Raw genomic sequence first — 144,179 nt, forward strand, 5'->3', positions numbered from 1 at the left:
ACTCTGTGTACTAACCTTGATTTTTGTGTCTCGCTGTATTTCAGTGCTGACACGCTTTATTCACACCAAGCCTGGCAGTGGGTATGTTGGTAAATCTGTATTCAAGTCTCCTTAAAGCTTCTGTTTAGCTCTACAAAAATAGCATTCTGGCAAATAAGAAGATGACGAGGTTTGAAAATATGTGAGATACTGCTCTTAATAAAAACAACAAAAGTCTGTGGTTGAGCAGAACAACGTGCTAGTGGATTGACAGCTCACTGCTTTCATTTCCTCTTCAGTCTTTGAGTACTGCTGACACTACTGTGCTTGAAAGAAAAATGCCCACAGAACAAGTTTATATTACAAGATTATTATTTACATGCTCAACGTCATCTACCAGATTTGTTTTGCCACCTTCTGGAACTGATTTAGGACCCACTGCTCTCCATCTTTTTATCTCCGTGGGGCTGCACGCCCGCATGCTGCTAGGGGAGTGCAGGGGCCACCCACAGGGAGTAACCTGTGGGGAATAGCTGTGCCCCCGATGGTACATGTTCCAGCACGGTAAGCCAGATGTTGTATTGCAGCCTCTGACTGCTTAGCTCTCCCACACTCTCTGTGTAGTGAATGGATGATTAGGATGGTCAGAATATAGGGACGTTGTTTTTCCATGTTCATCTCTGCAGTCCTAATTCCCTTGCTAAGAGGTTTAGGGTAATCTGTAAATATGCTCAATACTTCCAAGCAAAAGAATCAGTAATCAGAATTCTAATGCTTATGCTATATTTTAATTGGTCTGGTCTGTATGTCTCAAGATACTGGGAATTACTGCTTAATCCTTAGCACTGGAAGAAGGCAAGCAGACCCAATGGGGATTAAATGCAGTAGCCAATAAAAGTCATACTCTATGAAAATATTGCAATTAGAAAGACAGCCTTTTCAGATGGCTTTCCTTGAGCTTTTACAAATGTTTAGACAGCCTAATCTAACCACATATTTAGAACAGCTATTTTCAGTGAGACCCTTGCGAACTGTACTGTTAGTTTGCATTCTTGGCCCAGGTTAGCAATGGAAAACATTTCTTATCTGATTTGGCTGTATTTATAAGTGAAAGACACGTAAAATGTATTTTGTCTTTTGAAACTTTTTTTACAAAAAAATAACATGGTTCATAAGGTATCAGAAAAAATGCCTGTGAATATTTATGTAATTGTCTTTGATGCTATTCTGCAACTTTTTTGAAAGCATTTTATGTGTAAATAGCAACATATATAATACAGGTTTATATAGCTAGTTTTCTCCAGTATTATAAACAGACTTCAAAGTCTGGGGATAGAGTCAAAGCTCTGACATTTAACCATGAAGTCGGAAATTGACAGTCCAGCAGAAGGCCGTAGGAGCTACATATATATTTATATGTAGTTTTAAATGATCTGTTATATCACAACATTGTTGAAAAGCGACAGGACAAGAGGCAATGGCCTCAAGTTGCGCCAGGGAAAGTTCAGACTAGATATTAGGAAGCATTTCTTTCCAGAATGGGTTGTTAGGCGTTGGAATGGGCTGCCCAGGGAGGTTGTGGAGTCCTCATCCCTGGAGGTGTTCAAGAGCTGGGTCGATTTAGAGCTTAAGGTTATGCTGTAGGTGGGAACTGTGCTAGGCGAACGGTTGGACTAGATTATCTCCAGGGTCCTTTCCAACCTAGATGACTCTGTGATTCTGTGATTGGTGTTTCCAACCATCCCTTAGAAAATTGAGGAGAGGAAAAATGGTCCCATATAAAGTCAGAAGTTCAGTATTTTGGCAGACTGGTACTAGTGATGTGTAAATCAGAATTGTCAGAAAGGACTCGAGAGAATAAATTGTCCACTAAGCATTTTGTGTCCTTTATTAAAAGTGTGCTGTTGATATGTCCAAACTGCATATTACTTCATAAAAAATCCAATACGTTGGAAAACAGTATTCAAGTTTTAAATGAAGACAGACTGATAGTGAGGACCTTGTGGGTCTCACAGAACTGTATCATTTTCTGCATTTTAAAATACATACTAGAGTATTTCAGCCATTTCTTACCCATAGTCCATGGAACAACAGAAGATATTGGGCCATCCTTCATATCCAGTGTTTGAGAAAAAGCCTGGCTGCACAGATTTAGTTTGAAAGTAGAGGGAAAATGGCATTATCTCATGGTAGAAACATTTTAGGTCGACACTGAGAAAAAGTGAATTTGAATGTATTCAAGAAAAAAAAAATTATTGTAAGGCTTTTAAACTGATTTTAAAAGAAATAAATACTTCTGAGCAAAATAATTTTCGGAAGTATTTAGAAAGAATATACAACTTGGTTCCTATAATTTCTTTTCATATTTAAATGTCTGCTTTATTCAAAGATCCTGATGATGCTAAGCAAAAACTAGAACTTCACCACACAGCGTATTGACTGATGGTGAGTGTATCGTTTGTGAATACGGTACCTCTGCTCTAATAATTGCAGCCTGAGGGACACTTGTTGATAAGACTTAAAAAGAGAGCTGTTGATATTGTTGTCATAAGTCATAGCTGTGGGCTCATTACCTTCCTTACACCTTCCTGCAGCCTTCTAAGTATAAATTTACAAACATACTCTCAGGATTTTAATCATGAAGTTCCTAAATATTCCATACTGTTTATGCTTTTATTAACTGGTCATATTTTTCTTAATTTTCATCATGCACATCAATCCCTCACCCTCTGCATTAATTGCAAAGTTGGAATTGGAAAGGGGACCTTTCCATTGATGTCAGCAGGTACAATCTCACCTGGGTTTAGAAATTCTTTTCAAATCCCTTTTGCGAGTCTAAAAATGTAGCTAGCCCAGAATAAAGTTATTTTTCCCAAACTATGACAATAGCACAACAATAATGGCCTGTAGTTACACTTAGTGTGATAGCTCTTCTCCAGATGAGTTTGTATTGTGTATTGCCTACTTTTCCAGCCTTGGATATCATCAGTGAGACTGTAATGAGGAGACAGAGTTTCTCTTTGAGGAAGCAAAGTAGTCATCCTAAGTCACTATGAATCTTGATGAATCTTCATCATGGTGGGATCCTCTCATCCCCTCTCTGTCTCACCTGATCTTTTGCTGTGTTCTGCTTCCTCTTCTATGAGTGCTCTTTATCGTATTCAGAACAATGGTCAGTGGGGTGGTATGGATGCCAGAGAAGTAGTCTTAATGTGGAGTCCAGCTTGGTGGAAAGACTCATTAGTAATTATCCGTTAAAATGTGTTTACTGTATTTGCTTTGGTCTCTCAATACCAGAAGAAATTTAAATCAGGGAAGTCAATGTTGCTTGCATCAAAGGTCACAGAAGATCTGCATATACCATTCCTAACAGCATACATTTTGTAAGCCTTAGGTAGTCCCTTGGACTATTTGCATAATGTTGAATAAAAGAGGGGCAGGCCCTCTCCCTGAGGTCAAGAGACTTATGTCCAGATTGCTTCAGGCCAGCCTGCCCAGGCTGCTATTTATGAGCAGGTTGGCTGAATCTGAGCTATGTAGTATTTGGCCAGACATCTCCTCTAAGCTGCATGTGATGTTTCTGTGACTTTAAGTCGTAATTATCCCTTTTTATGACTTTTTAGCCGTCATTATCCTTAATGACTTAATTATTAGATCATAATTATGTATGTACCATGCCTTGGGGCATGGCAGGAAGACACTTGTGCATGTTTGAAGATGCAAAGCCTGCTTGAAGACTGTTGTAAAGCTCTGTGTGAGGGGAACCAGGGAATCCCCTTGCTACAGTCTTATTCATTGATAAAAAGATCTCTGGAGTGAACTATTGCCAGAACCATACCTGGGTGTTGCCTTGGTGTGAGCTAATGAGAGTGGTCCAAATTAGAGCCAAAGAGCAAAATAAGCATGAATTAGGGTGGAGGAACAGAGATCAAATACTCAAAACTCTCTGTCTCTTTTTATATTTAACAATCTAGAGGCATCCTCACTTTCCAATCAATCCTGAAAAAAAATTATTAAAGCCTGCTTATTGGATTAAAATACGTTTCTTAGGGTCTTTTATGGAGCATTGATAATGATTTTTTGAATAGTTTACTACATCTCCAGCTCTTTAAGATTTGGTACCTGTCAAATAAGGACTTTTCCTGAAGTGCTTTCTGTCAAAGTGAAGGCATCACAGAAGTGAAAGTTGACGATTTAGGTACAGATGATGGGAGTTTTTTCAGTGTTTTAAAACTTTTTCAAAATTTTATGTTAACTACCATTTTCTAATATGTCACAGCAGTGATATATTCCTAGAAGTTTTTTAGCTAGTTAAGTTTTCATTTCCTTTCGACTCATGTATGCCTGTTTTCTTTGCCTTTTTAAAAAATTTCTTACTTTTAATAAGTAAATGCTATTTCAGAATCTAAATAGTGCTCACTTTTTATATTAGAAATGCTTCTATCAAATTTCTCCACTGCATTTAAAGATTAACTCAGCAGTTAATATGAATTTAAGAATATTTCATTATTTTACTTTGTTCTTGTCTTTTCCCTTTTCTTTTAAAAGACGTAGATTTGGTTGTTGTTCCCTGACTGCCCTCCTGAACCTAGAGGATTTTGTTATGAATACCCTGGCCAGAAGGCCGTGCTAGAGGCTTAAGTTCCTGGTGTATTCACTGAATACCACCAGCAGAGTAGTTCTCAAATGGATGAGGAGGTCTCTCAGAGCTGTTGTGACATCATGAAATACTCTGTGTAAAACCTTATGTTTTACATGGCAAAGTGAACCCTGCGACTGGTGGGTGATCCATCAGGCTTTCTGCATCATCTGAGCACAGTTGCAGAATCTTACACTTGGGAGCAGATGTGGGGAACAGCAGGCAGCAGTCTGGTCCATGAAAAGATAGGTTGGCATTGGGTGTGAGACCAGCAGGCTCAGAGATGAATGAATGCCAGGGCACACTCTGAGCTGCTTCAGAACTTCTCCTGTCCTTTGAGAAGCCTTGATGGCACCTGGTCTTCTGAACCCCAATGTCTGCAGTGGATGGACATTACAGATAAGCAGATTGTTTCACACAGGTGACTGACCAGACGATGATGGATCTGAAGTGTTCATTTGATCTTGGTGTGCGGGTAGATAGAGCTGGAGTAGCACTATCAAGTTGGGGATGAAAACTTTACAAAAGTCAGTTGGCCAGGCCATCTTTTATTTTGCTTTCAATAGGAAATGCAGTGTGAGGTTGACAAACTGTGTTTATGTTTAAACATTACTGACAGCAATGGAATGTAACAGAAACAGAAAACAGGGTTTCTTGGAAAAGCACATAAGTGCTTTTGTGTTTTAAGTGTGAAAAAATCATCCTGTTAGAGCTAGGGATGAACTTTGTGATATACATACTTTAGAGTATACATTTATTTCTCTAAACATCCTCAAGACATATCACTAATTCTCCCGGGCTGATGTCAGGGAGCTGATTTACCCTTTTATTGGCCTAGTGTTTGTGAATGTGAAAGCAGTGAAACAAAATGTAAATAATAAACATTTCATTCCCATACTTTAAGTTGCATGAGATGGGTTTTATTTTCAGATTACTGAGTTGTTACTCTAAGGTGTCCTCAAATAGGTGTAACTCCTGAAATTAACTTTTGGGGACTTGCTGTCATTGTAAACCACTGTGTGCATACTTTCAGGGTGTACACTGCAAGGTCAATTATGCTGAAACTTGTACATGTTCTCAGACCATCTGTTATATAGGAATATATTGCTCCAGGAATGTTGCTTCAGGGTGCTACAGAAGTCAGCAGGGAAATTGCCCTGTATAAACCCCTGTATTGCCACCCTCTTGCTGTTATACCTCCCACAATGTGGTTTCAGTTTGCCCAGGACTTGTATCAAAATTAGCTCACTCTGAACCTCTTCATTTCTACTTCTCTGCCTGCTATCTCTGATCTGTTATTTGCCTTTATTTGTGAAAATGTCTGTATGGGGAGTGGGAGTCTTAGTTTGGAAGAAATGCTGGGTGAAGGCAGTTGTTCCAAGGAATTTTTACTGTTGAAAATTCCTGCAAAAAGCTGCTTTGTTTTCAGCAAAGATAGGGAGAGGCAGGGAGGGTGAATACAGGTGTCTTTATGCTATCTTGTGTTTCTGACTTGGCCTTGGAGTTCTTTGCTGGCCTTGAGGGGCAGGATGTTTTCACAGTATACTCTGGCCATACCCACTGGGTCAATAGTCTGGGACTTGGGCACAGAAATTGTTCCCAGGGGTTGTTTCTGCTTATTTCAAGGCCTCATCTTCCTGACAGAACATCAGAACCAGGAAGCAAGAAGCATCTGAGCCCTGGAACTTGGCCAGGCACTTAAAACTTGAATTATTCTGCACTACTTTAATTAAGAACTTTCTGGAGCAGACTGGATATGATTAAAATGTTCCTAAAAAGTCCAAAAGCTAATTTATATTCTAGGTAAATACATTGGGTTGTGAGAGTAGTTTTTTCTGTCATCCTGTTGTGACAAAGTCATGCCTACACTTCCACCGACTGCTTATGTTGGTCAAGTGTAGCCTGGTGAAGTGCAAAGATTAAACTAATCTTTCATTTTCCTCTTGTATCACAAAGCTTGCCTACCTCAACGAAGTTTTGTGATGGGTTGGATGAAGCTCTCCAGGAGCGCCACATCCTGTGGTACCTTGCATGAATTCATCTTTAACTGATGAGGCCTATAACATGGTTTTGCAATTTGACCTCTAAGAATGTGACAGTCACTAGACTAAATGAGTATTTTCTCATCTAACAGATGTTCTATGATGCTATTTTAATCGTTATATGGCTGTGTCAGATCTCCCTGATGTTTTGTAGTGCTGCCACCATCTACCCTACAGCCAGTTGAATTATATTGCTGCAGGACTCTACAGTACCAGATGAGAAAAAAGGAAATGTTTAAAGTACAAGCTGTGTCGTTGCTCTTCCACATGGAAATATCTAACATCTTGTTCTGTTTGAAGAATAATTGCCAGCTGATGCTACCTTGTCCATTGCAGCAGGAGTACAGAAGAGTGTACAGCAGGAGCAGATAAGGCTCTTTAACTTGCTTGAGACATTACCAGAGACTGTAAGGTTAAAGATGTTGATATCATCTGCAGTCACATCTTTCTCTTGAGAAATTCTAGGCTTGATGTGCATAATTCAACAAATGTCTATTCAGTTACACAAGCTGGTGCACGCTGCACATGCCCTTAAGTCCCAGGGTGATTTAGCAACAGTGCCACGTGTACTGAAGAAAATGAGAACCTATTATCATTTTATTCTTTACAGGCACCCAGGCACTCACGAGTTCATCTGTTTTGCTTGCAACTCATTCTGGATTCAGCAGTCTGGATACTCCCTGTGCTTTGCAGTTATACCTCCCTTTCTTAACTGTACAGTAGCAGAGGATGAAGTGTCAGATTGAATGTAGACATTGAACTGTTACTGCTGAATCCACTCTCTTGGCATCTGCTTCCTTTTTCTCCTTAACCGTAAGACCTCTTTTATCTTTCTGTTCAGCTTGCCTCATTTCTCTGTAGAAAGAAGTGAGGACTTACAAAAGTCACAAGTGAAATAAAGGCTTGTGAATGCTATTACATGCCTCTGTAATTGAAGTTTGATTATTGTTCCAGTTGTGCCCTCATTAATGGTTATGTAAACACAGATGGATGTGAAGACAAGCAGACACAGAGCTCCCATTATTGTAGATAAATATGAATTACAGGAATACAGAGAAAGGTCTTGCTCTCTGGATCAAGGGCTGTGTAGGTTAGGCTCCTTAGAAGTTGGAGTTACACAAATGGATGCAAAGGAAGCACTGAAACCAAAGAAACACCAGCTTCTTTATACCTGGGCTAGCTAAAGCTGTCGCTCAGCACAGCAGCCATCCCTACACCGGTTTTCCATCTTTCCAGGCATCAGGGATTTCAAATGTGAACTAGAGAAGAGTAACAAGGCAGCTGTGCTCTTCCTGATGTTGGGGCAGAGCCTTCCAAAGACAGAGCAATTCAAAGGTGTGTTCACCTCTCAAAAGTTCAACCCAAAATGTTTGTTTGTGATTTTTATCTGCCTTTTGCTGACAACGCTCCTCCTGCTGCATGCCGTTAACCACAGAGTCCCTCCTCCGAGCTGGGTTGCAGCATGATGTGGCTGAGAACCAGTTGGATATTGTGGTTCATATTTGCTAAAGCTAAGAGTTTGCCTGCCCTTCAGCCAAGGGTGTGTTTGTAGCTTGTGTAGACATTCCTTAGTGAACTTTAAGCTAGCTAGATTGAGGTATGAATAGCAGTTTAGCCACCGCAGCCTGGAGCGCGGTAGAGGCACAGCACCCAGTGGGGTTGGCCCACTTCTCAGGCAGGTTTTTCAGCCTGCCCTGAGCTCTAGGTTTGCTGCAGCAAGTAGCCAATTAGGCTATCTAACTTAAGGGTAGATAAAGGGTAACCCTAGGAGATGAAGCAGCTTTCTGGCTGGCATGAGAGCTGGCTCTGGAGATGGCTGGTTGCTCCCATCATGCCACTAACACAGCTTTGGCAGAGTTTTGTCACGCTCTGAATCTGAGACTCTGCAGATTGGATTTTACATGTTTTTCTAAATTTTATCAATCCAGCTCAGCGCTTAGTGTGATGTTTCAAGCATTCTACTATTTGATAGTAATTTCTGATGCCGGCAATCATTGTACTAAATATTGTTTTATTGCAAAAATATTTTAATTTAATAATTACTTGATAATTAATTTAATAATGTGTAGTGAGTGACCTCAAATTGCCATATAATTGCTGTGTCATGAGTGTCATACTAAATCTAAATTAGATTCTTGTTTGCAATATTTGAGATAATTGACCCAATTTTTCTATGTAATTTTCAGAAAAGTTCCTCTCTGTGTGAATTACTTAGAGGAAATGTACAGATCTGCTCATAGAATCATCTTACAAATACTTAATGACCTTCTTTGGGAATTATATTATTTCCCTTAGCATTTCGCCCTGCTGAAACTTGAAATTGTGGAGAGTCCTCAAGAGTGAAGTATCTGGTGAAATACTACTTTACTTGAAGTAAAGACAATGAGCTGCCTTTATTGATCTCCACTTCTAACTTTGCGATCTGAGACTGATCAATTTAATTTGAGTTATTTAAGGCACATCCTCACAAACCTTCCATTATCTGAGTAGTCCCTTGATTTATGACTTACTCTTGTGTTAAAAGGCCTGAAATATCTTCCTTTTGTATTTTGTTACATTTCTCCAAATGAAGATGGCTTTTTAGGTGTTTTCCTTTTACTTTTGTATGGCAAATAGTGACACTAGTTTGGACCTATTTGAGAGTGTAAGTTATTTTCATATAGCTGAAGGAATCTCACCTGAACAAATTTTAGCTTGAAGAATATGAGTTGTTCAGCATTGTCAAGAAATTCTGCTGTTCCTTGGGTGTGTTTGCATGCAAGAAATGTGTAAGCTAAATATGGTACAATTTTTTGAGTTCTCATCATCTGTACTTTTTTTTTCTCTTTATGTGCTGTGAAGTTCAAGTATAGAACCTGCAGTGCACTGTGGTAAGGAGTTCTGGTAAATAAGCTGCACTTGGTCTGCATATTCTATCTTAAAAATCAGTGGAAAGTACCAAGGAAGTATGATTAATCTGTTTTTAGGAATATCTACCAAGTACTAGGTCTTTTATAAGTCCTCTTCCGTCACAAAAACAGAATATGGGAAACAGTGAATTATGGTTTTGGTGCAATGTATGTGAGAGTGTTACTTTGGAATGGAGACTCATATGCTTAATATGTTATTGAATAAATTATACGTAATATTTGCAGATAAATAGATTTAAACTTCCTTTTATCTGTATTGTTCATGCATGTGAGACATTAGTGTTGATCAATATTTGGAACAGAGTTAACTAAACTATATTTTTAAGTTCTTGGAAAGAGCTGACTCATGGCCACAATATTAATCTATTAGCTGCTCACCCAAAGGTGACATAAACGTTTGAAATCTCAGTTCATTACACAATATTTATACTTGTTGATGTCAGTGGAGCTGCTTATTCAACTACAAAAGTAGAGTCATGTAAACAGACACATAAATTTTATTTAAGTATTTTTTTATACAGTGCTACATTTTAAAAGAAATGCAAATCTGAGCCATGCACAGAACTGAGCAGGTGGTTCTACAATAGCAAACTGAGATAAAACAAGAAACCAGAATGTGAGTATTGTTAACTTGTGTTCATATATTAAAAGAAAACATAGGGCATAGTCCTAGGAGGTGTCTGGTCAGACAGCAAGTCTCTTCAGCCTGCAATATAATCTCAACACACTTCTGAGTTTTGAGCTCCAATGTAAAAGTATTTAAATTGTTCTCAGTACAGCAGTAGGCAGGAAAAACCTTAAGAAACTGTGAGAGGAGCAGGGCTGAGATGGTGCTGGAGGGAGCACTGATTTATGTCCTGAATTAGAGGAGAAAGACAAGAGCAATAGGGATGGGGACAGTGGTGCAGATGGTGAAAATGCTGTTTCCCAAAAATCCATCATCAGAGTTGCTCTGCTGTCCTATTAACTGATTTCTCTTGCTTTGCCTTTGCTTTCACTAACAACTTTGAGCTAGATTTAAAGTCCTCTGCAATTAACAAAAGGGGTTTTTCCTTCTTTGTTAGTCTTCGTGTCTGAATCCTAAGGGAGAGACTAGGGGGTTTTTGTCTTCTGCCTGCAGCATCTAATTTGCTCTTGTAAATGAGTTTGATTCTGTGCCTCAGGGTCAGTTCAGTCTTCCTGCCAAAAAGCCCACCGAAGCCAGATGTGAGTAAACTTTTTTGATGAACGGTTTGCTCTGAGAAAGATGCAAGTTTGGTCTTTCCAAATGTATTTGTAATTCAAAGTTGAATTTGGTAACAGTGCTGAAATGAAACACACACAAAATATTACTGAGGTGTTTCCCTCAAACATTTCCAAACCAAACAGCCTCGATTTTCTAGTGCTAGATTGCTAAGAGTCCCTTAAGTACAGTCTGTGGGCCTCGCAAGGGTAGAAAGGCAATCACCACTCTCACTGTGAGGCGGTGATCTGACACCCCTGGGTTTGAACAGCTTTCCTTCTTGATTTAGAGCAGAGACCTGAGCTATGCTCTTGTTCTCTAGAAGAGTGCCTTCCTTGCTGATTTGCAGAACATACTACCACAGGTGCTTTTCACTCTCCCTGCTGAAGCTGTTGTGCTTCGTGTAAGCAGTTAAACACTCGCTGAGTTGACAGAAGAAATTCCATAGCTGGTATTTAAAAACCTCAGTGCTGCTTCTGGGCTTTCCCTTGCTTCTGCCAACTTATGAAGTGGAGAGGTGATGCCTGTGAGAAGCACAGAAGCAGTCTGGCTGCCGGCTGGAGGGAAGGCTTGCTCCAGGTGCCTGGTCTGGCTGGTGAAATTTTACACCAGCCCTGCCAGGGGAACAGAGCAGCTCGTCCCTGAGCGGTGCTGGAGACAGGCTGTATAAGTATCCCACTCACCAGGCTTCAGGGCACGAGGGCATGAATTGCTTCTTGCCTGTTTTGTGAATCTGGGTGTGTTTCAGATAATGATCCCATAAATGAGAGATGTTGAAGGCCAGGCACTCCCTCCAGTTATCTACAGGTCAATAAAAAGTTATTATCATGAAGTCCTGAGGCTATGGTAGTTATTTTTTGTTTGATCCCTTATACTGAAGCGTGCATCCAAGGCTATGGCATATTCATTTATTTTAGCAGACTTTCAGCTCCTGCAAGGAGATGGATATTAGTATCAGAAGGGAAATGGATACATTGAATGAGATCAAGGTGACCCTACATAAGCATTAGATAACATTAATTTAAAATGATGAATGAAATAGTTAAAGTATTTTAATGGTAAACTACAGTACAGACACAAAATATCCCCTGTGGCATGGGGCCTGTGAAACCGAGTATCGCTGGCAGCCTGGGTGCAGGGAAGGTACGAGGGGGAGAAGCAGGTACACAGAGAGAGGAGCTTTTTCACACCCAATTCAAAGAGGTGAAATTCCTGCTGTCCTTGTATGAACCAGTGTGGGATGGGTGGGGGAGGAATAAAAAAATAAAAAAAGAGAAATAGATTGCTTTCACAAAACAAGTGGCAAAAGACAAAGCTAAAAGTAATATAGTTACATATATGTTTTTAAAACATGACTCAGTTAACTGACAACAGCTGGAAAGACTGGATTCAAATAATTTTCTCTCCAGTGTCTGTTTGTGATGAATACTTAAGAAGAAATTATGCAAGCTAATCATAGTTACAGAAGCGTGACTTGTATTTAAGAGAGCTACTGCTTGGACATCAGAGGTAGACCAGTGCTCTGAAATGTTACATACATGACTGTTTCGTGTTAACAGCTGTAGAGTCTGATTCTGCAAACCCTAAGCCACATGCGAGTGGAACTAGTCTCCTGAACACAATATATCATATGAGTACAGCAATATAGATTTAACATCCATAATTATCAAAGTCTCTGTCGATGTTATACTTTTAAATATTAGATCTCCATTTTGGTTTTAAACTGTCAAATATACAGAGAAAATGCATGCAGATCTTGCAGCAGAAATAATAATTGTATTTTGCTGCAATAAAAATAGATTTTATCCTTTTATATCTGTAGCTTCATGAGCTTTCATTTAAAAAATCAAAATCTTGTTTGTCATCAAAGACAGTTTATAACTTTCCTTTTAAAATTATTCAAAAAACCCTATGCTACATAAGATAGAACACATTAAAGTATGTCAGTCTTTCCCTTTTCTTTCCCTCCCTCTCTTTTTTTTTTTTTTTTTTTTTTAAAGAAGTAACTTAAAATATGTGTGCTGTGTAAGAACGTGTGCTGAAGTTTCATGTTTCAGGTAATCTTCTTTAAAATAATGGGAGTCTAGATTGCATCAGTTAGTTTAAAAACTGCTATGCTATTGGTAGGGACAAAATGGGATTAGAGCCAAAATTTGACTGTGTTACTGCCAAAGTCTGTATCAGATTTAAGACACATGCTTCTGCAAGCTTCCATGAAGGTTGTGAAAAAAGTTTTAATACCGAGTTGGATTACAGCTCTCGAGCTCAAACATTGGCCATTACACTACCATCTTAAAAGCCTGCTGTAACACGGAACACAGAATAGAGCAGATTTCTTACATTTTCTGGACCACAGATGGATTTTGAATGCCTCTTTGTTTCTTGATGGAAGATATATTAGCTGCATTAACTGGAATCCAAACCTGATCACTTATAAGCGCGTATGTGTACACATACAGTTATATATCTATTTAAACCCTTATCATGATTTTCTTTCAAGAGTATCTGAAATTTGCTCTAAGAAATTACATTCTCTAGATGAACTTGCAATTGTTTTGAGCACTAAAGAGCCAGATATTTACTCTCGGATGTTGGAATCCTCTGTGAGTTTATAACAGAAATTCTGGAAGCTTTTCTTTTACGTACTGGTGATAGAGAAATGCATTTTGAAAGAGACGCCTCTAGCTGTATGACGACTGCATAGTAACCTGTGGATTTTAAACATCAGAATGTACAAACCGTGGGCAATTGTGAATATTTTCATAGTTTCTTTTCTACATCTGCTGCAAGGATCTGACTACGAGAATGGATCTGTGAAGGTAGGTGATCTTTATTTACTGTCATTCTTAATAATCCAGATTGCCAGAATTACAAACATTTAACATCCAAGGTGGTGGTCTTTTTGCTGGTTTGGTGCTTGGGGTTTTTTTGTGATGATTTAGTTGCACAGATGTTTAGCAGCCATAGAGGAAAGAGAATCTAGAAAGAAATATTTTATGTCTTTTTACTGGTTGTCATTATTAAGTACTTGTTGTATACTTTGTTCTTGTTAACCTTTTAATGTCAGTCAGGCAAAGTATAAAGCAAAATCTAAACAAAAATGCAAGTCACAGCATTTAGAATACTTGTTAAATGCACTTTTTTAATTCAGGTATTTATAATTGCAGGAATTAGTATCCTGGTACTGAAAATTTTCCTCTAAAAACACGTGTTCATCAGTTGTTCACTTGTTTGCCAGAAATCAGGAAAATATTTTTCTTTTGTTTCATTAGGACATGTTATCCAGGACTTCAAAATAAGCAGCAACTAGTGATAATAGAGTACATTGCCTGGGAATTAGCCTTTCTTCTGAATATAATACATGCAACAAAATTTAAGCTGAAGCCTCACCTTGAGAGTAGGATTTTTCAGGTCTGACTTTCTGAGACACTGTGAGAACATCCAGGACGATCATTTAGAAAAATCAGAACAAAAGCTGGAACAACTTTCTACATGTGCAATGTGTCCAAAAATGATTAATTCAGTGTGTGGTCCAGAACAAATTATTTGTTTTTCACTAGCAGAGCAAAACAAGCTAATACTTTTGTTTTCACTTCAGAAAACCTCCTGCTTGCAAGCGATGGCCACACACTACTCCTTGAACTGCTGCATGCTGACCTGTGTTTTAGAAAAGAAATGCTAAGTTATGTGCTTAATTGCAGACTGCTGTTGCCAGCACAACAAGTTAGAAGTGGTGAGCGATGTGTGCCTCAGGATGACTAATGACTAACCCCTTTGCCTGCTCACCATTCACAGGCTTTTAATTTACAACCTCAGCAATAAGTTCTTTGAAGGCATTAGGACCAGAGTAATCAGTCTTGTATACATTACCTTTATGCACTGCATGACAAATCACTGGTTTCTTACATGTAGGAATCACTATTTAAACCAGAAAGCACTTTCTAATATGGAATACTAACCATTGTATAATTGGCAGTGATGATAATCCTGTCCTCACATGGGTCACAAGTTTATTCAGCATAATAGTAACCCACTAGTTAGTCCTTTAATTAAATTTTGAAACCATATCCACTTTGCCTAGAATACGTGAAAGAGCTCTTCTTGTTAATTTAAAATGGTTTATAGTTTATTCACTATGATAGGATTGTCCATCTAACGTATGTACATCTCTAATTGCTTTCATTGAAACTTGGCTACCGCTCTCAAGCAGCCCGGTTAGCCACAGGGTACTGTATATAATAACAAATCACTGTTAGATTATCCGAAAGGTATCGTGTAGATCACACGAAAAAGGGCTGTGTTTCACATGCATTTGTTGCTGATTGCCACAAGGAAATTACTACTTTTCCACTTGTTCTGGTTCTTTTTTGTGCAGACAGAGATTTTTGCCTAAGCTGTTGATTATTTTTCTTTTAATGTTTTACACAGTATGTTAGATTTCTGGGTTGTTTTAGCATGTATTACCTGTGGGCTTTTGTGTGTGTATGTATGTGGATATAGTGCCCCGAAAGTCTTTCATGTTACAGTGTTTAATTGTACAGAGGTTTATGCCTGTTCTTACCAATTGCACCTCATACTGAATTTGCAGATCACAAAAATGATGTATTGCATTCACCTTATTTTTTAAATACCTTATTTTTTTTTTAAGTTCTTTAAAATTAATGGCAGTATTGCCTGGATAAAACCTTCTAGGTCAGGATGCAGGTCATGCGATTAATGAGACCCAAGAAGGGTTAACCACCAGCAACCTCCTGTCCCCCCATTATATGAGTTCAGGTAGCTGAGCTCTGCCCAGGATACCTGAAGTTTTAAACCTGTTGATGGTTTAAACCATCAGATGGTGTCAGTGTGGTATCATGCGATAGAGTTTCAGGGGTGCTGAGGATTTAAATACTCTCTTATCCCTCTTTCACAGATATCCTAATGAATGCCGTGAATGTTAAAAAGCTTGTGTACAAGCTGCTGTGATTCAACAAGTATTTCTGTTGGGCTTGGCTTTTCCCAAGCCTTCAGAAACACCATCCTCTTCTGGATAGAGGATTCCCTTTTCTCCCCGTGTGCACCCCTGCCTGTCAGGTCCAACTCCTCCTTCTTCTCTCCATTTCTGGCCTGTTCCCATCCCAGCATTTGATCATGTTCCCTCACCTCCAGGACTTAGGGTCTCAGTTTCCCTACTGGGCTCCAGTTTGTGCTCTCTGTGTGCCATCCTCTTTCCTCCTGGCTTCTTCCTGGGTGGGGTTGTCTTGCTTCTCTCTCAGACCCTCAGGAGGTCTGTCCAAGTTCCTCAGAGACAGCCCTACCAAACCCTTGTGCTTTCCAGTCATGTCTGACCATGGTCCCTCCTTCCCTCCCCCATCACTAGCTTCTTGCTTTTTCTCTGTGACCACAACTTCCCAGCTTTCCTTTTCCTGAGCCCAGTTTCTAGTTCTGGTCTGCCCAGATGCTCTCAGCCTCCTCGGCCATGTCTTGCTCTCTTCCATCAGCTTTCATCTCCTTCCCCTTCCACAAGCAAACCTGGCAGCTTCCCTTCCCTGGTTGCCTGACCCCTGTGACCTGAGGGAAAGAAAGGGCAGGTCCTCTGCTCTCAGCCCCATGGGCTGGACCTGTGGCAGTCTGTACCCATGTCCTGCTTCACTAGTGAATGGAGTGGGGTCAACACAGGCCCCATCTGCAGAGCACCTAGCTGCTAAATCCTGGCAGGTCTCTGCTGTTGCTCTCAGAGATTTTTACATTTGGGTGGATTTTTGCAGAGCTAGCAGTAGACACATCTGGGCCAACAAAGGTTCCTCAGGTGTCAAAACTTCGTATCTGTGATCCACGCAGAGAAACACCAGATATTTGCAAAGATGAGATTGCCAGAAAAAGTTTTTGTGCGGATAAAAGAGCTTCATCCTCAACTGCGGTCAAACCTTTTTGACAGAGAAAGCAAAAAGTTTATTAAAATCATTCTGAGGCAGACATCTGGTATGGAAAGTTTCAGCCTGAACATCTAATGTCTGGCACTGTTATAAACAACTGGAAAACAGTTTCATGATGGGAAGCGGTGGGCAGCCTCAGGCTGGGAGAGCGTGGCTGCACAGGTGTCAGGCAAGGCTCCTTTGCTGAACTCACATCAAGGCTGGCAGCAAACCCTCTGCCTCGCACACCAGTTGCTTTGGTTCAGCATGCCAGCCTGACATACAAAGTCATCACTGAACAATTAGATTTCCTCATGGGTTTTCTGAAGACTAAGCTTTTTTTTTTTTTTTCCCATCAGGAAATGCTTTAAAAATTTCTTGTTGAAGTTTTGTCCTGACAGTCTCTTACGTTTAGAACCCCTCAGCTAGGGAACCGCAAACTTCGCTGTTTCTTTTCCTGTCTCTCCCCCCCACATTTTTCTTCTCCTAGAGCAATGACAGACATAGTCTACTTTTTCCAGAATTTTAAAATTAGATGTGAAGAGCTATGTCCTATATTCATAAAAGCTGAGGTGGACTTTTTGCCAAGAAAAGCCAATGATCTGACAGAGCTGCTTCTGCCTTCCAACACTAAAACTGCCTCTCTGATGAGGTTGCAACGTCTTGGTCTCTGAGACTCATTGCTCCCTGCCCTGCTCTGCCCCTTACATTATTAATAAAGTGTTAGGGGGAAGGCAACAGAAAGGGATAACTGGTAATGCCCAAGTTATAACAGACTCACAACCTTTTCTTTTTTCAGAGGTCTTCTCCCCACGGTGAACCCTCCTTTGATCATTAGAGAGAAACCCACAGCTGGTAGGCCTGAGGAGTATCACTGAACTAGAAATCTGCTTTCTGATCAGAAGATCGAGGCATTAGATATGCTTAGCCTGGGAGGTAAACATGGCTGCTGTCTGTGACATGCACTCCTTTCCCACAGCTAAACCTTTTTTACTCTGCACTAAACATCCATACAGCCTTGACTGGACATTTTTGCTTTAACAGCTTTTAGATTCAGCAATCTTGTATTGCCACCGCGAGCTGGACAGAGGTGGAAGCCACTTTACAAAGACAGCTGGTACACAGTCCTTGTTTGCTGGTGAGAGAGAAACAGCACTTCCCCATGATCCTCAGGCCCTGGACCACCTAAGTAGAGAATACCTTGCCCTTGGGAAGGCATGGAAATACTGGCGAGCCATCATACCATGAGCGGAAGGAATTGGGTAGCTCTTTGCTTCTCTCCCTTCCTAGAGCCAGCTGCAGTCTGTCTGTCTGTACAATCAAACAGAGAGCTCTGCAAAGAAACCTGAGCAGCATAGGCTGGACATAAGATTTTGTCTCGGTTATTACCACTAACATGTTTTTTCAGACAGATCTACACAGCTCTCTAATAACTACTTGCAAATGTTGCTCAGTTTCTAGAAAAGAAAGATTCTAACGAATTGTCTATCTCATGGGTTATCTTCCTCAAAGGCAATTCCTGAAAGTATAGCAAACTGCTCAATAGCTAGAAAAAACAACTCTAATAGTTGTTGGAAACAATTTCTCTGCTTAAAATAGGCTTTTCATCCTCACATTCAGATTCCTTTCGACGTTAGCAAACTTTTTAAAATAAAGATTATGAAACTGTGGTTTTCAGAAGTATTTTATTATCCCAGATTTGTCACTGCTGCTTTTGATTCTCTGTGATTACCATCTCCAATAGGCACAATGAGTCAAAAATGTGTGAAAATGTACTTGCTGCATTCCTGCAGAAATTATTGTTTGTGCTTTCCCTTCAGGAGTGGGAAGCTATCAGGGAGGTTGTGAGAAAAGCCAATTTGTCCTGACTTATCTGTTACTGCCTTGACAAGGTACAGTGAAGGATAAGAGAACAATTCTGGATTGTTGCCATGCCACATGGCACCCATCCTTGGCTCTTATCAACTTGGAAAGGGAACTACTAACACACTGCTACTTTATCAAGAGCAGTTCTCACTTGTGAGAAATAGCAAAAAAATTCCTCACGGCTGCTGCTCCAGTTCAGTCCATCTCAGCTAGGATTGTAATGTCTGAGGATAGAGCAGAGTGCTGAAAAGTACATCAGGCTGTTTCGATTAATCAGATGCAGCATTTGAGAAATTCATTCTAATAGTCAGCTGTTTGAAATGAAGACAGTGCTAATAAAACTTTGACATCAGTTGTGGCTCACATCTGAAGCTGTGAAACCAAGGGGAAGCAGGAAGGCAGGTTCAGAGGGCAGTGGAGCAACTTTTCTGTTAATTTGTGGTCACAAGGCAACCAAAACAAGGGATCAGCTCAGGCTCAGTGAGTGCTGCTCGTCTGTTTTTGGCAGCCTGCTTGTGCTTTCTCTCTCACAGGCATTCATGTTGTTTCTAACCACTGATGTGGTGGTACTCACACAGGCTCCCACAAGAGGCAAGCAGAGAAATAGTCTGCTTGAAAATAGAAAAAGCTCTGGTGCAAACACTGGCTTGTGAGACCTCTGCTGTTGTGTCTGCAAATTTTGTTCTGATCAATACTGTCCCTACTCCAGACTAGATCTGAATATGGTTTGCTTGTGTTTTATCTTCTGCAGACACTGTATTGTTATTTGGGAAAAATAAGTCAAGTATAGTTGTAAGTGATAACTCATTTATTCTTATTCACATTAAAAACCTTCTACAGTAGCTTTTATAGTTACCCTTAAGTGACTGGTATCTGTGTTTCTTTTAGACCTTTCTCTCAGGGCAAGTAAGTCCAGTTACAAAACTGGCCATTGCTGTTTCTTGTGCTTGGCTTTGAGAAGTAGTCCCAAAATGACTGTATTGCTCAGGTGTGATGGGGGGAAAAAATGACCTGAGATATTTTGCTGCAGGGAGGTAAGTCTGATATGATATCTTTCCTACAGAAATCCTTATTCTTCAGGAATTCCTTATTCCTCCCACTATTTGCCAGTCCCTTATCTACTTCTCCATCTGCTCCCTACCTCCTCAGCAATTCTTGTTGGGATTTGAGGAATGAAGATAAAATGCTGTGTGCTCCCACTACAGTTGGACAGACCCCGCTTGCCCATGGGAGGACCAAGCAGAATTTGCTCTTTTTTTGATGTCCTCATGAAAGAGCTATGTATAGGCTTTATCCATGATTAGCAGAACAATTGAATAGGGTATTTTAGTTTGATCACATTAAGAAAAATTCAGCTTCCTGAAGGACATCTACAATTTTTTTCTGTTTTGCCCCCAAATGTGACTTAAATTTTGTGACCATTCAGCTAGTGGTAGAATGCCATTTAGGGTCCTTGCTGCTTCAGTGGAGTCATACCAAGTATGACAGACGTGCAGTTGAACACATGGGATTTGGCAATCCAGTGTGGGTGCCAGGTGGGTTTGGAAAGGGGTGGCTGCTCTCCTTATTATCAAGATGTCAGGATGGCTTTGTCTGAGCCATGCTTTCAGATGAGAAGCATGCTGGGTTGGTTTTGAGAATTCATTGCTACCTATGGCAGTGTGGTCACTACTTGCATGCAGCTGGGGAGGGAATTCTATTTGAGTCATGTTGAACTGCAAAAAAGTTGCATCAAGTTACTGTATCATATGTCACGTTGCACGTAGAGAATGTGCCATACAAACAGACAAAACTTTTCACTTTAATTAGCAATGTGACTCAGAAACCACGTAATGATACTTTCCTGAACTGCTAGGGAAATATTACTTAAGAAAAATTACAATTCCAGGAAAATGTGTGCATGTGATTGGGGTAACATAAGTTCATTCAGTATTGGCAATGGCTTTGCTTTGTGAAGTGACATTTTGAAACCCGGCTGTCCAATTGGCTAGTCACACTTCCAAAACATTTATTAAAGTGTCTTGGGGCAAACCCAGAAACCAGTGAAAGCACTAACCGAAGGAACTTTCATCATGTTAAAAAATATTTTCGAGTATTAAAAGAATACACAGTCATCTGATTTCATTCAGGTCTCTGCTTCTGAGCCATTCCAAAATCACTGTCCAAACCCCACTGACTTCCAGAGAATGGACAAATATCAAAAGAAAGTGACTACGGTGTGGACAAGCTCTTTGTAAACACATATAATATGATATTTTTGACATGTGTACCCTGTCACAGCATTAGACCAGCACATAACATTGTGTATGATGAAGTGCTACGTAATGCTTCTAGCTGTGCTCTGTATTGAGAATCACGGCTGCCTGAACAAACTGCAGCAATGCAAGATGATATGAACAAGCATACAAGCAGAGGCTCAGAAATTGTACTGTAAGACTCTCAAAGCTGCCAGTAGCATCTGGGACATATCAATGAGTTACCACCCTGAACATTTATGACAATCCATCTGACAATCCATCTGTGTCCTTTCACTGACCAAGCAAATATACTTTGCATGATCATTGTAAGAGACCTAAAGGTAAACTCTCAAGATGTAGATGACTAAGCTTGAACAGGAAGAAACTCCATACCATAGCAGACCTACTCTTTTCTTCCATCTCCCCATTCAACTTTTCCATCACTGATGACAAAAAGATGTGTAGTCAATGCTGCTACCTTCAAAAGTCACACTTCAGCTGTTGTGAGGATGTTTCCCATGAGAGACAAAAGACCTGGCTGTGGGAAGAAGTGTTTGTTTAAGGAGAGTTGTAGTTGATTCTCGAAGTGTTTGCTGGGTAGAAAAAAAACCCTCCCTCATTTTGGTGTAAAGATCTAGCTGGCTAAAAGTATATAGTTGAGAGAGGAATTTTGATAACATATTATCAGTCTCTTATTGCTTTGGACATGAAAAAGAATATTAAATACTCTGAAGTTTATGCTTTCACAAAATCATGTACAATTCTGATGTTTTCAGTTCTTTGCTTTGAATACTTCTGTTCATTCAAATCAAGAATACAGCAACCAAAATATCTCATCTCTGAGACTTTTGATAATGTAAGCATGCTACTAAAATGCAAGTCTGATTTGTTTGCTAGCAACACAGGAGATCTATTCTAGTTCAAAAGGCCATTCAAAATATGACAGCTGTCTTTTGAAGCCATAGGGTAGCTAATATGATTTATTTGTGAAAACATATCAGCTTCAGCTAAAGTAGAAGCTGTTTTTTCACTACCTTGACTACTAAGTTTACAAAACAGGTAATTAAGGCTCCTGCCTTCACTGGAAGTAGGGCTGGAGCCCAAGGAGACAGATTCATGAGGAGGGGAGTCTGGAGGGAACTTTTTACCACACTGAACATCAGAGTGGAGCAGTCTAGAAGTTGCTTCTCCTGCAGTTTTGGATCTTGGTCAGATGATGTACTGGCAAGGTTTTAGCAAAAGAGGCCCTTAAACATCACATCCGTATCGTGGGAAATAGTCTCAGATAAATGTCTCCCTGTCAAGCCCCATGTCCCCTCATACGACACCTGGTCAAACTATTATTTTTACCATTTCACATTCCTCCCAAACCCACATGTAACATAACTGTCAGTCCTTCTTTCTGCGCTCTGGCAATTCTCCACTGCTATTCTTACAGGACAGTGCTCTATGCAGTTTCTCTTTCAGCAGCTGTGACACACAGGACTTCAGGATGAAGGGGTGTGATCACACAGCCGCTCTTTCCTGAGGGGATGCATGGCCAAGGCCAACATTCTAACTTTTGAGGCAGACAGGAGAGGTTTCGCCTAGGCTGTGGCTGAGGGAAGCAAAAGTTTTTTTCCCGTGCCTGCTCTTCAGTCATTGAGTTTTTTCTGGGCAAGCAAGTACTGATGAGGGTAGAGAGGCAATCTTCAGGCTTTCCACTCAGAGTATCATTTCTTCCTCCACAGGCACAGCAGGACTAGCTGTCTGGGTGTTACAGCCAGGTCATGCATGTCTGACACATGCGTATTTTTGCTGGTGAGAGTTATATGGAGTGTCCCTTTGATGCAGTTGCAGAAAATGCTGTAATAGTGGGCACAGCTGAAAATATTGGCAGGCAAATCAAAGCATCAATTTTCTGAGGACTCTTTGGAAAACAAAAAATGCTACCGTGGTACTTCGCCCTTGAGCCCCCAAACCCCAATTTCTTTGACTATCACATGTCTTGATGCAATCCTAGGGTTTCTCAGCTGTAACACAGTCCTTACTAATTTTATATTCAGGGAAAGTGTTGAGGCCATTTTCAACCTCTTAAAGAAGAAACTCAGTCCAGTTGCATATTTTCTGCTACATACTTAGACAATACAGCTGTATGCTTTCAATAAAATTCTCACTGGAGAAAGAACCCTTTTTAAAACGTGACAGCTGGAAATCTGCCTTACAGCAGCCAAACTTGTCCCCACCATAAATAGTATACCCCTTCAGGTTATTAATGCTGTGACTGTGATGATCAAGTGAATGTTGTCTGGATAAGGCAGTACACTGAGAGAGCCTAAACTTTTTTCTAGGTATTAGAACAGATTTGAGTATTTGTTTAAGCAGTCACCATGTGAATGTGGAATGAAGTACTGCATGCTCCTGAAACTTCATGTATGCTTCTGATAATGATGGCGAAGACTGTAATAGTCACTGAAAAATCCCATGATGAGCCCATCTGTTTCAAAGAACAATATTAGCAGGAAGTCAAAAATATGTGATCGTTTTGTCTCTCTGTGGTCATTTTCACTACAATTAAAAATAGCTTATTTGTGCACTAATAATGCACAGAGCATCATGCTTCCAGAGGGGATACAGTCAGGGATGTGACTTCATATATCAGAAGTTCATAGCTGACAGGTAATAAAAATTCTGATTTTATTGGAGCTGTTGAAAAGTAGATGTTCTTTCTCTCCTCAGAAATTAAATACAATGGTGATGATGAAATTAGTGCAAACTAGTATGTGTCAGATGTGGTGGAGTTAGATGCCTCATGCTAGATGTTTATAGGGTGATTCAGTTGCCTGTTGATAAGGCAGTAAGTCACTCCTGCAAGCTTGATGTTTTCAAGCTGCAGAAGATTCTCTCACTATTTTATTACCCATTATGCAACACCCCAAGGATACAAGATGCTGAATTATAGACAATACTTGTTATGATAAAATTTGGCAATGGTTGAGCCCTTGCTAGCTCAGAATCATGGCCCATCACTCTGAGCAATATTTTCTGTGTTTCCTTGGTACTCCTTTTGGATGAATGCCTTCCTCTGTTTTCTCTCATCTTTTACTTTGGTTGTAGACACCAGGTTAGGGATCGCCTCTTTAATTTGTGTTGTACCTGACCTCATACTCCTAGGAGCCACAGTAATGCTAAAAATACTACTAATGATGAAAATACTCAAGAGGAGTTCCTTTTATTGCAGAGACACCACATAATTTTGTCATCATCACCAGGAAAATGGTCAAATGAGAAACCTTGTGCTGGTTTTGGCTGGGGTAGAGTTAATTTTCCTCACAGTAGCTACTATGGGGATATGTTTTGGATTTGTGCTGAAAACAGTGTTAATTCAGGGATGTTTCAGTTATTGTTGAGCAGTGCTTACACAGAGTCAGGGCCTTTTCTGCTCCTCATACCACCCCACCAGCGAGTAGGTTGGGGGTGCACAAGAAGTTGTGAGAAGACACGGCTGGGATGGCTGATTACAACTGATCAAAGGGATATTCCATAACATATGACATCACGCTCAGCAATAAACTAGGGGGAAGGTTGGCCGGAAGGTTCACTGCTTGGGGACTGGCTCCAAAACTCCATGAGTTTTCTCACTTTTACTCTTCCAATTCTCCTTCTCCCCCATCCTGCTGCAGGGACTGGGCGAGCAGCTGTGTGGTGCTTAGTTGCCAGTTGAGGTTAAACCATGACAGACCTTCAGACACCATGTAGATCTTTGTCTTGGCCTCACAATGGCAGGAGCTGCCCTGTTTTCCTGCCAATAGAGAACAAGACTTTTCCACAGGAACTCCCTTGCAGTTCCCTGGCCACATCAGCTCACAGTCTGTGTGCTGTGACACAGCACGGCTGGGCAACTACCCCATGGCTTTGAGGCAGGGAATGAAGTGCTTTCCTCTGTACAGGCAGCCACCAGTGCTGGCCTTCAGCCAGTCCCAGGTCCTTCAGACCTTGGTGAAGTTGCACTTTCTGGTTGTTTATATTTGTGTACCTGAGAAAAATTGGCTGCTGTAAATTTCTTGTGCTATCGATAGAGAGGGGATGTCATCTCATTTGACTGCTCTCAGTTGAGTGGGATTCAGCTCACCTAACTTTAGCTGAGCTAGTGAATTGCTGACTTCTCCTTCAGCATCAATGGAGAGAAAGAAGCAGTTTGGAGGCACATTTTATACAACAGACTTTAGAATGTGATGAATGTGCACCCCATGGACCTATATTTTTCCATTAACTATATTAGTGGTCTCAGATAACGAGTTCATATTCAGTCAGGTGAATGACCCGTAGGATCAGATATTTTTAATTTTTCATAATGTGGGGTGGCAGGCAGCTGTAGGCTCTATCTCTGCTCTATCAGCTGTTCTATCTCTGCAAGATGAACCCCTAGCTATGATCAGGTCATACACTGTCATAAAAACACCTTGGGGAATACATCACAGAAGAAAAGGAGGCTAATTTCAGGTACAGCGTACAGCAAAGTTCCTTGGTATTTTCATGTGGTGATGAATCATCTACCTAGTAATTAAACTGGTTTTAGTCTAGTTCTTAGTCTTCGAGCAGCACTGGAATGGGGGGAATTCAACTTCTGGTTGCATCAAGTCTTTGTCTTTTACATAACTTCTCTTGAACTGAATGCAGCTGCCACTGCTGCATTAAGCACACAACACTCACATAAAAGTTCAAAATGTCTTCATATGCTGTCAGTACTCTTTGTTGATGTCCAAGTGCCCTCATTTTGCGATGAAACTTCCCTCCAAGATTGAAATTGGAAAGATTTAGTCTGAACTTAGTTTAAACTTGTTTGTCCATGTTTGTGATACAGTGACATTAAGAGAATCATCATTCTGTGTCACGCAGCTACAATCTGCTTTCCCTGGCAAGATAAAGCTGTTACCTTCGTTTTATTGCTTAACTGCTGAGAGGATGGATCATAAAACAGTGCAAGGTTATTGAGAGGTCCCTTAATAATTTGTCCTGGCCCCAGACGCAGTGATAATGTTGAAGATTTCCATTGGTATCTATGCAGCACTTGCCACAATAGTATCTGTGACCATAACTCAGAAAAACGTTCCTCTTCAGAAGAGCTCTTACATGTGTTTAGCTTTAAGCAAAGGTTTATGTCCCACTGCGGATAAAGACAGCGAGGCTGGGGCTTAAGTAAAGCAGTCATCTGTGTAAGCTTTCAGGATGCATTTCCTGGGTCTGTGGGAATGCTTGAGTACAGAGTGAAACGCAAGCAGGACTTTCCTCAGGTTGAGCAAAATATGGATTTCAACCAACCTTTATTTTTGCCTTCTTATGTACGCATGAAAATATTCACCATGCATCTGTCTTCTTAAATAAAAATACTGGTAGTTACTGATGGCCTTGAAAATAATTAATTTTGGGTCCTAGGCATGTGTTTGTGCTATAGATCCTCAAATAGATTTAGGAATTTATTGGGCCTTTCTTTTACTATCATATTCTACACATTTCTACTCCATTGTTCAAAATAACTCCAGGAGACCCTGAAACACAGCATTAATGCAAAAACCATCTGTGTTGGGCTGGAAAGAGTGGCAGTGCAAAAAAAAGGGGTTCTCCAAACGTGGGTTCTGCTGACTCACTCAGACATCAGTTTGAAAAGGGTAGGGTATTTTTCTTAGGCAAGACACCTAGGAGCTTGTCAAGCATGGAGAAAAGGTGCAAACTGCTCAGCTGCAGCACCTGGTAGGAGATTGTCAATACTAGTTCCCAAGGACGGGCCCAGTTTGAACAGTGCAGACTATGTATGGGATTGTGGATCTGTACGACATGATGCATAAGACAAATATTTGACTAGCATAAATCAATGGGGTAATGAACTCAGTGTCTCTGAGGCCACTGAATGTACCACCACTTTTTCTCTTGTTCCTTTCCAATGCTAACTACTTTCAGGGTGTTTCTGGCATCTGAGATTGCTAGCAAGAAGACAGATAGTCCATTATGGTTTCTTTTGGAAGGACAAAAATTGTAATTATCCAAAAATCACAATGCTAACCCACGTTATCATTTCCTGATGTCAGTGATGTTGCTCATAGCCCAAAGAGAGGAAAACAGATATTCTTTGAGTGGAAGAATCGTTCTGGAACGTATGAGAGGTCAGTATTATGAAAAGCATACAACTTCATTAAAATATAATGTGATTTCTCTCTCTGGGTATGGGATCCATTCTGAGATGAGATACTTCAAAAAATGATATTAAGAGCAGCAGTAAACTGAAGATATAAGAATGCACTACTTAAACCTACTACTTTGATATTTATTATTGATGAGTTCTATGCAAACATTTCTTGTAGGCAATAGCATTAAGTATTTGTTTGACTACAGGGTGTACATTACAAGTACTGAAAGCTTAGGACATTTGGAGCTTTCCAGTGATATGGCTCCACAGGTAATTTGTTCATTTTGGGAGCGTATAAAGGACACTGTCCTGGCCCTTTGCCAGTGGCTCCTTGTCTACTTTCTCTCTCAAGCTCTAATGTATATTTTAAGCTTTCTGGGGCCAGAGATCATAATTTTGCTACTTAAGTGAACCATGCCAAGTGCAGTGAAGTCCTGCTCCACATCTAGGTTGCAGCCATTAGAACCAACAGCTCCCACAATGGTGACAGCTCACCCCAGCTGACTATTAAAATCTAGGTAAACATAAGGAAAGTGGAATGAGACCATAGCAGGGAAAAAAAATAGATGTTCCTCTGCACCAGGTAGCTGAAGAGCTCAGCCTGAGGTAGGCCTCATTAGACCCCCAACTGGCATAACGTGGGGAAAGGAGTAAAAATAAGCCACATAAAAGCATAGCAGGATCCAAGCAGTACAAGATGATGAGAGAAGAGTGGAGAATGGGAGTGAAACCTGGAACGAAGGACTGTATTTATCAGAGAAAGACTAAAAAAGAGAGGTAGGGGTATCTGAAAAATGGGAAATAGCATGTGCAGATTACTACATCAGGAGAAGCAGACATATTGTGCCTCCGTTCCTCTTGCTTTTTGTGAGGAGCTGAATCTCCCCAAAATGTCAGTGGAAGTTTGACACCTCTGCATGCTTCCCTCTGCTCTGTGGCTGAATGGGGAGCTCCCCTCCTGTTCAAATGCTGATTTGAACTGCTGTCCACTCAACATCACTGTGAGAGGGGATAAAGTCCTTGATCATCACATGAGGGGTAGGTTTGGGACACTGTTGAACTTAACACCTTCCTCCAATTTCACATTTTGAAACATTTATTCACCCTTCTGTGCCAAGCTGTACTCTTCTAAGTGGAGCTTTTCAGTCAGCCAGAGTATGTTTGTCTCTATCTAAGCAAGGCTTGAATTTAAACTGCAGTCTATGAAAGCAGTCTTCACACCTGCATGGTGCTAGCAGGCCTGCAGCACATCATCTGTGGTATCATCTGAGATCTGAGGTATTGTGTTTTCATGTGATGCTGTACTTTTCAAAACAGGATGACCAGAAATGAATGCTTTGGAAAAATTATGTAACAACATGCAATTTGGTGCTCCTGTGCTGTAGCAAGAAGGTGCCCAAATGAAGCAGTTCCATCTGTGGCGTCTGAAGCCGTAGAACTGTGTCCTGCTGATGGGGCTGAGGCACCTTCCATGCTCTTTTCATTTTATAAGCTTTTAGTTTTGAATGCTTTTAAGTTGTGGATAACTACTTCTATGGTCAAAGTGTGTAAGGTTGAGGGATGTCCTTCTACACACTGAACAGTCAGTCTGTGCTCTAGCAAGTGTTTAAAAGGGCATTTTAGGTGAGAGTATTGTAGTAGTCTCAAAGGAGTCAAGCCAAACACATAAGGTGGTAATCACTGTTCCTGCTTTGGCGCTTAGGTAGACTGGAACAAAATTAGGTGCTTCTCTTCAAATGTTTTATACCCCAGATAGCTGCAGTGAGATTTGTTTCACCAAAGATCCACCACTGTGCTTGCTGGGCAGCCAGCAGAAAGCCTTTCAGTGTGATTTCAAATTAAACATGCTCTAAGTGTCTATATTTCTCTGTCTTGGCTATAGAAGGAGCTGAGAGCGACTAGCTCACAGACAAAATAGATGTCCGCACTGTAAAAACCTACAACTATGTGGGATTCAGACCTCCCTTAAAAGCTAGCGGTGTCTTCAGCTCACCATCTTGCCTAGTGTCAGCAGTGCTCAGAGGGAGACCGTATTTTATCTCAATGCTGCTGTTTTTATGGGAAAGGACACCAGGAAATTCTGTACTGGATAGGGATTCCTGTGAAGAAGTTGTAAAGTCAGCTGTAAAATCTGTTCCCTCCAGGAAGAAGCCAAATATAAGAAGAAGGAAGACAATTATTCTGGCATTGTGATGGTAGGCAACTGGCGATCCTGTCAAACTGCAGAGCTTGGATAAAGTGTTAGGAAACATGGAGGAGCAGAGGTAACAGATTCCCTTCAGGACTGAATAGTCCAGGCAATGCTGAGTGGGGTTGGAGCTGACAGAGAAGTGATAACTCAGTTCCAAGGGCTCTGTGTATTTTGGATGACTATGTTAATTAGGATACATTTCTGATGACTGCGGGGGGAATTCTGTAATGAGCACTGCTCCTTCCATTTCCTTTAACCGTACTTCTCCAGTTTCCATTATATGAAAACCAGTAAGAGAAGGAACAATCTGCGCACACAGTCAGGCTTTATCAATACCACTATGATGCATCAATATCAGAGATACTTTTTTTTAATTACCAGACTTCAAATCCTATTGAAGTATCCTATTTTTTGGTATAAAAATGACTTCTACTAATATAACTTGCTCCTCTTTTTAGACAGTTGTACTTTTGAAGGCATAAAGTTAGTTAATTTCAGTGTATTCAGTCCACATTAAGGAATTTGTACAGCTTTAAAAATACAAAAAATACTTAAAACAGTACAAATTCTTGCTTTAGATAAACCCAGAGATCTTTGCTTACTATAAGGAGGCATGTATATTTTTTCTGTAATCTTTCATCTTAGGTTTAAAAATTATTTTGTTCATATAATAGTATTCATTAATAAAAACTCTTGATATTTAAGTAAATGAAATGGAAAAGCTAGTCCCAACCTATTGACCCTTACAAGAAGTGCAGGGTTATGTCTTCTAATTTATAGAATACTGTCATCTCATTTTACAGGTTCTGTGTAAATTCAGTCTAGTTTAGAAATCTTGGATGCTGATTCAACTGGAACATCTTTTTACCACAAAGAGAGAACAGAAGTCTTGTTAATAGTTAATAGAGTTCAGTTTTAATATCTTTGATATCATTACCACGCCAGCACTGGTCCTACACTTGCATGTTTTCCAAAGTCAGGGAGACATTTTGTGAATGGGAGTGAATGAATATAAGCTGTAGTTCTTAGAGCAAATAAGTCCTGATGAGTTGACCTCAAGCTGAATTTCAGCTTTCCTAGATCAGCAAAATTCTAGGTAGCTTGTTTGTAAAACTAGCTATCTTGAAATTCAGTTACTGGTGCTAAGTGTTCACATTCCTTCTGAGCTATTTGTCCATAAATATTGAGATGGGCTTTCCAGTTTTCACCAGCTATGAAATTTATGAGAAATCCTTCACCTATGAAAAATACCCATCTCTATAATGAAACAGGCAGCTCGCTAGAGCACAATACAAAGTTCTGTATGGACATAAAAGAAGAGCAAATAACTTATTCTGAGTTAACTATTATACATAAGGAATTTTAGGTCAGTGGAAGGTAATTACCCCAAAATGAACTTGGCCCATATGTACAGGCTAACATCTGTATTGTTGCAAAATAAACGCCACAGATGTTTTAATAACAAGTAACAGATGTGCTCAGTGCCTGGGTTTCAGATCTCATCTAAAAATGTTCCTCTTATAGGTGACCCTTTCCCCTGCCCCCTTTCCAGTCCTATACAGAGCACTCACTTGCTACTGGTTCAGACTGCAGACTGCTACACACCTTATCACCAGCTTCCTATACTTCAGCTTTGCTTTTAAGAACTGGCATTTTATTTAGGACAGCTGACACTGCAGCCCTTTATTTGCAAGTCAAAAAGTGCAGTCAACTGCATGACCAGAGAGTACAGCTGAGAGCACCAGCTCAGCGGAACACAGCCATTTACAAAGATAACCTTTTACTTGGGTTGGAGGCAACAGTTTTCAGCTGATCTGGTGAGTCAGTGGAAATAAATACTCAATGCCTTGATAAAGGCACAAACACAGATGTCAGAAAGCAGCAGCCAAAGAAACCAGTATTGCGATGGGGTGCTGTGTAATACTAAGTTTCTGTTAAACAGGTATTTTTAAAGTGAATAACAACTTTAAACTGATGGGGGATGTCTTTGTAAGGAGAATTCTCCTGTGGGAGCAGAGAATGGTCACATACATCATGCAGATGGAATATGCAATGACTGTGCTAATGCTGCTGCACAGCCACAGCACAGAGGCTGGACTGGAGGCCACTTTGGCTGACTTGGGCATGACCCAAATGCTAGTGAGGATGGGAAGTGGCAGATCCATCCTGCACTTTGCAGCGTGTTGAATGTTGTGCTTGCCCGCTATGTGGATGGGCCCTTGGACTTAGGGCAGCTTCCAGCTCTATCACCTGCCCCTGCAGTTGTGTCTCATGGTTGGCACCAGAGTTTTGGGTGGCTTGCTGAAAAGGCACATGGGCTGTGGTCACCAGCTTAATTCATTCAGGCTGTCTAGAGGGGTGACCCAGGATTCATGCTTGGCATGGCTGGCCAGCTCAGGCACAGCAGTGATGCGACTGGTGTCTGCTGGGTTCGCTGGGGACCAGGGATACAGTAAACGCTGCTTTTGTCAAATAGTTCTGAGGGCTGTGATGGAAAGGGTGAGGAATTGGGTATCTCCTCTTCCCAATTTATATGGGCACATCCTGCAGATCAATCTGGTGCTGGACACTGTCAAAGCCCAGGACATCTCTGTGTGCTCCTGTTTTCCCGGGTACTCTCGGCTGTCCTCGGTAATGTGCTGCCTTTTTGTACAAGTGCTCCATATGCTGCACCAGGGACAGGCGGTAAAGGTACTGGCTTTATGACTTCCCTCTTCCCTTTCAGAGGACATCTCTGTCAGCATTGGAGCGGTCAGAACAGCAGATCAGGAGAGCATCCAGCCTGGAAGAGCTGCTTCGCATCACTCACTCTGAGGACTGGAAGCTGTGGAAATGCAGGCTAAAACTCAAGAGTCTGGCCAATTTAGACTCCCGCTCTGCATCACATCGCTCCACCAGATTTGCTGCTGCTTTCTATGATATCGATACACTGAAAGGTAGGTGCAGGTTTGCGTCTGAGTCTGATCTCAGCTTCAGGACCACCGATCCTTGTGCAGTAAAGCGTTAAGTACTGGGGGTTTCCTAGAATACACCTGTATTGAAAACAGCAGGGCAGTCATGGAAAATAACTTTGTATGAAAAATTATCAGGCAACAGCCTGAGTACGCCTCCCTGTTTTGTGGCCAAATCAGGCTTATTGTTCTCTGTAGACTCTCCAAAGGGAAGAAGTATTAAGTATGGATTTGTCAGTTCACATAAAGGAGGGAAAGTCAATGCGCAAAGAAGAGGTCGGCATGAGTGGCTGAGGGGCCGGCCAGCAGCATTGTACTAAATCTCTGAAGTTCCTTGTAGGCAGAGACAGATGAGCTTTACTGCAGGCATAGAAATGCTTTTTTTATTAGGTGTGGCCTGATTCAAGGCACTGCATCAGCAGCAGTGTCTGGGTGGGAACTGCAGAGGAAGGATGTATTTCCCTAATCTCAAACTATTTGATGAAGTCTCTCCAGAGAGAAAAAGATCTTGAAAGAACCAACTAATGCCTGAATATGGGGAATCTCTTCCCTCAGCTGGAGCAAAAATGAATACTGTTCCTCATAGGTGAGAGACTCGAGAGGCATTATATGTTCATAAATGTAAAATAAAGGATCAGTTACTATACTTCAGCCTAGCAAATGGGTATCCTGCAGCAAAGCTACACTGTAGCCTAATGAAGGACAGACCGAGCTATCCTTTTTTGTGCAGTCTTTACCCTGAAGTGATATGATCGTATCACTTGCCTTTTGGGAAATCAGGTATTGCTGATCATGTTCCAATACCACTTTTACAATAATCACATCCAGATTTGCACACCATTACTCAGCTAAATTATGGCTGAGCAAAGGACTTAATTTGCTTCTTTGAGACACAGCAAAGAAATGCAGACTTAAGTACCAGTCTGAAAAGGTACTTAATCATTTCACTTCACATACTTTTCATTTCATGGGCATGGTTTTTAACTTCTCATAGAAATTTTGTACAGAAAACGGCTAAATCCAATGCACACAGCAAGAACAATTAAGGGGGCTGTAGTTAATGATAAACACTTTGTTTACATACCTTTACAAGTCTTCACAGCAACATTAACAACCCATAGTTATTAGAAGTAGTACCAAGTGTCAAATGATATAATTCTTGACTATTGCTCTTTCAGTGAGCACCAGCATTTCTAAAAAATTAATATAGTTCTTTTATCAAAACAGCAAAACAACAGAGGATGCTATGAAATGTTACTGAGGTAGTGCATAATGTAATGGGCTTTTTTCAATGGCAGAATAATGTTACTCTACAGGTAATAAAGTCAGGTGACTATAGTCACATAGATGTAATTTTCTGCTTGGAACAGCTGCTAGGTTGCTTCTTACTTTCCCTTTAAAAGTCTAACTCTAGACACAGAGATGTCAGCTTTCTTGTTCAAAGTCAAGCCACTGAAGTTTAAGTTAAAAAATGCCTATTGGGTCATCTTCTCCATTCTTCCATCCAAAGTGGAATTATCCCAGGACAGAAACTACTTTTCTTCTAATATCTTAATATGTTCAAGGTACTAAAGCTCCTTTTAAAAACCCAAGCCTATAAACATGTATTTCTTTCCCACACCCTTTCCAGTCATTAAGCATTGACCTTTTTGCCAAGGGCATCTGTTTTGTTTTAATAAATTGTTCTGACGAGAAGGCTGGGTCGAGGCTCCTCCTTGTTTCACTGCTAGACTATCTTCCAAGAACCCCAAACTTCAGCAGGGCAAATTTAGGACTTTGTTCCTCCTTCCTAGAGCTTTAACAATGAATCCACTGAAAGCTTGTGTCACCTCATCTAACCACAGCCTCCCCCAAGCAGCTCAGCTCACCTAGGACAGCAACGCTTTCAAGCTGGAGTCTGTATCAGAGCCAGATTTCTCAGCAGCTGCCCTGTACTTGCTCTCAGAAAAGATCGGAGTGACCACAGTGCTTCCGAACAAAATGTGACACCCACTACTTTGATTCAACCACCCCTTCCTATAACAGCCCTTCTGCTAAAGAAGTGGTTAATAAAGTGAGGATGTGTGCAGTTGGAAAGGTCGTCGCCACTTAACACTCATTGAAGTGACATCTGAAGTGATTACATGCACATACCTTAATGAGTTTGGCAAACACTTTGTTGTCTATATTAAGGCCTGGGATTAGATTGCTGTTTTGGTAGACTAACATCACTCTAGAAAATTCTCTTGATTTTAGTGCTTCTTCTCTTCACTGATGCTGTAAAATCAGAATTGGACCCCAAACTCTTAGTTCTTGTCCTTTTTGCATGACTGGAAAGTGGAGTGAATCAATCCCCGGCAAGGACTTTTCAGGAATAAACAAACTGATTTAAATATACACAATCAATTGAAGAAAATGTTAAAAATAATAAAGGGAAAAACTTGTAGGGAATAGAAGTAAATGCTCATCTGAAAACAAAGTATAGCGTGTAGACTAAAAGTATTCCAGATTTATTTTTTTTTCAGAACTTCCCTGTAAATGTATGCACTGCTTTACATAATAGTAGAGAAGCAGACTGCATTGGAAGAGAGACCAGTTTTCTTAATAGTATAGAAGTTGCTTTTGATCTTTCAGGAGCCTGATGAAAGGGGACAGACAGGAAAAATATTTTTCACAATTTTAAGAAGGACTTAGAGCATAAGCACTGATGACTCTCGAGTAATACCATAACTTGTATCAAATAAGCAAAAGCCAAAAAAAGCAGGGCCACCTCTTAACAAGTCTCGAGGTAATATTATGTAAATGTCACTGTTTTGTCCCTCTGGTTCAGTCAGTTAATGCATTATTTCTTCTCACAGTCAGAACTTGACAGATCAGTCTAAAATAAATTACTAGTCTACAACAATTCAGTATTTGAAAGATGTCACAGTGTTTTGAATAGATAAATCATGCTTGAATTCATATTCCTGTTATTCAAACTTGGACCCCCTGATGGTACTGAGGTGTGAGAGTGTTTGTCTTGGATTTCATTAGACATTTTGGAAACGGTGCTTGCTGGCTGACATCCAGTTGGAGTATTAATACCCTCTGACCAGAATCTGTTAATCATTAATGTGCTTTTGCAGTCAGGCCCAGGCTCTACTCAGTCCACGGTGGGGTACACAGAAAGAGAGGATGGAATGACAATAAGGATGTCTACCCTGGAGAAAAGGAGAAAAAGGGTGTGGGCCAGCTTTGTCAGACAATGTGGAGCTGACTCTTGTCTAGGGGAAACCGATGCAGCTCTACTTAACCGGCTGGAATTAACAGAGATTCTGGTCATCTGCGTTGAAAGATAAAGGTGGATAAATGCAACGACCTCTCTGCCAGTGCAGCTGGTGTAAGTTACTGGGATAATTTTGCTCTCAGACTCTCTCTGGTCCTTAGATCGATCCAAGTAAGTGCAAATCGATCCAAGTGAGTGCAAATGGCCTGCCAGCACTTCATTTTTATTTATATAATGCTTCTGCCTCACTAATCAGATGTTTAACTTTGCCACAATTGCTTATAAAAATGGTGTTTTCTCCAGTCATAGATGAGGAATGGCAAAAAACTCAATGCGTGCCAAGGGAAACCTGCGTGGAAGTTGCCAAAGAGCTGGGTACAACAACCAACAAATTTTTCAAGCCTCCGTGTGTGAATGTGTTCAGATGCGGAGGCTGCTGCAATGAGGAGAGTCTGAGCTGCATGAATACAAGTACAACTTATGTGTCAAAAACGGTAAATGAGGCTATTCATCTGCTTTCTTTCTACCCTGGCTCTCCAAGAAGGGAGGGGAAGGAGGATGTTTGGTTTCTGAGATCCTGTTATGAAAGATCTGTCTGCACTATCATAACAAACAGAAGAATTAATCGTTTATCCATGTGGAGTGAATGCAGGCATGTGCAATACCATTTTACATTCATGTGGCATTATTAAAAATGGATATATACATGCAGAGATGGAAAATCAGGCCCTGAGGGAGTGACTGCAGGCTCACATGACGTAAAGTTGTTTAAACCTTCTTTAATGTATTGTTACTTGTACCTGGGACTTCTTGAGAGTGTTGGTTCATGGGAATCCTCTGCACCAAAGGATTAGGAGAAACTCCAGGAAATTTTGCTGTATGAGGCCAGGAGTCCAAGTGCTGCATTTCCTAAATTGCTGCCAGTGTCTGGTTAAAGGCTGGTTAATAATTTTGGATGTGCAGTTTTGCCAGCCTAACAAGGAGATATTTTCAGCAGGAGAGACCAGATGCTCTCAATCTGAATGCCTCAGAACCTGTATGTCCCAAATCACAAGTCACTTTGGAAAAGAAAGGCTTAAAGCAGTAGTCAAGTACTGCTTAGGTGCAACAGGTGACAAATACCTGAGTGTTATGATCAATGCTAAAAAGTGAGCATAAAGAGAGTAACCAGAGCTTCTTTCTGTAGACTCCCTCTAGTGTCTATATACAGAGATACTTTGCTCCAGTGGGTGACTGAGCCGAGCTCCAAGTTCAGTACTTTTAATTAGCTCTGTGGATGAAGTCATCTGTGTTCATACCTACAGAGGAGCCCAGGAGACTGGTCCTCATTGATTAACCTTCACCTTGTGCATCCCTACTTATAGTTGATAACAGCTTTTTACCTGGAGTTATATATTAAATTCTACTTATAAAAAAGGCTTTTCTTTAAATCAAAACAAAGATTGAGGGCAGTTGTTTTAAAAAGAAAATTGAAGTCCTCATGCGGAGTAGGTCCAATTCACTTCTGTATTTGTTTCAGGTTTGTTGGAATGTAATTCCACGGTGTCTGGTTGTACTGGAATATAGCTCGAGTAAAATAAATTAGACCCATCCTTTTTGCGTCAGTGTTCATTAATTGCTTTCATTCCACACTAGAAGGAGAAAGTTGTTATGAACTGTTGGCCACACACAAAAGACATCCGATCAGCTCAGGGAGCTAGGTCAGGCTAAAAAGTATTTATTTATTTATGTGTTTTTGGAGCAGCAGTTCATGAGTTTGTTGAAAAACTGAAGTTTTGAGGAGTGTAACATTCCTTTAGCATCCTCCAAAATAACCATTCCCTCAAAAGCCCCCAGCTAAGTTCCACTCTTGGATACACCACCGTTACTCCTCTAAAATGAATAGAATTACTCCCCTACTAGTGAGAGCACTTTTTTCCCCTTGTTTTAAAATATCCACTGAAAGATATTCATGCCACCTAAAGTTAGACACTGTGACACCTAAATTTAAATCTCTAAGCAGTCTGGTTTAGGAATATTTCTCAGCCCTTGCGTGTGGATGCAGCATTAAGCCAAGACATGCTGGCACACGAAGACATACCCTATGCTTTAGTTTCCATGAGAAGGAAGCTGGCTTGGGGCTCAGAGGAGGTGTGGGTCACTTCAACAGCTCCCACATGTATCATAGCTGCCCAAGGAACCAGGGCTTCCATGAGGCTACTCAGAGATCACCCTAAACAACCTGGATGCGCTGCTTGGTTCCTTAGGCTCCTGCGATAGTCCACCGTGAGATCGTTTCCAGGATGATTCCCTGCAGGAACTCAGCCGAAGCAGAATGAAATCTCCTCTATTTACTCCCATTTCTTCCCTTTCTGAGGAGGATGCAGAGGTTAAGTTAGGCCCCTAAAGATGCATGCTGTAATTATAACCTATGACAGTTAAGGAGATGTCTCCATAAGTGATTGAGATTCAACTAATCTGATATGAGAATAAAGTTCCCAACAGCTATATCTTTTCCATTTGGCCCTAGCATCCAGAAGAGGCTTTTGAGCATGTTTTCAAGTAATCTTGAATGGTCTTGGGTGTTTAATAGCTGGCAATGCAGCACTAGGACCACCATTTTGGCAACTTCCTACCTTGGTGGGCATTGCTTACTCTTTAAAACCCTCAGTGCCCACCTGCTCATTTTTACCTACACAAAAGAGCAAGGGTGGGTAATGGTGGTAAAGAATGAGGTTTTGATTTAAAACTCCAAATATTAACTGTATAATAGAAACTGAAAAACAAATGTTATTTCATCCACCTAGCTCTTTGAGATCTCGGTCCCCTTGACAAGCGTTCCTGAGCCTGTGCCAATCAAAATTGCCAATCACACGGGATGTAAGTGTCTATCAAATACACAGCGTCATCAGTACTCCATCATACGAAGATCTGTCCAGTACCCAGAAGAAGATGGGTAAGTTCCCTCATTTACAAACTTCTACACTTCTGCAGTCCAAAGTATGAAATGTATTTTGTTCCAGTTTGGTCATTATAATGGTCCACTCACTTTCTGTTATCCCAAGAGTTTTCCAAATGACCTGATTATCACTCAGGGTTCGAAAGCTTCAACTAAACCTGTGAATTATAAATGAATGGACACAGAATCCAACAAACAGCAGGCTAGTTCAGCAGCATCTGGAGTCATGAAGAGATTTAGGTGCTTGAGCAGGGACTCAAAGTGCCCATCTTAGCACTATGCTCCACTGGAACTACTTCAGTATGTGTGTATAGACTTTTTCAGCCTGACAGAAGAAACCTTGCTCACGCATTATTTAGCCAGGGTAGAGAGTGCTGTGCTCAAGCTAAAGCCCTCTGCCATACCTCATGGCACGTCGGGTCAGAACCAATGTGAATCGCGGCTTTTCACTTTCTGGTCCAGTCCTGATTTACATTTGTCAGACTCATTGGCTGGAGAAAAGTTATCTTACATCCAATATATAGTAGAATGTAACTGTAGCCCTGGTGAGAAGAGGCTGCATTAATGCATCAAAGATTCTACAAACAGCTCAGATGTCTCTGTCTAGCCCTGCGTTTAGGCTTGCCCCCATAACTGCCCTTCAGTTAGACACCTGGGCTGAGGGAGAGGTGGCATTTTGGTGTAGCCACTCCAGCCCTCACTCAGCCTGCTGGCCACTCTGAATCCTCTTCCTACACAAATACAGAAGAACCTCAGCCTTCCTCCAGTTTGTGAGTTCCCCTCCCAGAGCCAAATGCCTAAAAGTCAAACTGGCCCCTCTGACCCTGGAAACAATCCACTCTACATCCTTAAGCATTGTCAAATTTAAACTGGAACTGCACTTTCCAGCAGCATGTCAAAACTGAATACAGTTACATGGCATGAATACTATAAGACAAAGACTACTTTGCATGGGATAGAGCTGTGTTACGGAAAAGTGGAACTGCTAAACTGTAGCTGTTTCCTAGGGATGTGATCTGAAACGCGCGTTGTACCTGCTCCATATGGCTGCTAGGAGCCAGGCAGCTCAGCCCTATCAGCAAAACTAGAGTCCCAAGGTTTTCTGCTCACAGCAGTAATGCACACAAATGCCATACCTTCACGTAGTACAAGTGGCAGACCCAGCATACCAGCAGGCTCATTTTAAATTCCCATCTTTTTTTTCTTCTAGATGTCCCTTCACCAACAAACTTTGTCATAATGGGTGGATCTGGGATAGTGACAAATGTGAATGTGTTGTAGATGTACAGCACCCCAACAGACGAGAAGGTAAAGGTGAAATTACAAATGGACACTTTTGCTTACTATCTCCAGGCTGCTTGTGTTTCATTTTGGTTTTGTCCCATTTCTTCATTGAGAGTGTTATAGTTTTGACTCCGTGTCCCTAGATAGACTCGGCTTATGGTGTAGAAACTCACCTGAAAATAAACACTTGTATGTGCTTATCCCCATCACATGTTTTTTGTTTGGACATTTACTCCCTCTATATTAGCAATATGAATAAGAAATAGGAAAGCATTGAGAAGGGTTAGTGAAGGAGGCACCCTGCATAAATTTTTATTTTTCACGGGCCTTAAATTGTACAATGGCCATTAGGGAAATCTTTTTAACTGTAGAAAAATGTATGCCCTGGAATATATTGTATGGGTAAGGTGCTGAATGTGGGAAATTCTTAAGAACAGAGTTAATCAGGAATAAGATAGGCAAAATCAGTCCTGCCTACTATCTCTAGTCAGTGCAAAAGATTATATGACCTTTCAAAGTATCTGACTACCTTTAATGATAATATTGAGGGATTTAGGAAGCTTTCAAACTGATATGACATACATACTCAGGCAGGAGTATGCATGTATACCCTTTCAGGTCTGTGGAAGGAAATGGAAGAGGGTAAAATTTGTAGAAGTGTATGCTACTTCCCTTCTCCATCTGCTTTTCCTGGAAAACTTTGTCAAAGAAATTTGCAGAAATATTCTGGGGGGTAACTGTGTAAGTCTAAAGATACTAGAAGTAAGCATTAAGAGAAGTTAAAATTTCTCCAAGCCCTATATAAGGTTTTTCAAAAAAATTTTTTTCTCAGGAAATTGTACTGGTCAAAATAAAATTATCATAGCACTAGAGCAGACGGACACAAGAGGAAACCCTGCCTTTGTGGTTTAACTTATATGCAGCAAGCAAAAGAATAAGCCATCCAAGGCAACAATAAAACAAGCTGGCAAGCAATTCCTAGACTAGCAAGCTAAAATAAAACTAAATAACCTCATAAACTGGTCTGATAATTACAATTTCCTAATGTTAATGAGGAAAAAATCAGTTGCACAGTGGTCTGTTCTCACGCTGGATCAGATCATCTGACAATCAGGTTAGGTAGTTAACCTCAAGTTAGACTTTTCACTCAATAAAGGATTAGTACTCTATATTTCAGAGAAAGTCCAAAGGACTGTGAATAGCCAAAGTCCTCTTAACTCAGCCTTTTGTAAGGTCAGCTTGGAGCATTAAAAATTGTGGCTTGTTGAATTATAGCTTTTGTTGACATAGACTCAGTATTTCCTCAGATAAAATATCATTCTCTGAAGTACATTGTCTTTGGCAGTGGCTGGGACAAAATAACTTAAAATCTGTCTTTGAGGTTGAAACAAAGTGAGACCAAAACACTCTACACCACTTCACACTTGGCCGGCTTTATCACTCCAAGGAAGGGGTTTGTCTTCCAAGAATTTAGGGCAGACTCCTTCCTCCCTTCCAATAGGACTTGGATTTTATTCTGTCTGGATATTGGTTTTCCAGCATTAAGTAAATAATAATGAAGGTTTCTTTCAAGTAATATGCAAACCTTTTCTGACCACTGAGATCAGAGCTGAGGCTGCAGAGGTCACGGACACAGGTTACATTCCACATTCCATAGGTTAAATACAAGAGCTAATTGTAAAACTACAGGAAATTACCTTCCCAATGACACATTATATGTCACGACCTTTAACCGGGGATGTGCTGCTAACATTTTAATAAAGCTTTCACAAAATGTGTTCCCTTTTTGCTAGGATTAGACTCATATTGTACTCCAGATGTGTATTTTGAGGGAAGATAGATGAGGTATTAGACAGTGCATTCACTTGGCTGGGGTTTTGTTTCTGAAGCAAAATATTTTCTTCATTCTTTAACTGACAAGTGTCCATATGCACCTTATCAAAGCACTAGACCAACTCACACCTTACTAGACTTACTATTACTTTTGCAAACATTTCCAATAATAAAGTACATGGAGTAGTGAGGGTGACAGTTTGCATGAATGTGCATTTTTGTCATGGGTATAGACTACATCTTTTTTGAGATTTTCTTTTAAAACCTGCTGTCCAGCAAAGATTCGTGCATTCCAATACGTACGCTCTTTTAATATACAGCCCCAAACTAAAGCATTATTATGCAGGATTCAACCCACAAGAAATAGCAGTATCAGAATAAGTGAAATAATCAGCCCAATCCTCTCAAGTCCTTTTCTGCACTGTAAGTGACAACAGAAATTCTGAAGATTAGTCTCTGATAGATTCCTGTGAGAGCCCTAGTGACTGCAAAGAAAGAGTTAGTCTCTTCAAAAGCAGGATTCAGACAGGTAAAGCTTACTACTAAAAGATGTATGTGCTATTGCAGGACTCCCTCCTCTTGCTGAGCTGGCTATGTGTGGACAACATATGGAATTTGATGAAGAAAATTGTGAATGCATCTGTAGACAAAAGTGTCCCACTGATTTCTTTCAAAGTAAAGAGAACTGCAGCTGCTATTTGTGTAGGGAGAGCCAGGAGAGCTGTGCTCTAAAACACAAGATATTTCATGCTGAAACCTGCAGGTAAGTGTTACTTGTCATTTAGTGTCTACACTGCAAGATCTGAATTAACTTGTGAAGGTGCTGGAGGTGCGAGTGCTGAATTAGCTAGGAGGCCCAGCCGGGATAAAGTAGCTTGCTGCAGTTAGGGAGACAATAATAATAGAGACAATATTTACAACACTTACTTCATAGAAGGAGTCTAAGTTTTATTTAATTAACAAGTTATAAAGAAATCTGCACAAGGATGCTATTCAACTACCAATATGACTTTTTTTCCCCTAACCTTAGGGGAATCATGGTTAAAACTGTGCTACAAGTGAAATTACTGTGTGACACAGGGGATTTTCACTGACATACGGAGTCTTGCATTTGTAGGAAGGTAGAACCCATCCTGTGCTTTTTGTCACAGCTGAATGCAGACTCATGTACGTCTAGAGACAAAAGCTCCATTAATTGGTACCCACACCATACAGCTCATTCTTTATTCAGTTTGCCCTCAGAGCAAGTGATTTTCTAGAGCTAATGCAATTTTGTACACATCCAAAGCGACTCAATCAGCTCTGATTCCACTGAGAAGCAGGAAAAATATTCTGGGGCTGTTACACTCTGTGCTTTTCCTTAATCCTTCTGTGTAGCTAGTTTTGAGGTTTCCTTGACAAAACTTAGATAGAAAATGCCCTCTTAAAATACCCATTTTCATGCATTAGTTTATTTTTTTAATTTCTCAGAAAGCCTTGGTCCCATGTAGAGACCCAGGAGCACGCATGTGGTCTGAAAGTTTATGTAAGGACAGCCAGCATCCAGTTTCCCTGGGTACTTTAGCAGAGCTGTAGTTCACTGAATGGTCATCCACAGGGTCCATTCTCATAGACTTCATAGGTGCATTCATGAAGAAGCAGCTGTGAAAGAAGTAACATTTGTTTCTTTATATCCAGCTTTGAAAATACAGACAAGCACAAAATAGTTGGCAAAAAGTATAAAAATAGCTAAAGGAATCAGCAGAGCTGAAAGTGATCAAGAGAGTCTTGGTCATTTATGTGTTTCAGACAGGTGGGAGGGGATCGATGCAATAATTTGTTTACATGAATTTGTCTTCTTGAAATTACTATAATGTGGACGCAGGACTTCTGTGCCAGACTTTTATGCCCAGTACTCCTGAAGGAGCTGAAGCATCAGCTGAGCTAAGGTACGTCAGAGAATTTGAGGGCAGCACTATCCAGTGCTGACTCTGGACTTCACTGCTCTCAAGTCATGACTGTGGACAAATGGACAACAGCAAGACACATTGCTGTAGACAAGAACTGTCAGGGAGCAAAGTCTCGTCTGCCTGTGTTGTAGGGTGTTGACATTTTCCCAAACATAGTCTAGAGAGCATTGCAGAGTTAAGTGATGAAAAAGCTGAGGAATGTGACAGTGAAGAATTATCACACTACAATGCTTCTCTCTTTTTCCTTTTTTCTCCTTTATCAAACAGCTGTGAGGACAAATGTCCATCACAACCCAGAACGTGCCCAACTGCAAAACCAGTGTGTTCCAGGCACTGTCGTTGTCCGAAGGAGAAGAGAGGTTCTCATGGGTCCCAAAGCAAAGAAACTCCTTGACTGAGCTTCCCCTATTCTCCAAAGATCCACTGCTTTGCAAAGTAGCTGTCACTGACTTTCAAACCATAGTAAACACGAACATCTTCCACATTAATAGCAGAAGAATGAATCCAGTCTGCATTTATTTATTAATCACTAACATCAGGTGAATCCTCTGGGACATTGATAATCATTCTCTAAGAGGTAACAACTGATGAATTGCTGGCTGCCTGAAGGAAGAGCAGAAAGAGCCAGTTCAGTGTTATGGAAGATGAAGCTGGCATATTGGATTTGAGTCACAGTCATCAGCCAGTCTTTCAGAGACTGAGACTCGATAATCTTAGCCTCTGAATCCTTAGCTAATGCAGCTCCTGGGTGAAACCTTCTTCAGAAATTCAGTGTACAGGATTTGGCTTCTAATAGGTTCAGCACTGAGTTATTTGATCTACTGTCCAGCTTTGAATATCATTTTGAGTTTATTGTACAACTACTGTCAGATGTGCCATATTTAAGTGTATATAAGAAAATAAATACATCAGTTATTCGAGTGGTTTTGATTTTTCTCTGTTATTTTAAAACTCTGCCCAACAAAAAGAAAATAAGCAAAAACCCAAAGCCATCTCAAGTAAAACCTTCTTGTGTTTGTCCCAATGGGACTGGCTTCTGCCCAAACCCAGGTCGAAACAAGGTCACTTGATCCGATAGTTTCAGTAAAGAATCATTTTCCCACGTCTGCACGACAGCCGTGTGTGATTTATTTATTTGTTCCTGGTGTAGTGTGTTAATCTCCCTAAGGGGATAACAGCCACACAAGTACTAATTCTTCAGTGATTTTTGGAAAGGCACGGTTCAGTAAAAGATGGTTTTCCTTTAGCTGACCATGCTATGAAAATATCTCCTTTGCACTGAAATTCTTTTCACCAGTGTGAGGCCTGTGTAACAGTGTTTTAACCAAATCGAGTACAAGGACAACATTATTTTCTGAGCCACTGAAGTCTGGACTGAGCCAGTCCAGAGAAAATATTGCGAGCAATAATCTCGAACGGGAAGTGATAGTCTTGACGATTGAATAATTTTTCCCCTTTGCTGAATTCTCCAATTCTACACTGCACTGTGAATGAAGCGAATAGAGCAAATGAAACAACTGCTACAGAGATGGAAAGCCTGACACAACACAGGGACTAGGAAATGGCTTTTTGATGTGCATCTGAGATTTTTTTACATTTATATAGTGAAAAAATAGATTGCTTTAAAATAAAATTAGAACCAAATCTGTAAGATTGACTGAATGGTTGGGCAAAGCACCAAACAATTTAACATGTCTTTTGTCTGAGAAAGGCATTTAGGATTCAATCCAGGATGACTGCTCTGAGCGCTTCTTAAGCCATCTGTGATCTAGGCCCTTGCAAACATACTGACAGGTTGTTTTTGTTATCTGTGCTGGGAACTGGCCTGGGATCCTCTGACCAAGCAACACAGTCTGACCTGTGAGTGTACTGGGTGGAGCTGCTGCAGCACGGTTACTTACTGGTCTGCACTGGGCTTGCCTGCTGAGGGTTTTCCAGAGTGAAAGCCACACACAACCAGCATGCACTTTGCGTGGACAAGAAGGGGAGCGTGACCCCAGTGCAAAACCAGGTGAAGCAGCTTGGCAACAGCAGCACACCCCTACATTTCCCTCACTCTTCCAAGAGGCTCTAAGTTCAGACACATGTACATGGCGGGTGAAGTCCCCGAGCTATACAAGTGCCCATAAAAGGAATGAACTGTCCCATCACTTCTCACCTAGCTCAGCTGGGGACACCCCAATCTTATGGCTGGATTGACAATAGGCTACACCATTAGCCCATTTCTCAGAGAGCCAGGGAGCTGCAGAGGTAACCACACTCTTAACTGGTAGCACCAGAGGCACATGGAGTAAAAATACACCTTTGTGCAAAACTATAAACCAGTATTTGTACAGTTAAATTCTGTGGAAAGAGTTTAAGCTTTTGCAGTTTCTTAAATTGAAGTTTAGCAACTGGAACCCTGTATTAATTATGTCTGAGTCTCACCAATGTCGATCTGGAGAGGCTGCCTCAGTTTTCTGTCCTGACCAGGGAATATATTAACTTTTTTTTCACAAAAGAGAACTGCTCCAACCTGAGAGACAAATAAGTCTGCTTCAACTCCAGAAGGCTCTTAGATAAAGCAGTCACTGAGGGGCTGAAAACCGTGTTCAAAAGCTTTTCTCACTGAGACAGAGAGGGATATCAACATGAGTTACCTAACCCCCGGGAGAGTGCAATAGCCATTAGGATACCCACGCTACAAAGGTACCAAATTGCTGACCACCCCTGCAAACCCTGCTCTGAGGTTTTCCCACCTACCTAGATCAAAAATGAAACTAGATGAAAAACAGACCTGTGCCTGGAGGTCTAACTCAGGACTGAAGATCCCAAGGGAAAGGAGGGAGATGTTATCATGTCCACAGGCTTCTTTCAGCCCCTAAGCCCCTGGGTGAATTTGACCTCAAAAAATTTTGTGCTTAGCTCTTGTGGATCATTTTGTTAAATACTTAGGACAATATTTTGGATAGAAACATGCTAAAACAACAGAGAATGTTCTTTTACCTGTAAGGGATTTCCATTTTGCAGCAGTGATGTGCCAGAAAGCTTGTGAATTCAGCACAGGTTTTAGGCTTACTGTGAAGGTGGAAAAGGAAACTGCTTGTGGTGGCATTCACTAACGAAAGTGGCCTAAGCAGTCAGCTCACTTAAATATTTATATAATTTATAACTTTCATGCTCCTTCAAGATTCTTAGCCCTTATATCCAGAAGCCTTATGAATGTACTGCTTTGTGCTTCAAATAGGATTGTGAACTCCGGTCCACACTCAAACCGCTGCAGGATAATAGACTCGGGGTGCATGTGTGTGTGCACATGTGTGAGTACATGCACACTAACCTCACCTTCAGCTCCTTCCCTCCTGGTGCAGCACAGGACCTCACACTACAGCTTCTCTCTCCATTAGAGCTAGTCACCCAGCTGCCTCTGGCCCTCCAGGTCACAAAATGAGGTGGAGGTGAGCACCCATCCTGTGCCAGGGCTGGCAGGGCAAGGGGATGCCTCTTGCCGGTGGCTGGTACTCAAGGACACCACACACACCAGGACAGTGCTGCAGCCCTGTAGCCTTTCCCTGCAACTCAGTACGATGGATGCACACCCCCCCTCGCTTCACCTACATGCAGCACCATCCTGGGCAGGAAAGCAGAGACACCTAAGAGCTCTGAATTGACCAGATTCACACCTTCACAGGAACATGAAAATATCTTTCCCCAGCCCTACAAACCAATTGCCTGGGTATGAGCATTAGCCATCCTTCCCCTCCTGTTGGCTCCTGTAGAAGAAAGGCACTTCCACTTTCTGAAGCCTTGACACACCTGCTATTCGGACTGCACTCGTGCACTACTGTGTTTGCAGCACAGGGATCTTACAGCTCCTTTTATTTACAAGAAATTCCCCTCCTAGCAGATCATCTTCTCCTAAGGTCCCATGCCAGTCTCTGCATTGCAGGGTGCTGCACTCTTCCATCCCACTCTCCTGTATGATTAGAAAATGACCAAAGGTAGAGCATATACTGCATATACATAACATTCACTAAAATACTATGTAGAAAAGCTCAAGAGTTTAAGTGCAATGCTGTGAATGCCAGTGGTGCATGATGGTCTTCACTGCCATGGCCCCAATAAGATCTGGATGTCACTAACACTGTGACACAGTCATAGATCCTTTCCATGGAAAGTTGGAACTAAAAGGAGGCTCTGGGTGGAGATGGAGACATGAGCAGATAATCAGCATTTGATGAGGATTTATAAAAACTCATAATGTTATTTTACTTGAGAAATTCTGGATTCTTTGATCCATTTAAAAATATTCAGCAAACTTTAGAATAAAATGCTTTATGATATCTTTCATATCAATACATCAGAATTTAATAACAGAGATTTAATATAACAATTCAGAAGACTTAAATGAGGTATGTAAAATTCATAGCAGATCTGTTTTTTGACTGATGTCATTAGCTCTTAACCTATGACTAAATAACCTTCTCAGAGGGAAGGTTATTGAGCAGAGGAACGTTCTCTTTGAAGTTTGAAATGCCTTTTATTACTGCGTTCAGCGTGACTTGCTTTTTAAGCATATGGACATGATTTACAGATTCCATAGCCAGAATAATAATGCTAAAACTATGGTGTGTCTTAATTTTTATATAGGGAGGGAGGGCTTTAATGTGATATTTAGATTATGCATCTAGATATTCATGTGTATAATAGGAATGAGAATGCTTAAATAATAATTGTTATTTCTAAATAAACACGCATGAAGTTTCTGAAACCATCATTTTTTACGAGTAGCTAGCTTTCACTTGCATGTGCTTTTTGCAGGGAGGGGGCAAGGGAAAAGACTGAATGAGAATAGCAAAATAAATACCCTGCATTTGAAAGAGTCAGGAAATCATCTACTTCCAAAAAATGTACTTGGCTTCTGGAAGGAGAGAGGTACGTGTGAGCTTACAAAAATGCCAGTGACACTGAAGAAATTCAAGCAAATCTTGGAAGTACTGCTATCATTTACTTTGAAAGTCATCGTATGTCATGTAGCGTGACATTGCTTATAGCAAGCATTATTCATAGGAAGACTGACAGACCATATATAAATTCTGTCATACTCCTATACATTGCAAACATGTAAATTTATACGTATTCTTTGGGCATCAACTCCTGCTGACTCTTATGGTTCCTTCCTGTTTTCCAGCCAAAAAAAAAGTGAATCTGCTTGGGTTTTTCTGTTTTCTTGTACCACTGTAAGCCAGGAGTTATTTTGCTTTACAGTAGTGTAAGAAAAGAAAAGGGAAACCTTGGAAAAAAAAAAAAACAAATTTGTGGCAGATCCTTCAGCCACCAGTTTCCTTTGTATTTTCTAAATAACTGATAAATGCATTTCAACTTTAAAATATCAGAGAGGTTGTCACCTTCTAATTTTGGACTCATGGAGTGAATTGGTCCCTCTGGAACTACAAGGTGGTTACCAGGACAAGTGAATCTATGTTCTCATTTATTTCAGTCTACATTAAAAAAACAAACAAGTCGGGGGTTACAAATGATGTTCTGTCATTCATTTTATTTCTGTCAGACTCCTACACCAGCACTTACTCAAAAACTTCAATAAAAACTTTTCACTCAGGGAGGGGGAGAGAAAGTCTGTTTTAAATTAAGTTTAAAAGAAACTGCTCCTTTATCCAATAAAGCAAAATGAATACATAAAAGTATTCTGTCAGGGCTTGGTCTCTGTTTTGATTCCTATGTCATTAACACCCTTCTTTGTTTCCACTTTTAGCATATTTTGCAATACTACTAAATATGAAAGGTCCTCCCAGGCTGAGACCATTGAGGCTTCATGATTTAGTATGGACTGCTTCATTTCTTAAACATCAAAACCTACCTTTAAAATATTTATGGGTGAATAATCAATGATTTAATTATAGTTTTCATTAATATATGCTATATATTTTAGAATATAACAGTGGTTATATAAAAAATATGCAGTTATTACAAATTAAAGCATCAAAAAAAGAAGGTAACAAAACAGGAAGCATTCCACCTAGTCTTTTGTCCCACTTGTTTTACTAAGTGGTATTTTTAATTGGTGAAGACTGTATCTCTAACATGTGGCTTAGTATCACAGCTCCAGCTAAAATGGCTGATAACAGCAAGATACCTAAACTAACTCATCAGTTTCTGTTAGGTGACTCACTGGCAAAGCATTTGCCCAAAACTTTCCCTTGACCCCGGATCCAGTTGTCCAAGCACACTCGTGTGCCTCCTTCTTCCTTCTGTCTTGGGAAAGAGCTTCTTGCTCCCTATGAATGGGCTAACTATTTAGAATTATGTTTGAACCCTCAAATATGACTATATAGTGGTTATTTATCTTCACTTCTTGGAATAAAATACAAGTGATGAAACACAAGGAAAAGCTCAATATATTCACAAGAACTATACAATGCTTCTTATCCATATTGTCTCCATAATAAACTGCAATATTTCCCTCTACCTCAGTTACGAAGACATATCATGAAAACCTCCTTAAAGTCACCTGATGTCTTTGATCTACCATTTCCCTGTGCATCCCACTTTAAAACTACCCACAGCTCACTGCTAAAGTTTGCACAGCTAATAATGCCTGTGCCTCTCTACCTGTTCCCTGGAGGCCAATCACCTTGCTCTGCTCCACATTAATTAAATTAAACTCAGAGCACTTGTTTCCGACCTGCTTTAAGCTTGAAATCTGTGGCTTCTGTTTCAAACCTCAAGCAGGGTTTATGTGCCTGGAAGCTTCTCTGAGTCTTGCTAATTCTAACAGTCAAATAAAAATTACTGCTTCCTCCATGGACCTTACCTTGTTTTTAATCTTTAAATATTGAAGGCTACAATAACACTATCAACCTGAAGAAGCCCTTGTTTCATTTCATGGATTTTAAAGTATAATTACAATGAATTATTCTGCTTTGCAGTTTAAATCTGGATATAAACTATCAAAATATTGGATACTTCATGTTTAGCTTTTTTAAGAAACTCATTTTTCTTTTAATTTAAATTATAAAAAGCAGGCCGGCACTACACTAATGGGTATCGTGAGCACAGAGAACAGTGCTGATAATGTTCTGGACCATACGTGTGGTAGGATCATTAGTAGTAGGAAATAACACATTCCAGGTGCAGGTTGTTCAACTTTGCACTGAGAATATTTTGCATCCCCACTAGGACAAACGCATTTTAATTTTCCAATGGCTCCATCTGCTGTTGTCACTGCACCTTTTTTTCTACTCCACCAAGAAGTTCTTACATTTAACTTTCAGTTAAACCCATTTTGTTAGCATTTTATTACCGAAACCCATCTGAGAGTTCTGGTACTTCAGTTCGTATGGACTCTAGGACATAAATTCCCATAATCTTTTAAGAGTTTTTCAAGTACAGTCTTAAAGGTACAAACAGAAGACCTCTAAGACAGGCCTTCTCTTCTAACACAGCTGATGCCTGAATGCTAAACCACTTTGATGTGGCCTCAAGGCTGCAGAAACAGAAATTTAGATCTGCAACTAAATAGACAGTAAAATCTAGTAAAGCTGAGAAAAAAATAAAAAACAAGTCTACTCTCGTCAACAGGCTGCGGCTTTATAATAACTGGTAAGATATCTGTGTGTTACTGTCTCTCATTTGATCCAGATCAGGTACAGCCAGAATTGCATTTCTGTCAAATTAGGCAGATGACTTGTTAGACAGTTGATGCTGGCTGTACACTGGCTGCAGGACAGACACCCTTTAGGTCTGCCAGTACAAAGGTAACTAGTCCTTCTGAGGGATCTCAAATGTCAGGGAGAGCACAGCTTTGCATTGTGTGTCCAAGATTTTTTTCTGCCCCATGTGGGGAGCCCTTAATCTGGATCACTGACTTGGCTGAGATGGCAAAAGACAGCCAGCACCTCGGCTTTGTTTGTGACCACCGCTCCTGCTAGGGCCTGGGCAGGACTCTGAGACCAGGCGCTCAGGTGCCAAAATGGTCCCTGCATGGAAGTGCCGAACGACTTATGCCTAGGTGGTGTAAAAGGGGGTTATTCATGGCAACTGCCAATGCACTGTGAGCAGCTGTCCTGTACTGGTCAGGACAGAGACGTCACCTGTATGTAAGCCCAGGGGAGTAGAAGCCACTCCTGGTACATAGCCCCTGACTGCTCCCAAGCCCACCTTCACTGTCCTGATTTGAGAGGGAAGGGAAGCTCTGGGCTCTGGGATGGGAGAGCGCTGTAGCACACAGAGGGTGACTGAGTGATTGAGACTTCGCGGCGTGCGTGGGGGGCACAGGTTACATACAGGTGTGAGACACATACATATGTTAACACACAGCCTTGCCAATCAGCTTCTCACTTCTGTTAGCAAATTCATCTGCCCCAGATGAACTGCAACCCGTTGGAAAGGAGATAAGCCTGTAAAATGGAAAACCAGCTTATTTTCTGGCATCTAAGAGAGAAATGTGGCTTAAAGAAAATAAGCCTTTTTTACAGTTTGTGTTTGTTTAATGGTAATTTCCAGCTTCTGTGGAATTTCATTAATATGGGAAAGAGACTGTAAGAAAACCCAGGTACTTGAATGAGAAACCCATTATTTTTCTTGGTTGCTTTGTGGGTGATATTGCAGCTAGATACAGGATTGGCTGTATGCAGCAGAAACCAGGCAAACTCAGCCTTAAGGTACTATAGAAACCTCTTAGATCCTGTTGTTAATTCCTAGCACCAAAATCAACCGCTGACAGTTAGGCCCTCACTCCCCCTTTGCAGGAGTCTTAGAAGTAATGGGCTCTCCAGCCTTACCATATAAAACTAAACCAAGTGAAAGGACAATTTGTCCTTTCCTTCAGGACAAAGATTCCAAATATTGCTTTCCCCTCATTTTGGATCATATTTAATTCCAGCGGGATCAGAAACTGAAATCATTGTGTTTTTTCAAACAGGGTGTTGAACTGTCTCTGGCTCTCTCCTGCTTGGCTTCACTAACCAATCTCGCTCTATGCTTGCATCTGTAGGCCACAATTCTCAGCAGTACTAGTTTTCACTTATGTTCTCCATTTGGGATTTCCAATAGTTTCTGCTTTCCTGAATCCATTGAAAGAAAACATCCTTCACTGTGAGCCAGTTGTGCACTCTCACACCACTGTTCCACGTCATAAAATTTCTTTTCCAGGAGCACTGTGACTCCCTCACCATGACATCAGGCTCTAGAGCAGCATTGCTTCATAGCTCTTTTGTGAACTACTTTGTGAATAACTGATTGCTTGTTTTTGTGCTTTACGCATATTAAGTGTAAATAAATGCATTAATGTAATACACCGACTTATTACACACAGCAAAGCCACTTCACCAAATAGCGACAGCTTTTGCTCAAGACAGACATGCAATAGAAGCAACATCATTCACCAGGCTGGGGACAGAGTAGCAAACTCAGCCTGAGAGGAGACTGAGAGGGAGGTAATATAGCAGAGTACTGGCAGAAAGTTTTCCTGCCTTTTCAAGAACACCAAAGTGGTCTCCTTGAGGCAAGACGGCATCTGCTATCAGAACAAAGCCACAGGAGTCTCTTTAAGTCTCCTCCATCTTCTCTCTCCATTAACTCGATTTATGAGGGTGCTTTAGGGAGCATTTGAGGACCAGGCTTGGAAGCAGTAATTACTCTGCTGTCACTGGTTTAACGTCTCTACTCTCTACTTTACATATCCCACAGTCTCACCCTGACCTTGTACGTGCTTTAAATGAGGGAGTGAATCCACTGAGCTCAGGCATTTAGAAAGGAAGAGAATTTGGTTGTCTCTTCAGCTGTTGGTCCCTTCACAACGGCTTCACCTCAGATCAGGGCAGGACAGACTCTGGATCTGCCCAGGATCAGTGACAATTTTATGAATAAACAACACAACAACACAGCCAGTGAAAAGCATGTGGTACCCCATCCATATGAACCAGCCGTGGACAGATAATTTAGCACCACCTTTGTGAGCTTTGCAGTGGCAAAGACACCTTTCCTTTCCATTAAGGTTTTTCTTCTGGTCCTCGGTAGACAAATTTTTCAAGGTCGTTTGAACAAGACAACAGAAGGAGGCTGCAGATATAGGGGGACTGAGTTGGATCACTGACAGGTATGACATTTAGCACAACTAGACATGTTTAATGAACACAGATGGCAGACCACCAAAGCCAACATGTCAGGCCAAATGTAGGAAGGCTTGGCCGTAATACTTTTCTTGACCTCCTTCAGAAAGATGTTCAGAGCCTGTGGCCAACTACTAGGAAAGCATAAAGTCCTCTCCAAAGTTCAGATAAATATAGAAGGACAAAAAATCACAACTGCTGTGGCATAAGAAGAGGTTTCTGAGATTAAGTGGATCTGTCCTGTGGAAGGTTTTGTAGGTTAGTGCCAGTATTCTAGATTTACACAGTGGTTGGTCAGCTTCATCTTATGGAACGTGCCAAATTCCACTTCTTTCACTGAAGAGACAGGCTGCTATGTTGTATACCAGTTACTATTTATCTTTGGATTTTTCAAGCTTGCATACCAAGAACTACAACTTCTCTAGACATCATATAATAAGAACTAGTCTAAAAAAAAGTCCAAATAGTTAAAACCATATGCACTGTTTATCTGAGAGCTAAAATTGGAGTGACTGGTACAGCTTGATTCTTCAGGGCAGTCTGACACCAAGGGAGGTCACCACCGTCATTTACCAGCGATCACATCATGTGGTGCTGCAGCTGAGAACCTCCAAGTGCTTTCTTCTTTCTCCTGGCACTATTTTTTTTTTTTTTTCTAGATGTCATTTAAGGCAACTGCTTTATACTCAGGTTACAGTTTCTTCTGAGAAGTAGGATCCCTATGGCCCCCCGGTTCCCAGTCTCTTCTTCTTTCACAGCAGGATACCTGCCACTGCATGTGAGAAGCCTCCCTGCTCTGGCCTCATACTCAGCTTCTCATCCTGAAATTCAGGTTCTTGCCACCCAGGAGGAGCACCTGATGGTGAAGTGGTATTTGCCAATATTGGTCTCGCCTTTCTAAACATGAGAAAAATTCAAACAACGAGAAATGTTTTTCTTATTCATCATTCTAACGTCTTTCACATCTTTCAGTCCTCAGAATGAAGTGCTTGATTTCCTCCTTCGTCCTTCTTGGGATCGGTGCCTCCAAAACATGCCTGTCCAAGCTTCAACCAAACCAGGAATCCAGCCAGCACTGCAGCCTAGGTTAGCTTGTACTGTCAGTCATGACACAGGTATTTGCATAGGAGTGATGACAGCATCAAATCTGACAAAATTTGTGTCAGAAATCTTGGCATGGAATAGCAGCTGCCAAACATAATTTTGGGAACATATAGGAAAGACATGAACAACCTCAGTCTGGGGAGGTAACATCCTTCTTAGCAGCCAGCAGCAGTCAGGCCGAGGCTGAAGCTGCTGACAGCTGACTGCAGAGCTCCTTTCAAAGATCGGAAATACACAGCCAAGGGATGCCAGCCCGGGGGTACCAGCGCACAACTCACACAACCCAGTCGCATTTCTTTAAGTTCGAATTCCTGGACTATCTGTAAAAATAATGTGTTGTTTGGTTGGTTTGGGTTTTGTTTTCATTTAGAGAGAGCAAGCTTCCGGTACTTGTAGCAAAACACTTGAGCACATTTCGGGAGTCACAGCTGTGATGGAGCCAAATACTGAACAGCGTCTCTACCGGGGGCAGGGCAAAGCCTTTGGAGTTTTAAGGCAATTCTACCACTTTACAGCGTGCAGCTCACTTTTTTTTCATTACTTTGGACTACATTTTTTTGTATATAAGTTTTTTTTTCTAACAGCAACCGGTCGAGGTAGACTTTCCGCTACAGCAGGAGCAACGTTGTTACATGGCAGCCGACACCGCGCTGCCCGGGGCGCGGCTGGAGTCCCGGCGGCAGGCCCGCCGCGCCCCTCAGCCCGCCGCGCCTCCCTCACGGCCCTTCTCCCCGCCGTTCCGATTGGTTCCTTCTTTTCCCGCGTGACGCAGCGCCGGCCGACCATTGGCGGAGGCGGGCTGGAGGCGGGAGCGCTCGACTGCGGGGGAAGGGAGAGGGAACAGCCGGGCGGTTGCCGTGGTGACGGGGCTGCCGTGCCCGGAAATGGGCGGCCGCCGGGAAGCGCCCGGGGAGCGCCGGCGGCCGGCAGGTACGTGCGCGCGCGCGCGCGCCCGGACGCATGCGCCCCCCCGGCCCCCCCCCCCTCCCGCTCCCCCCCCCCCCCCCTTCCCCCGAGGCGGCCGCCGGTTGCCGGGGTGATCTCGCCCTCTTAAAGGGCCCGCGGCGGCGGCCGCCCCTCGGTGCGTGTCGGTGGCGCTGGCGGGGGCCGCGGAGCGGGCTGCGCGGGAGGGATGGCCGGGCCCGGCGGCGGCAGTGAGGGGGCCGGGGGTCTTGGCGGGCGGGCGCCGGCGAGTGACGGCGCCTTGTGGTTCCCCCGGCAGGAGCGGGCCCGGGATGGCGGCCGGGGGCCCGGCGGGGGGGGCGCACAGCGTCTGCATGGTGTCGGACTTCTTCTACCCCAACATGGGGGGCGTGGAGAGCCACGTGTACCAGCTGTCGCAGTGCCTCATCGAGCGGGGCCACAAGGTCCTGGTGGTCACCCACGCCTACGGCTGCCGGAAGGGCGTCCGCTACCTCACCAACGGGCTGAAAGTCTACTACTTGCCCCTGAAGGTGATGTACAACCAGTCCACGGCGACGACGCTCTTCCACAGCCTGCCGCTGCTCAGGTACATATTTGTGCGGGAGAGGGTCACCATCGTCCACGCCCACAGCTCCTTCTCCGCCATGGCCCACGACGCCCTCTTCCACGCCAAGACCATGGGGCTGCGGACGGTGTTCACGGACCATTCCCTCTTTGGGTTTGCGGATGTCAGCTCGGTGCTCACCAACAAACTTCTGACGGTGTCCCTGTGCGATACGAACCACATCGTCTGCGTCTCCTACACGAGTAAGGAAAACACGGTGCTGCGAGCAGCCTTGGACCCTCAGATAGTCTCTGTCATCCCCAACGCTGTTGATCCCACGGACTTCACTCCAGACCCGTCAAGAAGGGATGACAGTACGATAACAATTGTTGTTGTCAGCAGACTTGTTTACAGAAAAGGTAATGGGGGATAAAATGTAAGTTTATTTTGGTTAATTTTTATTCTAGGGTATGGTAATAAAGATCTTGGTTAGGTACTGCTTACACTGTCTTTGTGGTATGGACTGGATTTTAAACGGGAATTGTAAAGTGACAGTGCTGAGCTTTTTCATCTGTGCATTCAAGAAGAACTATCCATTTCAGTTGGCACATGTTGGGTTCGGAGGTGTATTTCTTTTCTAATATTGAAGATAGTGGAAATTGAAATTTGTAAAACGGAAGGTCTGTCTTATATCAGGGATATGATTTAGGCCCTAATCTATATATTTTGCTAGAAATGTTTTAATTGTTTTTTATTTAATCAAGCAACAGCAATTTAAGTGATTTTTTTCATATTTGTCTCCTAATAGATCACAAGTTGTCTTTTTTTTCAGAATTTTGTGTTCAGCAGTGTAACTGTCTTCGAGACTTTTTTTCTTCTCTTGAATAGAGTTCTTGCAGTAAGCTACATCGTAAGTTCTAAAAGCAAATACAGTAATGGTTTGCCCTACATTTTCTATTCTTAGGTATAGATTTGCTTAGTGGTATCATTCCTGAGCTCTGTCTGAAATATCCAGAATTACATTTCTTAGTTGGAGGAGAAGGACCAAAACGGATCGTACTGGAAGAAGTCCGGGAAAGATACCAGCTGCATGACAGGTTTGTTCTATGCATGTCTATGACCCTTAAATGTACTTTAGGGGTGAGAAAGACAACAGCAACACTCTTTCTGCCTGCCCCCTCCTCCCAAAAAACACCGAAAGCTTGGGAAGGTGAGAAATATTGAAGCCAAGGCAGATAGACCAGACACGTAACTGAAGACTTAGAGTTGGACTGTGATCTTGCAAGTTAATTCATAGAAATAGACCCTGTATGAATCTTCACTCAAGTCAGAGAAGCTGACTTAGACATAAATTTATCATATTCCTCTCTGAAACTGTGGTGTGTGGATCACATATTACCATATGGCATAAGTTGTTAGCTAATTTGTGTCCCTGATGCTTGTGAGAATGACTGCTAGTAATTTATTTTATTATTTCAGTATGAAACTCTTCAGGGTAGTGCTTATCCAGTATGTGGTTTTGTGGTACTACAGACATGTTCCTGGTGCTGCTGTGTTACCGGTTTCTGTGATGCATATGCTTTTGTGTCTTTCTTTGGGGTTTTCTTGTTCAAATAGAGTTTTACATGGCAAGGACAGGGTTCTTAATTTTCTGTTTCCTTTTCTCTGTTTTCAGTTGCCCGTTCTGGACTTCAGTCAGTGATTCCTGTGATAAAATTGTTTGTTAGTATCATTCTTACTTAGCCCTTTCCTGTTTCCCAGTATCTCTTCAAAGTAATGGATCTTGATCATTGTATCCTGATACTTTGCCCTCCACCCCAGACTGAGATTGATCAGACCTCACATTGAAAATTCAGATAATACATCTAAACAACGAAAGGATGACAGATCTTAACTGCATGAAGCCATGTTCTCTTATGGAACTAGAAAGCTTAGTAGCAGTGTTTCGAAGGTAGTTGTCATTAAAACAAAGCATCTTCCTTCCCCAACTTTGTTTTCAGAAGTTTCTTTTAGTGTAAAAATAAGCAGCAGCGTCTTCTATTTCTTTTCTTCGTTGCTGCAAAAATTTAGAGAAGATGGAGCAAAGGTGTCAGTGTTCCTTGTCTCGCTATATAACTGTGACTCATTAGTACATTTTTCAGAATATGTGTAACACTATACAGCATTATTACTGTCCAAATCTAGTGTTTACCTTTCTTACTCCCCACTGTCTTATATGCAGGGTACGTCTTCTAGGAGCCTTGGAACACCAGGATGTTAGGAATGTTCTAGTTCAGGGGCACATTTTTCTCAACACTTCTCTTACCGAGGCCTTTTGTATGGCAATCGTGGAAGCAGCAAGCTGTGGTTTACAGGTAAAAAAAGTTAAAAAGATCTCAACTATCTACAACGCATAATATCCATTTTAAACAAAATTCATGATTAAGTGGTATGTGCTTGTAACATTTTATTTCATCTGAGGCTCTGTCTTTACAAAGGTGAGCAAATATTATCCCCATTTACAGATTACCTGGATGCTGAGACAGAAGGGTTAACTGAAACTGTTTAAGCTCCCAGAAGAAACTTGTGCAGAACTGGGAATATCATATAGATGAACTAACTCTCAGTTCTCCAAACTAACCAAACTGCCTCTCCACAATGCTCTTTTTTATGTACTTCTTTACAGTGTATTGGAGTCGTTGATGTTCATGAAGTTTACTTTGACACTGCAGAAAAATGGCTCATGAGCATGGGTGACTGCTCAGTCAGGCCTATTGAATTGCCAGACTAAACCTTTGTACCAGAACTGTATTATTCCTGCACCAGGAACTGGCAATTGTTTTCTTATAGTAACTGAGGATGTATTTGCCTTACTATGTAGGGATTCAAGACAGGAGTTGGAGAGAGAGAAAACAGTAAAAGCTGTTTCTGCCTAGTTTACAACTCAGATTGACAACTCAAAAAAAGTTAAATCAACAGCCATAAAGAACTTACATTCTTACATTAAAATATAAATAAAAGTTTTTAAAAGACAGATTGATAAGAGTATCTAATATACAAGAAGTTTAGAAAATGTGAGGGACTTTTTTTTTTTTTTTTACTCCAGTATCCTTTGACAGTAGTTACTACCTAGTTGTGGTAGTTCCCCTGTCATCTGTTTTCTTCTCTAGAGGTGCGGAAGTTTTGCACTTTAGAGATGATTGTGCAGTGTGAGTTTTAGTAGTTTCTGATTTTCCTTTTAAAAATAATAATTCAGATTAAAATTACCAAAATTCTAAAGAAATTCTCGTAGAAGGTATAAACTGAAGGTGTATGGGGTAAAACTCTCCAAGTAGAGGTAACCGTTTTCATGAGGTACTGTGGAGAGAACGTCCAAAATCTGGTTATACAGATTTAGTTGTGTAATACGTGAAACAACTTCAGGAAAGATGTCTTAGAAGACTTCATCTAATAAGTGGTTTATGTTTTGTCATGCTACCGAAGAATCATTCTCAACATCATTAAAGGTATTGTGCTAATGCTAGGTCTTTTCTAGGGCCTAGACCATTAGTTTGCATACAGGTAAAATTTCCAAAGCATATCAGTCTTTGTGGCAACCACTCGTATTTTTTTTCCCTATTCTTCTTAAGTGCTGCATCTAAGTGTAATAGCACATACACTACATAACAATAAAATTGAGTGATGACACTGCTATTTCTTTCGTTTCTTTCAAAGGTGGTGAGTACAAGAGTTGGTGGGATTCCTGAGGTGCTTCCAGAAAATCTCATTATTTTATGTGAACCCTCTGTGAAATCTTTGTGTGATGGATTAGAAAAAGCTATTGTCCAGCTCCGATCAGGAACACTACAATCTCCAGAAACTGTTCATAATAAAGTGAAGACATTTTATACATGGAGGAATGTAGCAGAGAGAACTGAAAAAGTACGTATAATCACTTCTTTTAAATTCTCTTAAAATACATTTCTGAAACAGCTGTTTCTTTGAAACATTACTATATACATTCTCTATGTAAGCTCTCAGTGTGATTTTTTTTCAGTGTGTTTCCTGTCAAACATATATGGTTTAAAAAGGTTCAGAAAGTTGGTTTTTTTTCCCACAAATACATCCCTAGGTCGGTGGGTTTTTTCTATTTGCACTTTTTTTTCTATGCCATAATTGCTGAAAAATATTCTGAAGAACAGCCTAGATCTTCTTACATTTCTACTCATATTTTATCTAGTCTTCATGTTAAGTAACTTTTCTGGCATAATGGAAAACATGCTGTTTAAGATGTATGAAAAGATGGAATTCATTATGTTTTGTCTGCCATGTGCAAACAAGTGGTTTAAAATTATGAGAGGTAGTTTAATGCTGGTAGGCTGAACGTAGCTGAATTTACATAAGCTATGGATGTAAGGAAAATAATTTCTCACATTTTTGAAATCATATTTCAGAAATATAGCTGCACTTCAGCATAAAAACTCTGCCGTTAATGAAGAACGTTAACTGCAATGATGTTAGAAACAAGGGATCTCCTCAGGCATTTATGACTTCAGCCCCTATGTTTTAGGCAAGAGAGTAGCTGAATCCCATGCCTCTTAATTACACTGTAGTGTAATCAGATATATATCTCTTACAAGTCTCCTTGAATATCATGTACAACCAGTTTATTGTTTTCAAGTACTGTCAGCACAATTTCCTTTATGATTTTGTAACTGCAAGCAATATTTCAACTGCAAAATTTTTATAGAAGTTAGTCTAGGTTTTAGTTTCCCTTGTAGTGCTTTCTTAAAAAAAAAAAAAAAAAAAAGCATAACTCTGTGAAAGAAAATATAATTGGAAGAAGTATGCATAGAACTTATGTTGTACAAAAGACAGTTGTTTTTTAGCCCATTGTTAAGTTACATGTAGGATGAGGTCTGTAATGTTCTCAAGGGAAAAACTGTATTCTTTAAGCCTTTTCTGAGTTGTGTGTAGCGGGTATTTATGCTTCTATTCTGTGAAACTCGGGACTATATTTTGTTTTTTGTGGTTGTGGCTAATATGTATATTAAGTCACAAGTAGCATGTAATTTGCTTTTCACATTTATTGAATTTTAAGAATTTTACTAAGAATTGCTAGTGCTTCTTTAAATGAAGATCAGTACCCTATTATGATTTGCTTGATTGTTCAAATACAGCAATTTGGAAGATTGCCAACTCGTCTGTGAGTTCATCTATCTTTGTGTTGAAAATCTAGTAATTGCATGTTCAGACTTTTCCTATCACTGGTGTGAATATGAGATTAGAACCCATTCAATTAAAAAAAACCTAACCCTCTCTATGTAATATTACATGAGAGACATGAAGATTCTTTCATTAAAGAGCCTTCCTATTTAATGAAATAATCTTGAGGTCTGACAAAAAATTAGAACATTTATTTCTCTTTTTCTCCTTAAATTAATGAATTTTGTAGAACAGTACTCATAAATCAACACCTAAAATCTGCACATCTTTTCTGTGGTAATATGTCTCATCTAGTAGTTAGGAATAGGCAATTTATTTTGCACACTGACAACAAAGTACTACCTGATTTTTGAGGTAGAAGCAACATCGTTTTAAGATTTTACTTTCTGTCTCTTCTCCATTTAGGTGTATGACAGGGTTGCAGATGAAGTGGTTTTACCAATGGATGAGCGACTTAACAGACTAATGTCTCACTGTGGCCCAGTGACTGGGTACATTTTTGCTCTTTTTGCTGTTCTGAACTTCCTTTTCCTGGTGTTTCTGAGGTGGATGACTCCAGATTCCATTATTGATGTTGCAATAGATGCCACAGGACCTAAAGGTGCATGGACTAAACAGTATTTTTTTGGGAAAAAACGGAGAGTTAAAGAAGAACTTCCAAGCTCCTAAAACACTCAAACGAAGAGGAAACAATACATCAGACGCTAAAGGTTTTAATGCTTGCTGAGAGACATTGCTCTTAAAATTCTTCAGTTTCTTTCTGAAGTTCTTAGAAAGAAACTTGGTTAAATGTGCTACCTCAATTTAGGATTATGTTTTAATTTAATTTTGGATTCATGCAAATTTATGGACATCTCTTTTGCACTTAAAGCTGGGAGGAAACGATGGGTTTTTATATGTGCCAAGAGCCTTTGAGACAAAAATACAGATTTTTCTCAACAACTTGAATATTGTATTAACAGAAAGTTACTGTAAACTTTAGTGGTATTTGGGAAAGAAAGACAGAAAAATTATTAGCTTACAGTAGTCCCTGCTAATTCCTGATATTTACAGTGATTTTTATTTTGAGACTTATTTTAAAATATTTAATTGAAAACCCAGCAGAACATACTTTTTCTCTCCTGAGATGAAAATGACACTTGAAATTAGCAACGAACTCTATTACCATGGAAATTTCAGTGACTTATTTCTAGCAGTTGTGTCCCAGTGACAGTGTTTTGCCTGCATAGTGTTATTATTTTGAGGTTCTTCCCTAATCAGATTGGATTGTCCTGTTGCTAAATCAAAACTCCATAATGAATTTTTGATATTTTCAGAGGTGCTAAATTTGTCCTGTTCACTTACATGTGTGAAAGTGATGTAAAGCTTATGGCATTTTTTTAAAGCACATAGGTGAAGAAATTATATCATTTAGAGATAATACAGCCTTCAGAAACAGCTCAGGCCTGAAAACTCCTCCAGCAGACTATGCCAAAGTGTGAAGTAACACATGTGTGTGTGTGCAGCGTGTGAGAGAAATCTATGAAGGGCTTAGCAAGCACCATTGTGCTTGCTTGCTCTCTCTCCCTCCTCTCCCCTCCCCCCCCCCCTTTTTTTTTTTTTCTTTTTTTGTCTTTTTCTTTCCCCTTACTTCTGATCAAAATGGCATTTCAGCCCATCTCTGGGAGGGACAGTGTTTAGTGTGCTAAATCAGAGACACTGTCAGGCAGGTTCTGGTGAAATCTTGGGAAGGTATCCCTTAAATGGAAATAACCAATAGGTATACTTTTCATGGAAAGGAAAAAAAGTATACCTGGGGCAATAAGCAACACAGCATACCAATGTGTGAGAAGGGGCATTTATCTCATTTATGTCAATCACCTCTGAAACTCCCCCTGCCTAATGCACTGCATTAATTTCTTTTTCAAGCATCACTAAAGACTAAAATTTCTATGATTTTATGACTTGAGTATTATGTAGTGTTGAACACTGTATTAATATTAAAACTCCGCAATATGAAAATACTGTTTCCAAACTCTTGAAGGGAAGTATTTAAAACACAACTTTTGTCAATATCATCTTGTTTCTGTAGACAGTTACCTTGACATCTGACATTTTATAATTTAATGGAACCTATTTTCATAAATCAGAAAGGTAATATGAAATAAACACCACAGACAAAGTCTGTGTTCTTTTACTAGAATTTTTAGCCTTTGATATGTAACATACAATATGCATTGTATTACAATTTGACCTTTTCAAACTCTGCATGAAAAGTAGGGATCAGCTAAAGTGGTGCCACACAAATTATGGATAACTGGGTGGATTTAAGGTAATATTTTACTTTTCAAAGTTACTTTTTTTTTTTGTTCCCAAACCTTCAAGTTTATAACAACTTTTTAAAAATACTGATTATCATTCCAGGGAAATGTTTATATACATATATATATATATCTTTCAAATGCTATTTTGTTGATTCTGGTTTATTTCTTGTTGGTTTCCTGCAAGACTATAACAGTTTTCAACAGGATTGTGAGAATCTATTAAAAATACTCTATTGTAGAACATTGTGTACTTACGAATAACACAGTAAAACCTTGTTATAGTCTTGTTTATAAGACAAATTTACAGTTTATCTGAAAGTTTATTTATCTTTTCATAAAGAATGGGTATTTTTCATTAACATATGGGAACATACAATTAGAAAATACAGGAATATACTCCATATTGCTGCTTCTCATCACTGGTGGTTGGTCTTCTTATGAGAAAGATGATTGTTAAACATTCTGCACAAGCTGCCACAAAAATTTAATCTATAACTGGTTTAACTGCAAACATGCTGTTTCGCAAGTACTGCAACTTGTATTACACATAATTCTTTGTGGGACTGATTCACTTACTGGCTTTGTACAGTGGAATAAGGGATGATGTCACTGAATCATTTACAGTTTTAAAAAGCATCAGTGGGTAAAATAAAAAAGTTCAAAGAAAATAGTAACAACAATAAAAAACCCCTAAACAGACATAATGATAGTATTTAGAAATTAATAAAATAACTATTTAAAAAATCTAAAATGTTTCCATTGTGCTTGTAGGTAACATTTGATCGTTGTGAAATACTAGGGAAATGTTACCAAAGAGAGAGTGATACTATGTCTTGCACTGAGCAGAGCCTCCTGTGTGGAGGAGGGAACACTCCTACATTATATGCAGACACTGTGAATTAAGGTATAGACCAAGTGGTGATAACTGAAAATTTTATGTTGAACTAGTATCAAGTAAAGTATGACTGTAAGATTTGTCTTTCAGATTGTGTTTTAGTGGATGTGGATGGATTTGTAAGAAGGTAAATAGACTGTAACGTACTTACTTTTGTGGTCAGGTTTTTCTGCATCTTTTAAAAATAAACTTACTTTTTGCCCTTTTGATATTTTTTTTCTCTTTGCTAGTCCTTTCTTTCATGTATGCCTAGGTTCATATACAAATAATTGTAAAAGTGCATCCTTTTGAAGCTCCAGTAAAATACAGACTTTATGTAAATAGATATAGGAACAAACAATCTCAAAAAAAATGGTTTTACAAACTTTTTAAAATTAAAAAATATTTAAATATTTTTAATTTCATTAACGACTGTCATCATATTTACTGTACATCTTTTATGACACTCAGTACTGTGTTGAGTTTCACAGTTTTTTTCCTAATTACTTGAGCATGGGCATAGCCAGATAAAAGGTGGGTATTTTTTGCGAAGGGAACAAAATTGAATGCAAGATGTGGTTATATATCTGAATTTACCATTGTACTGAAATTACGCTTTTTTCCTGTAGATTTAACAGATTGGCTTGATTTTGAATTCTGACTTGCTTCAACACTGGCGTAACTCTCAAGATGATATTTGTGCAGGATTCATTGAACTTTAACCATGCATAAGCTGGTTGTCTAGTACACGTTCTTGAAGCCAATTGTTTAAGCGGGGGGAACTTATGGCATGCATCTAAAGAAGGAAGGAGTCATCCCCTGCTAGCACAGGCCTTGGAGGCAGACAGGGGAAAATTAATTGCCTGCTGGAATTTGCTGTCTTCCTGCCCAGACAACCAGACCTTATGTGGTGCAATGGGTGTCAGATAGGTGAGATGAATCCCACATCTGCTTATTTGAGAGCAACCAGTGAGTCACTGTATACATCCCTTCTAAAAGCAGGAGTGTTGTAAGTGTGCTAACCTAAGGATGCAAATGAGGCAAGGCTTGTATGGGAAGTGGTATCATTTATTAGATCAAACTGAGAGAAAAGAAATAGCTAGGCTCTCCATACGGCTTTGTTCTGATCTCTTCCCTTCAAGTTAAAGGATTTCTGTTTCCTTTTTTACCCCAGTTGTCTTTGAATATATTTGATACTCACACTTTCAACTATATACATCAGAAATATACAGCTGTAATTCAGAAAGTGTCTAGCGTAAGAATAGACCAATACCTCTTCCTATTTCTTTGAGAAGAGAATCCCACTAATCTTTATTTCCTTGGCCAAATTCTTCAGGTCACATCTAGCATTTCTCGCTGTTGGCTAAAGTTAAGATGAACCGTAGTGAAAATGAGTTGTCTTCTGAATGGGACTGCCTTTTGTGCTTATTCCTTGCATGTGTGTAAAGTAAGGATATATAAACATTAGCTTTTGAGTTCTTTGGAGGATCTAGCTAATCTGCTTCTATTCATTCAACACCTCATAACAATTTTATTGAAGGATTAATATATTTTCTGGATATTTTAATTTGACAATGAGCTGAAAGCTATAGTGATTCATGGAGTAGTTCAGGCATCTTGTAGAAGTTCTCAATAAGGCAGGTTTTCTACGGGGGACTGATTTATTCAGTCCATCAATGGAGTTGCATAATCCATCTCATTCAACTCACAACGATGCTGCCCAAAACAGTGAGCGAAGAAAGATGGGATTCCTGATTCTGCGTTGTCGTTGCTCTTCTGTTGTGTTATATCTGTTCTCTGCCTATGTTGTTCACCTTTCTCTAGTTTCAGAAATACCAGACAGTTCCAAGTGCTCACACCAGATCCTGCTACAGCTTCCCTGACTACCACCTTCACCAGTATAAATACTTCCCATACTGTTCATCCATCTTCCCACTGATGATTTTTTTTAATACACTGCAGTAATTTTCCTAATGTACACTAAGAGCAGATTAAGAGATTACATGAGTTTTTCTCAAATTACTCCATCACTTAACTAAAAATCTTTAGTTGTCTCGTTCTGAAGTCAGGACGGTGATTTTGCTACTACACAAATGGAGCTCGTCTTTCTGGAAGAGTCATGTCCTTGTGACTACTTCCAAGTGGTCAAACTTCCTCATGGTTTTTTAGCCCACCTGCTGAGCTCTTCACTATTACTGGAGTTTCACTTTCCTTTAGGAATAAGAGAATTTCAGTGGAAATCACCTGATCTCTAGTTTCTTGTATTTTTCTGAGGGTTGTGGACTTCTACCAACTATTTGGCAAGCTGATCGTGAAAGAAGATCAATGGATCTCCTTTTCAACCAAAAGTCCATTTTCTGGTTTTCTTTTAAAAGGTGCTGTTCCTTCTTGCTTACATTCTATTGAACGCCAGTTTTGTAGGTCCCACATGAGAGATTTCTCCATCATTTGGGCTGACCTTTTCTTTGTAATTTTTTTTCTGTTTATTTTTTTTTCTCTGCATCCTATGCACCTTTTGCTATTCCTCTGGCTTCAGGAGGAGTATTTTCATTATCTCATATTTTTCTAGGGTTAACTGATCATCCCTTTTTTGGTACACCTTTGTTTGCTAATTTATCCTTTTTGTTTCACAGTTGAGCAAACTTAACTGTTTTTCTCTGATTTCTTAATTTCTCTTGCTTGTAATCTGTGTCTTCAGCTGTCTTGTGGCGAAGAGTATTAAAGTGACTAAAAATAGGTACAAAATTCTTTTGGATTCATAGGTGTTATAGTTTCTACAGGTATATTACTGTGGAAGGAAAGGTTTATGTAATATTTATGTAAAGCGTTAAGTTATTGGTAAAAATGTAATATCTTGGTTTAATTCAGAATTTTAGAAAAACTGGTTCACTTGAAAAAATAGCTTGGGGTGGTTTTTTCAGTCTGTCTGCACATATTTTATAGAGCATTCTAGTGCACCTGGGAGTGCAGAGTGCTGAAGACAGCAAGGTACTAAGCCAGCTGTATTGCTGCAAAACAAAACAAATTGCATCTAAAATGTCCAGGGAAATAATTTGCTGTAAAATTTCCTTCTGCATATCCACCATCTCCTTGGGATCTCTAAAAGAGGAGAGTCATCTTGCATTTTCCCTTGACAAGTGTGTAAATTGAAGCGTAAGAGAACCTGGGCAAGGAGGGGGTTCAAAGAAAGAAAGAAATCTCCCTCTGCTGTGCATATAGGAAAATAGGAATCAAGCCTAAATGGAAAGGAGATAGGGTATTCTATATAGATTCAACTAATTAACACGCAGAAAAAATTACTCTGTTCTCTATGGAAGCCACGTGCCTTCAGAAAATAAAAAGAGCAGTTAAAGAAAAAGTGCGTCTTCTTCAGTTTCAGGTATTACACCTTTGAATCAACCATGGATAATCTAAAAATATTTCCATTCTTTCAAAACAGTGAGATGCTGTTTGCAAGAGATACGAATGGACACCACTCTTAATCCCTGAGTGATGGAAAATACCAGTATGTTATCATGTGTTTCTGATTACATATGTTCAGTGTATTTTTTCCCCTCCTAGAAGAACTTTGACTTCTTAGCCCTGGCTTTGAAAATATGTGGTTTTATTTCAGATTCTTTCATGATAATGATTTTCTTTGATATGCTTGCGTTTGTTCTGTATCTGAGTACCAGCAAGGCCTGTTACCAAGACAGGAAAGACAGAAAAGTATTCTTTTTGCAGTATCTCTGAATAATTTCTGCAACTTTACCTATGTAGCTTTTGTACATGGAACTGCTGCATCAAATAATATATAAAAAATGTGGATTTATAGGCTTTCAGGTGGTATGGAGAGCATCTATCTGAAAATTTATTCTAATTATGTGGGTTTGGAAAGGATTTTGTTTGTTTCCTGTATGGCACTGGATGTTCAAACTATCTTATCCTTGGTATTGTTATTTAGTATCAAATAACCCATACCAAATAGAACCAGAATGTATTTTTGGTAACTGAGGAACAGCAGGTTCTGGAGGGTTTAAAATAGACGACATACGATACCAAGAATAGCCCAGTGCAATTTAGCCAACCTGAGAAACTATTTGAAGAGCAAACCAAAATGGAGGGCAGTTCTATACTCCATGCTTTCACTAACATTTATTTTGCCATTTTTGCTTTATTTTGCTTCAAGCTTTTAATTAAGATTTCCTTGGCTTTGTTGACCCATTTCTATATTGTTAAAGGCAACAGAAAAGAGGCTGCCAGGATAGCAGAAGAGATCTATGGAATAGTCCCAGGTAAAGTAAAAATATCGACACTAACATTTAAATGTGTATTTGCTACATTTTTGTAACCTGAGGATTTAAATAATTGAGCTGCCATGAAAGGAGGAATCTGCTGCTAAATGCATGGGTGAATGTTTTAACCTGAAGTGCCTTCCGTTTCTGGGGTCTTTGCAGTGTCAGTATGTGTTGGCATGATTTAGGTGTGCAAAATATGAGACTCCAACAATTACCCAGCTAGAATGAGGACAACATTTGCTCAAGGCAGTATGGTAAATACAAAAGTTGTTCTCGGAAGCAAGGCATTCTTTTGTGGGGGTTACAGATGGTTTTACTAAATAGCTAGCTTTACTTCCAGAGAATATTTAAGGAAAAATTTTAGCATGTTAATTTTCTGAAAGGAGATACTAGAAGGTTATAACTAATGACTTTATGAATCCAAGCTAAGAACCTCTGTCTTGTTAAATCAGATGGTAAAATGAATACAGCTAAAATTATTCTGAAACAATATATTCCTGTTCCATATATTTATTTAGACTATTTAGTAGGTATATTTTAAAATATTTTTTTTCAAAGTGATTTTACTCCTTCACATCACTGCCATATTAATGAGTAAACACGTATTTGCATGCCCAGTAATTCCACTAATTAAAATTACACGGTATTTTAAATTTGCTACTAATGAGAACTTTTATTTTCCTACCTGAAGATTCTCATCAGCATTGTGACATCACAGATTTTTATGTGCCTCATTTGTTGGGCACTTGCTTCGTGATGAATAGTGCCATCATCAACAAGAACATGAATGTGAGCAGAACATGGGTGGTGTGAGATGGCCACCCAAAGCAGAGAGATTAAGATCAGGCCAAGAGAAATACTGCAGCAAAGCATTTTTTACAAAGCCTTTATATATAGGCATGTCTGGGTTATTAATTTATTTGTTGTCTCCAGAATATAATTCCAGTCATTTGTAACTGTCATTTTTTTCCAAGTGCCTTTATGAAATTGTAGTCAGACACATGGCAAACAGCATTTTTTCCTTTGTGCAGGTTCTTATCGAAGTGCCTTGAAGTTTAGCAGACCACAACATATTTTTATCTGCAAGTTGCCATTTGCAAAAAGCTATTAAGGATAATCTTACACAACATAAGATCATGTGATGCTGTTGCTGGGGTACTATATTGGATTACAGGTGGAGCTTCACAGGCTTTTTGCTTTGCAGTGAAGTAGGGCAGCCGCAGCAGGGCTCCTTAATTTATCTGTAGACATTTGAAAAGACACACTATTTTCAGACATGTCACTTACAACTGTGAAGGGAAGATGTGCCCCATATGGGAACTATATTTGCCACACTTTTCAGGGAGGTAGGTTGCTGTGGCTAGCATGGAAGCTATGTAGCAGCATGTGTTTTCATTGTGAGGCATGTGTGCATGTGTGCATTGTAAATGCACGTGACGTGTGATTGCACGTGCTATGCTATAATGCATAAAAGATTAAATAAGGCACTGTACCTCTGTTGTCTGAGTTATTTCTGAATCTTCCTGCTGTATAAGGTCCCTGGGTTTTGTCATTTCCACTGTCTTCTAACTTTTTGAACTGAGCTTGCCTATTTGAGTCACCAGCATGATGAGGGATGTGGTCTTTTTTTGATGTTTTCAGGAAAATGTTTCTTGGTCCCTACCTGGCTCCTGTTCCCATCATTTTGCCTGGTATATCCTTCTTGGTCCTTAGGAGCCTGGCTGTATATGGTGCGACCTGCCTTAGTGTGCATGTTGCCATCTTCCTGCCTTAGGAGCCCAGGAACAGCTCCTTAAATAAATGGAACAAAAGTTAAAACCAAAACCCCATGAGCTGAAGCACATCCTTGTTCTTGGGCAACAAAAGGATACTCCCTTAGCCAAGGCTGAAACCTCTGCTGTGTCCTTGGCCTGAAGTCCCCAGGGATGTGTCTGTGCCTCTCATTGATTTCTCTCTGCTTTGGGTAATGCCTGAAATGGAGATAAATCACCCTTTCCATTCTCTGGTGTGAGGTGTAGCTGAAAAAATTAAACAGGACAAGGGTTTCGAATACAGTGCTCATGGGGTTGCTGTACAACAGAGCATGAATGCAAACACTGGTATTGCTTCTGTCCTGTGGCATTGTAAATGCAAGTGGCCTTTGAAGAAATACTTACTACACACTGTGTTGCAGTATAGTTATCAATTTTAATATAGGACAAGTAAATTTGCTCTGCACTTGAGTTGAAGGCATATAACCTGGGCTGAGTGACTATGTCTGTAGGTAGTAGCTAGGCTAAGGCATTTTTTTTTCTTGGCACGTTAATAGATTAAGATAAGAAAAAGGGCAGACTAGCATACATGAAGGAGTCTGAACAGCTCAACAACTCAAAGGGATTAAGGAAGAAAAGTAAAGCTTCAGGCAGAATTTTTTTTTCCATGGCTTTTCTGAAGCCTTCCAGTGAGGAGGAGGATGAAACCTGCTAGTCTGAGCTGGAGGATATTATTTATGAAATTGACAGTTCAGAATGTAAAACTGCCAGGGACGTGTAAAATTAATTTGATGGACAAATGTCTCCCTGCTATGAGTCTCTCAAGGAAGTGCAAGAGAAGCTGGAATATGATTTGTGACAAAAGCTTGCTAGGAAAGACAAAGGCTGATAGGGTTTTGAAAAGGAGAACTGCAGGACTTTGAAGTGCCCAGGTGAATCCCAGCAGCATGAAACTCGTGGTCTTTGCTGAAGCATGTTTTTAGCTGTTTTTAAAAGTTCTGACCAGAAGCTTTTAAGTCCCTTAGCAAGCGGCCAGCTTTCTCAGGAGTGCTGAGCCCTCAGCTGCTCTGCTGAAAGCAGTTTATCATGCAGTTTCACCGCTGGCCCCACACGGATTTCAGTCCCTGTCTGCATTTACACGCATCTGTTTTTTTCCCTGCCCTCCCAGGATCTGGATGTGTTGCTTACTGAATTAACTTCTATGCATCTGCTGTTTCAGGCAGCTGGGCAGACCGATCCCCTCTTCATGACGCTGCCTTCCAAGGACGCCTCCTGTCTTTGAAAACCTTGATTGCACAGGTAAAAGCCCACAGGTAAAGAAAAGGTTGGGAAGCAGCGTAGTTTCTGTTGAATTGCATCTGTGAGTTGGTGAGCTTGTAATAGACTACAGCAGGGCATAAGAAATGCAGTTGTATAAATAATACATTTGCATGTACACTTTTGGGCATGTATTAGTTTGCTTAGTTAGGATGCTGGAGACAAGCCCCGGACAAAGATTATTACAGCTTGTATATTGTTGTATGATAAGCAATGACCTTTGGGCTCTTTCTCATTGAGAAGTCTCATGTAAACTGGTCTTGAGAACAGTGACAACATATATATCAACTATTAAAAAAAGTCGGTAGAAAGCTGTAAAAGTACATCTTGCTTTACAAAACAGCAAGCATGGTCTTCCTAAAGAAAGAACTGTCAGTCTTAAACCCTCTGCTCCAAATGGAACCAAGAGTTAGGCAAGAGGAAGAGAAAAAGAAAGATTATACAAGAAAGGATGAGAAGCTGGATATGAAAGTGGGCAGCTGTCAAGGGATAGGTTATGATTCTTTGTGTTTTACCAACCATCTTCCTTACCACCTCTGCTTAAATTCAATGCCATCATCTGGCACGAAGGAGCAACTGTCCCCCACTCCCCGAGTGTAAGCTCTGTGACTTGGCCATCAGACTTTTTATATTCAGGGTAGATAGTTTTTCTATGGAAAAGGAAGTGATGGAGGTTAGGGATAATAAGGGAAAGGGCTTATTCGTTCAGGGGTTTGCTGGTTTTCTGACCCCCTCTATCTCTATTTATGTTGACCTTACAGCACCTTGTTAGTGGGGCACCTGGTGTTGTTGTTATACACTAGATGCCCCAGTTATATGCTGGTCATGGTTACACACTGGAGAAGTACCTGGTGTGGTTATACATCATTTAGTTAATCTACCCTTTCTCCTTCTCCTGAAGACATTTAATTTTGGGAGTGAATAATAAGGGTCCTTGCTGATGGAAAGAGATCAAGGCAGCAATGTCTGTAGAGACTGAATTGGAGCTGATTCACCACAGCTTGATAAATGTAGGGATGAAGCTGTTCATGGAGCAGCATAATCATTGCTCATTGCTTCTAATATAGTTACACTACTAGCCTAAAATTAAATATGGATCTATAGAGTATATGTGGGACACTCAGAAGTCTCTGGCTTAGGACCATAGCTTTCAAGAAAGCCAGTGAGGCTTCTGCTTCCCAGGGGATGCCAGGACATAAGGGGCAATGGAGTGCTGGAGTTTTAAAAGACCTCAAGGACTCGCCAATGCCTGTTCCGGCACTGGAAGAAAAGTTTGATTTTTCACATACATTGGGAAGAGTTTTATAACCGTCTGAAAACAAGGTTTAGCATGAGCAGTGTTTGGCAAACAGCTATAGTAAGACCTATAACTCAGTCTCCATTTCATAACAATGGATTGCTGGTTTGCCTTTCATTTGCAATGACTGAGTTTCATTTTTAAAATATATATATGAATAATGATTGAGAATATGATTCTGCAACAGTATGATTCTATGAATAGCTCTCCTTATCAGGACTATCTAGAAGACATTCCTCTTGAAGGAATACGCTGATCATTAAGTATGAAACATCTATACAACTAGACAGTGGAATAATCTCAACATTTTCTCAAGGTTTCATCTATTCCCTTGGCACTGATGAATGAGAAGTTTTAGTGACAGCCTTTACATTAATAACTATTTAATGTAACTGAAAAACTATGTTTTTCTATCATAGATTGTTTTTTTATCTTAAAGTGGGTACAGTGCTTGCTTTTAATGTTCACTGCATGGGGACTGGTGAGTTTTACAGTGTTATATTGCTCAGAGACTTCTACCCATCCAATTTTCTACTGCCTACCAAAAAGTGCATTGCTGCCATCTTGTGATCTTCCGTGTTTATAGCACATCAGGTAGAGACAAAAAGACAAAACATGTTACAAAACACAAGACATGGAGTGGAAAATAGAGCTGCTTCCAGGCCTGTTCTCACACATGGTTGTGAAACCTTAATTACCAGGAGATTTAGCTGCATTCTGGGGAAAGCACATATGACAATTGCTTTCTCCTTTGTGAATATGTCTGGTTTCTGTTTGTGCAGGAATAGATGTAAAAACTGTTATTTAGGGAAATACCTGTATAAGCAGCAGTTCTTTCTTCCAGTGCAAAAGCATTTTGTGGGTGGTCAGTAAGAGGAACTGATTCGTGGGTAGGATTTGCCTCATCTATCTTAGGGTTTTGCCAGGTACTTACTACTTTTGAGTGAAACACACAGGGCACTCATATACCCCATACGGTCAGTGGAGGTATTTTTCAGACAGAATTCATCTGACCTACTAGAAACAGCTGGTTTAACATGGGATAAATCACATCCTAGGGGAGCCTGTTTCTCCCCACTGAATGAACCATGGGCTCCAGCCGAGCTGCTGATACCTGTGCCAGAGGTGTCCCTGCTCAGGGAGGCGAAGCTCACCAACTGTAGTCCTTGTTGGTGCCGGACTTAATAGGGAATGTAATGCCACCCTCATAATTAAAGAAATGTGATGTCTTTCCTGTGATTGACTGTGCATTGTAAAGAACTGGAAATAGAAGGCATAGCTTGTCCTTGCTTTCTCTTTAATGCCATCACCAGCTGCTGTCTTTGGGGATGAGCACCAAAGCACTGAACAGCACTAATCCAACCCACACACCTTCCCTGGACACACACCCAGTGACATGGCTCTCCCCTGGCTGCAGTCCAACTGCCCTTCATACCTGTGCTGGTCCGGGGGCAGCCGCGTGGTTTGGGCAGGGCTTTCCCCTCATGCCCCCCGCCCTGCATTGCAGGGTTTCAACGTGAACCTGGTGACGACAGACCGTGTGTCGGCTCTCCATGAGGCCTGCCTGGGTGGCCACGTTGCCTGCGCGAAGGTGCTGCTGGAGAACGGCGCTCAGGTGAGCCCCGGGGAGGCTGGGGGGGACGCGGGTGGCTGGAGCACGGGTGCTCCCTGCAGCAGCGGGGATGTCAGATGGGCTGCCCGAGTGGCAGGGCCGGGATGCAGACAGACAGGAGCATCTCAGGCAGAAATGGGGAAAAATAAAACAATGCTTTGTTTCTGTGGGTGACGGATTTGCCTTCCCTGGTGGCTGCTTGGGTTACCTCATTATTCTGTTTTGTTTTCCCTCTGTATGTGAAATGTAGTCACGACTGATGGAAAAGGAATGAGAAATGCTAGGTGAAGAAAATTACATCCCTTTTTCTCCCCCCATAACGATCACTGAGCTCGCCTCCGGTTTTCTGTGGGATGGTTTGAGAGTCTCACATAAGTAAAAATAGACGTGCTTGAAGCAATGCAACGTTTTATCTGCTAATAAAATAACATTTTCCTCAGTTGGACCTAAGGTAGAATACATGTTAACAATGGAGATAGAGGAATGGGTGAAATACATACTAATATATTTCATTCACCTGGCTTTGATAGAGGAATGGGTGAAATACATACTAATATATTTCATTCACCTGGGTTTTCAAGTACAATTTATATGGCAAGAAACTGAGCAACGCCAAAACAGGCAATCAAGCTATCCTCTGCAGAAGAAAATGCAATTGTTAACTACATAAACTGTATGCCAAATTTCAATCCCATAGCAAGACGAGAGGAAAACCCCTTTCTGCTCAGTTTTACTTGATTTTGGTAAATTAATGGCATTGCCTTTTTATAACTCAGAGAATCATCTCTAAACTACCTGTTGGTTCCTTGAGAAATCAGCCTATTCCTGGTATAATATATAGCTCCAATCTTTTTCGGCTTTTGCTTTCCGCCAGCTCTGTGTTCATAAATAAAGTCAACAGGCAGTTGTCTCACTTCTGGGAGAAAAATACGCCGTTCTGCTGCTCTCCTTTCTTGCTGTGCTCTCCTTTATTTCCTTTTTTTACCAAACCATTTACTCCGTAATATCTGTCTTACCATTCTTTCCTCTTTTACCAGTTAAACCAAAGCCCAGTGGAGAGGGAAACCAAAGAAGTAATATTTCTTCACTTATCTCCTTGCTTACCCTTGGTTATCAGCTTGCCTGAATCACTGGCCCTGTTGTGAAATGATGCTGATAGACCCCCAGTGCCTCCAGCAGCATCAGCCACATGTGCTTGATGAGACTGGGGGGAGGTGGATGGCAGTGCTGAGCTGCAGGGCTGCAGCATGTACTCTGTCTGAAATACAGATACGCCCAAGGCATATCTATTTCTTTCTTTTTGTTGTTTTAGAAGCTGTGCAGAATGAGGGATAGTTTAGCTCAGCAATTAGCAGGAGAGGAGGAAGATCAAGGAAAAGGCTGGGATCTGCAGTGATGATGCTGTTGAAAGAGAGTTTTAGTTGGACCCTTGCAATTTCAGGAAAAGCAAGCTGCATTTTGGGCTCCAAAACCTAAGCAGATATCCCCCATGTTGTCATACCTGGTATCTCCCCATACCATGCTGAATTGTCCACTTCCTGGACCTGCCATGATTATTTTCCAGCCAGATCTGCTCTTCCACTGGTTTTCCATGAAGGTGAGCAAGCAGAGGAGGCACCAGGGAACAGGGGCTGCCTCCGCCAGTGTACCTGCCTAACCTGCAAGTGCAGTTTCACATGCGGGAACGTGGCCTTGCACTGGCTGCTGCATGGTTGGAGACTGCTGCTGAAGATGGCAAGGACTGAAACACTGGAAATGGCAAGGACTGGCTTGTAATTGTGGGGAAAGCACCTTGCGGGAAAAGCAGTTGAGTCATACAGCATCGTAAACAAGTCAGTAGTTCAAGAACAAGAACAAATGGTACCTAGGAAGGTATCAACTGCAGATGGTCCACTGCTGAATTACCCAGAAGAGACCAATAGGTTCTTTCTTAAATGTCACTGTCTTTAAAGGAGAGAAAGGCAAAATATCCTGCTAGTTAAATTCTGTGAGTTAAGGTATTTCTAGCCTGGTGCTCTGACCCTTTGCAATGCAGCTCCTGTGCTTGCACTGGTAGCAAAGTCCTTCGACTTCCCCAGTGGCCCAGGACTTCTCTAGCCCCTCCTCTCCCATCTCGTTCCTCTTGTCCCTGATTTGGAAACTGCTCAGGCTGCCATGTGCTTGCATAATGCACTGCTCTTCTCCAGTGTGCCACAGAATTAAAGATGTGCAGATTTGGCACATAAATTGCCTCTGAGGGCTTACTATGTAGTTAAACATAACAGGTACAGTGCTGTGCATGACACAAGCCAGGGACTGTCCTGTCCCAGTGGAGAATGACAGATGGTGGTTCTTGTCAGGTTTTACATCAGAGGTGAAGGAAGGAAATTCTTTCTCTCTTACACACATGCGTACACACACATGCATATGAACACAAACTCTTTCAAGCTCCTTTTCTGTTTGGGATTAAGACTATGTTTCCATGAAAATGTCTTTTGCTGGAAATGTGTTTTCAGGTGAAAGTATTAACATGAAGTAAATGTTTTCATTTAAAAAGCGAAGCCATTTTCATCTGGGCATGTTCTGGCTTTGGGTTGGTGCAAACTGGATGGTCATGAAGATATTCAAGTTCTCCACGTAAAAAAATTTAAATCTGCATTTTCTGAGCAACCCTCGGAGGAGCATTCATAGCAGGCAGTGTTGCTGCTTTATGGCAATAGCAAATTATAGGAAAGAGGGCAGACCTCAAAGGAGAATGTTATATATGTTATGCCACAACATATAACTCTGAAAGTGCAAGTTGTTGACAAAATCAATTCTGAAAGTAAACAAGACAAGCATCTTTTTCTGGTGCATTTCTGTTGTGCATGAGGTACGCTGCAAGGGCGTTCCTCTTAAATTGGATTATCCTGACAGAGTCTTGCTGTTCCAGGTCAACGCTGTCACCATTGATGGGATCACTCCTCTGTTTAATGCCTGCTGTAGTGGCAGCGTGGCCTGTGTCAACATGCTACTCGAATTCGGAGCCAAGCCACAGCTCAGCAACCACCTTGCATCGCCCATTCACGAAGCAGTCAAGAGAGGTAACATTCAGGCAGTGAGTGAAGCTAACAATAACTGAGGAACACATCTTTTACTGATGTTAAAACATTCTTCCATAAAAGTTGTCTGTAGTGGTATGGATAAATAGGCTTGGCTTATTCCCAGCTCTTGAGGGTCATTGGTTTTATCTGGGTGTATTCTGCTCTACAGCACTTCAGTGATGGCTCTTCTTCTCTCCACAGGTCATAGGGAGTGCATGGAGATCCTTTTGGCCCATGAGGTTGACATTGACCAAGAAGACCTTCAGCATGGGACCCCGCTCTATGTGGCTTGCACATACCAGAGGACAGACTGTGTCAAGAAGCTTTTGGAGCTAGGTACACCTGGAAAAGGGACCGGGGTAGAGCTATGGTGGTGTGAGCCAGCACTGCTGGTCTCTCCAGGCTGCCACTCCACTGCAAACATCACTGGTTGTTTTCACAAGAGGTGTTTGGGCAGCCCAAGTCTGTGAGACTTGTTTGAGGCGATTAAAAATTTCACCTGCATTGATGAAGAATTTATGGTTTCCTCAGTAAAAAAAGCCCTAATTACAGAGACGTCCCTGAGACTGTCTGAATATGAAAGTAAAATACTTTTAGTTTTCTAGAATGATGATAGGAAGCACAAACAATGCTGGCTAATATTATTGACCAAAATCAACTTTTGATTATGAGAAACTGCCTTGCTAAACATTAACTTCACCTACTTCTCAGTGGATGATGAAGATGGCAGTAAAGCTGCTTGAAAGAATAATCACTGCAGGTCCAAGCACAGCCTATGAGCTAGCATAAATTTTTGCTGTCAGTGTACATTAGCTGACTTACACCTGCTCAAAATGTGGCCCTGCTGTGCTTGGTGAGCTTAGGGCAAGCATTTCGCTTGCTGTGCTCCTGGAGTTATTACAATGAGATACCTAAAGGTGTGGGTTTGTGGGTTGTTTGTTGGTTTTGTTTTGTTTTGTTTTCCCAGCAATTAAATTAACATAATCTATGTTAGGTTTTATGTTATTAACAAATTTATAGAGCATATGGTAGTCTTTGAACATCTATTGGGTTGAAGGTCAGGGTGCTCAGTTCTGTACATTGCAGACAGGGTTCGATAGCTCAGAGGACTTTCACACAGCAGGTATTTGACCTGCTGAGTTTTGCACTGCTACTATTGAGAGAAATGAGGGAGGCCTGTGTGCCATCCAACCTCTTCATTTATTGAGGCTACTGTTGGAAACCAGCCCATATGATGGTGGGTTTGGACAGTTTTTCTGCCTCCCAGATCTAACCATGCACTCTTGTTCACTCAAGGAGCCAATGTTAACATGGGGAAGCGATTAGACACCCCCCTCCATGCAGCAGCAAGGAAATCCAGCACGGAGGTAGTCATCTTGCTGACAGACTATGGTGCTAACCCAAAATGCAGAAATGCTGAATTCAAATGTGCCCTGGATCTTGCAGTACCCAACAGCAAAGTGGAGCAGGTGCTTCTGCTTCGGGAAGGTAATGGTTTCCTTTCTTCTCTTTTTTTTTTTTTTTTCTAGGTAGAAGAGTATTTATTTCCTTTACCCAAGTACATTTTCTTAACTGCTTTTATAAGCAACGCTATATATAAGTTCTCTTATCTTTTCTACCAATTTCAAACCTGCAGTACATGACACAGAAATGAGTAAGAGATCTCTGTTTTGTTGCTAGATCTGCCATCAAGTGTTAGGGTTTCAGTGGCTAAACTGGTTGGTCATTCTGTGCTTTCTTTTCCTGTCTACTGAAGGAAAATTATATGTATTTACCTTTCGGGACTCCAAGGATTAAAAACTGTTGCAAGAGTTTATTCATAGATAATATTACTACCTCCTTGTGCTCAACCTAGCACCATGGCTCAATGTCCTGCTTACCGCAGAAAAAGTGACACAAGTGTGTGTGTTCTCAGTCACCAGGATAAAGCAGAGCTATTTGCCAGGTGGCTATTCAGTTTCATAGCTTGCAGGTCTTCCATGTGTTTCCTGGGGCTGCAATCCCAGCACAAACCAGCAGTGCCCTTTGCAGTTTACTTTCAGCCTTCCTATGATTAATTATGTTTCCCATCTACTGAAAGAAACTCCTGAGCAGAAATTAATTTAGATCCCCTTGTGTCATTTCCACCTGCACTACATACAGCCAGAACTTCATCCATCCAATGGCAATATCCCTGGGATATGGACTTGTTGAATTAGGTCCCCTCCCACCTCTAACCCCTCTAACCTCAGTGTTTCCCTGGTACCCTGTTAGTTGGCGTATGCCCCACCAGGACTTTGCTGATGCGGGGGGTGAATGGTGCTCCCCCATGCAGGCAGCATGACACCTTCCTGAGCCCGCTCTCTTCCCACCAAGGAGCAAAGCACAATGTGCACAGGAGAGCCTGCTTCCAGCTGCAAAATAGCTCTTGGATGGTAAATTGATATTGTCAATGTTGTGCACAGGCTTTGTGCTGGCTCTCCGCACACAGGTGGGTTTTATGGAGGAAATGAAACATTGGCTTAATATCCTTCTGTCCTACTCCCTTTCTCCATGGCTTTTCATGCAGAGCTTTAATTTGTCATGTCTAAAACCTTCTTGGAGGGCTTCTGCTTGAATGCTTCTCACTTCTTGTTACTTCTGTCCCCATATCTGAGATATTCAGGGCTCAGCAGTGGCAGGCTGCATGAGCAGAGGCGGTGCTTGTGGTCATCCTGCTCCAGTTGCCCTGTGTGAATGAGAGTTTGTGTAGCTGAAGAAATATCCCAATACTAATAATTTTCTCTTCCTGAACTTTGTTTTTGATTTCCACTTTCAGCTGGCCACCCTCTCCTCCATTACAGCTCCTGCTGACTCTTCATTTTTCAGAAATGAAATTTCCAGTTTTCTCACCTATCCTTTCAGTCCTGCTTTCAGATACTTTGCTGCTATCTAACATCTGCAACTGCCCCTTTCCCCTGCTTCTGTGTTTTCTGAGGTCCTCCTGTTTGAAATAAGCACCCCAAGTTGAAGAGTTGCCTTTCTACCTTCAGATGTTTCTGCTGGCGTTACTTAGGTGTCTCCCTTTAATTGCTCCTCTTCCTAGCTATTAAGTGATTTGAGATACAAAATGCTTCTGTTTTCCTAACTGCTTTGGGAGATGGTAGCTTCTTTCTTCACTTCCAGTGACAATAGCACAAATGCTCTTTTCTATATATCTGATATTTTTCTATTAATTTCTTCTCAGAGACACCATTATCAGCCTGTTAAGTTCCTAAATTTTCCTGTAGTAAAAGCACAGATTATGAAGTTTGCCTGGAAAATATAAAGACAGGCTTTTAAGCACACATCTCTCTAGTCTGGCATTGCTGCCAAACACTGTGATCACTACTGTTTGGTCAAAAACTGGAGGGGCAGGGCTGAGACAGGGCTTGAAAACTGAGTTCCTCTGAGCAGGCGTGAAGGTTCAACCTGGAGCAGCTCCAGCAAGAGGAAAGCAAAGGGGAGGTAGGGACATGTTCACTAGCAAGTTGCATTTGCACATGCAAGCATGCAGCTGCAGAAGCAACGGAGACTCATTTCCAGTGGGTTTGTGCCTGGTGGCCCCTCAGCTGACCTGCAGTGGGGTGGGCTGGCGGCACCTGCCTGGCCACCCCATGGGGAAGCCACCGGGGCAGCACTGCTGAGTGCAGTACCACGTAAGCCACTACCCAGGCCAGCCTCACCGTCATCCCAGTGAGTCCTCAGACAGTTCCCTACCCTGGACTCTCCAATGTTTAACAAGAGTTTGCAGTAACCTTCACCCCAAGGCAAGGCAAGGGCAAAAAGGCCTCTCTTTTCTATTATTTTTTTATTCTTGTTTTAATATTTTTTTTTTTACCCCAGTGCCTTTTTGCACAAAACTTTTGGAGACTTTCTGTCTTTGTGATGTTTTCCTTTCAGTCAGACTTAATTAAAAATGGATGACACATTAAGAAATTACTTTGAGGAGCACTGATAGACTGACTGACATTCATAAATATTCAGAGACTGTAAAAAAAGGCTAAATTGCAGTCACTACTTGTGCAAGTATCTGCTGAGACACTAGCAGTTTGAAGAAACATGTTCTGTAAATTTGAATAACTAGCTGTATTTGCCATACCTACGCACTTATGGCTGGTCTACACTGAGAACCCCTGCAGCTCCCTGTTATCCCTCTCGTTTTTATCCTCACAATACTGCTGGGAGTTGTCTTATATCCTGAGCAAGGGATATGCATCCTGGTGTTCTCTCTCCAGGGCAGACATCTTTATGGTATTTTAAGTATTTGCTCAAGAAAAGCCTAGCTGTGCATGCAGAAAAAGGTTTTTAGTGCTCACAGTTTTCAAACCACTGAACCAACTTTGACAACATAAATTAAATATGAACAATAATGTATTTAACTCTCCCTGACTTCAGCAAGTCACTGTGTATTACTTCACTAGATTTGCAAATCTTGCTGGTGTTTGTTGTTTTCTGACTTATACTGGTGGTGGGGTTGGGGGTGCTTGTTCTTGCCTTTTTTTTTTTTCCCCCAGGTCCTGCCAGCCTTGCCCAGCTGTGCCGGTTGTGTATCAGAAAGCATCTGGGTCGGTCATGCCTATATGCAATCCACAAGCTGCACCTGCCTGAGCCACTTGAGAACTTTCTCCTTTATCGATAAGTCTGTGACTATCTTTATGCTGGAAAAGAAAGAGGAACAAATGGTTGTTTACTCCAAAAATATTATATCAAAGAAAAAAATCAAAGACATCATTTACTGTCTACTGTGGATAACAAACATTAGCTGCTACGTGATAGTGAAAATCCAAAACACCTTTTCACAGTGAATGATATTATAGATACAGTTCCTTCACAGTCTATTGCCACATCCACTTACATCAGCCTGAGAAGTCGTAGTACATGAATAGCTCACTTGACATGTTTGTAGATGCACACATTCACCCACTCACCCACAGAGATTTCCCCTGTATTTAGTGTTATATTTATTCATGTAGTATCTCTGCAGCTTTTCCTCTTGTCTATCTAATCTCACTGTCAAAATGAATGTAGTGGCTGCTGTTCTTCCACTAGTGTGAGAATGAAAGCCTTCGGTGCCCCACATCAGTTGTATATAATATATTGCACATATATTATTTTGTCAGCTTTAACTTTGCATCCTGCCATCTCTTTCCTATAGTCTGGTGGAGTTGTAGCAATTTCCAGCAGGCTCTGACTGTGTAGCCACTGTGTGTCCCCTTGCCCTGAACCCAGCTGCCCTTAATGCTAACACATCTTGTCATCCGAAGTGCAAGTGATGTTACCAAAGCAGGTGCAGGTGTTTGGCCCAAACCCACAAAAATGTGTGAAAGTCTAAAAAAACATTAATCTCTTCTAAAAAGAAAATCTTTCCTAAGCTATATCACTTAAGATCTGGCTGTGTTCATTATGTAAATAATTTTTCTTAGCTTAATTCCAGGACAGAACCGCAAATGTTTTCATAGGTACAGTAGGCCAGCTTTCAGTGTTTGTCCTTTGCAAGGTTTAAAGAAAAGCAAAGGAATAAGTTGCTGCTCTTTGGACTTTGTATACTTTGACATTTCTCATAAGTCCTTGGACTGCAGAGCAGGAGAGAAGCAGGGCCCCTAAGTATGGGTGTGCATCACCCAAATGTTCTCTTTGTTGGATATTGCTTACAGGGGGAGAAGTTTACAGGCTTGTTAGCTCCCTTGTCCCCTACTCTAGAGGCTTTCATTACCTCCCTGGGAGAAGGGATTTTTAGAGTGTTGTGACTTTGCCCATTGTGGTATTAGTTTAAATATCATCAGGGTTAGTAGCCTGGACACAGCAGAGCTAAAAATGTTCACCTCTTTGAGCTGAGAAATGTGGGATCCAGTGACTGGTGCAATGTCTGTGTGGATCTGTAAAGATCTGTTTATTTTTCCTGTGGAGGTTGTTCTGAGGTAAGAAATGTATTTTCAGAACTGAGTTTTGGTAAATGTCTGCCATGAGACAAATGGGAAGTAGAGTTAAAAGGAAAGTCTGTCTCTACTTAGCTCAACTTCACAGGTCCAGGAGGCTGATGACTCATATTCAAGCTGTGAGATGTAGTGATTTCATTATGAGCTATGCATGCTGGTACCGATTTTCACTGCCCATACATCTTTAGTCAGGAGGAATTGGACTGCTGGAGCCTGAATCCGGGACTGCCTTCCAGCAGCCTTTGAGCTCCTGTCCCTGCTCCAGCAGCAGCAGCTTCTCTGGTTCGATGCTAATCCCATAATTTCATCATGACAGTTCCCCTCTCTGAGGCATAGGTCTAACGTTTCCCAAACTTTCTTATGATTAATTCAGCACCAGTAAGATAAATTGTGCTCCCAGCAGTTCATGAGACTGGACCTGCAATGTTAGAGCCAAAAATTAATGTAGTTTTCAGCCTGTGTTTGCACATATTGAATGCTATCTGACGGCAAGAGCTGTTGCCCATGAAGTTGTCAGTGACATGAGTGACCTTGTATAGTACAATATATAATGAATCTCAGAGATTTCAACTCTAAATTCTCAAGAGCCTCTGAAAATCAAATACTATCAAGAAAGAAATGTCTATATTAATCTGATGTCAGCAGATCTCTCTGTTTTATCTTTACTGCCAGCTCACCTGCTCTGTTTATAAGGTGGCAGTCAGAATGCCATCTGCTATCTAAATAGAGAGACGGAGCCTCAGCTGTGTGGGTTGTCAGATTTGCATTGCAATCAAGGGGCTAGGACAATTTATGGGATCTATTTCACAATGTATAATACTGAATTGATTTTCTACTGCGATCATCAATGAAAGCAGTATTTCACCTGCATAAGAATTTAAATTGAAAAAATGTATCTCCATTAAGGAAATACAAAGTCTATTCAGCCTCTCGGAAAGGTTTATGGTAAGAAGCAGTAGAAGCTGCTCTATATTTATTGCTGATATTAGCTTCCATCAAAAAATCACCTCACCTTTGCTTCCTCCTGGAGCCATCATTCTTCCTGAAATTCTGTATATCAGAGACTCTGGAGGGAACAGAGCCTTAATAAATCAGAAAAGCTCAGAAGTCCTGGCATTAAGAAATTTCATTAGGAACTTTACCTAGACTTTCTTGCTCTTACTTCAAAAGATTGTTACCCATTTAATTCTCATTGGCTGTGCTTTGTGTTGTAACAATGCATGGAGATATTACTGAGGAAATACCTGGAGGAGGTTTGGGGTTTTTTGGTTTTTTTTTTTTTTTTTTTTTTTTTTTTCAAATATGCCATCTCATGTGACAGTAGGGAAAGACTGGGACAATTTGCTAGGAGACTACTGGCTCTTATTGGTGATTTTTCAGAATGAGTTTGAAAAACATCAGGTGTGGATACAGCTGTTTTTCCCCAGGCAGGAGAAGGGCTGTCTGACAAGGTCTCTTTCCTTCAAAACAGGTGGTCTTCTCTGCCATTCTATAATCAGTGACAGAAACCAGTTATTTGGGTAAAATATGTTTTTTCTGGGAACACAGACATTTTTCTGTGCTGCAACATCAACTGCGATACCACATCCCTATGACTTTACGCCCAACAACAGCCAGTACTATCTGCTTCAGTGAAAAGTGCTGCATATCTCAACAGAAATGATTACACAATAGACTGGCTATTGGAAAAGTTTTTCTGAGATTCTGAGTAGACACTAACTTTCAGCATAAAGCATGGGCTTGGGCTGTGGATGCTTGCTAGCTGAAAAATCCCTGCTCCTTAGTGTATTTTCCAGGAGTGGTTTAAATACATTACTGATGTGCAATATAAACCCGAAAGACTTCCTTTTATTGTTCTCAACCTGTTGGGCCATTTTTCAGTTTTCTTATCCATCTGTTATGAGAGATCCAGTGCAAACTCAGAAATGGCAGTGATGAGGACCTCACAGATCTCAACCTAATCAGTTGTTGACTTCAAGCCATCATTCATTCTTCAGCGTATGTGTATCATTGCTGGTGATCCAAAGCAAACCAAAATTAAATGGGCTTTGTATCAGCCCTGTCTTTATCTTTAAAATAAGGAATCTATACATCAACGTTCTCTCTACCAGTAGCATTTTTGTGTCTCCAAACATCTTTGTAATCCTTTCTATTTTCTTCCCACTGTATTTTTTTTCACACCACTAAACTCTTGTTCATAATCATGTCTTTCCTGATCAACTTTCTCCTCTTTTACATATTTCTCCTCTGTCACTAAGGAAATTAGTTTCCTCCTTGAGGAATCTGACTCCAGCAGCAGGTATCTTAGTGAGGTTCAGCCTCTCTCCTTGTTGGATGTGTTATTTCCCTCACTCACCAGGCTGTTGTGTTGGGGTCCCCTCCTCCACACCTGCACATCTCAACCCTCCCTAGCCCCAGGGGAAGGCATAGGTATTCAAAGAGCCATCACCCCTGTGGCATGTGTCCTGCTCATGGGCTTCTCAGCTGGCCCATCCTTGCAGGAGCAGGACTGTACTAGCCACTGTGTTCGTGCAGAACTGGAGCAAGTCATTTTGCTGTGCCACGTGCTGTCTGGGCTATCTCCAGGCATGGCACCTCCACTTGCTGGCTGTCTGCATGCACATACCTGTTTTTCTCTGTGTCTGACCACAGCAGGGGACATGCCACTGTTCACAGTTTGCACTAATTTGTAAAGACAGTTGCGGTGATGCTTTTCTTGCTCCCCCCTTGTTGCTATCCCAGCACCCTGGCCCAAAACCTGGCTCCACAGGTTTTATTGTAGCTTGAGAGCACTTCTTCCCAGAGTCCTGTTTGCAAGCAATCTGGCTAAGGGGCCATCTCCTCAGGGATGTACAGTAGTGAAAATGAATAGACTAACACATTTTGAAAGGGTTTCATGAACAATGTTTCTCATGGTAGGTAGGAAAAGAGAAGTTACATTCTAATTTGACACCTAAAATATCTGTTTTGATCTCCTGACCAACCTGTTGGGCTCAAGGTGACCTCTGTCTTCTACATCGCAACTCTGTATTGGCATTTAACAACCCTTCACCCTCTCTAGGACTCAACTTTTCATAGAAGATGTGCTAGTTCCTGATTGTCTGTCTGTCTGTCTGAATCTCCCATTCACAGAGTGAAATCAGAAAGGGGTGAAAATGCTAAGCTGCTGAAAACTTGTGGAGCTGAAACTGCCTACATCTGCCTTGAGGTGCTGACATCCTACCCTCCCAGGCAGATGCAGGTTCTGAGGGAAGCTGTCTATCCACCCACCTGTGTGCTTCCTCTTCTTGTCATGGGCCATGCCCAATGCCATTTTGGACAGCAGGACAGGGTGCTCACGTCCTCCAGACTCTGTCTTCCCCCAAGGAACTTGAGCCTGGTCAACATCCACCTCAGGGCGCTTATATTTCTTCTCGCCACTTGGGCTGTGCTGCCCCTGTGCAAACCCTTGTGAAGGAGGTTAGCATCCCCTCTGTACCACCCTCTGTCCCCCACTTACTGTCTACTCTGCAGGGCAGGAGGCGCAGGGGCTGCCCGACACCTTGCTGTCCCAAACCTGACCTCTGTCTCCTGCAGCACAACTCTGCTACTGACATTTAACAACCCTCCAGTACTTACTGGATTGAAAATACTGGTGGTGTGTCACAGCAGAGCATTAGAGCAAGTCTGATAATAATGTAAATGAAACATATTCACTGGCTCTTAGTTGAAAAATCCGGCTGACCTATATGCTGCGCTGACAGTTCATGATGCCTTTGTGGGTTTTTTTCAGAAATTAACTTTTTCTATACACCAATTGCTCCTCACTGTGATTTTTTTAATGTGCTGCAAAAGATGTATAATACGTTGATGTCAAATACAGATTATTCCACACAGACCTTCTATCTAATTTGATTTCTATTTATTGAAAATTCCTTTATCCTTAAATTTTATACCATTTGTAGAAACTCATGATGCACACTGCAAGCAAACAGAAAACTACGTCAGGTTTGGAATTGAAAAATCTTCAATAAAAGGTACCAGGAATTGTGGAAGAAAGCATAATTTGTATATTCAGTTGAGAATAACATCTAGAAGGGGGGACTGAGCAGACCTTGTCATTTTAGCATTTTGTTTAACAAGTCAGGCAAAGCAACACACTAATCAGCAAACCATTGCAACTAATATATATACTTACTAGCAATGGATAAAAGTTTCACGTGTGTGAAAGATTTTGAACTTATTTTTCAGTGAATTAAACTTGTATACCCAGAACTTTCATTCACAACAACCAGCAGAACTATTGCAAATGCCAAAACCCAGCACATAATCAATACAGCAATTTTTGTCATTATGCACCTAGTCTGTGGTATTATCTTCTACAGGTTTGGGTTACCAGAATCACAAGCTCGGCTCACTTTCATTCAAGCTCAAAAGTGAGCTCTGAGAAATACAATTACATTCCAGCTATGTAAAAAAAAATAAAGTGATTTTGGTATTTGTGGTAATGAGGTACTTAATGCTTTTAGCTACAAGATGTACCAAACTCTGTGATGACTAGGAACAGGGGAAAAAATGAGACTCCCAAAGCAGTCTTTGCGGGGAAGGGAGGGCTTGGGTTTAAACACATTTTCTTGAAACAACCTAATGGACTAATATACAGGCCTTTCTAGTTTTGGCCATCCCCCTAGACATAGAGATTCAGTGGAAAAGACCTGAAGATGGTGAGAGAAGAAATATCCTACCCTTTAACAGCTTTTTCGGCCTGGAGGCTGCAGCTATTTCATTTGATCTCTTCCATAACTCGAGCCACAGGACCTCACCCAGTAACTTCACTAACCAGGACTATGCTTTGGGCCAGTGTTTTACCAAACGTGGCTGTCAAGTGGGCTCCTCTGCCTGGCTGGCCAGCACCCCAGCCCCAGGGAGATGGTGGGATGAGGGTTGTCTTCTCCTTGTCGTACATCTGTTCTTGCCCAGAGCCTGGAGCTGCTGCTGCTGCCACTGCCAGCCAGTGCACTGTGCCGGAGGGTGGTGCCTGGCCAAAGGCTGACGAGTTCATGCCTGTGATTCTGGTAACCCAAAATTGTAGAAAATAAGGTCAGTAAGGACAAAAATTGCTATGTTGACTATGTGCTGGTTCTTTGGCATTTGGTAGGTGAATTCTGCAGCATCCTACCATATTTTTAGCTGTATGTTACCAGGGAGTTGCTAGCAGTATGCTTTTGTGGTGGATGGTTCATTTTCTGCCAGGTCTCCCCGCTGGCTATAGAGGTTAACATGCCATAACAGTGTAAAAAATAAATAAAATGGGAAGGGAGGGAGATTTAGAGATTTCCAGAGAAAACTTGTTCTAACATTTATTTTATGTCCCAGGAATGTGTGTAAAATGCCTTTTTTTTTTTTTTTTTTATTTTTTTTTTACCTAGAAAGAGGAGAATTAAAGTCTCCACAGGCCTTATGACTGAATCATTTAATGAAGTCCATGTCGTGCTCCACCACCTTCACAAATATTAATACCAACTTCTTTTTCTGTTTTCCAGGGCTGGCAAGGAACATTCATTATTCTTTGTATTTGGAGAAGGGGAGGATGTATGAACTTACTGAATCCCAGAGAAAGTTAGTTTAAAGCTAGGATGTTAACAATCTTTGTTCACTGCACTTTTCTCACACTAGATCCTGGATAAATTCCTGTTTTATGCTAGTCACAATGAACAAATGATTATAGGTGACAATGGCCCTGTGTTTATTTGAAGGCTGGTGTAGCAATCCCCATCAGGGTGATAGGATTTATTAACAGTGGAAACAAGGCTTTTTTTTTTTTTTGCATTTTATGCATTAACAAAAATAATTATACCAACTAGTTATGGCAAGTAGGAAAGAAGTATTAAATGAAGAATATTAACAATGTAGCACTGGCTGAGGACTATGTTTGCATTGTATCGTGTTTGTGAATTGCTACCTGCTGAAGATCATCTTCAAACTCTGTGTAAACACTACTCCTCCCTTTTCATGATGTCTCCATCACAATGCGAGCTGAAACATTTTTAAGGACACTGGCCCAGAGACGCATCCTTTGCTTATTATTTGTATGTCATGATCTTGCAGAGAGATGCTTGCTTTTAACTGATTCAGAAGGTGAGTTCCTGCTGCCTGTAGCCTGTGTATAAAGCTACTTTGGCTTTGTCCCAGAAGCTTTGTGCTTTCATCACTGTGTACCTGTTGAAGACCACTCATCCCCAAATATCCCAGAATGGATCTTAATTAATGAATGGGATAATTTTGGTTTGCTATTTGTGCTTTCGGTGTCACTACAGTTCTACAGCAAGGCATATATAAGAAGGATGGCGTCCTGAATAACTACAGTGACCAAAGAACAGATTTTTTGGGTTGGGGTTTTCCAAGACTTCAGTGAAAACTTTCCTCTAAAATGATGCCAACAAGTTTCCACAAGCAGGTTCCCACAGGCTGTTGGTGTAGAAAGGGCCCTGAGCCTGACACTGCTTTTTTGCTCGAAGTGCTTTCCAGTTCTGCCCTCAAAGCACTCCCCTCCCACATGCTGCGGGCAGCCACAGTAGCAAGGCACCGCAGCTGCTCTGATGAGTATCCGGGGGGATGGCAACTAGTTTGACATTTATTAAAGTCTTTGAGCTGAAATGACTCATTCTGTGCAGAAAATTTCCCTGTCTGCTACTCACCCATTGTAAATGGATGAGAAATATCTAGGCTTTTCACGCCTGCAGCAGCTTGGAAAGAAATATGTTTTTGCCACTGACCATGAAATCACTTGTTAGGGATTTTGTTTCTTTTTTTTTCTTTTTCTTTCTCTTTTTTTTTTTTTTTTTTTGGATGTATCTCAGGCATAACAACTAAAAAGGCTCATCCTTGGGATATTTTAACAGATAATTCTCTTCGTCAGTATAAATCTCTACAAACTTTGTTGTCAGAAGAAATAGTGAGCTGAGTGAGGGGTTTGCTCCCTATATTCAGAGGCCTGCCCCAATGCTATCATGTGGAGCCATGATAACACTATCTGGGTGCAACATGCTCACTCTTGTTTTGTGGTCTGCAGCTGCAGGCAGCTTCCAGGTCCGCTCAGAAGAGGGCATCTGCGTGGAGAACTGGCCCCTCCAAGCAGTCTGAGGGGGTGCGAAGGCTGAGAGGCTGCAGGACCATGTGGGTCTGGCTCCCACTGCCTCTCTGTGCCCCTGCCAGGGCAAGAGCTGGGTGCAGACCTTTCCTTCCCCACCACCAGCCAAAGAGCAGTTGGGGTCCCAGGGAGGCTCTGTCACTCCTGGTCTGGGACACAGGGGATGATCCTGGGACCTGATGTGGAGTGGCCCGCATTCCAGGTTATGTGCAGCCTTGGGAAAGCTTGGCTGGAGTCTGCTGGGCACCAGGGATGTCCCCACAGCTGGGGGAAGGGGAGCGCCAGGTGGTCCTGCCACACACTTTGGTCTTTTTGCTTCAGTTTCAGGTAAGCCTTGCACTCCGTTTCCAGAGGTGGTTTCCCTTCTGCTGCAACATCAGTTATTCAGATAAGTGGCCAAACTGGATGGGTGGTAATTAGGACAAGTTTGTATACTTGTCACTGTGCTCAGATCATAATCCTTTAGGAAGGGAAACTCTTACTTCTACAATATCAACATTGTGAATCAGCATCCGTTATCTGTTTCAGAGGATTTCCAGCCTCATGCAAAACAAAAGCCGAGCTATGCTTGTGGACAGCAAAGGAAACATCTTCCAAGGCACACTACTGCTGTAGATGGCTGCTTATTGGAGTCCCAGCTTTGCATTTTCAAGACAGAAAATATGGATCGCTGCTGATCTAAGCAGCTAATCTCTCTGATACCAGGTGTGTGGATATCCTGGGCTGAACATAACACTGGGAACAGTTCAGATCCTATGGGCTTGACTTAGGCTATTCCACAAGCCCTCTTCTCCACAGCATTGCATGCCATCTTCCAGGAGCAGGGCAAGGAGACAAGTATGTTGTTCAGGAGAGTCTAGTAATTTCACTGACTTTAGTAATTTGCTAATAATCCTTGTCAAAAGAAAATGAGAGCACCTGCTATGCCAGCGGGATGCTGGAGGGAGCAGAACCAGATACGAGGTCCAGGGACATTTTTTCCTCTCTGCTGTTATTGCCCAGGCAGTTGAGCTGGCAGCATAGCTTTCTGCAGGCCGTTTTTGAAAGCTGACAGAAGCCTTATTTCAGGACAAGTGTTTAAGGGATCATGGGCTAATTTTTGTGCAGGCACACAAATTGCATTTTGCAGTAGTGACAAGGTGTTGGTAACTTTCCCCATGGGGAAGTCCTGGGAGACCGTGATTGTGAGAACAGCTGGAGCATGCTGGCTGTTGCCATCACAGGCAGAAATGTGGAAAGAGATGTCACGTGAGGGAAATTTCTAGAGGTAAGTTCTAACGAGGTCTGGAAAGCAGCTCCTGATTGTGAGTGGAAGAGTTTATTGCAATGCAATGTACTAGATGAGCAGTGAACATTTAACCCCAGTGAAACTGGAGAAGAGAAGCACCAGAGCAGAGGAGTCCCTTAATTAGATACCTCCATCCCATGAGCCTTTTATCACATTCCCATCTACCATGAACTTTTTGTAGGTTTAAAGTAATTAGCTGTGCTGTCTTCTTTCCTCATACTCTTACCAGAAAGAGCCAGAGCCAGCTGAGCACATAATTTTTGGTACAATTGTTGCTATTAATACCTGAAGAAATTCTGCTTGCACCAAAAAATGGGATGGCTACATTCCAAGTAAGGATCACTTTTCTCCAATTTGTTAGCAGACAGGTAGGGTTTTTTAAAGTAAGACATTTCCAGGCTGGAATAAAGATGAAGGAATCATCCCAGGAGCTGAAGATGCTCTGACTAAGCAAAGACTTCAGGACCAGCCCAGGGGACAAATGTCTAGTTATTTAGGAATATACCATGATCCAAAAGAGTGAAATTAGAGAGTGTGGTCTTGTAGCCCTGAAAGGAGCCCCAGTTCTGAGGAATAGATGTGGCAATTAGATCCTGCACTTGTTGTGGCTTTGCCCCAGCCTCTGCCTCTCTGCTGCTGTCAGAAGATAAGCATGATCAAACCAGAAACTCTTTTTGTGAACACTGTGTCTATTTACTCCATGAGATACAACTACACATGGACCAGGACACCCACCAGCAGCCCAAGATAAAGTCTGCCTGTGGGCTACCAATCTGCTGTGGAGATGTCAGAGGGCTCCCTTTCAGAGTGATGGAGGGCCTGGGATGTCTGCCCCCAGGGGGAGGGCTGCAGGCTCATGGGCCCAGTTGGGTGCTCTGTGCAACCTTACCAGCCTCCAGGAAGACCAGGCTACAGCTTATCTCTCAAGGCAGAGGTTTATGTAACACAATATGACCAAAATATGTGCAACCAATAACAGACTATTCAAACAATTCCCCTATCAGTCCTCAGGTCTCTTGGTCAAAGGACCAAATGGCCAAAGTCTCCATGCCCATGGGTGACCTAGAGACTAAGGTATTTCTGTCTTGTAGGCTCCTTCTTACTATGGTTGAATTTAAAGTTGTTAGCTAATGCTTCTTCACTTATAAACCCTATGACTGCAGATCTGGATGCATATGCTGATTCTTTTTAGTGGTGGAATTGCTGACATGTTTGTTAATACTGCTAAAGATACGATTATACATAAGATATGGCAACCTAGCCACTAAACTCAAGCAATACTAAAGGAGAAAAATTGTTTTTCTGTTCCTCATTTTATGTGTTAATCATCAAACCCAATATTTAGACCACTTTCTCCATTTACACATTTTTTTCCCACAACACTTTAAATATTGAAATTTCAATGGTTAAGACACAAATGTAATTTCCAGTCAGATGAAAGTGTCAGCTTATATCCAGCATGCAGGGCCAAACCCAGGTGGCAGGAGGCATTCAGCAGGGAGGGCCCTGGAAGAGGCTGGCCCTATCCTCATCCATATTTCATTAGCAGTTGTCCATCAGTGTGTGCCCAGGTTGCCTTCACAGATTCCCTGCTGTCAGGGTTTATGGATGATGTTCAGCTGCTGTTTGTATCTTTTAACATAACTGATTATTTTTAAAGATACAGGCAAAGAAACCCTAAATATGATTCCATATCTCTTGCATGTGTTACAGATAGGAATAAAAATGAAACCAAGTCGCTTAGGCTCATCTGAATTAGGATTAGAATTAGCCCAGGATTAGCAATTTTGTATCTCCAAATACATAAATGCAAATTCCACCCTAATAGACAAATTGGAAAAAAACCCCTACACTTAATTTTTACTTATGTGATTTAGATTTTTGCATGGAAGTTCTTGCACTTGTATGCAAATGGGCAAATAGGGAGAGAAAAACGATTTTGTTCTTGTAAATTATGCTACTTTGGGGAAGAAAAATATGCAAATGGAGATGATCTGTGAGAACAGAATTTTTGCAAACAGACTCAGAGAAATGAGGTGGAGGTCCTGCTGAAAAAATGCTGCCATTTGTTCGCTGGTAGGTTTGTGATGTTTGTTTTAGACCAAGAAATTGCTTAAAAATAAAAGGGCAGCGCTCAGATGTGAAACTCCTGGTGTGACTGTGACTCAGTGAAATCGATTGAACCGTGGGGGAAGGAAACGAGCCCGCTCAGCACTGCCATTTCCACGCCATGCAGACAACACAGGGCCTCCAGTGGGAACCGCAGCTCCCCAGACATGTGGTTTCAATATCCATAGGGTATGTGGTGATCAGTGCTGCTCAGCAGACGTTCAGCTCTCTGTTTCTTGCATACCGTCAGGGCTTGGCAGATAAGACGGGTGGTTTTTTTGCAGAGCGCACATCGTCCAGAGAGGCGCGCAGCAAAGTTGCCTGCAAACAACTTGCTCGGGAGGGGTGCAGATCCGCGTGCACTTATACATCTGTGGGTTTTCTTTGCAAATCCCCTGCAGGCAGAGTTTGCTCAACTAGTTGAACTGGCTCTTTCTGTCTTGTTTTTTTGGCAAACTAAGAATTTCCTTCCTGATAAAAACGGACGGCAGGCGCCCCAATTGGGTGCCGCGTTGGAGAGGATGTGACATCAGGCACATCTCTCGCTTCGCCGGATCGCTGGCAGCCTACCAGAGCAGCCAGAGAGCTGTTTCGTTAAATCCCAACCCAGGTACTCGAGTTTCTGCACAAAGTGCTGCCAGCACCACATCCTGGTCTGCTGCAAGGTCTGTCTGACTTGTCCGTGCAGAGTCTGCTTAATAGATCACTCCCACCGCTGGGGGCTCACCGGGGACGATGGAATTTGAACTTTTGAGACTGACCGCGAAGTGAAAAAACAGAAATTGGACAGACGGGGCTGAGATGGATGATGAGGGAACAAATCAAAACGCCAGCAAATTGCAAGGAGCCGGAGGCCAGGCGTCTGCAATGCCTCTATCAAACTCACTAATGAGAGGTAAGTAATGCTCCTGCCTCTCCGTGAGCCTTCACCTCTGCCAGCGGTGGCAGAGGGCAGGGTCAGGCTGTGACGGTGTGCTGCTCCAGATGTCCTGCTTCCAGGGCAGGTCCACAGTCAGTCCCACAAAATGTTCCCGTGCTCTTCACTTCAGAGGGATTTTAATAAGCTGAATTTTTGGTTGGTTTTTTAGTGTATCACAGAAAAGAGTGTCTGATTCTGCACCGCAGTTTGAACAAGCAGAAACAAATGCAGCACTTAAACCACACCACTCTGAAAAAGAAGTTGTAGTGTGGCATGTTTGACTTAGATTAGTGCCAGCTGGAAGCTCAGCACTGGCTCAATTCCTCTTTTCTTTTTCATTCTTTTCATTCCCTTCCTCCATCTTTTTCTCCTTTTCTTTCTCCTTTTTTATTTTGATTTTTCTTTTTTATTTTCCCTTTTCACTTTTTTGTTTTATTTTTCTTCTTATTTTTCCTCTTTCCTTCCCCCTTTTCCCATTTTCCTTTATCTTTTATCCTTTTCCTTTTTTCTTTCAGATGAGCAGATCCAGGTGTTGTTATTGCCCAGCCTGTTGCCCAGGCCAGGTCACTGTGGTCAGTTGTGACCAGTGCAGCTGTGGTAACTGGTGAACAGTTATTCAGACAAATGGCCTCACTCTGATCATTGCTCTGGTTTTGGGCCCAGAGGCATTGAAAATATGACATGGTGACAAAAGACAAGTAATTTAACTTCACATGGCAGTTTAGCTGGACATGTTCCTTGTAGCTCTGTTTTCTGAGAGGCTATTCCTTCAGATTACGGCGAGCACAGAGGGAATGAAGTAAATTAAGATAATGCAAATTTACACTGTCCTCACTTCTTCCCTGGGCTGCTCAGGATGCTTTCATTCATACCAAATAGAAAATTAAGACCCTAAAAACACAACGCAAAGAGGATCAGTATCTCTGTTGTGTTTGCCTCTCCTCATGTGTGTCGCTTATGTACATCCTGAGGCTGGAGTGGGAGGGAAGGGATGGCAATTTATTAACAGTATGAATCCAACCAGTTCCACACTGGAGATGAGCTCCAGCAAAATGGAGGCTGGAATGAAGGGAGCCCACACCCTGCACTGCTGCATACACTCATTTGGTCCTTTGGAAATCAGAGTTTAGTCCATTCTTCTTGTGTCTTCCTGCTCCTTAGCAGAGTCGATAAGCTCTGCTGGTGACTTACAGCAGGAATGTGTTTGGCTCAGGCTACATATATCACAAACTTTAGCGGAAAGCCTTAGAATATGAAAAATACCATTTGTAATACTGTTATATGTAATGCCATAGGCATATGTGCATGCAAATATGCATGCAAGAGCATACCTCTCAAAACAATTTCAAAGCCCTTTGCAAGCTGCGCTGTGCGTGACCGATGCGGAAGGAAACCAGCCTGGGGACAGGCACAGAGGGTGCAACACCCTCCACATGGTTAGAGGCTAGGAAAAGGTACTTTCAGCCATCACCACAAAAATGAGTGCTGTTCTAGAAAGGTCCTGTGAATGCTCAGTTGTCCCCAGGGAGCAGACATGCACAGTTAACATTATAAGGCTTCCTCTCTATATGCCACCCTGCCAACATTCATGTGCCCAAGAGATGACGGTGCAATCAAATATGACCAGAGGTTTAATGTAACCTCTGAGCTGGCTGGCATCTTCAGTGGTGAAAGGGGAGGTAGGTGACCCAATGCCACTGAAAGCCAGTGTGATTTGGATGTCTAGATGCTGAAGTTGTTGAGGCCTGACTCAGCTTCCCTGTGGACTAGGGTGTGGGTAAATGTCAAATTTGGATATACAGTCTTGTTCCTCTGTGAAAGAGCAGCTGTACATATTTTTGGCAATCAGAAATCCTTGTTCCTGTGGTTGTGCATACAGTGAACACAGCTGTGCCACCCACGTGGCCTTGCTCCTTCACAGGCAGCTGTGGTGGGCAAAGAGTTTTGAGGGCTTTCCTGAAAGTCTCTATTTCAGGATTTTAAAAGTCCATGGCCAGTTAGCACTGGCCTTTGCTTAGGCTTTAATCAAAAGCCTGTGTATGGTATAAATACTGATCATTTATAGTACTGACAGCATGCTTCCTGGGCTGTGCAGAAGAGAGGAGTGAGACCTCAACATCACTGCAGCCTCCCTCCTCCTCCAGGCGAGAAACACAAGTTCCAACTTGGAGCAGGCAGAAAATAGAAACTTTGTGGTTTGCTGGAGGGTGATGACCTGGGTGCAGGAACTGGGGAAATTTGCTTTTCCCTGCAGGAAGGTTGCCTCCCCAGCATTACTTCAGGTTGGAGAGTTTGCTGCAGACGGAGCTAGGGCAGGAGAGATGGCAACTTGGGGCCATGCCGTTCACGGCAGCAGATTTGGAAGTACATTGTAGCAACTAGTCATCAGATGGACTTTTAAAAACCTTCTTCCCAACATACCCAACCAAGGCTGGTGTGAAGCTATGATAGGCCTCCAGTTTAGGATAAAAGCCTTGGTTCCTCTCAGTACAGAATTCACAGCTGGATTATGACGTGTTGGCACATACCTCTTTTTATTTTCTACAGACATTTATTTTTTGATGCTTATGTGCTCAGTCTTTTAATTCGTTGTTAAGACTTGGCAAAATAGCAAGCTAATGGCCAGTCCATAGATGACTATGGTGTGGTCTGGCTCTTTTTAGAGTCTTAGTAGAAACCTGCCTTTTCTCAAGCAAGCACTGAATTCATAAATTCTGTACATGGATGTGATGGCATGACTGTGCACCTTCCTCTTTGTCAGAATGCTGACATGATGATATAACAACTTGGTAGTGTGCACAAAGCCCTGCCTGTATTTGTGTGGCCAAAAAAAGATCAAGCTGTAGCTCAGAAAACTTGTTCCTCAATCTCTAGACTTTTAGGATTACTATAAACATGCTTCCCTTGCAACTCATGCAGATTGGGCAATGGCATTATTTTCTAAATCGGAAAATCAAAAGCTTTTTACAGGGCCTCAAACACAACCAATGGCAACACAGGCAGGATTGGCAAGAACAACAGTATTGTCAGATAAGCATCATTTCACACACAGCACCCAAAGCAAAGATATTCTAGTCAGTTAATAATACTGTGCTTTAATAATTGTAGCATAGTTTGTCTATCCTTATGAGACCGGAACCACAACTTCTGGAAATGGCTGTCCATTTGCTAAAGTGAAAGAAAGTTTGTGAACTTACTGGAACTGTGTGTTTGTTGTGGGACGTAGCCTGTGAAATATAGAAGGAGGCAGGCAGAGTTCAAATTATGCTAATAGCAAAGTACATGATGACATACGTTACCCAGATTTCCTGAGTTCATTCCTCTGTTCATTTCACGTACTGGGTACCACCCATAAAGCTGTGTTGGGCTTCTAATTTTGGCCTTCTAAGTTTGAGGCCTCTCCCAAATACAAATCACACCTGAGTTGACGAATCTTTGCTTGTGAGGTTTGAGTTGCTTCTCGGTTTCTCATTTTTTTCCTTTTGTGAAAATAATACAAGACTGGGAAAGATCACTTGACTCTTGGACTCTAATCTTGTTATCTATTTCTATACTGCTAAATAAAAGAGATTGGGACCATTTATGTCTCTTAGACCAAATGGTGCAGACTGACTTGCCTTCACATCTTCACCTGCTTAAAGCTCAGTGCTGGCTTTCTTTACTTGGCAGTGCAGACTTACCTGCCAAGTCTTCACAGTCTCTATAAGTGTCTTATAGTCACAGGCAGCAGTGGAATAGATGGTAGGTTTCAAAGTGTCCACCAAACACCTAGTCTGTAGGCCATGGCCAATAGATCACCAAGCACCTTCCCACTTGTTGCCCCACTGATAACAAACTTATGACCTGAAGGAAAAGACCCAAACCCACAGCTATAAAAATACATGCCAAGAGCAGAAGACACTAAGCTTTCTTCCCAGGGAGAGTGCAAGAGAGGGACTGGCCCCCATGCTCAGAGGAGGCACAGCCCCAGGGCTGATGGTCCCTCTCAGCCTGTTCCCCAAGGCATCTCTCCTTCAGAATTCAAATCTGATTTATTTTAACTGTGCCTATGATCAGGATATACTGACCAGGTAACAGAAGCTGCAGCTGCTAGACCTGCGTCCTGTCTTTAGTTGTGGTCAGTCTCTGGTGGACACAAAATAAACCTCCTTTCTGGCCCAAGGGGTGCCCAGTTATAGCTTAGATCAAGTAAACATAAACCTAGCATGAACTAATGAATGATCTAGCATTTTATAGAAGCTCTCTCTCCTTCCCTTCCCCTAACTAGGTAGCAGTCATAACCACAGACAGGAAAAAGAGAAGAAATGGTGAAAATTGTGAATTAGCTTCTTGTTCAATCAGCCCTGATGAGACCCTTGTTCCTGAGGGCCTTGTCCCACAAGCTCACCCCTCTTCAGGCTTCAAACCCACCCTGAGGTTATTTCCAGAATATCACTGAGATTGTCCCGTGAGCTAGGAGCATGCTGGAGCATTGTTAGAGGATTCTCACAAGAGATAGTGAAGTGTTGATTATTCTGCTAGATTTTTTAAAATTACTTCTTTCAAATAAGAACTATCACAGGAACCAGTTTGGTTCCCTCTTGTGATGTGTGTGTGACCACTACCAATTTGACAAGCTGCTTGTTACAGAGACCCACATTTTTGGTGTCCAAGAAGAGAAACACTAAAATTTACCCTAGTTTAGTCTATCAATGAGCCATTGCTCAGAGACTATAAGATGCAATATGTACATATTTGCAAAAGTGTGCTATGCAGATAAGCATTGTGATGGACATCAAGTGGCTCAAAAATGGTGTATTATGGTAGCAGAAATATCCTTTTGCCTATATGAATGACTCTAGAAAAATGTATTGCACAGTCATAAAAGTCTTGCAAGAATAACTGTAAATCTATAGCAGAACTTTTGTGGCCACTGTGCTGGCAAAAAGTCACCTCCCTACCTAACACAGTTATGCAGGCAAAGATCTTTGTGTGATAACAATACATTTTCAGATACACATCTTCAGGTCACAATTTACCTAGTACAGAATTTTTCAATTACAAAACCATTGTAAGTCTTGCTATACTAGATCTTCTTTAAATTTGATGTCCTTTACTGAGCATGCTTGAAGGTGAGTGAGCAATAGCCCAATGGGCTGACACAGTTGGTTATCACCCCATTTCAGCACACCGTGGCATAGCCACAAGGGTCAGGACATTGGCTGTGAGGGGTTAATCTCCCACACATGTCCACACCTGAGACAAGATCTGTGGATCTTGTGTAAGCACTGACATCATCAGCTAATCTGTAAAAGTTATTTTAAAGAACTGTGGTGGCTTATTTCTGAAGGCAAAATTCTCACTGTTAAGCATCCTGTTCCATGCATGTGGCCTAGTATAGTCCCTGAAAACCTCAGCAAGTCATCCAAATCAGTCCCTGGGGTTTTCTCTGTAGTTAGTGGAAGGAGAGTGAGACATCTCCAGGGAACAGCAAAATGTGTTTCCAAAAGAAGCTGGGTCACATGCCCTCTGGAAAATATTATCTTCCTTCCCAGGGGGAACATGGGCCATGGATGTTGACCAGACACTGGGGTTTGAGGCAGTGAATGCTGAAGGAGGTAAATGGCTCCCAGAGGGATAATTGTTGTCAGCTGGCTCTGAGCCATAAAATCTGTAATACTGAAGATCCCCTTCTATTAATATTTTTATGGTATATACGTGCCGTACCTCACTTTGTGGTCTCAACAACATGGAGAATACAGCTATTACTTAAAATGCACCACTGCACAGGTTAACACCAAACACTGAAAACTGAAAGGCAAAATCAACAGGTAACACAATTTATCTTGTACTTTGGTACCTTCTCTTGTTAGGTATTGTTGACTCTAGCCCAGCTCGGAGCAGGGGTAAATGACTGAGTAGCCGTACCCTCTGCAAAATGTAGTCCTTTTGAACTAATTGGTAAATGAGCTTGTGAAAACAAAGGCCCTGGAAATAATTCAAAATGAGGGACAAGCTCAGTCAGAGCAAGGTGATGTTTTGCGAATCTCTCGTTTTCTGGAGGGGACCGCAGCTGCTCAGTACCAACACGGGATGAGTTAAAAACACCCCCAGAGAGAAGACATCCTCTTGCCTCACTCCCTCCCAGCAGCTCCTCCAAGGAAAGCTTGGCAGCTCAAGTAATAAAGTAGAAGAAGAGAGATTTGCTGGGGTCACACAGTTGAAATAAAGTGTGCTATTGAAACAATCCATGGAGTTGTTAGCCTTTTTCTGTCTTTCTTTTTATACAGACTTTGTTTCAGACTGGTCTCCTTTACATGATGCCTCTATCCATGGGCGTCTTCTTACTCTGAAGAAACTCATCAAACAGGTATCCCTCCACTGGGTTGATATGATCTCTGCTGGGTTTGTTCAGTGGTTGAATGTCATCTGTACTTTATTGTAAAACCTCCAGGGTTTTGGTAGTTGGTTGTAACAGTATTTTCCATTATTTCATCAGGGGAGTGATGTTAATCTTGTTACAGCAGACCAGGTGTCTCCTCTCCATGAAGCCTGCCTAGGGGGACATGCTGCTTGTGCCAGTGTCCTGTTAAAACATGGTGCTCAGGTGAGTACATGAGGGACAGTCTCTAGTGTTAGTATGTTGTATTATCACATTTTAATGTTAGGTGTTGTACTATTTCATGTCAGCATATCACTGTGGTTTACATTTTATAATTAGCTCTGCTTAAGGTACATGTTACAAAATGCACTTCTTAAATAAAGCAATCCAAAAAGCACAGATATAGACAATAGTTATTATTGTTCTTCAGATGAAGGTGCAATGATCTCATCATTTACTGAAAGAATAAATGGAAGTTCCTCTTGTAAAGGTTTTATAATCCTGCAACAGTTAAGGGTGTATTTTATTTTCTGCACACACTAATCTCATTGATGTCAATATGCAGAGTCTTAAGTAGAGGTATAAGACTGTTAGGATCAAGTCATGATAAAATGGGAAGAAAATGCAAACAATGTGCAAGTGACATGGTGAAATGGGTGTGTCTCATGGTCTCTAGTTTTCAAGATAATGTTGAAATTATAGTGAATAAGAAAATTAACTCATTATACATATATTACCTTTCAGTTTAATTTTTTTTTTTTTAAAAAAAAGGGCTGCACACTTTTCAGTTTAAAATGGTCTGTTCAGGAGAGGGCTATGGGCAGGTTTGTTTCAGCTGAGGTAACCGAGAAATGGGCATGCATCTAACTTGGTAACTCCTGAGAGACCCTGGAGTGTCACTGGTTAAAAATTCTTTTGCAGGAGGAGAGACTTGGGGGCAATTTTTAAAAATATTATTTTAATGATCTTTTTAATAAAAAAATTGTGATCTTCAGAAGCAGTAGAGTTTTTAGAGGGAATGAAATAAAAAGTATTAAGAAACCTATTTTCTGTCGAGAACTGGGTAATTTTCATCAATTTTGAAATACTGAGAAGACAAAGAAAAAAGCCTGATTGTGATGTTTTTCCCCCAGGTGAATGGAGTTACTGTCGACTGGCACACTCCATTGTTTAGTGCTTGTGTCAGTGGCAGTGTGGCTTGCTTGAATTTATTGCTGCAGCATGGAGCCAGCCTACACCCACCCTGTGACTTGGCATCCCCCATCCATGAAGCTGCTAAGAGAGGTAACCCCACAGCATCAGCACTCCTTTCCATGTTACTAGCAGCATGTTGAAGTGGAAGAGAGAGATAAAAGAAGATAATTTTCTTGATTTGGGTCATGTGAAATACCTTCCTAGTTGGTCTCATCATGAGTGGTGCAGTTACTCCCACCGCTGGTGCTCACCGAGGGCAGCTCAGCTTGGCGCTCAGGGCCTCTGAGTTCATGTGGTGACACCTGGAAGGAAGGGATACATTGTCCAAGTCAGCCACTTGCATTGTGGACATCTGAGGGAGTCAGATCTGGCTATCTTCAAAAGCAGTGGAGAGAAACACAGCGTGATTCATCTCATCTTCAGTAGACATCTGAAATGAGTCAGATAAAATGCGAGGGCTTTAGCCTGTTTTGCTAACCGTGGCTTTGCAGCTCCCATTTTCCAGGTTGGAAACACTGGAGTGGATGAAAGTATTACGCTACCATCTCTTGACAAAACATTGAATCTTTGCCAAATTACACCACTCCAATAGAAAGTTTGCTGAAAAAAGGCCTGATCTCTGTGAGTTGACTCTTCCTTTATCCCTTTTAAGGTCATGTGCAATGTATCGAATTCCTCGCGTCCCATGGGGCAAATATAGATCACAACATCAAGCATCTGGGTACTCCCCTTTATGTAGCTTGTGAGAACCAGCAAGTGAACTGTGCCAAGAAGCTGCTGGAGTCAGGTAAAAGAAAAATAAAGGATGGTGTACTTTTGTTTCCTGCAACATCTATCTTTGGACTCTCTTTGCATCAAAGATTTAGAGGAGGTCCTGTTCTGGGACCTGGAGATGTTTCACTCTTAACAGCACTCCTGGGTTAAACAGGACAGCAGAGTAACCAGGGTCTTCTGGACCCAGGAACTCAGCTTTACATGTCCCAACAAATAGATGGGTGATCCTGGATTTCACATGGCTCGTGGTGCCTGGAACAAGCACCATCCTTTCCAGTGTCTCTGAGTGTGATGCTGAACTATTTCTGCATCAAACAAACCAAAGTCTAAGCACTTGGATAATTATACAAGACCATTTCTTGTTACCTACAGTAGTGCAACTCTTCTAACCAAAGGGGTCATATAACCTAAAGTACTCAACAAAGACGCTTTGGAAAAACCAAGCAAACATCATGTAGATCACCTTTCAGGTAGGTCACTATTTAGCATGGTGATCTTTTTTGGAAGAAGACAAATACAAATTAATCTAAATATTAAATGTTTGGCTATTATTTTCTGTTTTCTGTCATTTTGGTTTTGCTGCCTTCTATATTTGAGAATGTGTAGTATAAAAACATTATAAATACTTTTGAATTAGTTCTGAAGCTCACCCTTCTTAGGTTGTTTTAGGAGCCATTAGCCCAGGATAGTGGGTGGGGGGATACTCATCAGGGGTGCTTGCTTATATCCTCCTCTACCAAGGCCCTCTAGAACTTTTCCATCCTGACATTTTTTTCCCAACAGATACTTTGACATTTAGAAATCCCCCTGGCTTAAACCTCCGGTACAGAGCAGGTTGAAACCCTGCATGCATTTTAAGCAAATGGGGCATGAGGATGGGGGCCAAAGGTGGGCTGTAAGTGGAAATACATCTCTGTTCTGCTTCAAGATATTCATGGGTTTGGCTGTGGATGAAGGACTTCCTCATGCACTGTTCCTCTGGGATCATTAGTCACAACCCCACTTATCCTCTACCAGTGTGAGTTGTGTATGTGCAGACTGTAGTACCAAGACCCCAGCATAAGGAAATCCACCTCTGTGTGTATGCTACAGCATTTACAGATTAATCAGAGAAATAGCAACTACTGCAGGAAATGGAAATAGTCTAGTGTATAGTCATCATTCTTTGTCATTATTCATTGTCATCTCTTGATGTTCAGGAGCAAATGTGAACAGCGGCAAGGGCCTGGACTCCCCTCTGCACGTGGCCGCCAGAAATGGCAGTATGGAGCTGGTGATGCTGCTGATTGACTTTGGAGCAGACATTTGGGTGAAGAATGATGAAAGCAAGAGGCCGATGGAGCTGGTCTCACCTGGCAGTCCTGTGGGCCGACTGTTCCTGCAAAAAGAAGGTGCCCCTTAGTACTTATTTTGTTTGTTCACTCAGGATTTGTTAGGGATAAAACACACAAACTGCTGCAAAAGGCTACGCTGTTCCATACTACTAGCACTATAAAACTGAGAATAACTAAGCTTATCTCCATTTGCTGACATATGGTTGCTATTTTTTCTCATGCCAGAATATAGTGGTGCACTAACAGTGGTAATGGTATTAACAATAACCCATCTTCCGACCTCTGGGTTGTGAATCTACTGCATTGGGGAGCAATCATATGAAGCCTGCAACATAGTGCAAAATAGAGCTTAGGGTGAAAAAACAAGCACAACGCTCTTTAGAAATTAATGGAAGCTTTTTCTGATTACCTAAAGCAATGAAGTCAGTGGGAGTCTTTCAACTCCATTGTGTATGAGATGGGAGTAGACCCAGGAGTGTTATCTGGAGTGTGCTGACAAATGCAGGCAGCAAATCATCTCTGATGGGAATTAGGCTAGCTAGTGAGCATAAGGCTGGGATCTTTGCTTATACAATACGCTGATGGTCAGGTGCATGCCAGATACTGGTCTCAGCATAAATGCAAAACTGCAACCAGGACACTTTTAAATCATGTGATATGGAAAAAAAACCAAGTATATTGAAAGACTGATCTTCTAGTTCTTTGCCATTTACTTTGATTGTTGGGCCAGGCTCTTATGTAGGTACAAAAATATCATTAAAATGAAAAACTCTATATTATTTCTTTTGTGGGGATTAAGGAAAATTGCACAGGACTGATATAATGAATATATATATTTGTATATACATTTATACGGTAGGCTTTTTTTAAAGGCCGACATTATGTGCTGAATAATCCAGCAGTATCAAACTGTAATCTTAACCTTTAGGAAGTGCTTATTTTATATGTGTGAATGAAAATGTTACAGATCATTTTATTTTATTGATTATGAATACTTTAATACATTATGGAGAGAAATTTTACTCACCATTCTTGAGGAAAATTAGAATAAGGTCTCTAGTGTCTACTCATTGGTGTCTTCACATATTCTCATTAGTCAGTAAACTATACACATTACCAAATAATCTGGATTTTCATTATTTTAACCAAGTTGCTGATGGGGTGGTCCATGACTCTAGTATGCCAGTTACATGTTGATGTGATTGCTGTCATGAAAAAGATTTACACCAAGGAAAAACTGGAATAACAAAGTGATGAATCAGGCCCTGCTTGAGATAGTAGTATGAAAATAATATCACAAAAACAACTGTGCTATGCATGTTGTGTATGAGCAACTGATATTTGATTTTCTAGCCTAATCTACGGTACACACAGCAGTGACATTTTTGAGCTCTATCCCTGCTGTGCTAGACTCCTGACTTCTGTGGCACCACATGCATCCTGTTTATTTGAGATGATGGAAAAATATTTCAGGCACACCCTATGGAGCTGTCCCGAGAAACGCTGCTCAGGCTGATCTGACATCTTGGGCACTAAGGAACTCTTCTATGTGAAATTCAGCAATTGAAATCAGAAATGATAAATACCTGAAGGGCATTTTGCTGCTGAATAGTGTTTTTCTGATATTCTTCAACATGCTCTTCTCGGAATAGGGTCATGCCTGAGGGACAGCTGATGTATAACTTCTTTGGCCAGCTGAATGGTTGCAGCCTGGGAGAGTGGTGTAAACATTACTCCTCTGGTTTCACGTAGAGGTTTGGAAATGTGTTGTGGGGATCAGTCACCGTGCCAGCCCCACAGCTGCTCAGCACTGTCACGGCTGAGCTGCTGCTCTCCTGCCCCACTGCCATGCAGGGCTCTTCCCCCCCGATTCTGCAAGTGCTGGGGGGCAGCAGCCCCACGCCTATGGCCAGGGCAGGCTGGAGGGAATGTGTTTTGCCACCAGAGACAAGTTGGTGAGTGTGCTGACTATCACTAGCACAGCTAGCGGACTAGCCCAGAGCAGGTGTAGAACATGGGGTGGTCGCCCTTCTCAGGACTTCACCATGCTGCTGGATTAGTGCATAGCCTGCTTGTGTTTCAGGAAGAGTCCTACGTGTAGGTGGGAGAAATAGCTAATGATCCAAAAATGCACTGTGTTTTAGAAGAGTATGCTTGCCCTTGCTAAGTATTTTTCAGTGTAGTGACACTGAAGTCCGGGTTTTGCGGTTTGGTTTTTCTTTTTAAATGGAAGCTTTTTTAAATTAGATGTTTACAGGCAGAGCATTTATCTGTGGGATCAGAATGACCAAACAAACATGGCAATAGTCACTTTAACTTGCCCCATATCGACTTGTCTTGCTCTTTACCCAAGCACAGGGTAACTAACTCATCTGCTGACTCCTAGCAGCCCAGTGCAGCCCTTTGCACAGCCCTTCCAATAGTGCAGCAGTTTTCAGCCTTGCAGAGCTGCTAGAAATGTCGTGTCCTGCATGAGGGAAATCTCAAAAGCTGATGAAGGCTGCCACCTCACCACATTTTAGCTGCAGCCCCTGTTCCTTCCCACTGCACTGCACTCTTCCAGCAGCACTAACATTTCAGCTCTCTGCTAACTGCCACCTTACCACCCCTCTGGCAGGCAGGTGCAGCCGGTGGCACCTAAACTGTCCCCTCCCAGCTCACTGACCTCCCTCTCCATCTCTACATTGTCTCTTATCTCCTCCCCACTCACAGCATCCAACCCACCCTGTCCCGCGCTCTCTTACCCCCCAGCACAAATGACTCTTTGGGGGTCTGAATGTTGATAGGTGCCACAGTTAAAACATCACACAGGACCTGCCTCTTCCTGGAAAGGACAGGTGACCCAAATAAGTGTGTAAGGACATGATACTTAGATTTAAAGAAAGTACGACAGATTCTTCAGCAGGGCTTGTATTTATCAGCATGGGAACAGTTAATCTGGAAGGTTTAAATAAAGGATTATATAGTATTTTTTTGCTGTGTGTTTGCCACTGTTACGAAATAAGTCTCAAGAAAGCAGTGGGCCGCAAACCTGGTACCAAGGACTTTGAAGGAAGCATCGATCACCTCTTCTTCTCAGACAACACAAACCACTTCACACTTGTGCAACTTAACATGAAAGACTGACATTGCTAATGCTAACTGCGGCTGTGTAACAACAGAGACTGAGTAGGCTTGAACTGAATTGCAGGCAGGCTGATGTCCTTTGGTGGGTGCAGGCCTGGCTTTTCACTGCTGAGCCTTCTGGGGGCCACATACCCCCAGCGCAAGGTGGGTTGCAGGAGGTGGGGGGAGCGGTGGTGCACAGCTGCTGTTTCAGCTTTACAATTTTGGGGCAATAAAGCCACATGTGTAACCTCTTCCCTATCTCTTTCTTCAGGGCCACTGTCCTTGATGCAGTTGTGCCGCCTGTGCATCAGGAGGTGCTTTGGACACAAGCAGCATCAAAAAATAACTGGACTTCTTCTGCCAGATGAGCTGAAACATTTCCTTCTACATGTTTAAGGCCTTCATGTTAAAAATGGTGCCTTTAATAACACAACAAGGTTTGTTGAGGAAAGACTCTTTTTCTCATCAGTAGTGTTGCCAATGCCTGCAATGTTAATTTGTGAGAGTTGTTGGTCTCTCATAAAGCCCTGGGTCCAAGAAGCACAGGACCGACCAACTTGCTCAGTCCTCACTGCCACTGCCCCCAGCAAATCCATCATTTGGAAAGGAACAATTCTGCTTGGTTGCATGGTGACGCTTGGAAATGTTACTTGAGAACACCCTAGAAAGTGTAGAAAATGAGCATAGCATTTTAAAATAGATCCCTTGATTCTCTGGCACAGTTTCAGAGGGCTCATGGTTGACAGCCCCTTACAGAGAAAATGCATATCCTGGACCAGCACTAACAGCTCTTCATGTATATATTAAGGATACTAAGGATAGCTACACCTTCTCTGTAAGCAGAGCTCATATGCCGGTCATTTGTGAGGGCTGTACTCACACTACTGTACAGACAAGGAAATGGAACCCAACTGAACCTACTTGCAAAGCAAGCAAGGTCCTCTGGCAGAAGTTACTTATTTTCTAAGTATATCACACTGTGGATAGATGAACACCAACCAGCAATCATCTGCATTTAGGCCAGCATCTGAAACATGCATTTCTGCCATGACAGCAAGTGGGTCACTGCTGATGGCAGCTCCCTACAGTGCAATCATAGTGGGGAAAAGGTTTTTAATCATCCATTAAATTCACTTATTACTGATGGTTTGAGACATAAGGGAGCCACACTTCAGAACTACACATTTTCTCCTTGTAGCATATTATTTTTCAAGGACACAGGCTAGCAGGCTATCAGCTGCAGGCATTGAGTGCTCCCCCTTTCTGCCCTGAAAATTAGGTGATATTTCCGAAGCATTTCTCAGCATGCATCAGAAAAACAACAGCTTTTATCCCCTTTCCCACCCAAGAAGAGAGATCATCTTAAGAGTGAGATAATTTTTTTTCTTGGAGAAGTGCTCCCTCATTCATAGCATTTTCCATGGGAATGGTGATAATAACACCTCTAATATGTGGCCATAAAACAAACAATGAAAATACTGAAATTAAAGTCCATTCCAAATTAAAAAGATAATGGATAATTTCTCCCCCCAACTTGGTTGCTGAGTTTCTGGCTCAGTGTATGCGTGTCTCAAAAAAACATGACATATGTGGTTCTTATTCCACTGAGGTCGTAAGAATAAATATTTCCTCCAGCTGAACTTTAACACTGGGTGTTTTCCTTTTCCTCCCACAAACAAGTTCTGCTGCCACAAACCAAAGTGCAGTTATGACCACTCTGTGCTTCTCCGGGTGCTCCTCTGGGAATATTGGCTGCCTGATACATGCAGGAGTTAGGATGTTGAAGCTCTGGCTCTTCTGCCCACCACCCTGCCCCCTCTTCAGCTTTAAACCGTGGTGCATCTGCATCACCTGGGAGCAGCAGCACACCCACCACTTCCCCTGAGGGTCTACCACCATGTCACCCCTGCATTGGAAGGGCAGGCCACAAACTTCAGCGCTCTTGGAGACTCTTTTCTTTTTAATTTTGCTGTGGAGACTCCTGCAAGACTGGGCTTGGTGTCCAAAAACTGTGATGACATCATTAACACCATCAGTGAGATCTAGAGAGTCCTCATCTTTTAAGTGGAAAGACTGACAGTCTTCAAATACACAAACTTATTTTGATGTTTACTAGTGTGCCAGTGTGTGGTGCAAGCCTTTCTTTCACACATGGGAAGTTAAAGAGGATGGATGAAATGCTACCTGGATGCTTACATTTGATGCAAATTACAATTCAAATCCTCGGCTGGACAACATGGCTGCTGGTATCCAGTATGATGGCTTGTTTTTTTTGTGCTGACCAAACGCAACAAGTGGAGTTCTGTTGGTTTTGTGGGACGCTAAATTGTACCCTAACAGAACAAAAAGACAAACACAGTTAGGTCCATAACTCCCCACATTACAGAGACACCTAGAAACCTTCACTTATCCAACCCCATTCATCACACATAATTTGAGCCATGTAAAAATTCACTATCCGGTTTAAGATGGCCTTCTATAGTCTTTCCCTCCTGCTAGGGAAAAAAATAGACATGTCTTCATAGGCTGAATAAAAGCAGGCATCTTGGATGTGAAATGTGGATTCTTCTAAAATCAGTACCTGGCCTAAGCTGAATGTGCATTGAACAGCCAGGGAACAGACAACGAACCTAGTGCTTAACTTTGGAAGATTAGTGTGAAGAATCCCTTCTCTGGAGACACACCTGAAAGCTGAAGATCCAGCTTGTTATATTTTAGATGATGAAGAATCATTTTTTTCATTACTAATTTTATCATTTACCTTTAAGCATCTTCTGTTGTAACTTCAGCCAATGGATTCATAGGAGTAATGCTAATATCAGGAGAAAATTGCTCCAAGAAGGTGGTGAGAGTGTTGCTTCTAGGTAGCTTTTCTGGAAATTCTGTAGTGTGACTCTGTTTACTTGAGTGCCTCAGATCAAGGATTCTGTATGCTCAGCTTGTATCATCACAGTATGTTTGCTTATTTATTTTAACATAAATTGTGATCAATACTGACAAATTATAGCTTTATGCATCAACATCCAGTTATCAACTGTAAAAGTTGCACAAGATGCAAACTGAATAAGCTAATTATAGGTGAGGTTTGGACCTTTTTCTATATTTGAAACCATCCCAAATGTAACACGGGACTTGAAAGATTGTCAGGAATATATTCTTTGCTATTATTTTGTTGGCAGTTTAATGGTAGTCAAATCATAATTCTATAGGATATTTGCTCAGAAGTAAATTGTTTATACTTTAAAAAAAATAAATCATTTTTTAAATGATAGCACTAATTTTGTGAATTGTCTGATACTATGGAAGTTTGGACTGAACTCTAATTGTCTGCAATCTTGCCTACAGATAGTGTACAGAATAATTCCTTCAAATAGACCTATACTAAAGACTAAAATGACAATACTATGCAAATCTTGCATTTTGTTGATGTTTTAAGGTAGAGTTGGTCTCCTGCAATTCTTTTTCTACTCACTTGAGGGGTAGGGAAAAGGAGTCAGAGATTTCAGAAAGTAGGAAAAGATCTAAATTAAGATGGTCGCAATCTTTAGTTTGTTTTTGTTGAATTTTTTTTTTTTTTTTTTTTCCCTGATTTGTATCCATTTGTTTCTCCTGTCTCTTCAGCAAGAAGCGTGTGTAATGCTCTGGGTGCCCTTGTGTGTGCCTGCACAACAAGAACCCTTTACTGGAAGTGAGCATGTGGAGTATGGTCAGAAGTCCAAGGGGTGTGTGCCAGCACCCAGCAGGTACACTGTGGGGCTGGAGAGATGTGGGAGGGCAGTAATTCCCTCTCTGTTAGATGCATTTCTGGGAGTCTCTGCCCACAGAGACCAGCTGAAAGAGACAGGGCAATGCCAGCAAATTGCTTTACAAGATGTTGTTTCTGCTGGATACAGGGCTGCTTATGAAAACTGTGGGAGTAAACAACCAACACCTCAACAAAAGAAGACAACTGATTTAAGTAAGGTATTTATTTATTGGAAGATGTCTCATGCAACAAATCGTTGGAAAGTTATTCTGGCTCTACAGTAGTTGCTATGTGGGATCAGCCATGTTCCAGGACTCAGTTCTTCATTCTGCAGTCATGTACAAAAGTCCACATGTGCCCTGTCCATTTCTCACAGTTTCATATTTTGCTCTTAACTGGAAACCACAGACATCCTAATCTAGTAAATACAATACAGCAATATACAGTTTTGAACATATGCAGAGAATGTCCTCTTGCCTCTTCACTGACATGAATTCATTTTAAGATTACTAAGAAGGAAATAAATTTTACTAGTTTAGCAAAATGGGACGGACCAGCTGCAAAATAGCAGATTAGTGGTGCTAGAAGAAAGAAATGAGAATGCTTGTATCCCTAAACTGGGATATACTCAATTCTCCTCAGACTCATGTTCTTGAGAGCCACAGGTCCAGGACTTGATGCTCCTGAAGCTACTTTTTCTTGCTTAACACATGCACTGTATCTGTCAGAATGGAGACTCCCTTGGCCTGCAGTCCCAGCCTGAACCCTGATGGCTTTGAATAAAAATTCCTGGGAGTTATTTCTCTGCACATAGAACAATTATTTGTCATTCCTTGATACATTGCTCAGCTCACCACTCCAAGGGATACTCACTTTAATGCATGCAGGCAACATTTGATGCAAAAGTGCTTGCTCCAGGATGCCCCAGGGAGTCCACTTTTCTTTGAAATGACAGCAGTGAACTGTTGCTGGGAAGAGAAATATTTCAAATTCTTACATCCCCGTTCAACATGGTAGCCTTTATTCCAGCCCTACCTGAGTGCTCAGGTAGAACACCTGGATGACATCTGGCTCATGTCACTGTGCAACAAGGTCTTGCTTCTTTTCTATGCCAGGTGAAGCGTTTCCTTCTCTGAACTATTGCCCTTTGTGTTTTTAAAGGGCTTGAAACTCATTAATCATCACTGATTCAAGAGACACAGGGCTAGATTTATGGCTTTAGTGCCTGTGAAGTAAAATTGAGTTTGTAATCTGTCAGCTGTCTCACTTCACAAATTAAACTGCAGAGTCTCCGCTGAGTTTGGGGCTTTTGAAATCCCCAGAGCTTTTCTTTCTGTGGTCTGAAAAATACAGCAGGATCAGTTAAAGCAGCTCTTTGTCTCATGAAAGAATGCTGACTCCTGAGTTCTGAAGGTTCATACAGGCACTGAAAGATGTTCTGAATATGGCAAGTATAGGGTTGTCTTGTCACTGAAACTGCATTTTTTGTTAACTTATTTAGGGTAATGTGAATTGTGTTGGTTTTGTCTTTGATTAAATAATTGTCCCAAAACACGAATCGTTGGTGTTACAAGCTTCTGCATGGAGCAAAGCTCCCAGCAGCTGCTTTGTTCTCCCCAGTCCTCCCCAAAGGTGCGTCACCCCTGTACATGACTCCCCTTTTGCACCCTCCTGATGAGCATGAGGAATGAGGCTCACAAACTCTTTGTCCATTCCAACTGCTTATATGTAATTTTTGGTACAGCTGGTAGGCGACACCTCTACCTTTTCAAGTCTTTTCATTGAGAACTATAGACATCTCTTTCCAAAATAACTTCATTCATATTCATGGGTTCAGAGTAGCTGACAAATATATTTCTGCTCCTTAGCTGATTAGATCTTGGTGAGCACAAGGGGTGCATGTATCCCAACTTCCTTGGAGTTAAGTCTACTAATTCATCCCATAGAAAAGGTGAAGCACTCCTCAGGCCCTGGGAGTACCAGCTTACTCCCTTTGTTCACTGATCACTGGAGGGAGAATGGCTTTGCTCACAACTCCTAGTCATTTTTCTAGTCAGCCAGACACCCTACCCAAAACCTTTTCCTCATAGAGTAAAGGTTAAGAAGTAGCTTTTTCTCTTTTTCAAGCTATAATTACTTTTATTTCTGAGGCTAGAAAATAAACAAAACCAACGCCAAACAGTTCAATCCAAATCAAGTAAATTTTCCATTTTTCTTGCAGGAGCAGAACAAAACACGTGAAAAATATTATCCACCAGTTGGGCTGTTGGGACATATTCCTTAGAGGTGATGGAAGCAAATTCAAAACCTGTCCTAGAATGAAATAGATTCAATCTCTATCTTTGTTATTCCTGGCATTTTGGAGATAAATCCTCCTTGTTTTTGGTGAATCTAAGCCTCTCTCTCATCCAATTTATCCAGCAAGACTGTCTGACTTGAATTCATTAATAGTTTCTCACTGATAGTGTCTCAGTACATGAATGCAGAAGACCAAATGTTTGGATTAGGACATCCCTGGGGCAGGGACTCTCAGCCCCAGGGGGCTGAAATGGGGTCCTGGACCATGGTCAGTGTGGGGGGTACCCCAGGTGCCTGACATGGGGAGTAAATTCTGGTGGTGCTCTCAGGGCCTGGACATCTGGGCAAGCCATGCAAATTCTCATCATCCACGGCATCCTATAAAGGTCTGTAGCTCCGCCATGTATTTTGTGTGTGGTTAATTCCCCTAATTTGTCCTGCAAGAGTTTTCAGATAATTTTATCTGGGAAAATGAACAATTGTTTCTTACCCTCTCCTTGGTACTCCCTTGATAGTCCTCTATCTCATCCCTCCTTCATAACCTCTTCTTTTCCCATGCCAAAGACTCCCAGCCTCTTTAACAACTATTTGGACAGAAGCTGGGTGACCATAATACTGTGATTCTATTTGTAAATAAAGTATCACCTCCAAAAAAAAAGAAAAAATAGCCACAGATATCTAATCTTTCCCAGCTGCTTTCCTTGCTTGGCCTGTAGTGTTTTTCAGATACTTCTTTGTTCCTGGCTCATATAACCAGACAGCTTAATCCGAAAGAAATGCCTAGTGAAAACACCCTTAGTTCATTTCCTGAAGGAGTTTTACACATGCTCTCTCCTTTCAGTTATCTCATTTCATAAAAAAGATCTTAATTGTTTTTCAGCTAATCCTGAATTAAAGCAGGAGTGCTACGTGCAAAACCTCCGGCAAAAGGCATAGCACAGAGAGCTCTTTTCCTGAGATATGGAAGAGAGATTGTGCTTGATCCCTGAACACAGTCCAGAGTTTGTGTCTGCTCTTCCATGTGCTTGGGCTGCTGAGCAGAGAGGTGGTCACGCAAGGCATTTTTATCATGTTAAGCATGATGATTAAAAGCCCCCAACCCCCCAACTCCTATAAACCACAACTGAAAGCCAGAACATTGAGAGACATGTGGGATAGGAGTAACCGAATAATTTCTGCCTTGGGAGGCTGGGATAGGGATTTGCTGCCTTTACCCTGCCACTGCAGCTCCCTGGTGCTGGCTGCCTGCAGCCCCAGGCACAGGAGCCTTCCTGGGGCAGGAGGGCGAGGGGTGAAAAACGGCTGCCATGGGGGCTGTCAGCCCCGCTGCCTTTGCCCACTCCTCCGGACAGTGCTAGGTTTAGCCAGCAGATGGTATTGCTGGCACATGCCTCTGCAGAAAAGTTTTGCGAGAGGAATAATCAGGGAAAAAATAGATCTAGGAGAGTCGTAGTGCTGGGATTGCATGCAGCCTCAGGCTCACGTGGACCAGGGAATCGCTCATCATTGCCACTTCCATCTGAAAGCCGTGCAAGTTTTGTTTTTTACTGCCCTACTATTGCCCAGCTTTTCTGTATCATTTGTCTGAAAGCGTCAGGATGCATACAATGCTCAAGGCTTCTCTGAATTGATGGATTAACTGCGCTTTATATTTACATTCCTTTTATGGTGAAGACGAATATTTTTACCATTCATAGATGCTGTGAAGAAAGCACTGGAGAAGTCTGGAAAAGAAAATGCTCTTGCTTGGTTATTGGTTGTCAATGACCTGGTAATTAAGAGTTATCCTTCAGCCCTCCCAGTCTTAGAAAGGTCTGCTCTTTGACTTAGTTTTTTACATAGCAGCTTGCTTAAGATATTTTTCTTCCAACATCCATTAGCACTTGACAATAAAAAAAATCAATTCCAGAAAATGGAACATCCATACCTACGGATACTATGTATAATTAACCAATAAGATGCTGAAATCTGCCTTGTTGTTCAGAATTAGTACTTACTGGAGTATAATACCCTTCAAAACCCCGTCTCTCTTCTAAGGAAACAACTGTATTGCCAGCTTTCTAATTTCACAGGCTGGCTGTCACCACATTCTAGAGAGCAGCTCTAGGTAAGACTCCTTCCGGTAATTTATTTGGGGCAAGACCGCTCCTTGGAGCCTTCTTCTAAAAAAACATGCAGCACTGGACATGACAAAACCATTTGGTGTCACAGCCAGGACTTGTCACATCTGTGCTCCATGCCGTGCAATGACTGATTCTAGGGAAATGTCTTATTTCTCTCTAGAGAACATGTCCTCTCTACAATGTTTTGTTTATTCCACTTTCCATTATCTTCAACCCAGGAGATGTATGCATTGCGTATGATGCTCTAATTCAGCTTCATGTCTTAGAAATAAATGCCTTGACATAATGACTATATGTAGTCTAGGCCTTTTAAATGTAATATATGCTGTGAATTATTATGGCAGATCATCATGCATCCTTCTAGGTAAAATAATTTGGCAAGACATACAAGTAGCTTCCTGAAGATAGACATTTGCCTTGTGCAAACGGAGGCAGTTGCTTTAATAGTTCTCTCATTTCTCTGAATCTTCTAGAGGAGCTGCCTAGTGAGAGAAAAAAAAAAAAAAAAAAAAAAAGTAGGGGTCAGGAATGGCATCACAAAACTACTTCTCTGCAGCAAATTGCAGCTGGCTGGTGTGTATAAGGTGCAAAGCTCCTTCACCATTTTCTTCTAGCTCCACAAAAGCCATAAAGGAAAGGAGACTGGAGTTCTGCCTTGCCCTTTATCACCTGCATGCCTCTGGGCTCACTCTATTAGAAATCACCCTTGCAGCCTGAGTCCGTGAGAGGGAGAGTGCTGTAACCAGCTGGGTGGAAAACACACACCTCAGAAATCGAACTGCTGGAGAGTTTCTGGTTCATTTAGTATGGACCCCATCTTAAGTGATGCATATTTTAACACTAAGGTCCTGCTATGGTCATCTTGAGGCTGCTGTTTCCTCATCAGCTCTGTATTTTGTGTGCTGATTGGTAATATGGTGCATGTGGGCTGGAATGAACAACCTTGTTTCATATCATACATCAGCCTTTGAAACTACTTTGGCTGACAGTAAAAGCTTAGAGGTTTAACTACCATTTTGGCCTCTTCAGACTTCTAATAAAGTGCAGATATTCTAATATAACCAGGGGGAAAAAGATTTCTTGGTGGAATTTTGTACAAATTACTTCTGTTCTCTGTTCCGATCACTTTAAACAATTTTCTCTCTAAGATCCCATTCTTCCTTTCACTAATGCACTTATTGACTCATATCTATGGAAGCACCTTGCCTCCTGGCTCCTTTTGCTGGCTCATTACATGTATTTATTGCTGCATTTCTCTGAATCATTTTCATTAAATTCTGCTTTATGGTTATCACAGAAATCTACTGTTAGTATACAGTGCCCTTTCATGCTCATAGCAAGTGCAAATTCATTCTGTCTCTTAAATTTTATTAATCTCTTTCAATCATTTAAAAATGAAAAAAAAAAACCAGTTAAGTTACTGCAGGATTTTGCCTCTTTCCATTAACAGCAAAATAAACCTAATTTCCTGCAGCTTTCTGCTTTATAGCTCAAAGCCTTGGTGTGGATTACTTTTTTGAGAGCTATTATGATTGCCCACAGGCAGAACAAGTTCACTAAAATATCAGCTGCTGAATCTCCAAAGAAATATTCATTAGGGAAAAACTTGAAGCTCTTTGTCTGCAGCATTTTGTAGTTACTTAAGAGGCATTTCTGTTCCCTTAGCTTCCTGAAAGATGACCCTCAGCATTAGTATTTTCAAAGTGCCACAAGTATGAGGCATGAATGTGAACATTGTTGAGGGATTTGGAAAGTACTTTTGAAAGACTCCAAAAGACAGGTTAAAAACAAAACCAAAAAAAAAGCTCAAATGCACTTTTGCATCCAAATCCAGCTCCCCCCCCCCATAATTTTTGTCAACTATTGTTCATGCTCCAAATGACAGTCACACAAATTCCCTTGACACCCAGATCTTCAAAGCTATTTAGTTGTATACAATTTTTTCTTGGGCCAGAGTGGGAATGAGAGGTCCTATGGACTCACAGGTGGCCAGCCCTTCCTCTATTGGCATGTTCACTACCTTATGCAATCCTGTTGCATTTTGAAACACATCTCAGGAATTAGATGCGAAGAAATACCCAGATTCCTGCTACTCCACAGTGCAAGGTATACAAGTGTACCCTCTATCTCCCCAGTAATTCCTGGATGCCTTACAGCCAGCTTCTGTGACTACAGACCTCCTTTCTCTGATGTGTGGATGACTTGAGGATTTAAGTTCACATACCTACACTTGCATGGCAACATTTCATCCACACATCATCCATTCATCATGTAAATGCAGTACATGATGAAACTGGAATTAAGGTTTCCCATCTGGTGAATGTTTCATAATTGCTAGAAAGAAACCCATGGCTGATTTGGGTTCACTGAGGCTGAAGAGCATCTGGGTGCCACAGCACATCCTGATTTCTTCACCCATTGCCAGCGTCAGGGACCAGACTGAAGAATGCTTTTGCTTCCTTCAGACCACTGTGATTGGGTGTCTTTCCCATAAGTATGAAGTGGAGTACAAAGCGGAGATAGTATTTACCCGACTCTCAGCCACCAAAGAGGCAGAATGATGTTTTGTGCACATTTGAGACAGCAGTATGGTCAGATTGTAGATATTATTCTCAGTACACTTGAGAATCACAGGATGTTGTTCACAGCCCTTACCTATCTAAAGAGTCAAAAGTTTCTGTAAGCTTATTGATCCAATTGCTGGGTGAGCAAGGAAAGGGTGACAAATTGTTAAAGGAATCAGAGCAATTTGGCTGGTTTGTTTCATGAAGTATTAGATGTCATGCTTCTTGCAGAGAAAAGAAGTAAAAACATGACAAAAAATATTGGTGGAGAAATGAAAAAAGAAAAATAAATGTCCTTCAGCTTTGTCAAGAAGGAAGAATGTCAACGGCGTAGTAAGTACAATGTAATGCATCCTCCTACTCTTCCCTTTTTCTCTCTCATGTTTGTAAAGGGAAACCCTGGAGGCTTTGCTGGTCATTTTGCTTAGCACAAAAGCATTAGCTATTTCTCCAAAATACATATTTTTACCCAAGATATCCTGACTTCAAGACTGGAGTTTGAATTAATGCACTGTGTAGTACAGTCAGCTGTGTTTGGAGAGTGCTCAAGCTACAGCTGCTGCAAAATCAAATTGCCCAATTGTTCATCAAATAATGGACACTTAGAGAACATAGAAGCATTACTTTTGAGACAAGGCTGGCTTCACCTGATCTCCAGCTGCAGTTCAGGACATTGGCTTTGATGTTTAAATTGTGAGGTGCTAAGGCCCCAGGTGCAAAATTTGCTGGGCATGACTGTTTCTACTACCACTTCTTCTTGGACACCAAGAATGCTGTGAAGCATGTTCCTGCAGAGCTGAAATTGTGGAGCTTTGTCACGCAAGTGCATTACTAAAGGTAAACTTTAGTAATACACAACAAAAGGTGTGATTTAAGGCTGTTTCTCTGCATGGATGGCGAACTACTGCTTTAATATTATAAAAACCTAGAGAATAAGCTCTCTCCTTTTTAAACACACAGGTCCTTAACCCAGGGATCTCACAGGACAGAGACCCCAGCTGGAGATCTTGTCACCCCTCTAGAGAATAGGTACTAACTTCTCCAATGTGGGTTCTCTGGTGTCTAACAAAGGGTAGGCAACAGCCTTGTTCTCTGAGCAGACAGATAAGGTACAGCTGTGCTAATATATATGCTAGGGCTGTTTGCTGTTTCTGAGACCAGTAGCAAAGAAACCTGCCAGGCTCCTACTACTAACCTCTCCCTCTCCAGAACAAAGTGATTGCATCAGCAATTAGGACTGGTCCTTCTGGCCTGCACTAACAATCAAGTCTAACTAACTACCTTTGAGGAACGCTGCTTATCTAACAGTGTAACAGTATAGGAAGAGATTTTGAGTTTGTGTTTCCGGGAAGTTCTCTCTATAATATCCTGGCAGAGTTTCTCTCCTCTGCCTGGCCAGCTGTTTGCATGATACATTGAACGTGATGGGTTTAAAATTCAGTGTGGGAGAGGGATGGCCGGTACATGCCACATGCTTGCATCTCTTTCAGAAGTCACGCACTTCATGGAGTGTGCACATCCTTGGGATATCTCAGGTGCCAAAATAACAGGGAAGATGAGAGGTGGCCAAGGAGAAGGAAAGGCAGGGACTGTGGGCCATTAAATAGGTGTGTTGGTGTCCTTCTGCCCAGGTTAACCCACCCAGCCAGGCAGGCAGGCACCAGGACTCTGTCACTCTCAGAGCTGGCCTTCTTCAAGAGAGGACGGAGCTCTAGAAGACGTAGCTGGATGAAAGTCTTGGATGTTAGTGGTAGGAAGTTTACTGGACTTAACCTGAATGCTACTGGGAAAGGCAGCACTGATGTTTCACAGCCTCCATTATTTAAGTCTTTAGGTTCTTCAACATGCATGAAGCAAAAGATTCTCTGAAATGATTTATCATCATTTTTTCTCCTTTCTAGTGCATTTCTTACTAACCCGCACTAACTAATTATCATCACAAGAACTAAGGCTTCAGGATGAATGCCTAAAAAGCTGGGCAGTGCTAGGAGTAATGCTGCCCTTTCAGCCTCAGTTCAGTTTCCTTGGACGTATGAATCCTGCTATAGTCTTTAACTAGGTGATAGCTGTTCTTCCCCTAGACCCTGCATTGTCACTGCAGACATGTGTGGAATAATGTGGTTTCTTCTCATTGTTCAACATGTTGGCACACTGCCTCATTCATCGTAGGCTATTCAAACTATGCCCCGACAATGTTTATTAATTTCCTCCAGCATTTTCTTTGGGGCTGATCACTGCCATTAGTGTCTTCTACACAACATTAGTCAGTGCATTGTTATAGTTCCCCAGCAATCAGCCCCTGTTATACAATCAGGTAGCAGAGTCACTGTAAGATTCCTAATTTTGGATGACCATTTGAGGTATCTGGCATCTTTTTTCCCCCCAGCTGTTTAGTATTATTATGTAGCACTGTAAATACTTAATATGCAGCTGCTTTTCATTGCAGCTGCAACTGTGAGAAAGTTATTGACAATCAGGCTAGATGTAGAGCAAATGCATGCAGCATGACTGCTTCTTTTTAAATGCCATGTTTATGTATCTTGTCTGGCAGTATGTGCAGAGCAGTTGGTAAAGGCAAAGCAAGATCCACATCCCCAGGACAGCTTACAACACCCTGCACCTCATCCTTCCTCCAGGAACTGTAGCTTCTAGTTCCCACAAGAAATACATCTTACAGGACTAACAGCATCTCTGAACTTCAGAGGACCAGAGGAACAAGGAGTGAATGGTGGAGATGGATCTGTTATTTCTGATAGGAGGAGATGGTGAGCTCTGCTCCCAGCCTTGTATTCTCTTCTGCCACCTCTCTCTTCCCTTTCTCCCTTCTCTTTCCTCCTCCATTGCTCCTCTCTTTGCTTCTCCTTTCCTGTGCATTTGGCAGTGACCGTAGAAATGCAAACCAGCTGTGAAATGCAAACCAATAATCCCCGCAGACTTTATTAGTTTGGCCTCTGTTTCAGGCCACACCGCATTTTCATTGTTGATGTGGCTCAAGAATTTCTCCCTGCTGGTCCAGCACATCCTGAAGCCCTTCTTTCTTTGACCTCATCACCAAACTCATCCCTGATTCTTCCTCCCTTTCTCAGTAATATCCCTCTTGTCCACCCACACCTTTCCTATGTTCAACCTCCATCCCCATACAGACTCAATCTTTCTCTCCCTAGGTTTTCCATCTTGCTCTGTCCCACACATGCTCACAACTCCACCCCTGATTTCCTTTCAAGCATTCTTTGATTTAGCTTTCCGCATATAATCTCTTTCTGCAGTCATTTCCACTTTCCTACCTCACAAGTCTTGTACTCCTTTAAAAAAGGTGGGTTTCTGTTGTAGTATACCTGGGAGTCAGCAGAGAGAACACAAAGGCATGGTGCTTGCTGCTCCCTTCTCTGATGGACAGCACACCATGGGCAACAGTGTTTAGGAAAAGCAACTGAAAGGAGATTCTTCACCTGAAAGTGGGAATGAGGTTAATAAGGCCTATATTTCTAGCTTTTAGTTTCCAGCTGTTAGCAGCTCTGCAGACTGACACATGAAGGATAAAAAGATGATTTGGAGTAGTCAACATGGATTTATGAAGGGAAAGTCTTGCTTCATGAAACTGATAGCTTTTTACAAGATTACTGGCTTGGTGGATGAGAGGAGAGCAGTAGGTGCTATTTATCTCAGCTTTATCAAGGCTTTTGAAACTGTCTTCTGTGACATCCTCATAGACAAGCTGTTAAATGGGCAGATAAACAGGAAATGAGGTGGACTAAAAACTAGCTGAACTGCTAGGCTTGGAGGGTTGTGATCAGCATCATAAAGCTGACCTTGAGGCTGGTCACTGATGGTGTATACCAGGGATTGACACTTGGGTCAGTGACCTGGACAACAGGGCAAAGTGCACCCTCAGCAAGCTTGCAAGTGGCACAAAACTCTTGCAGGAAAAGGCTTGGGGGTCCTGTAACACCAAGTTAAACATCAGCCAGCAATGTGTCCTCGCAGCAAAGAAAGCCAACAGCCTCCTAGGTGCATTAGGCAGAATGCAACCAGCAGGTTAAGGGAGGAGATCCTTCCCCTCTGTTCAGCACTGGTGAGACACACCTGCAATGTGGGGTCCAGCTCTGGGCTCCCCAGCACTACTGAAGTGAGTCCAGCATGGGACCACAAAGATGATTAAGGGACTGGAATACATCTCATACAAGGAGAGGCTGAGAGAGCTGGGGCCACTCAGCCTGGAGAGGAGAAGGCTCAGGGCGATCTTATCCATGTGTATAAGTACCCGATGGGGAGTAAGTGGAAAAGAAAGTCAGTCTCTTGTGCTCAGTAACAGGACAAGTGGGCACAAGCCAAAACACAGCAAGGTTCCACTTAAACATAAAGAAAAAAAATTTACTGTGAGGATGACTGAGCACTGAGCACGTTGCCTAGAGAAGCTGTGGAGTCTTCATCCCTGGAAATATTCAAAACCTGAGCAACCTGCTCTAGCTGGCCCTGCTCTGAGGATGGAGTTGGGCAGGATGGTTGAGGATCTCCAGGGGTGCCCTCCAGCCTCAATTATTCTGTGATTCTGTGATTTATTCTGATAGCACAGGTAGCTTCCAGAGGGGAAGGAGCTTGGTCCACAGTCCAGTTTGCTTACATTTCTCCATACAATCCCAACAGCAACATTCAATTAATTTCACACCTGCACTAATTGGAAGCAGATTTATGAGTGTAAGCCTGACCTCTGTTTCTGGCCCCGAAACGCAGTTTCACAGAAATTGAAAGGAATGTTTCTGTTTGATTTTTTTTTTTTTTTTTTTTTTTGGTAGGAATTTGCAAACTCCTCTCAGAGCAGGCAACAGCATTCAACTCCTCCCCATTTTTTTTTTTTTTTCTAGCATTAAAACTAGTACAGAGGAAAATTTTGCGGGACAGAGATCTGCAGATGTGGTGTGGAAGGCAATAGATTTTAAGGAAACTTTTCCATCTGCCTGAGAAAAATTTGCAGTGGCAAGCAGACTCCATGTAGAAACAGCAGAGGAAAACTGTTCATCACTGAAGTTTTCATCTGAAAAATACGCTTATGTGGATTTTATTATTTTGTAAGCAAGCAATATGGTATTGCCACTGCTGGTATTAGGCCATGATCTTTGTACTGAGTTTGCAAGCCCTCACGACTGAGGCTTGTCAGACTTGCTCTGTATGAATACTTTGTGACCTGCCTGCAGCTTTTTTTATCTTGGTTTAGTTGTAATAACGATTTTTCTAATTGACTGGGTGTCTGTGGGTAAAGAGTAAAGGTGTAAAAGCATGCTAGCAAGTATTAAAATGCCCCCAGGTGGATCCTGGGGTGAGGAACAAGACATCATCAATGTGAACATCATTTTTCTTCCCAGCAAAAGCCTTCAAATGCTGACAACTTGCTGTAACCACCCCCCACCATCACCAGTATGAAACCACCTACATTGGGGCCCAGAGGAGCAGGGAGAGTGTCAGCATAACTCTGTGAAAGGGGTGGAAAATAAGAAGTGTTTGTGAATCAGCTCTGTTTGTATTGCTATTCTTTCTTTACTGTAATAATTAAATCTGGACTAATAATGATTATACTGTTAAGATTTCAATTACTCTAACAATAAATTCTTTCAACAAAATTTTGAGTGTAACAATTCCTAGTTTTTAAAATCCAGGATGTAACATGTCACTTGATAATCACCCACAAATCCACAGACAGTGGATGATCTTAAAATGCTCATGGTTTCCATGACTACAACCAACTATAATCCAGGCTGTGGTAGTTCTGTAAAGTCCTCCAACAATGCACTTTCCATAGCTCTACTACACTTGTAAGACTAACAGAGACAGACTTTTTGATTCAAACTGAGCCCAGTTTAGCTCTCAGATGCTATTTCATTTTAAAGTTAACATTTAAATAATTTACAATAATGTTTTGATGATTATTGTGAATATTAAAAAGCATTACTTGGCTTTCTGTACCATTCTGTCACTTTGCTGAGCTGTCAGGAAGGAGCAAGAGATGGTCTGTAAAACCAGGAAGGCTGTTATACATTAAGACTTCACAATGCTTTGAAAGAGTTTAATGCAGAAACCTACAAACTTTTTCATAGTTTTCCTCTTATTTTTCTCCTTGGATGACAAGGAAGAAAATTGGGGCTAAGGTGGAACAGCTAATAAAACAAAAACATAGAAATCAAAATTGCCATCTCTGCATTGACCTCAATATTCCGAGAGATCAATGTCCTCATATCAAGGGGGCAGATCACCTCTACCTTAATAGACTGACTCACCATATGAAGTTGCAAGACTTCTATCAAGGACTTTATCAAGTTCAAGTCATTTAACTGGAGAATTGCTGACATTGCATCTATCCTCAAAAAGCAGAAAAGTACAATCTGGACAACAAAAGAATTGATATGTCCTTCTTCCACAAATTACTGTCCTTGATGTTACCTGAAATTGCATGGGGAGATTCTTTAGTGGTTGAGGAGGTAGAACATAAAAATATATCGATTGTCTTAGTAGCTCCGTGTCTATATTTTTCCATTACCATTCCTTCTTGTCCCTGACAATAGGGTAACATTGTTACTGTTGGGAAGTTTGGGCTCTGTAAGCAGTTTGAGATCTGAGTCATTCTGTGGGATGAAGACCTTGCTGAGTAACACCGCCTCTGAAAGGTATCCTCTGTAAGAAAAGGACTGTGACTAGGTTCATTTATGCTAGGGAATCCTGAAGAAAGAATCCCCAAAGATACTTTGTGAGTCACATTGGTTTCTCTGCTAACATGACAGGAGATGTGATCTGTTGTTTAGGCAAGTATGATGCATGGAGATTGTTCAAAAAGTTGGAATGACTTTTTTATTTCTTTTCCTGTGTGATATAAATTAGATAATGCACACCAAGGGAAAGGCAGAAGGGAGTTTCTCTCCAAAATTTGCACTTGTTAATAGCAGTCTTCAGAGAATCCCTTTGCAATTTATAATATCAGGAAACACTCTAAATACTTGTGGTGTAGGCCATTCTGGACTGCCTACACACACTATTCTTTCTGGATTCTCTGCTTTTGGGAAAACAGACCATTATATGTTTCTCAGTTGGCCCATAATTTACTCTGCCACTCAGGTAATAAAGAGGTGTAATACTAAAAAAAAAAAGAAAAAAAAGAAAAAAAAAGCAGAAAAAAAAAAGGCAAAAAAAGCGCAAGAGTTTATTCCTTGAGACTTCAAGGTCAAGTTTCTCATTGCAAGATAGGAAACAAGAGGTTATATGTTAAACAAATACGTGCAGTCAGAATAGTTTCTTAACAATGTGTTCTTCTTGGTGCTCATTTTCTCTTACGTCACAGTCCCAGGATGCATCCTGTCCAAAAGAACTAGAGGTTCTATGGCACTAATGGGAAGAGACCCCATTCTGAATGGTGCCCTCCGTTTTTATTTTAGGGTTTCCTTCAGGGCAGCCACCTCAGCGCCTTCTCTCCTCTCAGTTTTATTATTCAGATTTGGAATATGAATGAAAATGTGTTTGATAGCTCTGCTGGGAAGCTTGTATTTTAGGTTCTTCACTCAAAAATTTTATCACTACAGAGTTCATCCCTGAATGAGCAGGGGGTATATAGACTGTGAAAATAATATGAAGGCTATTGCTGGAGGTGGCTATGGGATGTTACTCCATACTCTTTAGTCTTGATTTCTTGATGGTGATGCACTCACATCAAATGTGATATGAGCTGTCGGTTATAAATGTCTTCAGGTAAGCTTACAATTTCTGTTATGTTACTAGTTTTCTACACAAAATTGCTCTCCACAACTGTTTCATGGGATCCTATGTCATGACAACTCAGTTGCCTTAATATCTAACCTCTGCAACCCAGTTTCTCATCTGAGAACAAGACAAAGCCCTCAAAATCCATGGAGCAGTACCTGAGACCAAAGATTTCTGGGAGAACATGGTTACCCTGGAATATGTTACAGAGGTTCTTGTTCAAGCAGTGTTTGCCCTTTCTGATCCCTTGATCTGTCTTTTCATTCCCAGGCTCTACACATGCACCAATGGCCAGGTTGGTGTTCTTGGAGGAAGCACCTGTATCCCACTGCTGTGGAGATAATTGTCCTTGCAGTTCTGAAAACAAAGACTGCAGTAAATTATTTTTCTGTACCTTCCAGGTACTTTTCTCAGAATAGGATCTAGATGAAAAACTCTATAAGAAACATTTCTGCTGGAACATTAGAAAAGCTGTGGCAAGCTGGAAAAGTGATATTTGAAATATAAATTTTAGTATTTTTTACCATGTGGATGACAGAGCCCTGGCACAGGCTGCTCAGAGAGGTTGTAGAGTCTCCACCTTGGAGACATTAAAAAGCTGTCTGGGCACAGTCCTGGGCAGCCAGGTCTAGGTGGCTCTGCTTGAGCAAACAGGTTGGATCAGATCACCTCTTGAGGTCCCTTCCGTCCTGTTGTTCTGTTCAAGCCATTGCCTTGCCTGACATAGACCAGGACTTATCATCAGGCTCTCACACTAATTTCCCAAGCCTCAGGTCCAAGTTTTCCAGTGTCTCCTTTCCTCCTGGCCTTGTTTAACTCTGTAGCAATATAGTGTTTGTGCAAGGTGGGATCACAGTGCAAGAACTACCAACATGGTTCCTTTTCTGTCACACTGAAGTTAGCCTTGAGGGTGGTTTTTAAGATATATTGAAGACAATCATGACTGACAACTGATAGTTAACAAGTCATTAAGTAAACAGTTTTACAGTCAGCCTCATCTGTCTATTACAGCAAGCGGAACATGCTAGGAGGATATACAGCATCTTGGGCACCCATACCCTCTCAGGTATGTACACAATTGACCTTAAGATATAAGTAATTTTAGCAAGGATGAACACAGTCTTTACTGGTCAAAATCAGTAGCACTCTGCATCTGCTGAGGTTCAGTCCATCCTCACCATATTTTATTTTTTAACCTCTATGCCATATGCAAAATCCAAAAAGAAGTGTCCTCTAAAAAGGAGGTGACAAATTATTGCTCTGCAGGGAACACCTACTGGATATACTCTCCTCTAAATGATCCTTCTGTTATGAGGAAGGTTTTTACATATAAAATATGGTAGAGTTAAAGGATCTTCCCTTTTTTCCAGCACAACTTTGAAACCCTCTCTGAGGTTGTCCCTTGCAACCATCTGTGAGGACAAGTTTGACCTGGGCTCTCTTTCCCAGCTGAGGGAATTTAAATCCTTTGGCTTTATCTCCTTGGATATATGAGGTATTCTGTGACAGAAGATGAGTGAAGGGAGGAAAGGAATCATGACTCGCTTCATACCTGTCCTTCATCACAGGGACAAGGCGTTAAATGCAGATGAACTAAAGTGGGATTTCAAAATTAGACATTTGGCTTTTTTGTCAATAGTAAGTGAACTTTGATAGTAGGAATTCATATTCTTCTGTTAGGCATCTCTCAAAATGACAGGTTGTCCACAGGTTGTCATTCAGCTCTATTTGGAGGGAAGAGTGACATTCATTTGGGAAAACAGGATCCCAGAGACTCCGGCTAGGTTTTGAAGATGGTCCCCATTATTTTGGCCATTGTTTGGAAGGGAGAAAATGTAGCAGTTGAATACAAGGAATCCTGCTTAATAAGATCACAGAATCACAGAATTGTCTAGGTTGGAAAAGACCTTGAAAATCATCCAGTCCAACCATTTACCTCACACTGACAGTTCCCAACTACACCATATCCCTCAGTGCTATGTCAACCCGACTCTTAAACACCTCCAGGGATGGGGACTCCACCGCCTCCCTGGGCAGCCCATTCCTTTTGTTCTTGAGATCCAGCAAAAGGTCCCTGTTTAGCCAGGCCAGTCCCCTTGTTTTTCGGCACACGGGAACAGCCTGCTCCTGTGCCTTTAAGACTTCTCTCTTGAAGTATGTCCAGCCTTCTTGGACTCCCATTTCCTTCAAGGCAGCCTCCCAAGAGATTTTGTTAATCAGTCTTTTGAACAGGTCAAAGTTTGCCCTCCAGAAGTCTAAGGTGGCAGTTTTACTAATCCCTCTCTTTGTTTCTCGAAGGATTGAAAATTAAATCATCTAATGATCACTGCACCCTAGATGGCCTCCAACCTTTACTTCCCCACAAGCTCTTCCCTGTTCACAAGAAGCAGGTCCAGGAGGCACCTTCCCTGCTCAGCTCACTCACCAGCTGTGTGAGGAAGTTATCCTCCACACATTCCAGGAACATGCTGGATTGTTCCCTCTCTGCTGTGTTGTGTTCCCAGAAGATACCCGGGAGGTTAAAGTCCCCCACAAGAACAACAGCAAGTGACAGTGAGATTTCTCCCAACTATTTATAGAAAGCTTCATCTACCCCATCGCTTTGACTGGGGGTTCTATAGCAGACTCCTACAGCAATATCTGCTTTATTGGCCCTTAACCTAATCCACACACTCTCAACCCTGTTATCACTATACTTGATTTCTGAGCTCTCATAGAATTCTCTTACATACAGGGCCACTCCACCAACTCTCCTTCCCTGTCTATCCCTCCTGAATAGCTTGTAGCCATCAATTGTGGCACTCCAGTTGTGTGAGGCATCCCACCACGTTTCTGTGATAGCTACTATGTCATAGTTCTCGTGCTGCATCATGGCCTCAAGCTCCCCCTGTTTGTTGCTCATACTGCATACATTGGTATAGATGCACTTGAGATGAGCTAACGAATCCAACACCTTTCTGTGAGTGTGGGCCCCATTTCCTATCAGACCCTTCTCAGGTGCTTCCACGGTTCCTAAACATCTTTTCCTTCTCTCAAATGAAGTGGCAGAAGGAGAGCCCTCACCAGACCACCATAGTTCAATTAGCTTTGGCATGCTTCCCTTGAGCTTGTTCCTAACAGGCCCAGTTATCTCCCTGTCCCCCCTCATATCTAGTTTAAAGCCCTGTCAATAAACCCTGCTAACTCCTGCCCCAAAATCCTTTTCCCCTTCTGGGACAGCTGAATCCCACCTGTCCCATTTGTCACCAGCAGACCAGGTGCCTTATAAAGCTTGCCGTGGTCAAAGAACCCAAAATTCCGACAGTGGCACCAGTCTCTGAGCCACGTGTTAATCAGATATGTTTTCCACCCTCTATCAGTGGTTTTCCCTTCCACTTGAGGGACTGATGAAAACACCACCTGAGCTCCTGAGCCTTCAATTAGCCACCCCAGTGAAGCGTGGAAACAAACTCTACAACTCAGAAAGAGTTATAAAGCAGGTATGTTTATTCCGGCCGGGGTGCAAGAGGATTTCTCCACAAAGCTTGCACACCGTCTCTGGCAAGTAGCCAGATATTTATTACAACAAAACATATATATTCATTTGGAAGGGCTGGGTTATTACAATTAGTTCGGGGAATAGGTGTGATTCTTAGAATTATTCAAGGAGAGAAGTATGTGGTCCTCTTGCAGTGTCCCGCTGTTAAGCAAAGTCTAGATGTCTCCTTCCTCTTCATGAATTTTTCAACTTGGCTTCCTGTGCATGCTCTCTGGCCCTTTGGTTCCTCTCCAGGTTGTAGAGTCAGCCTTTTACCTGTTTGTTTTGTTAATTGGAACTTTTGTGTCTGTTAAGATGTCCCAGAAAGTTAGTCCTTTAGCTGGTATGTCTCCCCCTTTATCTCAAAGACAGGGATTAGTTTACTATCCATCCTGTTTTCTGTAAGAATATTATCTACTTAACATTGCCTGAGGGCTAGGACTCCTTTGGCTTTTTTTTTTTTTTTTTTTTTTCTTTCCTCAGATCAGCAGTGCCTTGAAGTCCTTTTTGAGTGATTTAAGACTTCTGTCTACCACCTCATCGTTACCTCCCTGGATAACCAACAAGGGGTAGTAATCAGAGGGTTGCACTAGAGCAGTGATCTTCCTTTTAATATCTCTGACCAGTGCCCCAGGGAAGCAGCAGACTGTGTTATGGGTCTGGTCGACATGTGGGCCCCTCCATACCCCTCAGAACAGAGTCACCCACTACAATTACCCTCCTTTTCTTCTTACATGAAGAAGTCACAAGTCTTGGGGCTCGGGGACAAGTTGTGGATGACTCACTAGATGGGTCCTCGTTTCTACCTTCATTTGGCTGGCCATCTAGTCCCAAAGCCTCATACCTATTGTATAATGACAACTGGGAAGGTGAGGGGGGCTGAGAAGGTTTTCGCTTGTCTTTCAGAGGAAGGACTTGACTCCATACCCCCCTGTCCCCCACATGCCCTCCCTCTGTCTGGTGAGAGGAAGGGAGGGAGTCATGTATTTCTTGTGGAGCCTCTACCTGCTGCCTTTGCCTCAGAGTGTGGCTTCACCAGTCAGTCTCGTTTTCACACTCTGATTGTTCTCAACCTTTCTACCTCTCCCCTCAGTTCAACCACCTGCCTGAGCAGATTGTTTACTTGATCACAACGCACACAAAGGGTGTCTCTGGCTCCGATTCAAGCGCCAGGCTCAGGCACTCTCGGCAGGCAGAGACCTGCACAGCCGCCTGTTGGTGCAGGACCTCTGCCTGGGTTCCCACATTCCTCATCACTCTGCCTCTGGGCTGTACTGTGACCGTGGACGTCTCTCAGGCCAGGAGAGAACCAATCCCTGTGTGCTGTTTCCCACACGCGGTGCTCTCGCTTCCCTGCAGTTCTGTTTTCCCTCACCTCTCCCGCCACTACTCAATTGCTTGCCTGGATCAAACGTACCTTTTCCAGTAGCAGACTAATCCCTGCTCCACAAGCTGCCCCGGGGCACTCACAGTCAAATACCCTCTGATCACCCTGAGCTCACAAGAGTCGCTGCCCTCCCACAAGGTTTTTGTCACCTACTATACGGGGAGTGCTGCTAGTTCAGCCCAGGCTACCTCGGAAACCCGCCCAAGTCGTTACCGAGGGGTGGGGGTGTGAGCTGGGCTCCTCCGCGAGTGACCGTTGGTGTGGCTGCACCTCGTTCAGAACCGGCGCCACCGGCACTTGGCTCTGCCGTCAGCCCACTCCGCCTCAGCCGCCCACCCACCGGCTTGCCAGACTCTTAGAGGCAGCTCACCGCATTTTGGGCTCCAAAAGATACAAAAATCCCCCCAGGAAAGCTCCTTGTCGCTCCCTTTTGCCGAGATAACTCCCAGTGCGGGCTCACCTACACTGGAGCTGGTCTCCTCTGCAAGTGACCGTTGGTGTGGTTACACCTTATTCGGAACAGGCGCCACTTAAACTGGGCTCTGCCCTCAGCCCACTCGGCCTCAGCTGCCAGCCCGCTGGCTTTCCAGTCTCCTTAGAGCCAGCTAGCTGACTTTTAATATCCAAAAGATTCAGAAGCACCCCCCAAAAGATCTCCCCTTTTGCCGCCAAAAAGGAAAAATCACTGGTGAGTGACCGTTGGTGTGGTTACACTTTGCTCAGAACAGGCGCCACTGGCACTTGGATCCGCCCTCAGCACACGCTGCCTCAGCTGCCAGTCTCCTTAGAGATGGCTAACTGCCTTTTTGGCTCCAAAAGATTCAAAAGTCCCCCCAAAATGCTCCTTGCTGGTCCCTTTGGTCCCTCCCCCCTAGTGAGGGCTTACCTACGCTGGAGCTGGTCTCCTCGCAGTTGGTTACACCTCGTGGAGAACATGCGTGAAGGGTACTTGGATCCGCCCTCAGCACATGAGGCCCCAGCTGCCATCCCACCGGCTTGCCAGTCTCCTTACAGCCGGCTGGCCACCCTTTTGGCTCTAAAAGTTTCAAAAGATCCCCCCCCAAATTCTCCTTGTCACTCCCTTTTGCCGTGGTTCCCCCCCAGTGCGGGCTTACCAACACTGTAGATGGTCTCCTTGGCAAGATACACGTTAATATTTTGAGTTGGCGAGCATACACAGTATCCTGCTAAGCCTTCTCATGGAAGTACAATAAATTTTCTCTTTATGGCAATGCACCAACACAGCTCCCAAGGGAAAGAGCAATTAATGAAAGAAACTAAGGAGCTGTCCTCACAGGCACACCAATGAGGTCAACGTCTTCTGAAGTGGCTGCATTCACAGGCAGTCCACCATGTTCAAAGGGTTTATTCGAAGAGCTGCCAGCTAATTAGAGGAAAGTTGAAAGGCTGTCAGATAATGCTAAGCTTCATTAAATATTCGCTGCCTGGCAAAACTGAGGAGAGAGACATAATACATTTGTTTTAATTTCTTTATGCTTTTACTGCATCTTGGCCACCTGAAATATTAACTGCCTACATAGATATAAATAACCAGGCATAAGACAGAAGACAGTAGGTGAGCATCACTGTCTTGGCAGGGGTACACTAGGCCGAAAAAAGTCATTAGTGAATATATTTTTGTTTACATCAGACAGACAATATAACAATGAAGTACCCACAGTACCCACTAGGTCTTTCATAGAATTAGGAAATGAGAGATGAAATGTGACAAGCAGAGTTAAGCAGAATGAATTTTTCCTCCAACTTGAATAAAATTAAATGATCTTTCTTTATGCTTATTGGAACATCTGGGTTTTTTTTTTTTCCTCTGTACAAGCCATTCTCTGCTATGTGAATAAAACTTTGGGTGTCCAGAGAATCCAACAGGATTTGAATGAAATCTGAAGTATGTAGGCAAATGTGGATGCCTGCTAAAGACTAAAGAGTGTAGCAGAAGGATAACAGGGCATGAACTCAGAACAGCCATGGGATCAGAAAAAAGTCATTCAGTGCAGTGGTTTTCAGAACTCTCAGATACATAAATCTATTCCCATGGTTATTTCTCCAGCATACAGATATGGTAATTAGAAAGAGCAAATAATTTCTGAGAAAGCTGCAATACACTACAGAGAGGATTACTGGAAAGTATTTAGGGGTCTGCAGATCAAAAAAGGTTGCAAGCCACATGTTTAGCCCAGTCTAATGAGCGAAGTAAGAGTGCATGAGCATCTGGGATCCTTTACATGTTCGTGGCTGCAATTCTGAGCTGACTGACCATACACACACATCATACTCAGCCCTGATGGAGAAATATCTGCTTACTGACATGGCTGGAAAGTAAATCTTTGTGGGATATCATGCATTATTTTTAGAAAGAGAGTAATTTTTAAATCTACAAAAGAACTTCCATGGTCATTTATCAGTACAAACCATATTGAGGGTTTACTGACAATTCCTGCATGAAAAATCTTGACTCGGTTTGATGAAATTGTCCTTTCCAGAGAGATTTGAAATACAGAAGGAAAAATGTCAAATAATAGTGAATCTGCCACATCTCTAGCTGAGTTGTTGCAATTCCTCACCAATGATTAATTGTACTTCAATTTCAGGTTGATTTTGCCTAACCTCTGCTTTCAGAAGAATGTGTTTTCCCAAGGCCCTCTCTCCCCTCCCTTTCCAGAAACTGTCAGTCACCTATTTTAGTAACCAATGCAAAATACTTATTCGAGATGCTGGGATTTGGAGGGGGCAAGAAGAAATCAGTACTGTGTGCTTCGGGAGGAAAGTGATCTCTGACCTCAGGGATGGTGTAGTGAATTGCAGCCTCAGCTCTGGTACCTTCCTAGGTAAATTATACCACAGCAAAGTTGCAAGTTGCAGCTTTGACTTTTTTTCCTATTTACAGCTCCCCCCAGCCTTGCCTTTATCAATAAGCATCATTAAGGATTGCGTGCAAATCCTGTCATTCAGTCAGAATGAGAAAACCTTTGACAGATATTTAGATACAGGAGAACAAGGAAAACAACTGCTCCCTTTCTGATGATTTCTGTGGAGTTTGACTAAAGCATGTAACATTTGCTTACAAACTTCTGGTCATCGCCATCTGATTTTCCTGCCAGGTACGGCTCTGTTACCCTTTCTGGTTTTACGTGCAAGAAAACACCATGCCTACTGCTTTGAATCCAGCATCTTGGAGAGAGATCATCTCTGATAAGCAGCACACACCTGAAGCAGCCTCCCACATCCCTGTTCCTGCAGGGACACAGAGAGAGGCCAGACACCCCAGAGCATCCCAGCTGGGGCTTGCTGTGCCCATCAGCATGACCTGGCCTTGTGGGGCCAGCCTGTGGCACTGTTGCTCTACTCAGGTTGTGTGGGGGGCGCCACAGTCAGGTCCCCTCCAGAGCACTGCTATGAGGCAGTGAAGACAAAACCACTGAGTTGATGTATAAAGTGGCTACTCTTTGGTCTCTGTTGGCAAAGACCACGGCCTGCCTGACCTTAGGGTGACAGGGTTACTTGAACTTCCCTCCCTCTCCCAGGGAAATAGCAAGAGGGAGGACGTGGTCTTCTGGATGTCTGACTCGATCATCCTCCAGGCTAAACAGCAGGAAAGTAGGAAACTTCTGGAAAGAGATTATCCCAAGGAAGGGTGGATCATATTGTACATGTAAAAAGTTAAGCTGACAAAATTACACCAGTACTTTTGATCTGAGTGATACATCTTGTAATTCACCACTAATTCAATAGCTAGTGTCCATCCACAGGACAATTTTATCAGGATTGTATTACCCTGTGGAACTGGGAATCAAGGAAAAAGAAGGGTTTATTTTCTGAGGAAAACTGAACATCTCTTCATACCCCTAGTCAAAGCACCTTGCATCTAGAGTAGCAGGATTATGACAGTGCACACATTTCCATGGATGAAGGGACACGCACGCTTCTGACAGGCAAGGAGTCATCCTCTCCCTGTCTGTGCAGTGACTACGGAGCTTATTTCTGCCCATGGACATCTTTCCCACTGGTGACGGGAAGAGTGACTCAAGTCATGCTGCTCATGGTGGTGTGGAAACACCATGCATGGGGAGTGCTTGAATTGAGCTCTCCGCAGGAACCTTTTCATGCCAGTGTTAAAAAGCAAAAGTGGACTCTGGAGGGCATGCCTGACCAGCTCTGCCATGCAGCTTCCAGCAGGGACCTGTGTTTTTTAAGTTACACCAATGACCAACCTGCAGTCCAACTAGAAAAGTTACCCCTATTTCTTGATCTGGGGATGACATTTTTCACTCTGAAGAACTGTGAGCTTCTCACTTGCCTCGTTACATTGTCGTCATTATCAATGACAGTCTGCCCTTCAATAATCCCCAGTGAAAGTGCTCATATAGCTGCTTGCCTTATTAAGTGGATGAATCCATGTGTGAATTAGTTCAGCTGCCTATTAGAAAAGCTTGGCAGAGTATACTGAACCTGGAGTTGTCTGAATCTCTTTTATTTCAGTCTGTTACAAAACAAGAAGACCTTCTCTTCCCCATCACCAAAGTGCATCTGGTGGAACTAGATGCATGTTATGTAATTCTTATTTAAAGAATAAAATGTGGATTTTTTCCAGTTCCCAGGTGACAATTGCCTTGTGACACACTCCGTGACGTGCCAGGAAAGACAACATCAGCCAGGGAGTTGTGTGAAACCTCTTTTTCCAGTTCAGGAGAGTTATCCTGGAAACATGGAAACATGGTTTCCCTGAAATTTCAGGCTGATGGGTGGTGGGGTGGCTGTTTGCACCAAATAAGCCATCTGAATCTTGGGAATCTAGGATAATAACTTCTGTTTTTTTCCTTGGGGTTATGATATCTATTCAGTCTGTGGTGTTCCTTGTGCTTATTGGCTGGCGAAGATCTCAAAGAAAAGTTTTCTTGTAGACCTCTGTGTGTGCACACAGAAGAGGTTTGCTTAAGGGTATTATATTGCAAAAAAAGAATAATAGTGTAGATTATTTGTTATCAAGATGAGTCTAACAAGACAAGAATATTCTACTTATATCCTGGGAAACAAGAAAAAATGAACAATACCTTGTAAAGGACCTTGTAACTGTCTCCTGTGTGCCCCTTTTCACCGCTTAACCTGAGTTGACTGCTTCTGCCAGGTTGGGGGTAGCCAGTGAAATCTTCAACGAGGGCTGCTGCACATACTTGTCCTTTTCCTGCTGCTTATGTCCTGTTCCAGCATGGTGCCCATCTTGGTGCTGGCGAGTGCACAGCCAGCGCTTGGCAGAAGATGGAAATAAGACTCAGAAAGATTTTGACAAGGGTTTTCTTCAGGATAAGAGTCACCCTGTGTTTAATATGAGAAGAAGCTACTCCTGGGTTTTCTTGTTTAAAAGGACTGGATGTCTCTAGGTAGACAGCAGGTAACATTATCCATGGAAAATTTAGGAGACACCACCATATAGTGCCTTCTCCCCCCTTCCCCTCCCATATAATACATTTTGCAGTCTATCACGATGGCTTCTTTGGCTACAGGCACATGAAACTGTAGAAAGCATTCAGAAGTACCTGGTGGTATGCATTGATTTTGAAACTTGAAAAAAATTGAAATTTGTTATTTTTATGTAGCTATTTTTAAGATGGTTTAGTTGGTTGGTTTTTATTTTAACCACCACACAAAGGGTAACCTTTCGGGGTTTTTTTCCTAACTGCGTTTAAATCCAGAAAATCCCTTTTCTGTCTTTCCCTCATCTATTTAAACAATCACAACAGGCTAATGCTTTGTGAGCCTGGGTTCATTAGAGATTACATTTTATTAGATAACCTACATCAAGTTGCATCCAAGGTCATGGGTGAATGCAGCTTATGTCTCCATCTCAGTTCCCATCTTGTGAAAATACCAACAGTGAAAAACATGAGAAAATGAGCATGCCTCAGGTCAATGTGGTCTGCTACCTGACTTTTGCAGATGCCTGACCCTCCAGAATGGGGTCTACTATTTCATAAAGCAGAAAAGTGGAAAAATGCGGGGTCTCAGAGAAAGATAATCAGGAACTAGTATGTTGAACAATTAGACATTAATATCACCACTCAGAAATACAGAGAACAGAAATAGGTCTTAAATCCCAGTCTACTGTGGGATGTAGGCACCTACCTCTTGGCCATGAGTCCCTGCCTGGAAGTTTCACATTTAATCCATCCCTCCACTCCTCCCTTCGGCCCAAGAAAATGCTTAGTCAAGATTTGTCATAAGAACTCAGTTGGATCATCCAGGTTTAATCTTTTTCTCCAAGGCAATAAGACTAAGGGTATTCAGGTTATTCAGGGTATTGGGAGTTTTTGGTTTTGTTTGTTTTAGTTTTGTTGTTGGATTTAGGTTTTTTAATTCCCTCCAATCGGAGTGTCCTAATCATAAAGCTACGGGCTATTTTGCAGTCTGAGATGTGCTTTGGACCTGAGGGGAAATACGCCTGTTGAAACTCTTCCATGTTCTGCAAGCCTTAGCAAGTGTATGTTCTAGTAGCTAGGCCGCTGGGTTTGGAGGGGGAGGACATAGGCTGAGTGAGGAGAACACAATTCCTGCATGCTGGCCCTGCCTCTTGACACACTGTGCTGTGCTGTGCTGAACCTGAGTTGACATGGTGTAAGGATATCTGGTGGATTGGGCCCCTTCACCAGCACAGACAGTTCTCTAGCTTGTGAGTGCCAGGAGGATGTAACTGTGGGCCAAGAGAGGGGGCATCTGGGATTTCAAGGCTTGGAAACATTATTTCTATTTGGAGCACTTGAATCTAGCTTGGGTTCGTATGGGTGCTGCACTAAATATGCATATGTGCTTCGAGGCTTTCAGCATCAGATGAGATAGGTTTTAAAGGATCCCAGCTTTGGATTTAGGCAAGATTTGAGTACTAAAAGCTTTTGATGGCTCCATTCCCAAGTAATTTGCTGCCTATTCTCCAGGGAAAATGAAGAACAGAAGAGGATATATGTAGAAGGTCAGCAGTTTCCCATTAATCACTCTCAGTATGGCTTGTAGATGTAAGAAAAACTAAGTGCCATCACCTGTGTTCATTTCCCCAAATGCTAATCTCATCTTCAGACTCTCTTGGTCTCTACTGCACTTCCAAAGTTTTGCTGGGACCACATCCCAAGGGAAGCCCCCAGCATTTTTAAACATAGATCTCTTATTGCCAAGTGCTTTCAATATACTCAATGTCAGCAATAGACATATGTGACATCATCTAACATAGATACATGCAGCTTCATACATGAGCCATCTAAAGAAGAACAATACTACAAAAGAAATGGCTGCAGCCACAAGTAAAACACTCTCCCCTCTGAGAAGGCCTTCACATAAAACAGAATGTCTTTGCTCTGGTGCCGCTGAATTGGCTTTAACCATGTTGCACGATTCACAGTTGTGTAAAAGGAAAAAAGTGGACATAAAGCCCGACGCTTGTTCAAATTAATCTTTTACTTGTTCCTGTTGGAAATATTCATTTAGCCTGAAAAAAACAAAAAAATGATGAGAATTTTGAAATGTTTATTGCTATTGGCCTTCTTTGCCCAGTATATCCTGAGGCCTTAACTTTCATCCAAAAATGCTGCAATGTTTCAGAAATGAATCAGCCAAGGCACTTCCAGATTGAGTCTTTATCAGTGGGTAAGTCAAGTTGTCCTTTCAAAATTATTTTAATTAAGGTACCATAGACTGAACATTAATATAAATACTCAAGTATGACTATTATTTTAGAAGAGTCTCAGGTAAATGTAATGAAATTCCTTTCCAACTCCTTTTTCAGGCTTTAAGTAAGTAAACTTTTCCACATTGTGAATGCAGGTGAATGAGGAATGAGGAGGGCCAAAAAATAGAAATAAATTTCCTAAATAAAACCTAAGTAGAGAGTTTGCGTTGTTTTGGGTTCTTTTAAAGGACTGCTCTGTATTAAAACACTGTAAAGCATATCAAATAGGGAAATCATGCAGCCTGAGCTGATTAGAAGGTGTTTTGATGCAATAAAAATTCATTGCATACTAAAGAATATATAGTTTTTATAGGCTTCTGGAATAAGGTGGAAGAAAATACCAGTCATTGGATCTGTTATTTAAATGATTTTACTATAATACTCATTCAAATTTATAGTGTGATATTCCTTCAGATGTGATAATGGCTTGCAGACATGTTAACACCATCACTTTTAGATGACTGCATCAAACTGCCATTAATTACATTAAGATGTTACTTTTGTTAAAAGGAATTTTTAAAAAGGCTTTGTAAGTTTCATGAAAGCTAAAATACCTCAAGAATTATTGAGAGTTCTCTTGGCAACAGCTGAATTCACAGCTGGAAGAAAAGGCTGTAAATGAGTCTGGTTTTATCTCCTATGCATCTGTGACCAGCATCAATTCTTGAGAAGAACATGTTTGCTCTGTACATCACTGCTGAAGACCGGGGCATTGACAAGTGCCGCGGAATGGTAACTTAAGTTCTTCTACGTGGGAGACCACTATATCTATGTAGGAGACCCACTGAAGCCTTGAATTCAGTCTGCACTCAAATAAACACACTTTGGTGCACTGTCTGTCCTTGCCCTGGAAAACCAAATGTGGTATAACACTGTCGCTCTCATTCCTTGATACTGCCAGAGAAGGCTCGCTTCCATCAAAATTGGAATGATAGCACTAAAAAAAAAAAAAAATCAGCTTCATTGGCAAAAAAGTATTTCCACTACATAAACAAATATTTTGTGGTAGTTTCAAGGTACTTTATGTTTAAAGTTACTTTTTTTTTTTTTTTTCCTATAATTAATCTGTAGCAACTTTGAAAGGAAAACCCATTTAAAACCAAATCTAAGACTCTTATTTTGATAGCTTTAATTCTCCACTTTTATTGTTTTCCTATGAAACTAGAAGTCGGCAAAAAGTGACACTTTCCTAAGAAACTTTGGTTTCCACAGTCACAGTGGAAGGTTTGAGCAAACTTTTCTTGAAACCTCTTAGTCTCTCCCATAGATTGTATTGTAACGCCTGTGTCAGGGCGTACATGCAACCAGAATTGTAAACTATCTCCTCAAAATCTGCTGCCAGTGAAGAGCAGAGATGTCTGCCCTCATCTGATACCCGATGTCCCTAGTCCCTGAACTGTTCACTGCAGTTTGTTGGGGGACGGCACATAGTGAAAACTCCTACTTTTATGGAAGCAGATAGGAACACTGAACCTAAGGCCTTCTAAATAATTTTGAAACCCTTATTCTTCATCTCAATAAGACTTTTATTACTAGGCCTACTTACTCCAGCAAAGTAAGTGGGTAAGTACTTGTTTACAATTGCACATTGATTAGTCCATTACAGTTGTGAAATAAAACTGAAGGGTATATGCAACTTTGCTCTTTCTGTTATTTGTAATTCTCTCATTTATCACATTCAATGGTCTTGAGAAAGGTATATGCCCCTGTTGATAATGAGTTTCACCAGACACCCCTTTAATTTTTATCCCTTTTTGGAGAATGAATGTGTTCACACAATGACACTACCAGGTTGCAGGTTGATCAGAAGTCCTGTGTTGATAATTTTCAAGGGTTACTGTAGTCAATGGTGGGTCTTTGTGACTCAGGTCTTGGTGGTTTTTCTGTCGTGTAATTTCACTTTGGGAGGCAGCTGAAAATTATTCTTATATTGTTATATTGTATCCCACCGACAATTCAGCACAGACAATAGGAGGAATCAATTTCTGCCTTCTTATGACTAATATCTGGTGTGCTGACAATCAGATCAATAAATTGATGTGACAGGCAGGTTGTGACCCACTCTCTCAAAAGTTCCTCACTCTTAATTAAAAGCCAGGCTGCTATAAATATGTGCCAAAGTGATAACTGTGTACTTGTATTCATGAGTACATATGCATGCACATATCAGTGACATCCTCTTCTCATCTTAGCTAGAGCTTATTTTGCAGCTGTCATGCATATTGACTTAAAACCGCATGAGAGGAAAGTGGGAAAGATTTGAGCTATTGCACAATGAAGGGGTGAGATAATTTAATGACCTGTGATTCATGTGAAGTGTTATACTGCTAATAAGATAACATTGGAAAAATAAGCATGCTTATATTTTATAATTGCTGTTGTTGGAGAATAAATGAGTTTCCTACCCCTCAAGCTGCCTCCCTGACTTCTACTATATAATGTTTTGTTCTCAGTATAGTTCATTCCTCTTATCACTGTCAGCTAACATGAGGCCCCTCTGGCTCTTCCTGGACTGCTTTCCTAATAGAGTTTTAAAAATTAGTTTATAGCTTTGTTTTCTAATTTGTCTTCACTTCTCTGGTTGTACTGTTTTAATTCAGCTGTGAACAGTTTTAGAGCTCATGTGTTAAAATAGAAAGTATAACCTTGGAAAGGAAATTTTTTAAACTACTTGGTTGAATTCCCATTTAAGTTATGAGATAAACTTATTGGGTACAATTTGAAAAATTTAGGTGCTAAAACAATATGCAGAAAATGTTCAAAAATAATAATGTGCCTAAATAATGGAAATGAAAATAATTCTAAAATTAGAAAAGTAGAAATACCCAACATTTTGAATAAATTAAAGAAGAAAATATATATTCAGGCAGAAATCTTATGCCTCTTACTTTAGTTCAGCCGTTAATACAGATGATGATATCTGCAGATAAGAACCTCTGCACAAAACCAGGTTCAAGGACAGAGGGATGAAAATGGCTACTGATCCTCTCTTCCATTATCTCAATCAACAGTGAGAAACATTTTTATAAGGTAACTGGAAATGATCAAGACATTTTGACTTAGTCTAAAAAAGTAAAAAAAAACCACCCTATTAACTATTAAATGCCAGGTGCAGCTCTTGGGCCACAACAACCCCCAGCAGCGCTACAGGCTTGGGGAGGAGTGGCTGGAGAGCTGCCAGTCAGAGAGGGACCTGGGGGTGTTGATTGACAGCCGGCTGAACAGGAGCCAGCAGTGTGCCCAGGTGGCCAAGAAGGCCAATGGCATCCTGGCTTGTGTCAGCAATAGCGTGGCCAGCAGGGACAGGGAAGGGATCTGACCCCTGTCCTTGGCACTGGTGAGGCCGCCCCTCGATTCCTGTGTTCAGTTTTGGGCCCCTCACTACAAAAAGGACATTGAATGACTCGAGCGTGTCCAGAGAAGGGCAACGAAGCTGGTGAAGGCTCTGGAGCACAGGTCGTACGAGGAGCAGCTGAGGGAACTGGGGGTGTTTAGTCTGGAGAAGAGGAGGCTGAGGGGAGACCTCATCGCCCTCTACAGCTACCTGAAAGGAGGGTGCAGAGAGCTGGGGATGAGCCTCTTTAACCAAGTAATAAGCGATAGGACAAGAGGTAATGGCCTCAAGTTGTGCCAGGGAAGGTTTAGACTGGATATTAGGAAGCATTTCTTTCCAGAAGGGGTTGTTAGGTGTTGGAATGGGCTGCCCAGGGAGGTGGTGGAGTCCCCATCCCTGGAGGTGTTTAAGAGTTGGGTTGATGTAGTGCTGAGGGATGTGGTGTAGTTGGGAACTGTTAATGTTGGGTTGATGGTTGGACTGGATGATCTTCAAGGTCTTTTCCAATCTAGACAATTCTGTGATTCTGCGATTCTGTGTATTTGGCATTCAGAACATTTCTTTTATCTATTGCCCATAAACAACCCTGGCTCATCAGTGTCTCATGCCTCTATAATATATTCATCCTGTAATCACCACTTAGTGTAAGTATAGCTAGGTTGATGTATGCTTCCTCTAGAAGGTAAAGGAAAACTATTAAAACTACTCATACTCTTATTTATTGACTAATATTTCTCGTATGCCATTTCTTGCATTATCTCATGTCATCTTGGTCTACTGAATGTGAAAGGCTACATTTGTTTCCCCTGAGCTCCAGGAGAATGAATCAACAGCTGTCAATTAGGGGATTTCACTTCAGCCTAAGCAACCTGCATCTCAGAAACACACTGCTCAGTGGGCTGTAGACTCTGGCCCAGATACCACGGGGCGGGGGGGGGGGGGGGGGGGGGGGGGAGAGAGAGAAAAACTTACCTATAGAAAAACTTACCTATAGATATAGGTGAAAACCATGGAGTGGTTATGTGAAGTGGTACGTATATACATATATGAGATAGTTTTCAAGGGGTTGGAGAGTCTGAGGAGGCAGTAAGAGGGAAAAGAAGGGACTAATAATTGCAAATCTCCTGGTATCCCTATGACACTCTCACCTCTGAAGGTCATTTTTGTTGGGTGCACTTTGTTGGGGGCATTTTGTTGGCCAACAGAAGCGAGCAAATGGAAATTTTGCCTGTACCTGAGGACTCAGTCATTTTTCTAGAGCCAGATTCAGAAATCAGCAACTAATTTATACACTTGGACATGGGATGCCTTGCTGCTAGAGGCAGCTTGTTACATGGCAGTTTATTCCAGTTTCTATGTCCATACTGCATCACTAACAGTGTCCCCTCTGATGTAGGAAACACAAGGAGTGCTCCCAGACTCCTGACCTAATACTTGGGTTGTCCAGTCAGTGGTGCTGCCAAGGCTGACAACATGTTGTTATGGCCAGAACACTATCAAAGCAAATCCAAAATGCTTTTACTGGGTTATGAAAATGTTGGTTGACAGTGGGAGATATGATTATGGTGCACAGCACAACACAATACATACAGGCAGAGCCTTTCATGGGTGAAGGAACTCATTTATATTATGAACTTTGGCTGAATGATTCAGGAGATGGAATTTAGTGATGGGTGAATGAGGAATGTTTGTACAGGAAGGGATTGGCATGCCCTGCATATTGGTCTTGATCGTACTATTCAATACAGTTACACAGATGATGGTCAGTTTTTAGAAGGAAAAGGGAGAGGAATGTGTGGTAGCCTGGAAGTAGCCAAGGGCTAGCCTTGCTGCAGTAAAAAGAGGGAAGCAAACCCTGAGCTTTGAGAAAAGGGATGGAAACCTTTGA

The 144,179-nt window shown here is 41.7% G+C and overlaps 4 protein-coding genes across 5 annotated transcripts; all 4 read left to right on the forward strand.

Moving 5' to 3' along the window:
- Positions 1-13,024: 13,024 nt before the first annotated feature.
- Positions 13,025-44,242, forward strand: VEGFD (vascular endothelial growth factor D). Its single transcript, XM_074929863.1, has 7 exons — positions 13,025-13,610; positions 31,871-32,081; positions 35,644-35,834; positions 38,127-38,275; positions 39,489-39,586; positions 41,963-42,158; positions 43,612-44,242. The coding sequence occupies exons 1-7, from the start codon at positions 13,521-13,523 to the stop codon at positions 43,736-43,738; spliced, it is 1,062 nt and encodes a 353-aa protein (XP_074785964.1). The 5' UTR covers positions 13,025-13,520; the 3' UTR covers positions 43,739-44,242.
- An 11,195-nt stretch (positions 44,243-55,437) lies between these two features.
- PIGA (phosphatidylinositol glycan anchor biosynthesis class A) lies at positions 55,438-64,602 on the forward strand. The gene is made up of 6 exons (XM_074906810.1): positions 55,438-55,487; positions 55,780-56,444; positions 56,990-57,122; positions 58,247-58,379; positions 59,719-59,925; positions 61,615-64,602. Exons 2-6 carry the CDS (start codon positions 55,793-55,795, stop codon positions 61,876-61,878), a joined length of 1,389 nt encoding a protein of 462 aa, XP_074762911.1. The 5' UTR covers positions 55,438-55,487; positions 55,780-55,792; the 3' UTR covers positions 61,879-64,602.
- Positions 64,603-68,467: 3,865 nt separating this feature from the next.
- Positions 68,468-84,105, forward strand: ASB11 (ankyrin repeat and SOCS box containing 11). 2 transcript variants are annotated; one of them, XM_074906834.1, is made up of 7 exons: positions 68,468-68,660; positions 71,634-71,713; positions 74,536-74,643; positions 77,552-77,702; positions 77,904-78,038; positions 78,999-79,190; positions 82,217-84,105. In XM_074906834.1, the coding sequence occupies exons 1-7, from the start codon at positions 68,483-68,485 to the stop codon at positions 82,339-82,341; spliced, it is 969 nt and encodes a 322-aa protein (XP_074762935.1). In that variant the 5' UTR covers positions 68,468-68,482; the 3' UTR covers positions 82,342-84,105. The 2 variants fall into 2 exon arrangements, with proteins under 2 accessions (XP_074762935.1, XP_074762925.1); XM_074906824.1 differs by having other exon boundaries at positions 68,483-68,660; positions 74,587-74,643.
- A 10,694-nt stretch (positions 84,106-94,799) lies between these two features.
- Positions 94,800-111,052, forward strand: ASB9 (ankyrin repeat and SOCS box containing 9). Its single transcript, XM_074929875.1, has 8 exons — positions 94,800-95,059; positions 101,353-101,432; positions 101,562-101,669; positions 102,578-102,728; positions 103,291-103,425; positions 104,612-104,803; positions 108,126-108,291; positions 109,535-111,052. Exons 1-7 carry the CDS (start codon positions 94,966-94,968, stop codon positions 108,248-108,250), a joined length of 885 nt encoding a protein of 294 aa, XP_074785976.1. The 5' UTR covers positions 94,800-94,965; the 3' UTR covers positions 108,251-108,291; positions 109,535-111,052.
- The last annotated feature ends 33,127 nt before the right edge of the window (positions 111,053-144,179 follow it).

The sequence above is a fragment of the Athene noctua genome, chromosome 1 (assembly GCF_965140245.1).
Source record: "Athene noctua chromosome 1, bAthNoc1.hap1.1, whole genome shotgun sequence".
Classification (NCBI taxonomy): domain Eukaryota; kingdom Metazoa; phylum Chordata; class Aves; order Strigiformes; family Strigidae; genus Athene; species Athene noctua.

Coding starts and splice junctions, on each gene's coding strand:
- ASB11 (XM_074906834.1), top strand. CDS start 68,483: ATGGAGGGCAGTTCTATACTCCATGCTTTCACTAACATTTATTTTGCC. Junction 77,703..77,903: donor TCACGAAGCAGTCAAGAGAG/GTAACATTCAGG, acceptor TTCTCTCCACAG/GTCATAGGGAGTGCATGGAG. Junction 79,191..82,216: donor GGTGCTTCTGCTTCGGGAAG/GTAATGGTTTCC, acceptor TTTTTCCCCCAG/GTCCTGCCAGCCTTGCCCAG.
- ASB9 (XM_074929875.1), top strand. CDS start 94,966: ATGGATGATGAGGGAACAAATCAAAACGCCAGCAAATTGCAAGGAGCC. Junction 102,729..103,290: donor CCATGAAGCTGCTAAGAGAG/GTAACCCCACAG, acceptor ATCCCTTTTAAG/GTCATGTGCAATGTATCGAA. Junction 104,804..108,125: donor ACTGTTCCTGCAAAAAGAAG/GTGCCCCTTAGT, acceptor CTCTTTCTTCAG/GGCCACTGTCCTTGATGCAG.
- PIGA (XM_074906810.1), top strand. CDS start 55,793: ATGGCGGCCGGGGGCCCGGCGGGGGGGGCGCACAGCGTCTGCATGGTG. Junction 57,123..58,246: donor AGATACCAGCTGCATGACAG/GTTTGTTCTATG, acceptor TCTTATATGCAG/GGTACGTCTTCTAGGAGCCT. Junction 59,926..61,614: donor TAGCAGAGAGAACTGAAAAA/GTACGTATAATC, acceptor TTCTCCATTTAG/GTGTATGACAGGGTTGCAGA.
- VEGFD (XM_074929863.1), top strand. CDS start 13,521: ATGTACAAACCGTGGGCAATTGTGAATATTTTCATAGTTTCTTTTCTA. Junction 38,276..39,488: donor CAGTACCCAGAAGAAGATGG/GTAAGTTCCCTC, acceptor TTTTTCTTCTAG/ATGTCCCTTCACCAACAAAC. Junction 42,159..43,611: donor TTTCATGCTGAAACCTGCAG/GTAAGTGTTACT, acceptor TTTATCAAACAG/CTGTGAGGACAAATGTCCAT.